A 144,179-nucleotide genomic window follows, 5' to 3' on the forward strand; every position below is an offset into this window, starting at 1 on the left:
ATTATATTTGGATGTTTTTCTAAAATATATGCTCTAGGAATTACTTTGGGGGAGGTTCTATGGTCCGTGCTGTACAGAAGGTCAGATGAGATGATCACAATGGTAGCTTCTGGCCTTGGAATCTATGAATATATTGATCTACGAAGAGTAGCATGGGTCCCAGCTACCCAAGAGACTGCCTGCCTCATCGTGTTTCAGCAAGCCGGCTGAGCTCCACCGTGGCACTCAAGAGAACCGACACAAGCTGGTGAATGGGCATTTTCAGCAGAACGTTCTCAACTCTTGCATTTTCTTCCCACCTTTGGTCTGGCACAGCCTGAGCTTGATCTTTAAGATATGGTCAACAGCTGATCTGTTTTACAATATTTTTGGCCAAATCCTCCGCTGTTGTGAATTTACACCCGCTCTGGATCTGCCCCTTATTGCTGTAGTTATAACATTTCATACATGTGCCCTGAAACACAAAGGGTGCATTTTTATAAGTCCGCTACATACATATATTAACTACTTCTACCGACGACTTCTAGTGGGAAAGTTCAGCCTTACAATTAAAGTCTTCATGAAGCAGAGGAAAAGATGTTGCTGAGATTAATGATGGGAACCTGATTTTTATACATGGAATTTATGTGCCTATCTTTCATGTTTGTGCATGAATGCTTGTAATGGTGAGTGCAAACTGCTAATTAGGTATATTTGCACATGCATGTTCACAATTTCAATGCATGCACTAATTAGACATACAATTGCTTGCCCAAACTGTATGAGACTCAAGACTTGAACAGTTCATCTGATATTGCTCGCAGTATATTTTGCTTTGTAAAATATCTGCATGCACACGGAAATGTTAATTCCCCTGGACTAAAACTTGCCCAGTTATTAAAAAACCCTGGAATTTAAATTAGATACTTCCAATGGGTATTTAATTTATATTTATTAAGTCTGCTAATTGAATACCAATCAATTATTAGAAACAGACTACCAAGTTTTAACTACAGAATCAGACATGCATTTATTACAGAATTGTTAAACCATGGTAAATGTGTTCTCAGTCTCTTGGTATTCATTTGAAAGGCTATAAAAACTCTATTAAAGTTTTAGTTCTGTGTACGTACAGTAAGAGCTAAATGCACTTATGAGACAATTTAAAATAATTAGTAATTACCGGTACTGTTCAGTTTCTTAGAAATTTAGCAAGAAACCCTATACAAATCTCCCAGACCTTTTGACAGAAAGGTGTCTGGGAATGTTTTTTCCATTAACCACTCTCTGTTGGTGGGGTAATTTTTAAATAAACTTAGCCTCAATGCTCTATACATTCCTTCAGTGGTAAATGAACGATCCCTATTATCAGAAGCAGATTCTGAGTGAGATATAGTTATCGTTGCAAGCTCAGTAGTTGCATTTATTTATTTTTGATTTTTCAAAAGAGCTCTGACTCAGCCTTACCAGGTCCTCTTTATCCTATCTACTCTATCTCCTTCCAGTCTAGATATGTGAACAAATTTTGAAGAAAGACTCAGCTATTGCAGCTGGAACAGGCTGTTAGTATTTGCTTGAGTAAGCAAATGCTGTCCCTGTTGGGAAAGGGTGCTGTTGATTAGCCAGGGCAGCTGACCTAAGAGTCACTCTGAGGACAGAGGATCTAGGGTGTGGGCTGACTAGTCCTGAAGGAGGATCTATAAGAGCAGCCAAGCTTCAGGAGAAGACTTGAGCTAACTTTTATGCCATTTTGTTGTTTTCTCTGCTAATAAAGCCAAATCCTAGAAAAGGTAGCAGTTTGGATTTTATATAGACTATGTTTGTAGGGCTGATTGGGGGAAAGGTTCTGCCACAGGGTGATTTTGAAATTTGGACAGATGAGAGCATGGTGTTGTCCCTTTTAAGTTCAAACATTCTCCAACCTCAAAGGAAAAAGAAAGAGGGTAGGAGAAATGGTGAAGGAGAGAAGAAAGAGGCTTTATCAAAATAGCTCCTGTACTTAGATGTGAGCTTTTATTGGGAACGGAGAGTCCTGCTGCCTTTACCAGTCCATTACAAGCAAGTGTTTGAGAAGTGAGTCCCCACAGATTTTTAAGAGCAATATTTTGGTTATTCCCACACTGACATTTACCTTTCAGTCACCTCTAGTGCCCTCCCCTGCTCTAACCTGACCACGGCTTTTATTCCAGTAGCCCAGGTGAAACACAATTTTCAAAAGCAATCCTGAAGTACCCAGAACTGCAGTAATATGTCCCCGCTAAGGAGATATTCCAAGTCAGTTTGGAAGTGCTCAAAGTGTACATGACATTAAACTCGACCTATAGCCGAGGGAGCAAAGGGAAGAACTGCCATGGTTGTGGCTGTAAACAGGCAGGCCTGTAATCAGTAGCTGGTTTAGCATAGATTTACTGTACATAGGCTCTTCTTTAGCCACTGTAAGCTCATGGTAAAGTGCCACGAGTATGCGAGAAGGTGTGTGTGTGGGGAGGGGGAGAAGTCTCCTGCTGCGTAACGCACTATCCACCGAAGGAGTTTATTGAAAACAACTGAACTGTTGCTTCCTTTTATAAAAGGTAAAATTGTGCATGGACAAAGAACTAAGAGAGTCATGACTGACAGTGACAACTGCAGTCACATTTTAAAAAGCAGATAAAGGACTGTGGGTTTTCAATGTATACTCTCTCTCTTCCCCCTCCCCCTCCTTTCCTCACTGTCATCCTCTTAGCATGTGGGTTTCAGGAACGTGAATGACTGTTGTCAAGAATCACAGTGGGTTTAGTTCCTCACATAAAACATGCAGAGTAAACTGCCCGCACAAGAAACTGAAAAGGGTTTTGACAAGGTGCCGTTAAGTGTCCTTCCAAACATCATGGCAGAGTGATTCCTAGAGGACTGAAATATGTATTACGCAGACCAGTTCCCCCTCACAAGCAACAGCACCGAACAGTCTGCCTTAGAAGGAGCCAGAATTTACCAGTGTACATTGCCAAAGAGCCACAGTAATATGTCAGCAGCCCCCCATCCGCTACCTCCCTCCAGCCCCCCCAGTCCCTCCTGCCCACCAGCAGCCCTGCCCCCCCCCATGCCTCCCTCACAATCAGCTGTTTTGCAATGTGCAGGAGGCTCTGGTGGGGAGGAGCGGAGAGGTGGCAGGACCTGGGGCAGAGCAGGGGGTTGAGCAGGGGGCACCCTAGAGCACATTGGAAAGTTGGCCTCTGTAGCTCCAGCCTTGGAGTCGGCACCTATACAAGGAGCCGCGTATTAACCTCTGAAAAGCCACATGCGGCTCTGGAGCCACAGGTTGGCCACCCTTGACCTATATAATGCAAGAAAATCGCAATTGAGAGGAAATGATAATTGCAGGCTAATTGCTATAAAACAGTCCTATCCAGAAAAGGTACCTGCGTCCAGCAGTCTGCATTCACTCCTCATGCAATGGCTTTCACCGCTCAGCAGAAGCAGCGTTGGCCCGCTGATGAAATGGAATCTGACATCAATTAGAACTAGGTGACTGCAAAGGACAAATAGTACATGGGTAAATTTGACTTCACAATTGAGTGCTCCTGACATCCCTTTGCATGAGCTCCCTGCATCCAAAGCATACAGCTGAAAAGCTCTTAATTTTTCACATCTTGCTTCCAAGCAGATCTAGGGCTGTGACAAGGAACTGGCTCCTGTTAAAATCAGTGCAATAATTGCAAGCAGCCGTTTCCAGCCCTGACAGAACTGAACTCTGAAGCTCGAAGGAGTCTTCAAAGCATTAGCGAATGCAAAAATAAGCAGCACTATAGAACATCACCAACATAAAATTCTCCTTCGCACCAGAAGAGCGGCTGGCAGCTTTCAATGTGAGCCTTTTAAACTGGAATAGAAAGTCACAGAATGAAGGACCAGGGACAAGCAAGAGTTGTGGTGACTTTACTCAATGCCTGGCGCTTGCTGTAGGGGTGAGAGATTCCTCATGCTTTTTAACCCTACTTGGCAGACACCACTCTTGGTTTTTTATCATTGGAAAATTCAAGCAGGGTCATTTCAAGAGACAATTGATTAGTTATGGATAATTCCTCAGGGGGGAAGGATGCTCTTGGGATCACGGTACTGAACTGGGGGTATGGCTACACTTACGGTTTGCAGCACTGGTAGTTTGCAGCGCTGGTCATCCAGCTGTGCAGGGCCAGCGCTGGTGTGTGACCACACTCACAGCTACCAGCGCTGGTGTGTGGCCACATTTGCAGTATTTGCAGCGCTGTTGGGAGTGATGCATTATGGGCAGCTATCCCAGCATTCAAGTGGCCGCAACGTGCTTTTCAAAAGAGGGGGGTGGAGTGGGGTCTAGTGTGACAGGGAGCGGGGGGAAAGAGAGAGGGGATTTTTGGAGCCAACACTGTGTGTTTAGCTTCCTGCATTGAAAAATCAGAACATGTTTCCGACCCCTTAGTCTTAACTCTTAATTGCAAACAGCCTGCAGCCAACACGACTCCCTGCTGTTTCATTCACTCCCTGCCTGCCTCTCATTTGGTTGTTTACAGCCAGGTACAGATGATCACAGCAAACAGGAGCTCTGTTTGTTTTTTAGATAAGCAACGGAGCTCCGATCGGAGCTCGTTCACAACAAAACAAAGAGAGGCTGCATAACAAAACAAAGAGAGTAATTTATAAAAGCATTCTGGGATACATCCTTATACCCTGGAGGCCAATCACAGCGCTGGTGTGTGGCCACACTTGATGACCAGCGCTGCAGCACCAGCGCTGGAATCCTTATTCCCCATGCTGAGTGAGGTGTACGGCCAGCGCTGCAGCCAGGGAGTTGCAGCGCTGGAAGTGCCCTGCAGGTGTGGCCACTTACTAATTGCAGCGCTGGTGGAGGCTTTCCAGCGCTGCAAATCGCCAGTGTAGCCATACCCTGGGACTAAGCAGATCTGGGCTCGATGCCTGGTGCTGACACACCAGGGGAGTGTGAGACCTTCAGCATCTCTCTGGGCTTCAGCGCCTCATCTGTAAAATGGGATAATAATAATGCTCTCTCTTTTCGCCCAAGTTTTGTCTAGTTAGATTGCAAGCTTTGGCACATGAACTCTGTTATGGGCACATACAGCACCAGCAAGGCTGGGGCCTCTCGGTGCTGTGGTAATAGAAATAATCATTTATTAAGTGGTAGTGGAAGCAATATCCACTGTAAGCATGACTAATAGCAGCAACAAATCAACGAACAGGCAAAAGCTGCAAGGGATTTCCCCTACACCGAGAGGGGTCAAACATTTCCTACTCCACTGCTGCTTAAGGTATAAGATTCATAGCCAGGGTTAGCCAACATATCATAACAGGAATATCACAGCCAAACCCTTTACAATCTCAGCAGGTTTGAATCACCAGGGCTGAATCCACCACTACAGTTTTAGACCTGGGTAGGATCTAAAGTGAAAGGGGAAAATACACCAAAAAGCCTGTGAGAACGTGACATTTCTGCCCTTAACACCTCGTGAGATTTCAGCTTGATTACACCTCTAAGCCAAGTCTGGATCTGAACGTTACATCATTAGCCCATGCCTAAGTGAAGTCTACTTCTAGCACTGCCCAGTGTTTCTGGTGTCTCCTTATAGAAGGGCCCATGTACCAGCAGGGAGACTTCAAAGAATGTTCCACAGTCCTCTTTAATGCTAAGGATTCAGCTGAGCCAGAAGCCAAAGGGTTAAATAATAGCCCATAAAGAGCCCGTTTATATCTGGGCTGAACCATCTGGAGTTTACCAGTCAGAGAAACCAGCTGGTAGCTTTTTACATGGTTCCCTTTTAAATGTACTTTTTCTTATACCCGTGGCATATAGGGATGGAGCAGCCTCACCCCCGCCCACCCCCCGAGCCAATGGGTGCCAGACCCACTGCTATTGGAAGTTTATGCTAAGGACCCAATCCTGAAGCGCTGATGAAAGCAACGGTGAGTGACTGAAGCTGGGGCAGGGAGGGGCTGTGTTTTGGACAAGCTGATTTTCAAGTGTCGGCATGTAAGCAATTAGAAGGAGGCGTTGAAGTTCATCTTCAAAGACATGAGGTCTGCTAAAAGGGAGAGGCAGACATTTCTGTCACTCTTCGTGCTATTGTTTCAGTCCAAGATAAGAAGATGGAGGGCGGGGAACAATTTCCCCACACATGAAATACAACCAATGCCATTATCTATTGGGAGACAGCACATCCACCCGCCTGGAGCGCGGATTCTAGGAGTGGGCTGTCTCAAAGCACCTGCCGTCTGTTGTCTTAGCCTTAGACTGTGTAAGCAGTCTGGAGCAGGGGCCAGCATAACGCCTAGCACAACGGCACCCTGATCCAGGACTGGGGCTCCCGGGGGCTTTCGCACTACAACTAATAATGTGTCGAAGTCTCAGGGTGGGCGTCTCTGGTTAACCAAGGCACAGTACAAAGCTGGTAGAGAATTTTGCTTGGGAGGGGAACTGGTCACTGGGAGGGGGGGAAGCTGGCAGAGGCAACACAGCCACCTTCTACACCAGCTGCTCACAGCCCCCTCCCCCCTGTAAGGGAGCGGGTTTGGGGCATTCTGGGAGGGGTGGGAGCAGACATGGTGAAGTGAAACCCCTCTATGCCCAGTCCACTGCTGGCATACGGCCCTTATGCCAGTGGCAGTTAGAACAGCCCCTCCGCTGCTCTAATGTCAGCGGGAGCCATGTGACCAAGGATCAGGGAGCACAAACACTTCTCTGAAGCATCCTTGTGCTCAGGCCTAGTGCAGAATCAGGGCCCTTAAGGTTCCTCCTCCCGGGTTTGTGCAATCTGAGGCCATTCTTTCCTCTTTTCTGTGTGCTCTGGAGACCACCACTGGTCACCTTGCAGTGCAAAATGACCATCACATTCAAAGGACAAATTGTGCTCTCTTATGCCCCGGAAAAGCTATTGACTTTGCTGGGCCAGTAGAGGCAGAACTGAGGAGAGAATTTGCCCCTGCACGTTAGATGAGCACTGAGCTGTATTTGAGAAAAGGGACAGTTATTCCAAGCAGTGATCTCATGGGAACAATTCGACAAGCCTTTAAGTGGTAAGAACTTCCATTACTGGGTATAATGCAGTCCACACAATAGGTAATTATCATCCCTGTCAATGCCAGCCATAAGCCCATGCAACCCCTCCCGCTGCACTAGAGAACTACTTGAAAGCAGGAACTGATGTAGGGGAATATCTGTTGAAGTCCAGATTTTAATTTTTCCTTCAGCAAAAGGCTTCAAGCAAAGCAACCTGCAGACAGTCACAGCTGCAACCTAGAGATTTGCTCAAGGCTTGTCTGCAATGAGGCATTTTGCAGCACTATAGCTGGACAGGGCTAGGTCAGCCGGGCTCAACGTGGCTGAAAGTCTCTGGACACCAGGAAGATCCAGTTAGAGGTTCTGGCCCTAAAATGGTAATGTGATGGGTAAAACAAAAACTAGCCTAGGTACACGTATTTCTCGGACAGTATCCAAGGCTGGGTGTTTGTAAGTTACATGTATCTCATGGCTCAGTAATGGAAGTTGGACGCGAAGGTCAGGAGAACTGGGTTCTGTTCCTGCCTCTGCTTTGCTTTGTGGGCAAGATACTGACACCAACATTTTTAAGAGTACCCCTTAATTTTAGCAGCCTCCATTTTGGTGGGCCCAGCCTGAGACACCCAGGCCCTGATTTTCACAGTTGCTGAGCACCCGCCTCGCCCACTGATTTCAGTTGAAGATATGGGTGCTCAGCATATCCACAAAACCAGGTGTCTCAAAGAGGGAACCTCACAATTGAGGCAAGTTTGACATTTTGCCTTAACTACTCTGTGCCTCAATTTGTCCATCTGTACAATTCTGAAACTCCAGGGTCGGTGGTGAAAGTCTACAGCCCACATTACAAACTGGCCTTAAAAAACAAAACAACCCAGTGGAAATGGGGACAGTGACCCTTCTCCACTTTTGTGCAACAGGTGGAAGGGGCATAATCTCCAAAACCCCACAAATATTAATTTTAAATACTCTACTTCCTGCAGTTCATTTTTCAGCCCCGTGGTCTTCTGTTTCTATGATGGCTTCCAGAATAGAAACTGGCAGATTGGGAAGTACCGAACAGAGTAGTAAAATTCTCTGTGTGTAGCGCTGGCGTTTCAGGTTTAAATTTAGAACATGTTATCATAGCAGTTCAGTTTGGGATATATGATGTGTTCCAGTGACTGAAAAAAAGAGTGACTTCATGCTTTATGAGAAGCATTTTTACAGATGTGGTTTAAGGAAAATATTCTCCAGGAAAACCAGCAACATCTGCAGATCGTATGCCGCTTATGTCACAGTAATCAGAGCTTCTATGTACTGTAACTCAGCAGAGCAAACTAACCAATTCAGACGGACCCTGCCATCCTCTTTGTGGGTAATGGAGTGAAACAGGTAAATGTAAAAGCTGTTCACTGGAAAAAAATCAATTCTCTGATTTTATTGGCATTCTCTGGAGATCAGGATTTGAGATTTAGTGTGTCCAGTACACAGCTAAAGGGGCAGTTGACATTTAGCAGCAAACAGCGTCAACCTGGGATACCACAAAAAATATTCATGGCATAACAGGAAGAAGAAGAAAACAAAGACAAACAAACAAACAAAATGGCAATAGAGGCTGAGCTTTTCAACACTGTCCGGGTGATTTAGTGGCACAACTGTCAGCAGCGCATGTAAATCCTCTAGGCTGCTTTGAAAAATCTCAGCCTAAATGTATATCAAAGCAGCAGAATGCAAATAGAGCAGGGGTTCTCAAACTGGGGGTCAGGACCCCTCAGGGGGTCACAAGGTTATTACATGGGGGGTCGCGAGCTGTCAGCCTCCATCCCAAACCCTGCTTTGCCTCCAGCATTTGCAATGGTGGTAAATATATTTTAAAGTGTTTTTAATTGATGGGGGCGGGGGTCGCACTCAGAGGCTTGCTATGTGAAAGGGGTCACCAGTACAAAAGTTTGAGAACCACGGAAATAGAGGGATCTAAGCTAAATCACAGGAAGTCAATGGGAGTTTTAATGTGAACTTCACTGGGAACAGGATTGGGTCTTGGCACAAGATGGCAGGGCTATAGTGGCCCATCCCGTATGACATCAGAAGTGATCCTTTCTGATGCACTGTGGCAGATATAACTCATCCGTTGCTTCTGGACACAGAGAGATGGGCAGGGGGAACAAAAGTCGGGGTCCAAGAGGTCCCACAAGAGGAATCCTAACAATAGCTAAGATTGGAATTCATAGGGTTATTATTAGTCACCTTGTTAATAAATCCTGGCCCCAAGAAGGGAGTGAGTTTGCCCTTACATAATGTGCCCGCAGATTTTATTTGGAGCAGAGAGGAACCACCCCCACTGTGCAGGCTGCGTCTGTGAAACAGTGGAATTGCAAAGTGATGCAAAAAACCCCCAACCCACACACTCAACAGGCCTATTCACATCTGTCATGTTGTTCAAGTGTCAGCAGGACAAGGGCCTAATAAATAAGGGCCCTCTGTAAAATATTAAAAAAGAACAGACGGAGACAGGAAGGAGAGAGCAAACATGCCTCCGTTTGCAGCGACGGATGCTAGGTTAGTTCGCAGGCCACCCATCTTGTGTATCGCTCCCCCGCATCAACAGTGCGGATTGTTTTTGTAGGCGCAGATGCTTGTTTTGCTCATGCTCTAGGATGAGGAATATTGAGGGCAAACAGAAGCCAGTCAACAGCACTTGGCCTTTTCAACATTGTTTGCTCTTTACCACCATGAAAAAGAAAAGTAAATCTTCACTACCACGCACAACTATCCAGTTTCTACTTCCTCCGGAGCACAGAAATTAGACGTGGAATCCAACACTCAGGGCTTGATTCTCTACTTTCTTATGCTGCTATATCTATGGAAATCGACGGGACCTATTCGGTTCGGTGCCTCTCAGGAGACACAGCAGAGATGAAATCCAGACGTAAGAGGGAAGTGCCTTGAGAATTTAGGCTGCTTCAGGGGCCAGCATGAGCATCAGTGTAAATTAGAGCAGCCCAGGGGTTGCTCTGCAGCCTAGAATTGCCAGGGCACAAAATACTCTAGCCATTCCCCTTCCTACTCCATGACTGTGTAGGGTTGCATAAAGAAACCATAGCGGGAACAGGAATCAGGCCCAAGAAGTTACGCAGGAGAGGAGAATCAGTGGGGCTTTGATTTTTCAGATGTGCAGAGCACCAGGAGCTCTTATGAAATTTGATTAGAGCAGCGAGTGCTCAACACTTCTGAAAATCAGGCTCTCACATCTGTTTGTGCCCAGGAGTTGTGGCTCTAACAGGTCTGTGTCACTCAGCTGCAAGGAGAGGGACTGAAGAACGATGCCAGGATCCTTAGCATGGCAGACCTTGGAGCTGCTGTACCATGCAGCAGGAGCATTTTGCCCCCCGAAACCATCCAGAACCTGGGTAGCATAAAGCGATCTTTGTGCCCCGTCTCTCTGTGCTGAGGGCTCTGCATGGCATCTCTCTGAAAACACAACATGTTCAAGGCCAGATTCTGTGCTGTTTCCCTTCAGAGTCCTTGCCCTGTCCTGCCTAGGAAGTCAGCTCATTTCCCCCAGACAGAAATGATCACAGAAGTAAACAGCAAACAGGACTTGGCTGGGAGAGAAGCTGACACTCCACTAAGGTCAAGCTTAAAACAGTAAGGGACTTCTGAGAAAGTCAGTCCCTTTTATGATGAGCTCCTCCTATGAGGGAAAAGCCGCTGCAATAATTTAATCTTGTATTAGGGTCTAGCAGGGGAGGTGAAGAGAAGGAAAAGCAGCATTATGTAACTTACCTTGGAGTTCTGGGAAGACTGAAAAGAGTCTCACAGGCAAAGAAACTGCTGTGGAAGTTGCAGCAGTAGCAACAGTTTGCCAAGTGCATCTGATCCCCTTTAAAAGCACATTAGATGCACCAGTTTCTTTTTTAAAAGCAAAACAATAGCATGTCAGTTCCCAGTGGGCTAGTAAAAGGCAGGCTGGACCCCTCTGTGGTCTAAGATCTCCAGCTTGTAGCAGGCCTAGGCAATAAATTATGGTATGGTGAAAAGCAGCAACAGGCCAATCACACAGACTCAACTTGGATTGTCATGAGATGATAAAGTCCAGATAACAATTACCAGCTGGGATGGGGATGTGGACTCATTATCATCAAGCAGCTCATTAGGTCCAAACAAGTTTAAAAATATTTAAAGGCAACATTTGTTTGTATTTCCCTTCAGTGATTGAATTAGGAAAGGGTTCTGTTTTCCCACCTACATTTTGGGGGAGTGGGGGCGGGAGGGTGGAAGCTGGCAACCCACCTATGTTCTGCCATTTCACATCTGGCTGCTTAGTAATGTTTAATGGTCTGTGTTTAGAAAGGGAGTTCTTGGTCCTAAGCTTTGGGAGAGTGAGTGGGTGTGTGTTTTCAAAATGTCCTTTGAGCTTTTGAAACCAACTGATAAATCCAGTACAAGTCACAACCTAAACCTAGAAGCTAGGAGCAGTTTACAGGCTTCATTTAGGTCCCAGTTGGAAATGTTTGGAGGTTTCTTCCTAGTCCCTCTGCACTTATTTTGTGCCCGATGATTATTCAGTGGCAGATGTTTCGTGGCCTCCACTTTTTTTATGTAGAGGTTTTTTGTAAACAAAAATGGTTTCCTGTGAGTTGAGTGCTCCTACAGGCGCTAGTTTGATAGCCATGAAGATCAAACCCCACTATCCACAGGACGGGGGAGCTGCTGGAGGGTCTCCCATATTGGCTTGTCAATGCACCGCACTAAGGAACAGCAGGTACAACTTCCAACTATGAGAGGTTGTTTCAATTTATGGCCCATTCGGTCCTTAGGCTCTGCTGCTCAGGCTCCCAATTACAACTGATACTGTTGGTGGTAGTGGCTTTTGTGCTGAAGACATCTGTCCAGCAGGAGCTGAACTGTGGCCAAATTCATTTCACATTAGCTACCCAAGTCAGCAACAAGTAACAGCTTTCCGTAACTAAAAATCTGGGTGGGATTGAAGCTGGTGAACTAGGAGTGAAGAATAAAAGAAGGACATTTGTAAAATATTGCTTCACTTTTATATTGACACATAGTTTGGGTTTTTTTTTCTCCTTTGCCTTACACGTACATTCAGAAATTCTTCCCAAGCAAGATTTTCCAGAAAATGTCCTTCGCTATGTTAGCTACCGAGGATGCCAAATCTTCCTTAATCTTATGATTTGCACTGTTTTGAGCAGGTGACAAAGTATCTGGATCTGTGCCCTTGTTAGTTAAGCCTGCCTGCCACTGGATTTGAACCCCAAGTTGAATGTGCGCCAATGCCTGGAGGTCCCTATATTTCTGCTTGATGCTTTTCCTCTGGTCATCCTAATTATTTAGTCACATATAAAATGGAATCCAGTGCTTTCTGTTTCATACACAAATAATTCACTTTTCCTGATTGTTCATTTGATAGATATATGGAATACTGCCATCCACCCCACCCTGCTCATGTGCCTCAACTCTGTTCTGGAGCAACATGCAGTGCTGAGGACCATTTGGTCTTTATGCCCGTTCAGTTCTTGGCCTCCTTGCTAAGACTTACATGGTGCCAACTTTAGCAGTGGTTTTATGGGATGTGGACACCTGTCTATTTGGCTCTGGGCTAAGACCACTAACACATTCTGCACAGGACTCCAAACAGCTGTCAGATGATCACTTTGCTGGGCCTTAAGACCAGCTTGTAGATTGAAAGGAGAAAACACATTTATGGTAGATAGCGGCAGCCAAAATGACCCTCTGTACTCGGCCTGTGAGGACCAGAAACATGTTCACATCTGTCCCTCTGCTTGGCTGCAGCTGTTGACTGCTTCCATTCACTTTTTGTAGGAGTTAATATGGGCAGAGGCAAGACATGAGCTCCGGACAAAGGAAAAATTATAGTTTTGTACCAAAAGGCCCAGGGGCATTGGATCAAAATTGTAATGGAGGCTGGAGAAAAGGCGAAAGCAAAGACTCAACATATACTGCGAACCAGCATGTGTCTGCGTAAGAGAGGAGCCATCTTGGGACAGTCACTGCTCAGTCTCAATCTGTAGTGATTTTGCAGGTTAGAGCAAAGTGGCCTTCATGCCAGATCATTTGGAGAAGGATTGTGGGTCCACAATGATACATGGTATTTCTCAGCTATTTCTTTGTCCATCTCTAGATTATCAGAGCTACTGAGAGACTCAGTATCCATTCCAACACTGACAGGCCTCATCCAGGCACCGAGGATGGCGTATCAGATACTCCTTGCATTCATTCTCTACTTGTCCGTGTATATCGTACTGCACTTTAGAGCCTGGGAAGGTGAATCTTGATACCAAGACTCTTGTGAGTGCACCTGGAATTGAGGACAAAATCTTTCTGATTGATTTATCTTTACATTTAAACAGATTTGCCCTTTTCACAGCCCAGTAGTAAAGGGCAGAGAATGCTATGATTGCGATAACCCAGGCAGCATCTGCACATTCCTTACTTCATGTTATGTCCTCACAAATGAAACCCTCCATCCTGTACTAAAATACCTACAGCTGTAAACAAAATAAGCCGACTTGTGACCAACGCTGAATCACAGGGAGATGAGACAGGACCTTGCAAAACCTTCTGAGTTCATGTTCTGGCCTCGGTGAAAGGGGTCTGGTGTTGTGCACATTAAACCTCATTGTGGGCAACTCTCTTCATATCCATCCAGGGTGTTTTTACAGATGAGAAACTCAATGGGCAAAATAACAGAGGAAAGGGTCTCTGACCAAATTCTTTAGTAGCGACACCTGCCCCAGCACCGCTCTGCCAGCAGTAGTCTAGGGCTTATATCCTGGACCTGACTCTGATGGCTCTGACAGCAAAAAGCAGCTCTTTAGGCAGTAAACTTGGCTCTCTGAGGATTCCTGCCCCACCTAGTGAAAACCTTGAGTGGTGTAGGAACCATTAGAATATCTCCTGCACCAGTCCCCTGAGACCCTGATGCATGATTCTTTTTGGGATAAGGGGGGGAATGGCTGGGATGCCCCTATGGCCACACTGGGCTGTGGGCAGCCAGCATATGTTAGGGCTGGGGAAGGGGATCTCACAGTGTTAACAGTTAATGAAGCGAAAACTCCGTTGCAATTCTGATCTGTTCCATTTGGCACTGCAGGACGCCAATGCTTACATGAGTCCAGTTCTGGGCGCCACATTTCAGGAAAGATGTGGACAAATTGGAGAAAGTCCAGAGCAACAAACGTGATTAAAGGTCTAGAAAACAAGACCTATAAAGGAAAGATTGAAAAAACTGGGTTTGTTTAGTTTGGAAAAGAGAGGACTGAGGGTGGGACTTGATAAGAGTTTTGAAGTACGTAAAAGGTTGTTACAAGGAGGAGGGTGAAAAATTGTTCTCGTTAACCTCTGAGGATAGGACAAGAAGCAAAGGGCTTAAATTGCAGCAAGGGAGGTTTAGGTTGGACATTAGGAAAAGACTGACTGTCAGGGTAGTGAAGCACTGGAACAAATTACCTAGGGAGGCTGTGGAATCTCCGTCATTGGAGGTTTTTAAAAACAGATTAGACAAACACCTGTCAGGAATGGTTTAGTTGCTACATATTCCTGCCTTCAGGGCAGGGGACTGGACTAGATGAGCTAATGAGGCCCCTTCCAATCCTACACTTCTATGAGTAACTTCACTCAGTCAATTAATCCCATTAAATGCAATGAGAGTACACCTGTGAGCGGTTACTTAGATGCTTACATACAGACTCAGGTGCATAGTGCTCTTTAACACAAGAATGCGTTAGCAAGAGGCACAGTCGGCGTTCTTAATCCAACTACACACTGTCCATTCCTTTTGCAGAGATGATGGATGTGCCTGTTTGGAAGGGAAGCATATAGCAATGATAGCTCTTCTGCATAAAGAATAAAAACTATGTGCCTACAAATTCAAACAGCATTAATCCCACTGCTCCCATACCACAAAAATACTGTAACCGTTAGGAAATAATATGGCTATAAATCAATAACCAAGACAAGGTGGGTGAGGTAATATCTTTTACGGGACCAACTTCTCTTGGTGGAAGATACAAGCTTTCAAGCTAAACAGAGCTCTTCTTTAGGTCTGGCCTGAAGAGGAGCTCTGTGGAGCTTGAAACTTCCACCAACAGCAGTTGGTCCAGTAAAAGATATTACCTCGCCCACTTTGTCTCTCTAATATCATGGGAGCAACTCGACTACAACAACACTGCAAACACAATAACATTATTTCCCAAAGGAAATCTGCACTGAGAACATGTATCTTCTGTTTATATAATGGCATACCCTGTAATCACCTGCGTTTGGACATTGTGGAAACAACATGCACACACTTTGCATGCCCTAATGGGACAACAGGGAGCTTCATTGCTTGATAAACTAACAACCCAACGATAAAGAATGAGAGACAGGAAACTGACAGTACAACTTTATTTTGTATTTCATACAAACGCTCTCCCCCAAATGCTTTACAGAGTTAAATAATAGAGTTAACAGACACTTGCAGTATTTACAAAGTTCATTCTTGTCACTAGCCTGGTACGGCAGGTAGAACAGCAGTCTGGTTTTAGTCATTTGTTATGAGACAAATAATGTAAGCAAACTGGAATCAGTCCAGGAACTAATTTACCACAGGATATTATTGTGTGAGGTGGCTCCATTTTTAAGCTACTCAAGGGAGCAAATGAGTTGATTACTCATAAGAAAGAGTGGCCATGAGACAAGTGTATGGAAATTTTGATTTGTGGGAACTTATTTTCAAATGAAAAGAGAGGTAAGTTTGAATCCCTAAGGTCAGATCTTGCCAGCAGTTATTTATATAACAGCTAAACGAGACCACTGAGTATGCCTAAGTGAATCGTTTGCTTGATTTATACATTCAAACACAAGGGTAATGAAGCAATTTATGAATGTCTAAGGCGGTGCCTCATGTTAGTGTTAGAACACATGTGAAGAGTATGCTGGACACCTGCAGTGTGAAAAACCGCCTTCCAAATGGGGCTGAACAGGAGACAGAGGTGCTGGAAAGTGGTAGATGGCTCAACCTGACACATACCTCGTTCTCACAACAATACATTTGGATAAGGTAGGTAGGCCAGTCTCGTAGTAACACTTCCTCCTGCCCAGTCAACTCTGCACTCAATCCCGTTTGTTCAGAAACGTCCATGTTCTGCTCTACGTCACTATGCTTCTGACTTCCTGCCAGGTCCCCATATGATTATTATTACACGTGCCCATCAGGCATTAACTATCATTCTTTGTTGCCACAAATATTTTAATAATGAGAAAATGGGTAAGGGCCTAAAGAGGATGTTTGACTATTTATTTCTCTGTGGGAACCAGGAGGATGTAAAGTGTCTGTTTCGACTCAAGCCAATCCAATGGGGACACATGCTTGTGTCCCATAGCTGCTATTACGCAATGGCTTTCCGAGAGAGGGCACTTACAATAGGGGAAAACGCCTTTACAATCTTAAATCTTGGTGTTTGATTAAAAATATACTTCATGATTAAAAGGACACCTTCCATCTGAGTATGTCAAGGTGCTTGACAACATGAACTCAGCTTCACAACAGCCATATGAAGAAGTCTTACACTCATTTTACACATGGGGAAACCGAGGCAGAGAGCAGGGTTAAGTAACTTGCCCCAGGCACGACTGGCAGCACACCCCATATCTCTTGACTCCTAGTCCTGGACTACCATGATTTCTCATTAAGCAGACAATTAGCTAACGGGCACATGAGAAAATGAGCATGAACTTTTAAGTGGAGCAGTAAAGCTAGAGGAAATGAGCCACAAGCAACATTTATAGAGGAAGCGCAAAGAGACCAATTGTCAGCGATGATACATCAGCACGTAAATACCCGAGCACAACCCCAAAACCAGGTAAGGCAGGCGCCCACTTCACAAAACATATTATAACCAATTAAGCCGGGCTCAGTAATGTACGAGGTTAATAAACTAAGTACAAATGAATGTGTATAACAATTGCAAAGTAATAAGCTTCCACTAGTGGCAGGCAAACACAGTGCAATAATATTTTATACTTGATTAGGAGTTTAGCAGTACAGCTAATCATTTACTGTTGTCCAAAGTATCAATGTTCAGATGGTCCCATCCCTTAAGAAAGACTAAGCAGATGTAAGGGGAGACTTACACTCAGCTATGTGACAGAACCCCCGTATGTTACCTGTACCTTAATAATTAAAGCCGCTCCTCACTGAAGAGAGTTGCAAACCAGGATGTGGATGGATTTACAGACTTGATGCAGGTTTTGATGGTGAGCACAGGATATAAAAGGGGGAAAGGTATTTTCCATTACCAGGAGAAACACATGGGGCTAAGGGACAGTGCATCAATGCCATAGCCTTTTGTCTCTTGGGACGAACACTGGGTTCAAATCCTGAACAGATCACAAGCGAAAACAAGCTACTCTCTAAACCACATTATAAAACTACTGCTCCATTCTGCGGGATGGGTAACTTTTGTTTGGGGGAAGTTCAGGCCAAGCATGGAAGATGCATTGTTGGTCAGGATTAAACTGCATAACTGAAGAAAAAAATAAAAGAGCCAGCCCTTATTTACCAAAACGTCAAGCTTTAAGCCGTGCTATTAGGCTCTCACTTCCGCTAGCACCGCTGTAAATCACTGATCCCCTGAATGCATGAAACAAAAGCAAGAATGGACATGCTGCTGTCAGCTGGAATGACCCTCACACTCTCACACTGAGAAATGCCCTCACCCTGCCACCAGAAGAATTCCTGCAACTGAGTTAGACATACATGAACAGTAGCAGCCAGATTTGTGGCACCTGGACTCAGGATTTCCTGACCCTGGCTTCTCATGCAGCCTGCCAATACTACAGCACATTCAGCACTAGGAAACCTTGAATACCAGCACTATGCCAGCAACCGGTTTCACCAGTACACGGTTAACTAGGTGTCCCATTTCTGGCAGGCAAACCTCCCTCCTGTGATCCAGCATAGCTTCAAACAAAATAACGAATATGCCACTCAAACCCTCACAGCCTCTCTGTGTCACCGTGTGATGAGCAGCCATAGGAAGGACGATTTCTACAGGTGACTTCTATGCCTAGCACTAGCCAACAGATCTTTTTTTCTGACCTTCTGAGACCCCATTTCTCAGACACCTATTAGGGAAAAGCAACAGGAGAGAGGGGCAGGCCTCTATACTGTTTTGTGCCTGCCCAGAAGAGGCAGCTGTGTATCAGAGAGCCATGTTTTGCTTTCCTCACAATTCTCTGCACTAAGCAGGGCCGGCTCCAGGCACCAGCGAAGGAAGCAGGTGCTTGGGGTGGCCAATGGAAAGGGGTGGCACATCCGGGTTTTCGGCGGCAATTCAGTGGCAGGTCCCTCAGTCCCTCTCTTCCTCTTTGAGCTGCCACTGAAGTGCCGCCGAGCGGCTTTATCTTTTTTTTTTTCGCTTCACTGCTTGGGGCGACAAAAAAGCTGGAGCTGGCCCTGGCACTAATGGGCTGGAGTAGGGGAACGGGGCTACTGCTCCTAGGCAGAAATAACACCCCCCATCAGATAGTAACTCTTTTTGATATTGATAAATAATCCTGTCCTAGACTGTCCAATTCAAACCACAACACATTCTTTTCTGGAGAGTGATCAAAACCTATGATCTGCCTGGAACGGAACTGAATGTTTGCCCTGAATGTTTTACTAGGAGCTGCGTGGAATGCCGTGGGGAGGTCTTGTGTTTCTCAAGAGTTACTGTTGATCTCTTTAACTGCTAAGAAAAAGACCAGAACTATAACCAGGATACGGTAACCCTAGCAACATGCAGTTCAACGTTCGGCTTTCTGACACAGAAAAAAGGTGATTTGTTTTCCGTTCTGTTTTTAAACCACGTCTACGGTTCAAAGGTCGGCTATTCCAGCAAGCTGAGTGTCTCCAACCCCCACTGATCCCAAAGGGAGTTGGGGGAACTACAGTCCACCAGTTTTCAGTGGAATGCACTCTACCTCTCTCTGAAGTGCAAATTCAATTCATAAGGGTGGACTAATCTCATGAGCTGCCTAGTATATGATGGTTATTGTGGCAACTGCATCCTACTGCCTCTTCCAATGGGAGAGATCAGCAGCAGCAAACATGACCTTTCTAAAAGAAAAATGTTTCCAGGCTTCTTATTTTTAATGTCCTGGTAATGCAGGGATAAGGTTTCCAAAGCGGTGCATGGGGGAAATTGGCCACATGGCTTCCATTAGCAGGAGTGGCAATCAAGCAGCCAAATCTCAGCTCACAGCTTACAAAATGGCCCAACGTTCAGCCAGTACTGGATGTCAGATGCCGTTCCAGCAGGATGCCCGAGGAAAATAAAATCCTCCAAACACCAGAACAAAACATCTCTCCCAATAAAACCAAACGTTTCCCCAAAACGAAAAGGAAACCAAACCTTGTTAATGGCTTGGGTTTGCACTGAGCATCAGTGGGTCCAAATCTGATCCCACTCACTCTAGGCCAGGAAGAGTAGCTGCATTTACCAGTTCTGATGTAACTTTCTACGTTCTTGATGGATTTTGCTATTGGTTCCACAGAGAGCCAGCATGGCAGGTAGTTTTAAGAGCTGCTGTACAATTCTAGGGGCCACTGAAAACAGCAAAAGCTGGATCAGGCCTATGATGAACAAAAACATAGATACCCTTTGCCGGGGGAAGAACAAGGCAGTCAAACTTAGGAGCTGAAGACCAGTTCAGGAATCACCCAGGCAGCCCCAGTACTATTTCAGGGTCCCAAGCATTAGATACCAGAGAATTCCAGGAATTATAAGGAAAAAGAAAAGCAAACCTTATAGCACAGGGGTTCTCAAACTGGGGGTCGGGACCCCGCGGAGGTTGTGAGGTTATTACATGGGGGGTTGTCAGCCTCCAGAATTTATAATGGTGTTAAATATATTAGAAAGTATTTTTAATTTATAAGGGGGGTTGCACTCAGAGGCTTGCTATGTGAAAGGGGTAACCAGTACAAAAGTTTGAGAACCACTGTTATAGCAGAATGTAGGGGCAAAGTGCCTTTTTGATTGAAACCTGAATCAGGTCTGCAGATCAGGTCAATGCCATGTAATGTAACTAGTGAATTTCACCTCGGCTACTTTTTAAAAAAATCATTTTTGCCCAGGGCAGTCATCTCTGCTTAATATCAGATCTTGTCTGAAACTCTCTCCACCCCACCACCGTGCTGCATTGCAGGAACATAGCTTCCACATGGTCTCAATGTGTTACTGAAAGGTATGGATCTAAAGCAATGCAATAAAAGTTAGTTTCTCTTGTTAAAGTGCCTTATTTCCTTTGAGCTTTTAAAATGTTTTCCTTACATTTTAAAATGAAGAGAAAAAAAAGAATACTGGTTTTATATGAAACATAGTAGAACATTAATCAATATTTACACAGATCTTGGACAAGGCCATGGCAGAACTTATTTAACCCCCTCCCCAGCACAACAACCCAAAAGCAGAGCGTCAAAAGGAAGGAAAAAATCTGTTCATATGCTTTCAACACCATCCCCTTGAGATCCCTAATGTAAACCGCTTTATCTCTGAATAGGCATTTTACTGAGACGCTAGTAATCGGAGTTGATTACTGACATATTTTAAAACTAGCGGCGTGCGTGTGGGTGGGCGAGTTGCCTTTTGACCTCTCCAGGAATAGAGTATGCACTTAGACAAGTTCGACTTTTGCGTTTGGATAAACAGCGACAACATCATATCCTTCGGGGGGCTTAACCCTTTCCTTTGCGTGCGTTTCGCAGTACAGCTGCTCCTCGATGAAGAAATATCCCCTCTGCTTCAGGTTTAGGCCACAGTCATTGCACATGAAACATTCTGGGTGGTAGAGCTTGTCCCGAGCTTTGACAATGGTCCCTCTGTTGAGTGTAGGAGAGAAGGCAGATTACACACCAAGCTGATGTCAAAAGCAACAGCGAGCGCACTCTGGAGCAGTTTGTTCCACTGCCCAGCATAGCAAAGAAACATGAACGTAAATGGCATTTAGTGGCATTTTAAAGGTATCATTTGACCCCAGCAACCTCTTCTGCCTCGGTCTCTAACACCCGCTTTGCTCCCCCTGCTGGCCATCTAAAATCCCACTGTGAAAATTCCCTCCGTCAGCCATTGCTTTGATTATTTTGACCTCTCCTTCAAGGGACCAATCCTGCTCCCACTGATGTCAGTAGCAAAATCCCTGTTAACGTCAGTGCCCGAAGCCCTGGACTGGCTCCTTACTGCCTTCTGTATTGAGTTCTCCTCAGCTTCAAGGTGCTGCTCAACTCTCCTCTCCATCATAGTCCCTCCAGCTCCTTTTTGCCCCACCCACACCTCTCAACCTGGTCCTCCTCTTTGCTTCCTTCTCCCATGCCTGTCTCCACAGCACCTCTCACATGGTTACCTTTGCCTGGGACACCCTTCCCATCCCACTGTGGCACTTCTGCATCTGCTCCTGTACATTCTTCCTTGAAAACCCATTCCTTTCTCAAATCCTATCAGCATTAGGCTGTCCCTCCACCCCCACCCCTCAAGGGCCCAAGTGGGTGAGGTAATATCTTTTACTGGACCAACTTATGTTAGTAAGCTTCTGTAATAAAGATATTGCCTCCTCTGCCTTGTTGGCTGTTGTCTGTCTGTTTAGGGATCATGTCTCCTTCATGTTCTGTACACCCAGACACTTGGCACCTTCCAGGATTGGACTTGAAGGGGATGTGCATGGTAAGCCATTTCCTATCTCGTGGGTTGCTGCCTAACAGCCTGAATTCCTTACCCCATGCCTTGGCATGACGCTGGGTCAGGAGCAATGGTTCTCAACCTATTTACCATTGCGGGCTGCAGGCTGAGAACCACTGGTCTGGAGTATCTACATTCAGCCAGGATGATGGCAAGGAGACCAGTCTGTGAGAGCAGGGAGCCATCCCCTTAGGCTAAAACATTAGCCCTTTCACATGCGAATGTAATAAAATGACGATCTTCATGAGCTAGTTATGGGAGATCTCCCACCATTGCACTCCCCCCGTGATAGCAAGGATGGAAACATGAACGCGGACAGTGCACAGGAACTTTTACCATGTTGTCAGCAAGCCCCGCCTGGACTCGCTCTAAATGACGTGTTGGTAAAAATGCCTGTATTCTGCATACAGCATTGCGACAGTGGGAGCTTTCTCAAAAAAACACCCCCAAACCACCCACCACCGCACGGCTAGTCAAGCAGACAAAGCCCTACAGACTCTGCAGTCATCTACTAGGACTGAACCCAGCACCTTCAGCATGAAAAACACTGGCCTCTTCCACTTGAGCCAAATGAATTTGTTGGGGGATAATAAAGGGCTGTAATAATTTCTGGGGCCATTCACATGCATAAGGCCAGTTTATTACAATAAACATGGTAAAATCATATGCTTCATTAGAAATCATTGATACGTCACTGTACTGGTCAGATTTGTTTTGCATCTTGAAAAGGCAACCCAAACTGTACTGGGGAATGTCACCTTATTCCAATTTTATATCTTGTGTAAGGTCTGGCTGGCAAGAAATATGAAGACTTGGAGGACTTTGCTGTAAATATTAATAGAGCCACTTCTATTAGATGAATACCACAACAGAGGTCTTGTGAATAGTTAATTGTCCTGTTCCATTGCATGGTGTTATTGACATCTAATGCTATGGAGAGATCATGTACTTACACAATCCCATTTCCACATCTGGTGCACTCAGGAAGCATCTGCAATCCAGACATGGCACCACCAAGTTTTGATACTGGAGATTTGATGTTTCTTGGGCCAGTCAGTCGGTCGAGTTTTTCACCTGCCAAGAGTTTTGAAAAGACACAGATTTAAAGCTGACCTCTATTTTAGAGGACAGATGTGATGATTCTGCCCGAGAAAACACGATATACGTATTGCAACAGAAAACTCTTCTTGCAATTTGCGTAACAAAGAAAATGGTGGGACCATTTACCAAGTTCAGCATTTAAGTTCACAGGACACTGATAGGCCTCACATAAATCCACTGTGCATCATAATGAAGCCAGAGGGTTAAGTAACTAATTGCTCAGAATGGCAGCCATGAAATGGCTGTAATATAACCATTGATTACCACATCACCATCTACTCGTACATCCTCAATGATCTAAACAGACCCCATCAATCTAAACAGACCAGGGCTGAATTTGTTTGACAGGTTTTTTGGGGAGCTAAGAGGCAGAGATGGGGAGAGAGAAGCACACTCATGAAATCATAGGAGAGCAGAACAGATGGAGTGGGTTCTATCTGAGTGAGATTAGATGCATTGTTTTTTTATAACCATGACCACTCAAAGAGAAGAAGATGATTAAAACCTTTTGGAGCACAGGGCAAACCAAAAAAAGAAAGAAACCAAACAATAACACAGTTAAGTGCATTTTTCTTCTTAGGAGATTTATTTGTTTTATTACAACTGTGAGCTTAAAGCAAAAAGTAAAACAGCATGTTAGAAGCTGACTTTTTTCTTGGCATTAAGTTTTGTTTTACACCGGAAACCAGCCAAACTAAAAGGAAGCAATGAAAGCTTTATGCAGAGTGACTGGCACTCTCTCTCATATATGAGCATTTGAGTGTGTGTGTGTGTGTGTGTGTGCGTGTGTATATATATATATATATGCACACACACACACACACACACACACACACCACACACACACAGACAGACAGACAGACAGACAGAGAGAGAGAATATGCATATAGTGAATGTTTATACATAATGTATACACTCACTCACACGGATACATATTGCCAAAAACTGTAAAACTTAACAATGTACACGACTAACTGCGAGGTTTTCCAGAATCCCCTGTCGCCCACCAGATCACAGCTGCAATTTTGAATATGCTCATCCAAGCCCCCATTCAGCAAAGAACTTTAAGCATATGCTTAATTTTAGGCACATGCTTAAATTTCATCGACCTCCATGGGACTTTAGCATGTGCTTATAAGCTGTGCTGAATAGGAGTAAGTACTCACCAAACAGCTACTTTGGAGCTTTAATAGCTTTGTTTCTGCCCGAAAGTGCCTACTACAGCTTAAAAAAATTCTGTGTATATAAAAGTTAATTCTTAGCATTTTTAATCAACCAGGGTATCATTCTTCCAGGCTGTTTATTGAACTTGGCCCTATTGTTACAAACAGATTCACACAGTATATTTCTGACTTGCATTCCTCAGTGGTGCGTCCCTTTCTTTTTGCTCAGAATTCATTTTCCCAAATGATCTGGGGATGAGAGAAGCGCCTCCTCTTCCCTTTCAGAATAAAGACGCAACACGTAGGACAACTTGCTTTGCTTGCTTTGCTTTCAACACAGAAAGACAGATCAGTGCATTTCAGCTCCAGCAGTTACCAGCATGACTGTACTTTTATCCTTATAGAAACCGTTTGCAGTTAATGTAGAGGAGGCTATTCAATTATAGAATTAAGAGGTGAGCAAAGGGCCCACAAAACTGTCTCCCTCCCAAAGTCAGGGCGTTTTTTTGGGAAGGCCTTCTAATCATTTCTCTGTATTTGCACAGTGACAGAGTCTTAGCCATTAACACTGAGCCAAAGCATGATAGTGCTCATGATTTTACAGTCAAACAACTAAGATCATGAAAACCAAAGATCCTCCCAGCCCCCTACAAGTAAAACACAATGTTAATGTTTTCAGAAGACTTGGAATAAGACAGCCCCTCGCTCTGTGTGTGACTGACTGCCCAAGCAACCCACTGAGACTGTTAAGCCCAAGAGGCCTCCAGTGCGCTTGGTTGGACTCAAGCAGAACTCGTTTGCTGAGATTTTCTGTTGAGCATGGACTGACACAATCGCGCACAAGGTCAGACCTCACAGACTGAGAGATGCTGTATTTGAGCTATTCATATATTCATTTGCCAGCTTTTAAAATATCACCCTCCTTACGCCTGAAGCTGCTCCTGTTCCTAAGCTAGGGAACTTGGATAACTTTGACAGAGGTGGGGAGAGAGGGAGAGAGATATTTTAAAACAAGGCAGGACCTTCGAAACTCTCACCAGAATGCTAGGTCCTTTCCCTCTGTTTCTGCAGGCACAGAGCCCCACAACAATTTATGTTCCTCAGCTAGGCAGCTACTAACTTTAACTAAACATTCTTGTCTATGCTTTGTGGTTAGAGCTCATCTTTCATGGTTGAAGGGCACCCATTGAGGCAACTGTTAGGTTTCTTTACCAATCCTGTCAGATTCCCAGCAGGAAACACTTCTTATTAGAGGCACAGTGTGAGGCCAATCATCATAAAGAAAAAATACTGCTTCTGGCAGGAAAATTTTCCATATCCCCAAGTCCTTCATGTGAAATACCAGGTTTTCTAAGATTATGAAGATCCTGCCTTTAAAGGGACACTGAACACTAGTCTTGAACCCGAAACGTATATTTCTTCTTTTTTGTATTTAGTTTTAAAAAAGGGGAAAGGAAGATTTGAAGAATCCTGATACGAATTTAAAAAATTTGCATCATTTAAAACACAAAAATAAAACTAAATCTCTTAAATGGAATCTCTAGTACGGAGACTCCCCAATACAATAACATTTCCCTAGTGCACCAGAACCCAGAAGAGAAATAATTTACCCCAAAGTGAAAGGGATTGGTCTATTTCCATCATCCAAGCTGAGTGAAATGCAAAAGAAGCTTAAATTAAGAAAAATACATTCAGATTTTAAAATGTTTTATTTGTAATTATCTATGTGTTTTATGCTGACAGAGTCTCTTCAGAAGAGAGTATTTCCTTTTTTATCCTTTACAAAATGAACCCCAGTAACTTAACAATCAATGCTCCTGGCCTGAGTTTGTGGCTGCAAAACTGGTCAGGGATTCACCAGTCTCATATAAAAATCACTAGGAGACCAGAACCAGGTCTAAAGTAAGGGAGAAAAAAGGATGGTATTGGCCTAGAATCAAGATCTGAACTCTCCAGCTTCCTGACCTTTTGGTTGGTATCTTTCATCAGTTTTGTAATTCCAGACTCTGACAACACTGTGCTGCTATGTTACCAGAGGTTGGCATTGCAATAAACTCCATGTGGGAGGGTAGGGGCAGTTCTTCAAAAAATCTTTTTAAATAGTGTTGCCCTTTTAAGATACCCTATTAAAATCTTGTAAAAACAAAGCTCCACTGTGCTAGTTACGTCTCATCATGAGAGGATGGAAGAAGGGGAGGAGACAATAGTTATTTACTCCAACTTCAACTCCAGCACTTTCTACTCGCTTCTTCCTAATAATGAGGTTCTTGGGTACGTACAGTTGTGCACTGTCAAAAGACCCAAAGGCACAATCGGATCCGGCTGTTACTGCCAGCTAATCATGCATTTGCCCTGCCAGCCTAGAATGGAATAGAGCATCTATGCCTAGGAGTCCCACGGCTAATCTCATATTTCGCGCTTTTCCAAAAGTAAGTTATTGGCCCTTCTCCTTGCGAACATAGCTTAAGAAATGTAAATGGCTGCTAGGGTTGAAAGCTGATTTCCCCAAAGATCATAGCTTATTCTCAGGCCTCCTGCATGCACCCAGGCCTGGCCTTTGGGATCTGTAACACTCATGGCCACACGTTCTTCCATGTCTTGGAGGACACCAGGTCACACTGTGAGTGTGGGGGAGCAGTGCCACCTAGAGTGCACAGATGATGTTTTTAGGGCTCCCACAAGCTCCCTCAGAGCCACTTGCCTACAGCAGGGGACTGGCAGTAACCCAATGACTGTAAAGCAAGGCGGTGATATTCGACAGAACCCAGAATTGTCTGCCTGCCAGACCTGGACTTGGTGATACGGACACAGTGGGCAGTACTTTGGGATGGCGGGGTGCAGAAAACTGTTCTGTTCCAGCCAACTATGGCCACAATGTGGCGGGCGGAGAGACTGCCAGCCCAAACACCAAATAACATTGGGCCACTCTGTAGCACCTCTTTTCTTCAACTCTCAAATGGCTTTGCAAACATTTGGGCCCAATCCTGCTCACCAGTGGAAGTTGTGTCACTGATTTCAGTGGGTACAAGATACTGCTCGTCATGAATTAAGTCTCGCAATAGCCTACTGGGGTAGGAAAATATTCTCAGTAATTTTACGCACAGGGAAACTGAGGCACAACAAAGCTGTGTTACCAACTCTGGCCATTTTATCCCAAGCCTTGCAATTGTTGTTTTTCCTTAAAGTCCCAGCTCCTTGAATCATGTGGGAATATCAGTCTTTTTGCTGAGGCAAGCCTGAAAATTTAAACCCTAAAGGCCCAAAACTCACAAAGTGAACAAAACATTTATTGTTTAAAATCTTGTGGCTTTTTAAGACAATCTCATAATTTTTGCAGTCTGGCTCATGATTTTTGTATGGTTGGAGATGAGTGGACAACATTCAGCTAAAATATGGGCTTTGTTACATTCTATAGGAAGCTGGCTGCAGGACTGTGAGTATAACTGAGACATGTAAATGCCATTTATTTAAATAGAAAAGGTGGGCGAGGTAATATCTTTTATTGGGCCTTCTGTGGGTGAGAAAAAACAAGCTTTTGAGCTTACACAGAGCAATCCTTCAGGTCTTCAGCACCTGAAGAAGAGTTGTGCGTAAGCTCAAAAGCTTGTCTGTCTCACCAGCAGAAGTTGGTCCACTAAAAGATATTACCTCACCCACCCTGTTTCTCTAATATCCTGGGACCAACATGGCTACAACAACACTGCGTACATTTATTTAAATAGGCAACTGATATTCTATTAATTATGCCCCCAATCGTTTCTAAAATATAATATCAGTATGATACTCCTAGGAAAACAACTGCAGTGTGCATCTAACCTGAGAACCTGGACACCTGCCACAGGATGCCCAAAGTCTTAGTTTGGATGCAGTAAGCACACAGCTGCTAATCTGGGCTGTGTGTTCAGGTACCCGGTTTGAAACCGCCACTGGGGCATTTATTGCTGGAGAGGTGTTTGCATGTCCAGTCATTCCAAGTCTCAGCACAAAGGAGGCGAGATTGAAAACAACAGGAACCAGAACAGTCAGTTTCCGAGTTTCCTTTCAAAGTGCTTTCCAGGCCTGTGAAATGATTCAGTAGAGAATTACACAGAGGCAGTCAGCCAGGTCTTTTTCTCAAGGGATGATGTGGCTCAGCCCAGAGTGTGGAGTCTAATCCTTCCACAGGCAAGCAGCCAATGTATGCGCACTTGTACAACAACAGGGAGAATCTGAGCAGAGGTTTGCCAGTGACCAGGTAATGCCTTTGCACACTGTCACAATCTCATTTCCCAGCATCCACATAAGCAATGAAAGCAGATGAAGGTTGCTGGCCGGGTTAGTTGCTGAAGTGGTTGTGGCCGGTGGAACCAAAGTGCCAGGAGCATGTGTGAACAATGGAAGTGAAGAGGAGGTTGCTAATCCTGTTTGAGAGCTTGTGCAAGTGGGAGAGTCAAAATCCAGTCTTTGAAGTATCCCAGTACTGAACCAAAGACATTCCTGCCCAGTCACACACCACATGCTTTACGTAGAAGTCTACAGCTCTGCCTCAAGCACTAATCTCTTTCAAGTGGTCCAGACACACCAAACTGGGCTGGATGAAAGCAAGGCTGTGGTTTTGTTCTCAAGTTCAATACGTTTCTTTCCACATACTCAAGATCAGTGTCACTGCATCATACCAATTGAGGGGCAGACTTCAGCTGTCCCAGCCCATGTGTGCAACATGAAAGAGACAATGTAAAAAGACCTTCCACACCTGTGCCTCTGCCACAGCTTGTGGGGGGGCTGTCTGGTGGGGTTAGCCCCCTGACATATCTAGGAAGGATGATGAAAGAGAGGTCCAGTGGTTAAGGCTTGGCCCATAACTTGGCAGAGCAGGGTTCAAATCCCTGTGTGACCCAAGGCAAGTCACTTAACCTCTCTGAGCCTCAGTTCCCCATCTGTAAAATGGGAATAATAGCATTTCCCTGCATCAAAAGGGTGTTAAGAGGACAAATACACTAAAGATTGTGAGGTGTGCGGATACTACAGTAACAGGCAGCGAGCAGTGGAGCCAACTCTTGCGGTAGATGGGCAGAGAGTGTCATGGCATCCTATCCTGTCCCCCCTCATCAGAATATCTGGGTACAGCTGCAGGGGGATGTGTGACTACACTCTGCTGAGGTTCAAAGAGTGGCACTTTGTACGCTCCCCAGCATAATTCTGGAAAAGTCAGCAGAAATTCTCCCAGCCATTCCTGTTGCACTGTACCACAACCTGCTCAGTATCGTAAAGCCAGGAACTGGCCTGCTCTGATGAATGAGCACCATACAGCTAACTCTGTTGGGAGCAGTCACCTTAGTATCAAAGCACTGACGTTCCAAGCTTGGAAGGGCTTTTAACGTGTATCTTTGGATCATAAAAACAAATAATTCTTCCTGTTATACCAGCACAACCTCATTGAAGTCAACAGGACTGCTCCAGCATTGCTGCGAAGAGCATCTGACCTATTGACTGTATCATGAGAAAAAGAGAAGGTGTTGAAACATGTAGGTTTTCCCTTTTGTAGGGCATATTATATTCATAGGTAACAAACTGACTTAGAAGACCATAAGAATTAGGAGGCTCGGGGGACCCTTTGGAAAACTCCGTATGTACAAACAATCTGAGACGCTGTTTTCCTTACCATTCTCTCCGGCTTCTAACATGCCCTGCAAATACCGGAATGATCCAGACTGCTTAGGCTCCGAAGCTGGCTTTTCGTAATCCTGGAGCATCTTGTACACATCTGATTCCATGTCAATTCTATTTCTGCTTCTTGGGAGAGGTTTTAAAGGGTCAGCACTATTTAAAAGCAAAGCAATGTCAGATAGTAAGCAGTTATTGCATTCAGGGGTGGAACAAGATTCCCAGCTAACTAGGGATGTGTGAACTCCATGGGGTTGGAAGTTTTATGAGCAAGCCCAAATGTTCTGTGCTTCCCCAAACAAGTCTGCATTTCATTAAACTTTTTCACCCATAAATTATATCCACGTTTATTTTCACAGAGGTTTATTTAAATCCCCCATTCCCATGTTTTTTGCCTACAGCAAAGTTTTCTCTAGGGAAACAAACATGCAAACCATGAAAGATAAACTAGTATGTTGCTTGCTCTTCTATTGTGCAATAGAACTAAGGATTGACCAGTTACCAAGAGTCTTAGAAAAAGGGCAGCTGCTAAAAAGCTTCGTCAATTTACTGTGCCACACATGGAATGTACTGAAAAAATTCATTAAATTAATGACTCAGTGCTATGGAAGCCACCCATCCATCGTTAAATGACCTGACATCCGGGGTATTTTTTTGTTGTTGCCAGCTACAGCTCCTGTGGATATGATGTTATCTCCAGTGAACGCACCTTTCTAATCCAGTTTCCTTCTGGATAATTCTGCATTGAAAAGGCCAATGGTATTTGTCCCAGAAAGTCCAAGTGTTAAAAAATAAAAACAAAAAACCACTAGGCCCACAAAAATGACCACTAAACAAATTGATGAAACACCCTCCAAACTTCCTATTTTATCACATTCTCCCCCATGTTCTTTGATCCCACATTGTCTCTTTAGATTGTAAATTCTTTGGGGCAGGGGATTGTCTGTCTGTGTTCAAAGCACCTGGCACAATATTGGGTGCAACTGAAACAAACAATGTATAGTAATGAAGGCCCTGATTCAACAATCCATCCTAATACAGCAAAGCTCTAAAAGGACATGCTTATGTTCCACTGACTTCAAAGAGACTTTAGCAAATGCTTACGCATACTGTTGAACAGAGAAGGTCTTAAGCATATGTTTAAATGCTTTTGTTGAACTGGGGCCTGATAGCATATTATAGCACCTAGGGGCAAAGACTTTGTCTTGCTTGTCTGTAAAGTGCCATGCACGTCAATGTCTTTATAAAAACAGTAAAAATAGCCAGAGCTCTTAATCCCCGTCAAACAGCAGAACACATCTTACTCATCATCTGAGTCACTGTCTCCACCAGCATTGCATTCATGCCAGTACATAAATCAAACAAAATTCACTTTCAACAGTGCATTTTCTGGAAGTAATCTGGATCTTAGATTCCTGCTGTGCCCAACTTCTGTTTGGAATGTGCACTTGTTGGTGGGTAATGTAGGAACTCAAAGCTGAACTTGCAAGATCAGACAAGCGGGACTTGATTTTCTAACATTCTAATGGGCAGTTAGTGATCTCTTCATCAAGTCAGCAGTGGCAGGACTGGATTGGTCACCAAGGATGGAGATGCCATTATACACAGTAGAGGAACAAGATCCACAACTAATTAGGGAAGGGCGTACCACATACTCTATGGGGTTTAAGGTTTTGCAAGCTGCTCTGGGTGTTCTGTGTGTCACCAAACAAGTCTGCATTTGATTAAACCTTTTCATCCATGCATTACATTCTAGTTTATTTTCACAGAGATTCAATTAAACTCCCTTTCCTCCCGCAATGTTTTTCTGCCTATAGGGAAGCCTGGTCTAGGGAAAAAATTATGCAAGCCACGAAGTAATCTATGCATAATTCCCTGAAGATTGTGATGACCATGAAATCTTGAGTCAGCGAGCTGAGCTGTTGCTGCTGAGAATCGTTGAGTGCACATGGGACTGCAAGTTGTTGCAGCATCTACCACCGGTAACTTGAACCTGACTCTGTAGATTCTGTGCCAGTAGCTCTAGAGTCCTTTCTGTATGTCTGAAGTTCCCTAACTACCTTGTTATAGTGCTGTCATCCGTCAAGTCATGCGTTTTCAACTAGGGAGTAAACTTGTCTTTTATCAAATCCAGGCAAATCCCATACTTGGAAAAGACTGAGTTCATGACCCAGTTCTGAACCTATGAATGCGTTCAACATCAAGCACAAATGCACTGACTCATCATTAAAGCTAATCTCCCTGTTTTTAGCCAAGGTATACAAAGCCACATTCTGCTCTCAGTGATTCCTGTGCCATCTCAACAACTTCAGCATCATTAATGTCAAGGAGGCTGTACAAGTGTAACAGAGGGCAGAATTTGGCCCATTAAGTCCCCCAGGTGTGAATTAGTACAGACACACAGTACTCCACAATCTGAAAAAGCTTCTTCACCGTTGGGAATTAATATGGGCATTTTTCCTAGTTCAGAACTAATGTATGACATAAATTGCCAACAGCCTCAAATGAAGATACTCCAGTCTGCAAGCTGGGCTGCATCAAAGTTTCAGCTATTCATCTGAGCTGTGTGTGGCTAGAAAAGTGTTTGATTTTCTATAAGCACTAATATACCACAGCCTGCCAAACAGCTGCACTGACCTAGATTTATAGATGTCTCAATTTATTGGACTTAGTTTTGTATGAAAACCATAATCCCCAAATCTGCTCCAAGGCTTCACTTGGAAGACTAGTCACTGTACAACAGCAATCATAGCCTCTACGGGGCAAAAACCTTTGATAAGTGTCTGGTGGACAAACACTTCCTTAAAACAAGATACTGAAGTTTATGACTAACTCAGGATCATTAGCATCTTCCCACATTGGGATCTCATCTGGTGACTGCTACCTATCCAGTTCCATTAGCAGTAAAAGGATCTGAATCAGGCAAGTTCCAAATTCAGTAGTGATATAAATGATGGGATAAGTTATGCAATGGGTGTCAGTCAGGCTGGCTGCAATTGATGAACTAGAGTAAAATGTACTAGTTTTGGCATTAAGTGGACAGGCAAAACAACTTCAGCCAACCTGATATTCACACCAGCTTGGCATCCTACAGGTAAATTGGGAATTGTGTGGGGATAGGTAGAGTGGGGGAGATCTTGCTTTTATTTCACAGCTTCCTGTTAATTGTTTGTCCTCCTACACACATCCCTTCTGTCCCCCAAACACTCAGTTACATGTTATTTGTGCATCTACTGAATGCCTAATTGGTGCAATTTATGCCATTTGGCCATTGACATTACAACATGTGTAAATTACAATTTGTGTAACTGGCACCACTGAAGTTGGCCCACAGACTTTCATGGGTGTTACCCTTGATTGGTCTAAGAAGCATTTTGCTGAAACTGGCCTTGGTCCTTTCTAATGAGCACAGAGTAACATGCCCGCCTCCACCTGTGGAGAATCTGCAGAAGTTAACAGAGGTGGTTACAAAAATCCAGAGTCTCTGACCCATTTGAAATCCACACTTGAAGGGCAACTGTCAACTTGGATTTTTTTTTTTAAATTGAATACTTAAAAAAATAACAGTTGCTGACAGAACCCCATTAAATAGCATGTTCTGATTTTTTAAAGATGCCTTTGAAAATATTTACCCTGGTTCATGTACATAAGGGTTTTCTCCATCAAAGGAAAAACTGAGTAACTGATGATATGGAGGAAACTTTGAGAATGACTGTACACAGCGTGTTGTCAAATGTACAAAATAAACTTAAAAAATATAGAGAAAATCATTTTTACTGCCAATATCTGTCCGTTATAGTTAATTTAGGTGTTACTTGGAAGCATAACAGGTACACCATTTTCAGACAAAAATGTGGTTTTACCAAGTAGGAAACTTCTGTTTAAGAAAACGGCCAGTCAGAATGTTCAAACGTACAGATTATTGACCTGTTTTACTGACTACAGAGAAAGATGCAAGTACCAAGCCATCCTTGCTTATAGACCATCACTGGTTGTGTTGTAGTTCAGTTATGTGATGGCACCAATCAGTCATTCTTCCAAAATACTAATATGTTATGTCAACATAAGCTAAACTGCATGAAGAGAACTTTTGCTGTAGCAAAGCCGTTTAGTTGTGTTTAGCATAATGGGGTTCTGGTGCATGAGGGGCTCCTGGGCTCTATGATAATACAAATAATAATAAATATGGAGCTACTTTGGTATAACATGTTTATGTATTGTACTGAGTACAATAAGGGCCAAACAAACGAACATCAGCCACACACGGCATATACCTACGTAAAATAAACAAACACTGACTGCTGCTCCCATATGGCATTTTGATTAGAAACTTGAACCGTTAGCTCCAAGAACCCAGGTTCCCCATGAATGTGGGATGGCTGACATCTTCACTGGCACATTCAACATTAGACCAGGAACCTGCAGAGCTCAAAAGCCAGTGCACCCTATCTGTGCTGTACCAGACTTCTATCCTTTACGGACACGGCATGGAGGGGGGACCTGTTATGTACACCCTCCCCCCGCAAAGCACTTTATATAAATTGCTATTTAAAAATGTCAATTTCCATCATTAACTGTTAGCAATATAATCATACGATCAGAGCTTTTCTCACACCTGTGTGGCGAAGTAATATGGAGCCCACTCATCTGTGCTGGCAAACTGGATTCGACATTGTTATTTGGATAGAGTCGCGTTGGATTATTGTACTGTAAGTTCAACATCTGTTTGTTGTCAGTGGGGCTCCCTCCGGGAGCATAGGGCACTGGTCTTCGGCTCTGAGTGGGCCCATTATCCTAAACGAAAGAAGAAACAGAAAACGGTGAGATACGTGGCTCCTAGTACTAAACAGCCACTCCGGCTATTCTTCGCAGCCTATAATAGCATTTCATTTGTTGTGTGTAAATAAGCAGAGGAAGAGAAAGAAATTCACCAGGAAAAAGGAAATTCACTTCTGACCCATAATTAGATCTTGGTGAACCTGTACAGCTTTCATTAGTCTGTAATTAAATAAGCTTGACTGTTTCTCAATATTCAGCCATTGCTAATTATTGTGCAATTTTTTCATTTCCCCCATATGATCAATATTTATCTGTCCTGTGAAGGAAGAAAAAGGGGCATGATTCACATTTCAGTTATACCATTTCACAATACAGTTGTGCACTGTTCCGATTTACTCCTGATTCACACTGGTGCAAGCAAGATCAGAATCAGACCCCTGGGCTATGTATTCAGGTTACACAAGAGCCCAAATAAAGGGCCAGATCCTGACACCCTTTCTCACCTTGAATAACACCTTACTCCACAAATAGTTTAATTCATTTGAATGGGACTGCTCTTGAAGTCAGGTGTTACTTGAAGTGACTAAGGGGATCAGAATTTATCTCAAGCTAATAACTTGGTATCTATATTTACATTTTTTGCTGGCTTTTTAGTGCCTGAGTGAAAATTAACATTTTGCAGGGCCAAAATGATGGAGGATCTGGTCTCTTTGTCGTATTTCCACCAAACAGGAACTGAAGCATTGTAAAAAGACTAGTTTTCATGTTATTTCAGCTTGTGACAAAGTTTCTCCTCTACCTTGGTGGGTCCTGTGCTTATTGGCAGATTTGCTCGCCTTGCAGATTCACCCTGTGGATCAGGAAACAGCTCATAGACTTTCCCCTCTGGTAGAAGCCACAGTCCAGGTCAATTCCTCCTGTGTTTGATCAGGAGTTGGGAGGTTTGGGGGGGAACCTGGGGCAACCTCTACTCTGGGTTCCAGCCCAGGGCCCTGTGGACTGCAGCTGTCTAGAGTGTCTCCTGGTACAGTTGCGCGACAGCTACAACTCCCTGGGCTACTTCCCCATGGCCTCCTCCCAACACCTTCTTTATCCTCACCACCGAACCTTCCTCCTGATGTCTGATAATGCTTGTACTTCTCAGTCCTCCAGCAGTCTGCCTACTCACTCTCAGCTTCTTGCACGCCTCTTGCTCCCAGTTCCTTGCACACACTTCCTCTCCTCTGGCTCCCTTTGGCCTGACTGGAACGAGCCCTTTTATAGCATCAGAGGAGCCTTAATTAGAGTCAGGTGCTTAACAGCCTCACCTGACTCTTAGCAGGTTAATTGGAGTCAGGTGTTCTCATTAGCCTGGAGCAGCCCCTGCTCTGGTCAGTCAGGGAACAGAAAACTGCTTATCCAGTGGCCAGTATATCTCCCTTCTACTACTCTGCTCTTCCCAACTGGCCTGGGTCTATCACAAGCTATACAAAATATTAACAAAGGCTGTAAAACCCACTGAAAAATATTTGATCCTGTGCACACCAGAAGGTACAAAACACATCAGAAGTAACATTTACTGCTAGAGGTGCTCCCTACCAACCAAGCTGTACCCATGTTTTATCTCCTTTTTAATATCCTGCTTGGCGAGCTATCAGCAGAAAGAAGAACCGTGGTATATTGACAAGGGAAGATAGGTTATTTCATATCCAATTATCAAAAGCAGGGTAAAGCAGCTGAAAACCAAAGGGCAGTACTCTTCCACTTGCCCTGTGCTTGTTAGTTCCATTTGTGCTAGTCAGGTTCATGTCTGTACCGATGGAAGAATAGATATTTACATGAGAGACATTTTAATTGTAATGTATTCTGGGCTGGGCTCCAGGAGCTACGTTGATTTATACCAGCTGAGGATCTGGCCCTCAGTTTTTAACATTCTTGTATATTTAAGGCTTGTGAAAAGCTAAGGAGAAAAACCACATTGTGACCAAGTAATGGAGTGCACAGTTTGGGTTCTATTACCAGGTTTACTTTTGACTGAAATCATTCAATAAATGCTAATTGGAAACAAAAGTTTATCACTGGCATATAGAATGAAATAATTTTATGTCCAAGTATAGTAAAAATTAATTGGTAAGAAAAATAAAAACAGACCCAGCAAGAGGCAAGGTTTTTAGCATCCAATCCTGAAATTCTTCCTCAGGCAAAACTCTTAACAATATCAGTGGGATTTTTGCCTGAGTAGGCAAGATTGGGGATATAGGGTCTGATCCTGGAACCACCTAAGCACGTGAGTAACTATGTATGTGAACAGTCCCATTGGACTCACTGAGACTATATGTATGCATGAAGTTACTCACGTGCTTAAGTAGTCGCAAAACTAGAGCATTCTTTGTAATGCTATTTCAGAGACATATGGGGGAAATAATTGCTTCCAACATATTAGATCAAATTATCTGTTAAAAAATAATTTCTCTGCTGGGAATAATATTTCAGTTTTTTTCACCCGAATGATTCTTTAAAAAAAACAACCAACCCATAACCCATCAGGCCACAGTTCCCAATTCCCAGATTTACAGTATTATTTTAAGGGAAATAAAGCAAATACTTTCTACCATGCCCCAGAGGGGAAAAGGAAGGCCATAAATGTTTGAGGGAAAGCAATAGTGTAAATTGGCCAGATGGTAAATCATTTTTAGTAAAAAGCCATCGGTTCTTTGGAAGCCAATCCTGTAAATGTCTATGTCAAATAGGTCTGAAATTGCATTTCACTCCAAGGAAATTGAATGCTACCCTTTCCTGAGTCAGATGAAGAAACCACAGAGCAACAGACAGAGGCTAGTCTGGGTCATGACTGAGGTTTGACACTTCTGTTTTACATGGATGAGCCACTCAGAATTATGGGCCAAACTCTCCCCTGACAGATGCATGTGCAGCTCCCAGAGAAGCCAACACAAATACAACATGTGTGTCCATGGGGAGAATTTGGATTTAAATTATTTGGGCTGCATGTTTCCCTTTACTATGGAGTAGAGTGTATCTGCTTTGGAGAAGAGTGCAAGTTATCTGAGAGCATTATGCCACTGACCTTGTGCATGCTCTCACTCCATCCCCGCCCCGCTGTAGGTACACAGTGAGTAGTCAGCGTTCTGCCGATCGTGATGGGGCGCGCTGGAGGCAGTGAAACCAGGCTAGACTGCAAACTCATCTAAATTTAAGGATTCTCAAAAGAAAATCTGCCTGGGGGTTAATTCTTGTTCAAGCAACATTATCTTCTCCCAGCCACCGTAACCCTTCTCCCTTGGGTGCGGGTACAGAGGGAGGGGCCCTTCAATGGCACAGCTCCTGATGGCACCCAAGCAACCACAGAGAGGAGCTGGAGAAGGATCCTCGTTACCTTTTGTGCAGGTTTAGGATCCTTCTCCTTCTTGGTTGGAAGATGCAAAGGAAAAACTTTCCTGGGTTGACCCCACAGGGTTTCTAGCATTTGTTTTCCTCCCCCCATCTTGTCCTTTTTTCCATACAAGGGATGATTGGGGCCTTCACCATTAAGGTAACATGGGATCGTAATCCATTTCTGGAATAAAATGCACTTTAATGTGGGCCTAGAAAGCATGATCTCCTGGGGCTCCTTTAATCCGAGGCAGTTTGTAAACTGTCAGGCATTCATTTCTGTTGAACAAAACAATGTGTAAATCAACAGCAAATGTGTCTTAAAAAGCTAAAAAATATTGCTTTGACACTCTCCAAAGTGCATAGAAATTCAGTGTGGGACGCAGATTTATTCAGTCGTGTGGGGGCCTCCCCAACTACGCCCAGTTAGGCAGTGCAGTCTTGGAAACATTTCTGTGTGGAGTGGTATCAGTTTGGTGACAAGCATAAATGTTTGTGAGGCCATTTGACAAGCAATGATGTCCCTTGCTGTGGTTTTGTGGCCAGCTGAAGAGGGTCACTCTAAGTAGGGAGGTGCAGGTCCTTAATGGCTCCATGCTGCTCCCTAACAGTCCTAGCCTGCACCTCCATGACACTATTTCGGCTCAGGTTAAAATGAAGCAGGTCCGTTCCAGACAGGATTCCAGCACAGATCCCACGCCTGGTACCCCAGAAAGAAACCAAACGCCAGCTGGTTTTACTTTAAAAATCATACCAATTTTTTGAGCTTCTTGAAACCAAGGACAAACACATTGCCTAAAGGTCCAATACCGCTCTGACTGAAATCTGTAGCGTCTGGTTTGGGCAAGTCGCAGAGTGAAGGGGAATACCATGTCCCTAGTAAGCAAAGGCTAACTGGAGACCTGAGCACTCTTTTTTTCCCCAAAGAGCTCAGGGTCGGATTCTCAAGTGTTCAGCACCCGCAAATGGGGCCAGACTTCCAGAAGAGCTTGGCACCCTACAGGTCCCATCATGGCATTTATGGCCAGATTTGCAGAACAGCTGAGCACCAACGTGCTGAGCTCTTGAATATCTGGCCACTTATTCCGTTGCCAGAATGGGAACTGACCCCTTTGGTGGGGTTCAGGAGAGGGGCTATAAGAGGCTGGCTAGGGGAATGCCTGCGAGAAGGCAGGGCTCTGTGCCCAGGTGCTGAAGTCTCCTTGAATTCCACACTGAGAAGGATTTTTGTTTTTCTCCAGATGCCTTTGCTTTGTTTGCATTCCTAGTTATAAAGATTTGGAAAAACCCTTGCAGACTGCTATCTCATTTCCTGCTGACTCACCCCAGTAGGCCCTTCTACTGTAATGCTCTCTCCAGATTCCTGTCTTCTCAAAGGGGACTGAACTTCTTGATTGCATATTCACTGCAAAGCTCAGTCCAACTTCTTTGTTTTCAGTCTGCCATGTCACTTCCCTGCAGTCACACACAATGACCCTTTTGTATCACATGTAGCCCTGGTGATGTGAGGGCTGGGATTCATTTAATTTTAGTCACTACTAATTAATCTGTAGTCATTATAACTATACACTGTATGAATTTTTCATAATCACCTGCTCTCTCTGCTGTTTTCAAGGCTCTGCCATTCAGACTGACTTTAACTGATAGTACAATGGTTATTTCCTATCTACTTAAAACCTTGGCCAGTTTTCTAGAATTTCAACTGTGGGTAACTGCGAAGTATTGTGCCAGGGTGGAGTGAAGGAATTACTGGCTACTGGGAGGTGCAGAAGACTAGTATTGTTAGGAGCAGCCATGCTTTATACCTACCTTCCCTGGAAAGGGAGTATTATCTTTTTTTTTTTTTTGGACCAACTTCTGTTGGTGAGAGAGAGAAGCTTTCAAGTCACACCTTGTTTTTTGAATATTCTGGGACCGACATGGCTACAACTACACTGCATACTCCCTTTCCACTCAAGATCACTCTCCTGCCCCAGTACATGCTCTCAACTGTGACCCGCTTCCCTTCACTGTCAGTTCTCAAACCCTTCCTCAGAGCCTGGAAGCTGACCTGAAGGTGTCTCCTTGAAGATCAAAGGACTGATTCCAAGTCCTACTGGAAGATTTCAATTGGCTTAAATGGGATTGAGACAAAATGCACAAGAGCATCTGGCATTTTCTCTCCCTGCACTGGAATGGGTTCAATAAGTTCTTTGAGTAGTTGCAGTCTTTGATGGGTTTATTTTCTTGGACCACGCTGCAGACTCAGGCTGTGGATTAAGAGGAAAAACATGGAGAATATTCAGTCTTCTGGGAGGTCACTTGTCTTGGTCTTTCTTGGTTGTACTCCTTCGGTTGCCTGGATTGGTTTCAGACTCTTTTCTCAGTATCTGTCTCAGAGTTTTCAATGAAGGCCATGCAAGATTTTCAATAGTACAAAACATTCATGCCTTAGCACTTAGAAATCTAGATCCAGATGGATTTCTTTCCAGCTCTCAATGTTTAAGATTACAAAAATGTCCCCAAGTTGGTGGCTAATTTTCTTTACTCTGCCAGCTTTTTTCTTTTCTATAGAACATAGCCTAGTTAGAACAGTTTTTAAATAAATTTCTTATGGAGTTTCACTGCTAAGAACTAGTTTTACCAAAGGTAATTCTTTTGGTCTTCAAGAGCGAAGCATTAAAATCTATTTTCTCATGCTAGCCTTCCAAGATCAATTATAAACCACAACAAAATCTAATGGAGTTTGTAGCTGACTTTTGGGATTCAGTGGAAACTGGCTTGTGGGGCTTCTCCCTCATGATTTGTGTTTGAGTCACAAATTAATTTAACATGAGATACTGAGGTGAGATCTCAACATCTGTTGGTTTGATTTTGTCACAAACGAGAAGATACTTAGAGAATCCTGGCAAGTTGCTGCTTTGCACCAGTTGAGAACAAGAGGACGTCAATGTTGAGGTCATGTCCTATGTGCAGAAGGCACACTTCTACAGAAGTTTTTATGGCTGAGGCCAAAGGAAGCAGAGCACTGGGCCAACCACAAATGAAATTGGAAGTTGGAATTTTGAGGGATTTAAGAAGCCTAAACCCTCCCGTATCGATTCTTGCCAAAGGAAGGAGACTTGCAAGGGGCTGTTCAAGATGGAAGTCCATTCTATGCATCACCACAGCTACATCATAGCTATGTGGATCTGCTGCTGCTGAGGTGAGATCAGGTATTGAGACTTTCAGAGCAGGGACTGTGTTTTTAGAGGCCCTAGCACAATGGGGACCTGATCTTTTGGGTACTACTCCAGTACAAAATTACAATAATGTGATCTATTGCTGTCTGAATGCATTAATTGGTGCTTTGCTAGCTGTATGGTAGTCTCTCCACTGGCCAGCTCTGGGCCAGGCTTTCTACTTCTTCCTGACTATTATATGGATGGAGATCTCCAACTCCCTTCCTGACCCATGTTGGGGGAGAATACATAGAGGAAAAATGATAGAGTAAAAGAGGAGGAGAGCTTGGGGCCATGGTGAGGAAAGGATTGGGGGCAGGAAGGCATCTGCAAGGAACTTGAACATGGACTGTCTTGCCTAATAGTTGGAGCAGGAGTCATGCCTACAGGGCAGAATAGGGATTCAGAGAGGAAAACTGAAGTGAAGGTCCAGACCAGAGTCAGAGACCAGATGCCAGAGTCAATGGTCAAGCCAGGGTCAGATATCAGCCGGTATTAAGGACAGGTCTGCTGATGCCCTCTGCTAATTGGGTGGTTTAGCCAATCAGGCAGTGCAACTGGGGTCCAGCTGCACTCTTTGGACTGCCGGGGGTTTAAGCTAGCTAGCAGGTAAGCAGGCTAGCTGCAAGTTCTTACTCCTGACAGCATTCTTCATAACATCAGTGGGTCCCAGATCCCCCAAATCAGCTTGATCAAGCTAACACTCCCAAGAACAAAGCTACTGTCCCAACATTCACGTGTTGTGTTCTATCCATGTGAACACCTGTCACTGTTTTTCTCTATGTATTTCCTAGGAACATTTAGTTCAACATCATGTTTTCCTCTTAAATATATACATCACCCATTTATTAATAATTTGCATCCCTCGGCACTGCCTATACATTAACGGCTACTGATATGTATGGCCTTATGGATGCAGTCCATACATCCTGACAAACTACTTCCAGAAAAAGGAAAATGCAACACAATATGGCTCTGAGTGTTTCTTTTGGCATGACATAGAGGAAGTGAAAGGAAATTATACATATACGTTTATGGTAATAGTAGCATTGGCAGCAAGCCATGATTACATGCATTAAGTGCATACTCTGATAAGGTATATTAAATTGGCTATTGTACTTGGAGCTACTGGATTTTTTCCCAATAAAGCCACATTCTGTCAGTCTTGCATGCACTGAGTAGTGTCTCACTCCACAAAGAATCTTAAGCAATGGCACTAAAGAATATACTTATCACAGGAAGAGAAGGGCGAAACTCAGTTGTGCTGTCTATCACTAACCTTTGCCCTTTATTGTTACCAAACATCTCAAAATGGAAAATACCACGTGAACTGTTTTCTGAAGAAAACAATCAAGTTCACGAGATTTACACTAGGAAATCTGGAAAAGAAATGGGGTCTCCTGCCCCACAATTAGATTTATTTTTTGAGTTAGGCTTTTTCTTGAAACACAAACACTCTTCTATTTTAACTCTTTATATGAAAACCTTTTATATTTTGTCACAGTTTTCGGAACTGAGGTGGAACATGTTTATATCAGTGATCCTTTGCACCACGGGCTCTTACAGGTGTACACTGCTGGCTTTAAGGTGGCAACAGAAAAATAGATACTTGTTTATCTCAAGTATCTAGTTCAAACAAACCAGTGTAACTAAATGGAAGGACAAGAAAAAAGCTGCTGGCTCTGGAATGCTGGTTACAGAGTCCAGCACACATGAAAGGTTTTTTGTTTGGGAGGATAATTAGCTATTTATAGTTAAACAAGTTCACTCCTGACCTTTCTTTATAAAGGATGGAACAGAATCTGGTTTTGCAAGGCTTCTTTCATATGCAGCGTATCCCATGGAACCTCAAAAAGCAATAAGATGCAGCAGGAAAATAGCCAGAAAGCCACCAGTACTGGACATCAAAGAGACCAAGTACTCTGTACAACTATTTTTCTCTTGTCCCACAATGCACCAACGCTTTCTGTACTGATGTTAAAACACAAACTACTTTATTCTGCATCCACTTAAAAACTCTTAATACAAATATGTAAGTTTCTACATTGCTCTCATCACAATGGTATCTGCAATATATACAAGGGAAACAATAGAGACGTTCAAGCTGGTATTTGGAACAAAGAGTACATTGACAAAGTGATTGATTGATGTGTTTTTAAAAAAAATAAGCATGTTATTAAAATTAAATTGAAAGGACACAAACCTTCTTTATCAACATGTTTAGAATATAAAGCACAAAGCCTATTGAAAAGCCATCATGACAACATCATCTTAAATAGTCTGTTCTGACAGATCATCAAAGAGGGAAAAAAAACAAACTTTGGCTCAGCTGTCCAACTGCTAATGCTATTGACTGAACATTTCTCGGCATGGCTGTCTGACAGCCTGAATACTTTAACACATAGTGCCTCACTAAACAATCCAACCATTTTCTTAAAATGGAAATTATGCAATTGAAGGAAAGTGATAGTCTCAATATTGGGGATCTCCTCATTTTTAAGAACGGGAAAATTTCCTACAGTTGAAAGACAACAAGTTGTTTGGATTTGTAAAACTATCCCCTGCTCTGCTTTCAACCTGAACAAAGAGTCAGCAATGAGTGCTTCAAAAAGTGAGATCCACCTTCATGGGAGGCTGGTTCTATACTTCTTTCCATCCCTGGAAAGTCACTTTAGAATCCTGTCCAAGTCACTGGTGAATCTTTTTTTCCCCACTAGCTCAGTGCAGCTACAGTTTCTCACCTATTACTCCATTCACGCCAAGACACAGCCATTGAAGTTCCAAGGATCCAAGGCGTTTTTGAAAATGCCTGGTCTCCTCCAGTCTCACAGATACCCAGGAGAGGATAAAAAGAAGTAGGATGGAGATTTCAGTAGAAATACAGAACTATACACCATTATGCCAGTTTTACTATGACTAATGGCTTGTCTACAAAGCAAGCTAGTGCCTGGCAAGCCAGACTACAGCACATCACACCTTGCTGCACAGTAACTTGCCTTGTGTGGAACCTGCTACATTGGTCCTGGAGTGAAGCTTAGCATACTGCTCCTCTGGGACCTTCACCGCACTGTAGCAGGGTCCACACAGCAAGGTAGTGCTTGGCAAGCTAGTGTGCTGTAGATTTACACCAGGGGCGGGCAAACTCTTTGGCCTGAGGGCCACATCAGGTTTCTGAAATTGTATGGAGGGCCAGTTAGGGGAGGCTGTGCCGCCCCAAACAGCCAGGCGCATGGCCTGGCCCTCATCCCCTATCTGACCTCCCACCATACACTTCTCACCCCCTGACGCCCCCCCCCCGAACTCCTGCCCCATTCAACCCCCCCGTTCCCTAGCAGCCCACCCCGGGACCCCTGCCCCGACTGCCCCTGGGCCCCCAGCCACCCCATACAACCCCTCCTCTCATTCCTGATGGCCCCCCCGCCCCAGGACCCCTACCCAGTAGCATAGCTGGGGGGGAGTGGGGCAGCGGCCGCTCCCCCACCAAGCACAAGTGGCGCCTTTTCAATTTTTTGGCGCCTTTTTAATTTTTACTCACTCGGTGGTGCTCCAGCACTTTGGCGGCGGGCCCTTCACTAGCTCCGGGTGTCTTCGGCGGCACTGAAGGACCCGCCACCGAAGACCCACAGAGCAAGTGAAGGTCCCGCCGCTGAGGTGCCGCCGAAGACCCGGAGTGCCGCCCCATCAGTAAATGCGCCGCCAGGTGAGTAAAAGCGCCACAGCAGGTGGCACCTTTTTTTCCCCCTCTCCCCCAGTTCCCTCCACCTGGCTACGCCACTGCTTACCCCATCCAACCACCCCTTCTCCCTGACTGCTCCCAGAACCCCTGCCCCTGACTGCCCCACACCGCCCCATCCAACCTCCCATCTCCTTCCTGACTGCTCCTCCGGGACCCCCACCCCCATTCAACCCCCCTGCTCCCTCCCAACTGCCCCGAGCCCATCCACACCCACACCCCCGACCACTACCCCAAACTCCCCTGCCATCTATCCAACCCCCACTGCTCCCTGCCCCCTTACTGCGCTGCCTGGAGCACCTGGTGGCTGGCGGTGCTACAGCTGCACTGCCCAGAGCACCAGGACAGGCAGCCGCTCCGCCTGGCTGGAGCCAGCCATGCCACCGTGCAGCACAGAGCACCGGCTCAGGCTGTGGCTCTGCAAGAACCCCGCCAGCACAGAGCATTGTGCTGGCGGCGCAGTGAGCTGAGCCTGCGGGGGAGGAGGAGCAGCAGGGGGAGACGGGGGGGGGGACGCTGGGGACTAGCCTCCCCAGCCAGGAGCTCAGGGGCTGAGCAGGAGGGTCCCGCGGGCTGGATGTGGCCCGTGGGCCGTAGTTTGCCCACCTCTGATTTACACCTGGCTTACCACGCATTGCATTGTAGTAGGGTCCACATGGGGTGTTACTGCACTGCAAGCTGGTGCACTGTAGATTCACAGCCTGGCCTGCCATGCACTAACCTGCCATGTAGACAAGCCTTTGGGCCACTATATCAGTAAAGCATATCAGTAAAAGTGGTACAACCCCCTAGTGTAGACACAGTAACATCAGTACAACTGTGCTTATTATGCTATTAATGTACTGGAAGGGAAATAAGCTATGCTGGTATAAGCATGAGTTATACAGGTGTAGCTGTGTTCACAATAAGGGTGGGACTGGTATAACTATGATGGGGCAGGGGGAGAGAGGCACACTTCTAACCAACATAGTTTCACTGGTACAAAAAACCCCTCTGAGGTAGACCAGGCCTAAACTGAGTTTCATCATCACAGAAATTTGATCTCCATACTCATCAATATGGTGCTATGATTTCGCATTTAGGTTTGTTGCCCTCGCACAAACGCTTTTCTCCATTATTAATTCACTAAGGGCCAGACTCTAAACAACGTATTCATCTTGAGTCGTAACTTACTCCATGAAGTAGTCTCATTCTAATCAATGGCAGCACTCAATGGGCCAGATCCAGAGCTGGTAGAAATTAGTGTCGCTCCATTAAGATCTGAGGATCTGGCCCAACGTGAGTAAAGGTGGCACAATGTGGTTTTAATTATTTTGTGCCCTAGGTGTATATTAAGGAAGGCTGACGTGTCCAAATTTTGTTTTAAAAATATAGAGTCCATCTATCTTAGACCAAGGTTATGGGTGGCAGTATCAAGCCCGATGGTACCGTATGTCAGAGGAGAGGCATCAGGAATGTGCAGGTTAATAATCCTCAAGCTTTTTAAATTAGTTTGTAAACCAAGCCTCGGAAGCTGAGCGCATCTATCCAGCTAAATATTTCTAATATAAATGTTCCTCTAACTGGGAAAATATGCAATCAGCCAGGAATTTTGGAAAGAATTAGAAAATTAGTCTCTCTCTCACTATGGAAGACAATGTTTATCATATTATGTAAATGCCTTTTTGTACAGTGAACAAAAACCATAACACACTTTTCAAAATGTGACAAGGAGAGCTTTAGACTGCCTGCTTAATGGGAATAATGGTGGGATTCAAAATTTCACACAATCTTCCAGCAAGGATTTGCATCTAAGCTCCTTCCTTGGCAAGTGGAGGCACTCCATCCTCACTCCATAACTAAGGCTAAGATGCTGGTGGTATCAAGAGCTCATTTATTCTCTGTTTTAGATATTGTCAATCTTCCTAAGGTGACTGCTCTATGTCCTCCTCACTCAGAGGGAGATATTCTGTGCTAGGCACGTGGTTTCTGAAAGTTTGGGAACTTCAGCTCTCTCATTCTGAATTCTGATACCTAGCTTAGCAAGATACATACACTCTTATTTGGCTTACTGCCTTCTGAATGCTTCCCAGCTTTGCTGCCTCAAATTCGGTTGATTCGATTTATTAGGATTTTTTTATTTTATTCTCTTTGTAAGGGATTCTGCAAAATGCTTTATTTATCCTTCTGTCTTTGTTCAGCTAGAGAGCTTCATTGGTAGGCAGGAGTCCCTATTATAAGGCAGAATTTTTAGAGACAGTTGTATAATACTTAACTCTTAAACTTAAAGGTCTGTTCCAACTCCAAAGTTCATTTACTTCACTGGCTTTTGGCTCAGGCTCGAAAAGGTTGAAAGTACAAACATTAGAAAACTACTAATCCCTTGTTATTCAAACACTCACACCTTGTGAGATAGGTAACTCCATTAACCCCATTTTACACATGAGTTAACTGAGGCAGAGAGGTTAAGGCCAGAGATTTCCAACTCATGTGCCTAAAGATGGTACCTAAATAAGCGGTGATTTTGAAAGATTCTGAGCAGCTGCAACTTTCAAGAACCAACCAAAGGCACCCAAGTATGAAAATGCTGTTTGAAGTGAATTCCCCATGGTCACAGAGATTTAGAACCCACAGCTCTGGGTGTAGAACCTAGTAACTCCCTAATCCTGTAATCAGTCTTAAAGATCACATTAGTCGTGATCAGATGTAAGGGGCAGTTCTGATAGGAACACATGGCAGTCAGGTACCTAATTCCCATTGTGTTAGGCACCTAACTGCCTTTAGTGCATTCGAAAAATCTACCTACAAGATTTATTTTTTCTAAACCACAGGGCCCAACTTCTCCTGTCAGTTCTACGCATGCAATGCAGCGGACATAAATCGAGCTGCCTGTGTGGAAGAGGGCCTACAGGTTGAGACTCAATGATGAGTTTGATGTACTTCAGATCTGCTGTGGTCAAAAACACACTATCATTTTGCAGTGCTCAGTTAATTACCTTGGGCACTTAACGGTTTAAGCTAGATGTTTACTGAAATAAAGATATGAGGCTTGATAGGTGTAAAACATGAGTTGAAAATGTCATCTGGTGTTAGAGTCAATTTACAAAAGTATCCCTTGGGGAAATGTTTGTGCATTTGTAGCTGGTGGGAGCAGCCTGTGAACGCTCCAGCCCTTAAATAGCAGGCCTCTCCTCTGGCCTTTTGTATCTGAGTTCAGATGTATTCCATAAAAAGATGACAAGCATTTCTCAAACCCAGGATCTGCAATATATGGCTAAACAATGTGTCCGTGGCAAGGGCTACTCAAATGATTACAGTAGACAGAAGAAGGGGGAAAAACAAAACAAAAAAACAATACCTGAGTGGAGTCGGTCTAATGTTTGTTCTAAAAAAGTGCCCACCACAGCGTCTGTGGGTAAATCATAGAACTGGAAGGGACCTTGACAGATCATCTAGTCCAGTACCCTGCAATCACAACAGGACTAATTATCTAGACCATCCCTAACAGGTCCAGTGATGGAGAATCCACCACCTCCTTAGGCAATTTATTCCAGTGCTTAACCACCCTGACAATTAGGAAGTTTTTCCTAATGTCCAACCTAAACCTCATTGCTGCAATTTAAGCCCATTGCTTCTTGTCCTATCCTCAGAGGTTAAGAAAAACAATTTTTTCCTCCTCATTTTAACAACCTTTTACATACTTGAAAACTGTTATCATGTCCCCTCTCAGTCTTCTCTTTTCCAGACTAAACAAACCCAATCTTCCCTCATAGGTCATATTTTCTAGGCCTTTAATCATTTTTGTCGCTCTTCTTTGGACTCACTCCAGTTTGTCCACATCATTCCTGAAATGCGGCGCCCAGAACTGGACACAATACTCCAGCTGAGGCCTAATCAGAGCGGAAGAATGTCACGTGTATCATCTGTAAAAGGAGACATTTTTAATCAAAGGCACAAGCTGAATCCTGTCTCATATTCTTGCTTAATTTATGGAGGATAGCTACAACAATCAGCTCAAATTTAAAAAAAAAAATTAAGCTTGCTTCAGAAACTGTACTAATTCTGGTCCCATCATACACATTTTTGTGAGGAGCCAAAGCATTTTAGCCCTTTTATTGTTCATTTGAGGAAAGTTAAATAAAAGAGAAAATGAAATATACAAAGGTTACAAGTACTGAGCTGCTAAAATTATCCCAGACCTCATGTGGTAACACTATAGTTTAGGGTTTATCATTCCCTTTGAACTAATCACAACTCCAGAAAAGCCATTAAACCCTTGCTGTAGTACAGCACTATGTTTTCGAGTGGTTTGGTTTATGTGTAACTGCAAAGTAGTTAATTGTAGCCACCTACACTTGTTCTAAGGCATAAAGTAACTTCGCCCTATACGCTATAGAGAAAAGCAAAACGAATCAATTGAAATAAAAACAATCCCTTAAATACAGTTATCCTGGGGGGCGTGGTGAGCTGCAGCACAGACCAGGAACAGGCATGTGCAAAGATGGTATAAAGCTCAGCTTTGCACTTCCTTGATGCTGGGGTTGCCATGATGTATGGGAGCTGGTCTCCTGGTGCGAGAGCTGCCTGAGTGGTAATCTAATTCAGAGTGGCTGGTAATTGCCCCATGGGGCAAAGCTGCAGCTGGAGATCCCTGCAATGTAGGGGGAATTCTGGCTACCCCCTCTATCCCAGTAGAAGATTGTTCACAGATGAATGATGATATTGGAGCCTTCAAGCCAACTCTAGACCAGCAGAGTATCCCCCTTGTACTGGAGCGATCCTCACAAGGCTAGCTACACCATCTTTAGGGCCAATCTACGCCAGCAGCCTGGCACAATTCACCCACACTGCATTAGGGAATCCGGCTGAATTGTTTTAAATTTAGCAGTAATGATATAGGGCAAACAAGACAGAAATTCCTGAGAGGGTTGGACAGTATTTTGAAATCCAAATTGATTGTGCCTGTCATCCAACAACGAAAATATTTATAGACAGTATGGCTAGAGGCTCAAGTTTCTCTTATAGGATTTTGCACAGCTGCCTACCTACGGCTCTGAAACGGGTGAAACACAATACAACAGGTCAGAGTTGGCAGAACAAGACAGACCTGGCCAAAATGTTTTTAAAATATAAGGTGTGATCTCTTCATATGTCAAGCCTCTATCCTGCTCCAGAGGTCAAACTCAAACCCTGAAGGCCTCATTCTGACTTGGTACTTGATTTACAGTGGTATTACTCCATTGACTTCTGTTTTATGCTGTGAGATCAGAATCAGGCCCTAGACCTTTATTAAACATAATTCATTTTCATATCCTGCCAAACCTCAAACCAAACTTAGTTGCAGCATCCTTTTATGGGCAGTTCTGTGAGCAGCTCACATGGGCAGCTAAAAAGGAGGCAGGGACGTGGTTATGATTCCCCGCTCCAGACACACACCTTCATATTTGTTAGTTTAATGTTCATAAAAGATGCTGGTTTGGAGACTGAGGTCCATTTGTCAACAGAGCCTGGGTAGTGTTGGTACCATTTTAAAGTGAACATCGGTGCCATGGTCATTTGTGTGATGTGATCAGCTCTCCATTGGATCACCTCATTCCAAAGCATGCTGAAGAGATGCTGTGCAAGATCTTTATTTCAAGGGATGCACTCTGAATTGTGTGGAGACAAGAATGTAAACCTATGATTATACTGAAAAAGCCACACACATTAAAATTGAGATTATTTTCATTTGACTGTCAAACTTTTCTTTCTGAGTAAGCTTTGGGTTGATTGTGGAGATTCAAGAGTCAGCTTTGTGGATAATCCAACTTCAGGCTAATTTTAAACCGTCCTTGTAAAAACAACCCTGGAATTTCATTCGGTGTTGAAGATTAATAGATAAGAGAGAAAGAGGATTGATTCAGCTGGCTGAACTGAGTGTTTGTTTTTAAAAAAAAATATTTCAAGTGTTCTGCCGAGAAGTAACTATTTCAAACAATGTATCCAACACCTACGAAGGAAAACATCTAAGCTGCCTATACAACTTACACATTCATTCGATGATCGCCAAAAGGGTTTGTCCAATCTTCCCTTTTATACATTTTAAAGTCAGATGGTCTTTCTACACTCCCTTTAGTTAACAAAGAAGCAGAAAACATTCATCTGAAATGTGACCCCATTTGGAGCCTGTCATAAGTAATAGGTTTGCGTCCGCCTCTAATAAGGTTTGGTGGAATTCATCCTGAAAAAGCTCTGCTGTTAATAGGAAACAGATGAGATCTGGGGATAAAAAACAGTCACAGAGCTATGTGCTTAAGTACTCCACTGCACATCCAAGAAAGCATTCATTTAGCTGTATAACAACTGCAAGGGGGAAAATGCATTATCTGCATGCCAAGTATTTAAAAAGGTTCTTTCAGCTTCACATCTCTATTATCTGGGATAGTACTCGCCAAACTGATGAACGTTTTTTTAAATGATTGTTTGCATGGTACAGTCTGCCATATCCCAGAAAGCTCTCATCAGCCACAAGAAAAACATCATATAAAGGTTTTCTTTTTTATTGTTATTTTTGATGGCAACCCTATGGCCAGCCTTGTGACCTTACTATCAGTTGTGGATTTTACCACCATAAAATCCTATTTCCTGCCAGTAAATATGTTATCAAGACCCTTTCTCTAACGCACTGATGTTAAAAAATCCTCCATAAAATGTGCCTTTGTAGTTGTCTGAAAACCACAAACTGGGGACTATAACCACCAACATTTCATGGACAGCCAGAGCTTGCCAGTGCTTTTTAACATTATCTACTCTGTAAACATATGCACTTCTGGAATACAAAACAGCAGCTTTATAAGCCTTGCCTTCTGTTATTAGAAATATTTTCTTCACAGCATTTGCAGCTACCGGTACTACATGAATTATTTTAAACACCATCCTTTTTTAAAAAAATAATAAAAAGGGAGAATGTGCATTTCCTCGCATGATCCAATTACTGTGCAATTAACCCCCCGCAACCCTAGCCATATGATCACATTAATTATATTAGAACAAACCCTCACTGATCCCACTCACTGGGACCTGGCTCTGCACCTGTGTGGAGTGTGCTCAAATCCAAATGCGGAAGGGACCTCCCAGGAGGTCAGTACTCCACAGCCATGTGCCACAGTGAAAACCAGCAGAGGGCTGGGACATAAGAACATAAGAAAGGCCGTACCGGGTCAGACCAAAGGTCCATCTAGCCCAGTATCTGTCTACCGACAGTGGCCAATGCCAGGTGCCCCTGAGGGAGTGAACCTAACAGGCAATGATCAAGTGATCTCTCTCCTGCCATCCATCTCCATCCTCTGACGAACAGAGGCTAGGGACACCATTCTTACCTATCCTGGCTAATAGCCATTTATGGACTTAGCCACCATGAATTTATCCAGTCCCCTTTTAAACATTGTTATAGTCCTAGCCTTCACAACCTCCTCAGGTAAGGAGTTCCACAAGTTGACTGTGCGCTGTGTGAAGAAGAACTTCCTTTTATTTGTTTTAAACCTGCTGCCTATTAATTTCATTTGGTGACCCCTAGTTCTTGTATTATGGGAATAAGTAAATAACTTTTCCTTATCCACTTTCTCAACATCACTCATGATTTTATATACCTCTATCATGTCCCCCCTTAGTCTTCTCTTTTCCAAACTGAAGAGTCCTAGCCTCTTTAATCTTTCCTCATATGGGACCCTCTCTAAACCCCTAATCATTTTAGTTGCTCTTTTCTGAACCTTTTCTAGTGCTAGAATATCTTTTTTGAGGTGAGGAGACCACATCTGTACACAGTATTCGAGATGTGGGCGTACCATGGATTTATATAAGGGCAATAATATATTCTCAGTCTTATTCTCTACCCCCTTTTTAATGATTCCTAACATCCTGTTTGCTTTTTTGACCGCCTCTGCACACTGCGTGGACATCTTCAGAGAACTATCCACGATAACTCCAAGATCTTTTTCCTGACTCGTTGTAGCTAAATTAGCCCCCATCATGTTGTATGTATAGTTGGGGTTATTTTTTCCAATGTGCATTACTTTACATTTATCCACATTAAATTTCATTTGCCATTTTGTTGCCCAATCACTTAGTTTTGTGAGATCTTTTTGAAGTTCTTCACAATCTGCTTTGGTCTTAACTAAAGTGAAAGTGCCTGTCCTGGCATACCTGCCTGAGTCACAGCATCTCTGTACCTGACTGACTCCCTGGGAGATGCGGAGTAGCCACTTCCTCATTGGAACAGCACAGGGACCAACCTTTTCTCGTGTCCATAGGGAGCGGACTTTTCAGAGAAGGTCCGAGGATTATTATTAATAATTATTGTTGATCATTTCTGTAGTGCCAACACTGTACCAGACACTTTAAAAACTGACATGAAGACAAGGTACCTATGTGGGGACACACACACACACACACACGATAGGGATTGGGAGATGATCAAAAGACTGGAGCTGAGCAGTGAAGTTTAAAAGATGTCTTGGTAGTTCCACCATTTCTATTTGGGTTTTTCTTTCTTTAGGGAGTGAAGATGCTCCCCAGTGCTCTCGTGCGTAAACACATCCGTGAAGTGAAGCATTATGTGGGCAACAAGGGGGAAGCCTACTCAGCTACTGCTGCCTGGACTTTAAGTCTTCTGCTGATAATAGAAGGCTTCAGTCCCCCAGGTGGGAAATCCAGCATCTTTCCCAAGTACTCAGTGCACTATTCAGAAAAGGCTAAACATACATAATAGGAGTGGTTAAAGTTACAGGTACAGACAACTCATGCTAACTGATCTTACGTGAAGAGCCCTGCAGCCTCTTCCACAGCCTTCAATTAAACCCTCTAACCAATTCAGAGAGAATCTGGTGTTGCTATTTCGTTTGCTTTCCACTCAGTATCACTGAGAAAAATAAAAGTTTCTTGGCAACACTAAGAAGCGCATGATTCAGCTACCCTTCCTTACACTGAGTTGCACTTCACTCTGGACAAGTCTCACTGACTTCAGTGGGAGACTATTTGGCGTGCCAGGCAGTGCTAAACATTAGTAAGGGCTGTAGACTCGGCTCCCAAATTAATAGCTCCTGCTTCGGAATTCTACATGAGACAAACAGCTGACAAATGCTTCAGGCAGAGAAGAACTGTTTAAAGAGGGAGCCCGGTCCTGTGGATAGGGCACTGGCCTGGGTCTCTGGAGACATGGGATGAGATTCTGTGCTGTGTCTTGAAGAGACCTCGCAGGCACAGGGGCGTGGCAGCTACGGTGGCCGTATCTGCTGGAGAGAACGCCGGTGTAACTAAGACAGCCCTGGTGTGCTGTATAAATTGCAGCAGCCTTCCCAGGTTGCAACGATGTCCAGAATCAAAACCGCATTGAGTGCTGCAGCCCCGCCCCTCCACTCCCCCCCCCCCCCCCAGCATGTCTCTTCTGCCCCCAGCATGTCCTCTACATTTGCAAACTGGTCCATGGGAGGCAGACTTGTGGCTGTCTTTCATAATACCTGAGCTGGGAGAATCCTGTCCAGCTCAAAATGGCATTTATGGAGCTCCTTTACCCAAAATAAAGGGCACAGACTGTGGGGGAGGATCTCGCCTTGGGCTCTATTCTAGGCTCACCATTAACCCACTGTCTGACTGAGGGTGATCAAAACTCATGAGACTTTTAAAATAGCACATTTTGTATTTTTGTTTGCCAACTGCTTCGTGAGCCTGTAGGATTTGTGTTTGAAAGTTTCTCTCTACACCGAAGACTTGCTGCAATTTAACTCTCCAAAGAGGGAATTGGTTTTGTTTATTTATGTTGTGGGGGTGTAAATCCCCACAAGAAACAAAACCTGAAGAAGAAAATTACATAGATGAGAGAAAAGTATCAAATTATATACATGCTCCTTTGCACCATCAGAGCCAGATTAAAATCTCACTGACTCTCCTCAGGCATTAAGGAGGAAAAAATGCCCCAAATTAAAGTAACTTGTATTTGATCCCAACACCAGAAAGTAAAGGACAGACAAGGAGACAAGTGACCCCACAGAGCTTGCACACAAAATCAGTGCACATAAATCTTCAGATTCCATAAAAAGAGCTGTTCCACCCAGAAGGTTCGGCATAACAAAGAGTTGCTCTAGACTTTTATAAGAGCTGAGACAGCCCTGTACTCCTGTGTCTTGCTCTACTATTCAATCTTGGTATCTCATTCCTCCAACCCTCTGCCCCAAATCCCTGGCCGCTAATAATATAATTTCCAAAACAACAAAAAATACCCTGCCCTTATTTACGAGTATACAAATGGAAATGGTTTGGCTACAAACATCCAAACATACATTTCAACCCCATCATCTACAAAACATTGCTCACATGAGCTAAAAAGCCAGATGTAATAACTAGGTTCGTCGCTTCTAATAAGGGTATAAAGAGTATGAGTTAAAGACCTCTTGATTTGGGATCTGGGGATTTCCCTGTTCTGGCTGGTATAAGTTAGATTCGGTTATGACAGACAAATTTCTCAGTGACTGTCGGTTTGTACATTTTAAATCTATAAAGTTCTCTGTGTGTGTCTGTGTAAGAGACAATTCTATGTTTTAAAATTTGTTTTCAGAAGGATGGGCTTGGAAAGAAGATATATATATAAGCTGAATACTGAAGCCAAGTGAAGCTATGCATGATATCGCTTGGGTCTTCCCAAATGAATGTCATGCCACTAGACTGTTTACATGAACGTGGATTTTTACACCTCTTTGTCCAGTGATGGGACCAGACTCTCAACTGGTATAAACTGACATTATTACATCGATTCAATGCAGTTATGCCAATTTACACCAGTTGAGGATCTGGCCCTGTAACCTCTTCACTTCCTCACGGTTACATTTTTATTGATATCTTTTCCTCTCTGCTTCTCTGGTGAGTGCGTGTTCTGTGAAGGTAAAAACAGCAGCACTAAATTCAGCTGAAGTCTGCTATTTCTCCCAGGCCAGAGAAAGGCAAGTAGCTTGTAATTTGAGCTTCTCTACTCTATTTGCAGGGCCTTCATTCTTATCTGAAAGGATCACCTTACGTAGTCTTCACATTGGTTGAGTCCTGGCTCATGGGATTTCAGCAATTTATTCATTAAAAAAGACAAAATTACAAACACAAAATAAAGTGAGATTGTCAGTGGAGCAGGTCAGTGCCTGCTGGTAACCAGGGGCCTGATCTGTACCTTTGAAATCAGAGGAGGTTTTGCCATTGACTTCAATGGGCATAAGGTCAGGCCTGAGCAGCTCAGTCCATCCTGGGGCCAAACTCTGGCACCTCCCACCTGCTTCATCCAGAGAAGAGCAAACACAATCAGCCCCTTGGTAGAGGCCACAGAACTCGTTTCGCATGAAAGCTCAAGATGGACTTGAATTGTGGTGCTGCAGCTTTATTCTTTAAGCCACCTGGCTCTCTAACTTTCTCTCAGAAATCCATAGCGATGGAATAAGTTACCCATGCAAGACAAGAATGATTAAAATGTGTTTCCACTTATCTTGCCAGCCTAAGTGCTGGGGTCAGGGTTTTCAATGCCAACAATACACGGATGCGTATAATGAACAGCCAAAGGAGGGGAGATTTTTGCACTAACGTTGTGTCAGTTTTATTAACACTTTTAACCAAACAAGTTAACTAGTTAAAGACATGGATTATATACTCTCTTTTCCTTCTGCTGAAGTGGAACGTATAGAATACACTTACTCCTTTTCTTGACATGCTGCCAACATTTGTCTTGCATCACTTCTAATAAACCAAGCATCTTCAAATGCGTTCCCTGCCCTGCTCTTGGTTCTTTGTTTAGACAAATCTCTCTCGTGTTTGCAGTGAAAGAACATTTGGAGCCCAACGTAAGAACAGCCACTGTGCTGTGGTTAAACAATGAGCTCTGTGTTAACACTGGGCTGTAGCTACTATGTCTTGTAGTGTTCAAATTCTTAAGACAACTCCAGGCCCCAAGTAATTTAATATGTAAATGGTACTCAAATTTATGAGGAGCCAAAGGAATTTTCAGACAGAATGAAAACCATTCTTCTTTTTATTAAGAAGATTATAAAAGGAACCGATTGCATTATATATGCTTGAGACTCAGTGGAAATAACATAATAGTAACAGAAATGCTGAGTATCACTACTTCGCTCCCAAAGCTCAGGTAATTGTCAATTTTCACCTGTGAGAGAAAACAAAACAATCCATATTGGAAAAAAGAAGCCAATTAAATGTCAAGCACTTTTGCAATGAAGTACCTTGGGTAATGATGGTGGCGAATCCTCCTAAATACTATAAAGAGTATGATAGAATCCAAAATACAAAAATATACTTCACTCAAACACAACCAAATACCTGATAACCTTTGGTAATAACATAATTTACACGGGAAGGATCCAATGTATGGAGCCAGATTCTTCACTGCTGTAAATTGACCTGGCTCCATGACCACAATGGAGCTATGCAGATTTACACCAACTGAGGATCTGGCCCATGGTCCAGCCAAAGGAATAATAGCATTTTCTAACCACACTGATAATCTGAACCTTAAAAGAGATTTAATCTCTGTACCAAAGTTTTCATTGAGCCTCATGTTCTCACTTTTCCAGTACTGAAGAGAGAAGATTTCTCAATCCAGACAAGTAGACTTACATTTGTGTGCGGGTTTCCAAACTCAGTTACTTACGCCAAGAGTTGCACATTCTGCAAGTACTGTTCTGGGTGTTGTCTGATTACCCTTGCTAGGAGTATGACATGCCAACTCACACTGTAGACAAATCAAAAACAGTAACCATCCACCCTTGTACTTTCGAAATCCATTTCTAAAAGAACATTTCAGCATATCCAGTTTTCATGCCATCAAGCTCCTAGAGCTGCCTGATCTCTTTTAAGCAGGATTGTGTTGTCTAGATTTTGACTTCTCATTGCCTACATTTTGATCTCTAGGTTTTAATTTCTTAACAATGTTTCGGTGATGCTACTGGCATGCTGAGATCACTACCTATCATGCTGACCAATATAGTCTCGTTTCCTTGTGCTCCCCCATCAGTCTGTGTGTATATACATGTTGTCTCTTGTCTTATACTTAGACTGTAGGCTCCCTAAGGGAGGGACTTTCTTTTCATTCTGTATTTGTACAGCACCTAGTGCAATGGGGTCTGGGTCCATGGCTGGAGCTCCTAGGCACTACTCTGATAATAAATAAATAATTCTATTAAGTAAAGAACTGTGCCCGTGATCATTATCCCATGACTTCAATTTTACTTATCTTTAAACTTCAGCCATCTATCCTGCATCATGTCTAACTTTTTACTGGTATCCGCCATGCTCAAAATGTAGTAATTCTGCCCTCACTTAATAAGCAAAGTCATTTCCAGCTAGTGAAATGAAACCAAAAGAACAAGCCTAACTCATGAACCATTTGACACTTGGAGGGTGAAGTTACAGACCATTTAGTGGACACAGGGTTTGTTTTTTGTTTTTGTTTTTTTAATTTTAATTCTCCTCTAATACTGGTCAAGGGAATTTCTTTCTTCCTAGGAAGTATTACTGTATTATGCCCTCTCCCTTCCCTCTGCACACTAGTGGAGAAGAGAGTTCAAGAGCACAAGCATTAAATCCAAGAATCTCATATTGTTGAGATATCCTCATATGCTTAAATAGGGATGTAAACGGTTAAATGATTAACCAGTAAGCATTAGGTTTACCGTTAATCAGACCTTAACCGTTAACCCTGGTGGCCAGCCGGTCAGAGGGACCCCAGCCCCTGCAGCCCCATGCTGGCCTGCCAGAGTGACCTCGGTTAACGGTTAAATGATATAATTTTAATCGTTTAACTGGTTAACTTTTTAAACTGATATTTACACCCCTAGCATAAAACTAAATTTTTCTGGGCATGGATTAATAACCCTCCCTCATCCTTCAGGTGGGGTAAATTACATCAGAAATTACATGAAAAAATTACATGAAAATGATGGGGAAAATTGTTTCCTATTTTGAAAATGACCAGCCTACAGCTTATTTTTCAATAGTGAAGAAAAAAGGAAGCCTCTAGTCAAATAAATATCTCAGGCCTTCCTGTTAATTATAAGTCCTGGCAATACCTATAGCAAACAACCAGCTCAATCATTGCAGGAGAACATGTGTCCAGAAGACAGACAAGGAACTTCTATAACTATTCACATATTAGTCATCCACAATGGTCCCACCTTATCCTCTTTCCAACATATTAACCAGGACTGGGGCACAGCTGTTGTTTTCCCCCTTCCAAGTATTCAGTTCTGCTCTTACTATCAGAAGTCAGTGCCAATCTGTTTCTTGCAAGAAGGTTTGGAGACCACATAAGAACATTTCTGATTACACTGAACTATTATTCAGATGTGATCATCTCTGTAAGAGTTTTGTCTTTCACATACACATCTCAAGGTCATCACTTTTCTCATCTGGGAGTCTGGACAAATAAACTAGCCTTCTGTTGTATTAATAGGCAAGCTTCTGTTCAAACAAAGGCTTCCAGATGATTCAACGTTACACAAGAAGCAGTTGATGATGCTCATTACACTTCACACAAATATTTTCCCTTTGGAAGAACCAGAAAATAGAACTGTGTTTAGAATATTTACCTAACATATTGGTTGCTTAGTAACACAGAGAGCTATGTTAGAACTGTAACAAATGACTACAGAGTGAAGACTACATTTGAAGTGAATGATTACGAAAAATGGAACCGTCATTATGCCGCCCCCTGGGTTTTAAGAACAGTAACAGAAAAAATGAAGCACAGAAAGTAAAATTAGCAAATGTGCTTTGCGGTTTTGAAAATGAACAAGGATTTGAAACAAATACTATCTCCCACCAGACACAATATTTAGGTTGCTAATCTAAAGTTTTCTCACCTGTTACCAATAAACTTTGCAGTAATTACACTAAAATATACTGTATTATTTTAAACTAGACAGAGTCACTGTGATATAAACCAGTATATAGCTGTCAAATGGTATTTTCCTTTTTCCAGTCGACTCACATTCTTACCATTAATATAGCCTATAATCACCTGTGATGGGAACAAAGAAAAGTGGCAAATAAACTTCAGATTACAGAAACTGATTGAGGAAAATACCTGATTGAAAAGCTTTAACTACAACATTTCCCCTTTATTTCTTAAGTGCTTTTTTTCTTAAGCACGTGAGGATTATTGAGAAATTCACTTATTTAGGTCTTTCAACAGTTAACTAATAACTGACTGGGTGATACAGGCCTCAAATAAATCTAAACTGGTTACTGCACAAGGACCCTGTATCTTGCACACACTCCTCAAATGGACCTCCCACTGAAGTCAACTTACCCGCATACTCATACTGAGCAGTAATTTCCTCACTGACTGAGCCAACTGCTTTCAGTGGAACTACTCATGGAGTAAGGTGCTACTCAAATAAGTACTGATTGTAGAACTGGGTCTTCAAATACTAGTAAAGGCTTACAATATAGGGCCTGATCCAAAACCAACTGAAGTCAATGTGAAGGTTTCCACTGTCTTCAGTAGGCTTTGCTTCCAGCTAACAGTGTATGAACACTTTACTAAGGGCTAGTCTACACTGGTTTCACACCCCTGAGTGAGAAAGTTGCAGTGCTGTAATGTGCCAGTGTAGACAAGCCCTAAATAAAGACAGCATTCAGAAGCCTTTTCCCCCAGACAATTAGGCTCTTTTTGTACTTTTAGGTTAATGGCCACATCAAATGCAGTTTGCCACATAACGTTACAGTAACAATTCCTTTGCTTTCAACTTGATTAACATTGTTATCAGTTACAAAACCTGCACTAGTTTGAAAATCTACACTGGTTTGTATATAACTGCGTTGCCCAATAAATTGGACATGCAACACTGTTAATGTCCTAAATAGTGATATCTGAACTTAAAGCCCTGCATAAATACTTCCAATTCACAGTGGCCTTGAAGGCTTCTGTGTGTTTCTACAATTGAATCAGTCCTAAGACAATAAGCTAGAGAGTTCCAATGTGATTGGGAATCTAATGTTGTGCCAGAGCATTATCTCACCCTTTGTTTTCCCCAAAGTGCAAAACAGAGATTTTTCCCCTTTTGCCAAACAATGCACTAAATTATCCTTGAGCTCTCATGCATCAAATGTTTGTTTGTTTGGTAGCCTGCAGTAGCAATGAAGATTTTTCTAAGCAGACACCATCCAAATCCTGCCTTTCCTATATAGCAAGCAAAGTCAGGAAATTCTGTCTGCCCAGTAGACAGGGTTTACTGCTGCTATTTAATACCATGAGGTCAAAACTCATCCCTGATGTTACTTAACTGAAGTTAATAGAGTGTTGCATCAAGGATAAGTTTGGCCCATGCTGTCAAAAGATCTATGAACTTGGAAAACTGGCTTTAAAATATTAGCCCTATAAAGTTGGAAAGGGACACCCTATTTGACAAATTAACTTAGTGGTATAAAGTCTAATGTTAGAAATTTACTAAAGTTTTGGTCAGATCAAATCCCTTTGAAAATTCATATAAGCTACTGTGCATGTACATTCAAATATTTTTCAAACCGCACCAATATTTTATAGTACAGTATACACGGCCTATACAATTACACTGTAGAAGAACTACAAGAATAATTTGATATAGCTCTGTTCACCGTACCTCTCACGTCATTTCACATTACAGAAGCAAAACAATCAATATAACCAGGAATGTTAATCATGTGAAACAGAAAAGTGTTGACTAAAGAAAAAGATTTTCATTTGTGAACTAACCTGCCTCATTGATTCATCACTTCTATTATCCTCCTGTAAAAGCAGGTGGCAAAGCATTAGCACATAGGATACAGCTATCAGATGTCTAAGCCTCAAAGATATAGTCAGCTGCAAGTCCCAATGAGATTATCTACAGAGATGCATATTTTCCTTCACATCTAACAAATCTGGAACTAACCCAATCGGGTCTTAATCAGGCAAAACTCCACTGACTTCATATGGAAATAACTGACATAGGAGACTAATCTATTGATCCAGGCATTTCTAGTGAGTCCCATTGCCACTGCATAAACATTTTTAAAAGTTTGCATAAAAGAAATAAAGTTTCATAAAGAACTTTGAAATCATAGGAAACAAGTGTAGCAAGAAGAGGAGAATCAAAGATGGCTGCTTAAAATATTATAGCAGCTATCTCTGATTCTCCTCTTCTTGCTACACGTGTTTCCTATGATTTCAAAGTTGAAACACAAGTACAGTTAAACTCTCTTTTCCTGAGTGACCTAGAAGTCTAATTCCTAAATGGTTTAGTAGATATTTAATAACGCTTCTTCAAATCTGTCATTCAACTTTAAACCGTCATAGCTCAGTTACAAATGTTTACTTTGTGAATATCATCCATTCCAGTAAAAATTAACATTGAAAATCTGGTATAATTTTGTTAGCCCAGCACTGAACAGCAGACTCCTTTGTCTTGAGAAGCCAAAAGCCCATGCTCACACACAGAACAGTTACTATTTAATTTTAACTCAAACATCCTTGGCCTCTCAATAAAGAAGTTCTGTCCTGCAGGGGAAAAACTCTGCAATGTGGCAGGTTAGAGCAGTAGGATATTCCTGGTGCTATCAGAGAACTGGAAAAAGGGCTAATGAAGAAGCTCGAAACTCCACTTCTTAGTTTTACCATCCAATACTCCCACACTAAGAAGATAAAATGAACATGAAATATACATTTAGGGACAGACTGTGGCTGGCCTTGTGCAGGGCAGGTACATAACAGGTGGGAGAGGGTGCAAGGAACAATGCAGAACATGGCTATGGAATATACCCCCCAAAGAGAAATGGGTCAGGTGGGAATGGGGACTATAGCCCTGCCCCTTCCACATCAGCCTAAGGAGCTGTTACACCACGTGCTACTGAGAGTCTTCAGGAAAAATCCTGGAGGAGTCAGGAGCCCCCTGGACACTCTTCACTGAAGTGTGGCTCCCTCAATCTCCCCCAGGGTATCAGGGAGCAGGGTGGGGAAGGAGGCAGTGGGAGCACAGAGCCTTCACAGAGGTACAGATCCTTCACACAGATGGCTCTGCTTCCACCTAGTCCCTCAAGGTCCACAAAGATCCCAGGGGACCCATGGGGTACTGGGAGAGGTGCCAAGATCTGTTCTGTGGGGGTGAGGACTGTCACTCTAATGGAATGATTTGGGGAGAGGAATTCTAGAGAGGCAGCCTCCTGGGGTTTTCTTCTGCCTTTCCTCCCTTTTAGTAGTTGTACTGAAAGATGGCAACCTGGCCCAATACCATCATAAAGCACAGAGACGTATTCAAGGGTTGTTTTAATCCCTTCTCTAGGGTGATAAAAGTACATAAAGCTGTAGAGCTGGTAAAATGAGCTAAACTACTAACAGAGTCCATGCCCCAAAGAGCTTAGTTTAAAGGCACGAGCTGATACAATAGAAAACAGGACTGAAGAGTAGCCTTACAACATGAACACTTCAGAGAACAGGTGCGTCTTCAGACACACTCGGTTTCATGAAGACCAATCCAATGCTGACAGCCAGGGAAGAGTTGAAGAGTCAGTCACTGATGCCCAATTTGTTTGGTTGGTTTTTACTACATTTTTAGTGAGTCCAGTGTTGGTCAGATAGTCATGGAGAGTCATGTCTTGTATTGATCCAGGCATTTCTAATCAGCCCATCACCATGGTATCTAATTGCTTCTGCTTATCCACTGAACAGGAACAGCACAGGCTCCCCCTCCTCCTCCCATTGTCCGCGTTATAGAAGACCAGGTCTTTGCCATATAGCTTCTATAGTCATTCATACCAAATCAGAGTGGTAGCATTTTACATGCACTTTGCAATATCATAAGTGCAGGGTGGCTGAAAGTCATGCCCACCATTTCTAGGGACAAGAGCCTCCTTCAGCCTCAGTGTCTATTTAGTCCTTAGCCTTTCTGATAAACCTGACATGAGTGATATCAGATAAGCTAGTACCAGTTCCAATGGTGGTTTTATGATGCAGACCTCTGTCAACTGGGAACTAATTCACTATCTTATTTCATGAGGAGCACCTAAGAGTTGTCAGAGGGCAATAACTTTTGGTCAATGCCATACTGATCTGGATATGAAAGGCTCTGTGTTTCATTAGCCTCCTAATTCTCTGTTCCAGTTTCTGCTGTATACACAGTTCCACTGCCAAATGAATTTTTGCTGCAGTCATACTAGTGACCAGCCATCTGAACTAACTGACAGTTAGTGAGAATGGGAGTTTGACCTCACAGTCTGAGACATGAGTTTCCAATCTTCATCATGCCACTAAGCTGTCAATTTTGGCAGCATGTGAGTGGTCACGAAAATAAACATCCCATTCTTTTATTAGCACCATATGGCTGTATTTTGACTAGAGAGTCAATGCTAAAGAAACTAAGCTCAGTGGACTTTTCAGACACTAATCTCTTTCCTCCATGGTAGCTCACTGGCATTCCATACTTTCATTGTCTGCTAGAGAATCAGACAGCGGTTACATGTATAGTTACATTCAAAAGGGAGTGAACGGAACAGACAGTGACACTGCAGAACAAACCAAGAGATTCAAATTTTAAATAGTGAAGGCTTCTTTCAGCTATAGAAAATTAATACTTCAAATAACAATACTACTAGTATTTGGATAGCATAAGCATTGTATGATTGTAACTTCTTCAGGGTCAGTCCCATCTCTTTGCTATACATTTGTACACTATCTAGCATGATTCACGGAGTTTAAGGAAAGAAGGGACTATTCAATGAACCTGACTCCTGCATATCGCAAGCCATTAAATTTCAACCAGTTACCCCTGTATAGAGCCCAATAACTTGTCTGACCACAGCATATCTTCCTGAAAGGCATCCAGTCTTGATTTTAAGAAAACAATTGTGTTTGGGCCCTCTTGGAGTTACCACCAGGGCCGGCTCCATACCCCAGCGCGCCAAGCGTGTGCTTGGGGCAGCATTTTGCCGGCAGGGCGGCAGGCGGCTCCGGCGGACCTTCCGCAGTCATGCCTGCGGATGCTCCACCGGAGCCGCGGGACCAACGGACCTCCCGCAGGCATCACTGTGGAGGGTTCGCTGGTCCCGCGGCTCCGGTGGACCTCCCGCAGACATGCCTGCGGATGCTCCACCAGAGCCGTGGGACCAGCGCGCCCTCCGCAGGCACGTCTGCAAGAGGTCCCCCGGAGCCAAGGGACCGGCGACCGGCAGTGCGCCCCCTGCAGCGTGCCACCCTGCTTGGGGCGGCCAAATTCCTAGAGCCGCCCCTGGTTACCACAAAACAAATAATAAGGGCCTGAGGTTTGGATTTGGCTCTGAACTTTCCCCAAGTTTGAGGATGTTTTTTCTTGGTACACCATAGAGATGGAGCCAGCCACTCAATTCAGATCCAGATATGAACATCATTAAAATCTGGATCTGTGGTTGTAATCTGAACCCTTCTTTGTAAACACTCTCTCTCTCTCAGGCCTTTCTGTTTCATAGGCAAACTACAGCCCATTGGCCACATCCAGCCCACGGGACCCTCCTGCCCTGCCCCTGAGCTCCTGCCCTGGAAGGCTAGCCCCCAGCCTCTCCCCCGCTGCTCTCCCTCCCCCGCAGCCTCAGCTCACTGCGCCGCCGGTGCAATGTTCTGGGTGGCGGGGCTGCGAGCTCTTGCCAGGCTGCCCGACCCAGTGCTCTGTGCTGCGCGGTGGCGTGGGTGGCTCCAGCCGGACGGCGCGGCTGCCTGTCCTGGTGCTCTGGGTGGTGTGGCTGCAGTGCCGCCAGCCACCGGTGCTCCAGGCAGCACGGTAAGGGAGCAGGAGGAGTTGGATAGAGGGCAGGGGAGTTTGGGGTGGAGGTCAGGGAGCGGGGGTGTGGATAGGGGTTGGGGTGGTCAGAGGGCAGGGAACAGGGGGGTTGAATGGGGACAGCGGTCCCAGGGGGGCAGTCAGGAAGGAAAGGGGGGGTTGGATGGGGCGGCAGGGGGCAGTCAGAGGCAGGGGTTCTGGGGGAAGTCAGGGAGAAGGGGTGGTTGGATGGGGCAGAGGTCCTGGGGGGGTGCAGTCAGGTAGGAGAGGAGGGGACTGGATGGGGCAGTGGGGGGCGGACAGGGCAGGGGTTCCGGGGTGGTCAGGGAGAAGGGGTGGTTGGATGGGGCAGAGGTCCTGGGGGGGTGCAGTCAGGTAGGAGAGGAGGGGACTGGATGGGGCAGTGGGGGGCGGACAGGGCAGGGGTTCCGGGGTGGTCAGGGAGAAGGGGTGGTTGGATGGGGCACGGGTCTTGGGGGGGGGGAAGTCAGGAATGAGAGGAGGGGTTGGATGAGGCAGCAGGGGGCAGTCATGGGTGGGGGTCTGGGGGCAGTCAGGGGACAGGGAGGGATGGATGGGGCAGGGGTCCCAGGGGGGGCATCAGAGGACAGCAAACAGGGGGGCTTGGATGGGGCAGGAGTCCTGCAGGGCCATCAGGGAGTGAGAAGGGGGGGGGTCGAATACGGGGTGAGGGCTGGGCCACGCCTGGCTGTTTGGGGAGGCACGGCCTTCGCTAACCAGCCTTCCATACAATTTTGGAAACTTGATGTGGCCCTCAGGCCAAAAAGTTTGCCCTCCCCTGACATGGAGAGACTTCACCACTGTATTCCATCTCTGCTGATCTCCTGCTGCAGTCTGAGCTTCCTTCCCTGGCATTTTGATAGCTTTTAATTCTGCATTTCCACGTTATCCTATGGGTTCCATTCCAATGCTTGTCTTGTTATGTTATTCTGGCATTTCCTCCATGCATGTTTAGCCATCTCCATTTTTATTCTGTAACTCCCTGTCCTACTGGTTTCTGTTTGGTCCTTTCCCAGAGTTACAGAGTCATAGAATATCTCAGGGTTGGAAGGGACCTCAGGAGGTCATCTAGTCCAACTCCCTGCTCAGAGCAGGACCAATCCCCAACTATTTTTTTCCCCCAGATGCCTAAATGGCCCCCTCAAGGATTGAACTCACAACCCTGGGTTTAGTTGGCCAATGCTCAAATCACTGAGCCATCTCTCCCCCAGTTCTCTGATTTTTTTCTGGTCATCTGATATTGAGGATTTGTCTAAGGCAGCTTTTTATGAAAACAGGTTAGATAGTAAGGTCATAAGACGTCTTCAAGTTTCAGCTCCATACAGTAAGACTGATGCAGCAATGGTGTTAAATATTCAAACTTTAGTTGGGAGGGCAAGATTTCTGGTTCTCCAGATCAGCTTTAGAATTACAAAGGGATGTCTGGCTTTTGCTATTCCAGCTTTAATGTCTTCATCTGTTCCACCTGTCATACTTACAATGCTGCCAAGATATCTGATCTCTTATACGCCAGTCCCAGAAAGTATTACTGGTGTTTCTTGTTGTGTGTTGAATCTCATGTTTTTAGTTTTATCTGTGTTCTCGGTGTTTGTAAACACTAATTATTATTTGTTAAAGGTCTGTTTTAGTGGGATATCAGGAAAAGTTCCTAATGATGATATCCATTAGGCTGCAGAATTGAAGCTCTATGGTTTGAGATGACTGCAACCAGAGTTCACAAAGCACTAGCAAATAGACTGTAGGCAACAGTCCTTCATTGACAAGATGATCCAATGAACCATTTCAAATTCTGAGTTCTACAATTCTGACAGCATTAGTTTCCCAGCAACTAGCGTATCAAATTAAAGGTTCTGGGATTAGTCTCCAAAGCTGTCAATGGAGTCCTGGTTATATCAGGGACCACCTCTCTCTCTTTGTGACCAGGAACTTCCTTGGCAATGGAGCTATTGTGAAATGATGGAATTATCAACTACAAGAACGAGACTTGTGAGAGCTGTCTCATTGGCTGGCCCACAGTTTTTTAACTCCTGCCTGCAAGAGATTAGAATGATTTTGAATCTTGCCACCTTCCAGACAAAGTGAACTTGGCATAATAATAAACAAACACACACTTCTTTGCATGCCACAGTGCAAAGGGGAGAAATCAGGTAGACAGCCTGCTTTTATCATTTTGGTTATGTTTAGATGTTGTGGGAGAAGATGCATTAAAAAACACCATGATAGATAAAAAGTCCTTACAGCAAATTCCTTTTTTTTTTTAAATTTCCATTTTATTCTTTAAATCCTTCTTTGTTTGGCAATCATTAAAACAGTGAAAAGTCAAAGACTTCCAAGGTATCTTTGTTCTAACAGGACAATCTAAAAGCTAACAGAGTAAAACCTTGGAGGAAGGAAATACATGTGCTCCACATTACTGGAAAGCACAAACCCCCAAGATCTTTTCAAGGATAGTCCCCAATCTCTTTTTGTGATTCATGAGCGAGCTTGCATGAAGATCTATTTATTCTTGGGTTTAAAGGCAGATTGCTTTTTCCCAGGTGCACATGAGGTTACTCATTTTGAGGCTATTACTTTACAATGGGTCTTTTCTTTTTGCACTTCAATAAAGACCCTTCGCTAAAGGGTTTGGTTTAACATTACACAGGGATAGCCTTCTGGCACATGGGCCCCTTCCCCAGTGAACATCAAAGTACTCCTGCAATCAATATAATCCCAGCTCCAGTGGGAACCGGGGGCCCCCTGCAGCTGTAGTGTCCATAGGTATCCAAGGCCACTCCTGACATGCTAGCAGTAGAACAGTACATCATAGGAAGTTTGAAGATTAAGACAACCACTTGCATCCCCTAAGGGCTCCGTTCCAATTACTATCATTATTAGTGGTACTGTAGTGCCTGGAAATCCCAGTTATGGACCAAAATCCCACTCTGCCAGGCACTGTACAAAGACAGGACAAAAAACATAGCCTGCCCCACCTGACAGTGAGTCCATGCCTACATTTCTTGGCACATAAGAAGTCAGTGCAGTTCAGAGATGGTAGGCTCTTTGGGATAGGGACCATGTCAATCAACACATTTGTACAGTCCCTACCACAATGAGTCCCTGATGCTACACAGAACCCCTGGGTGGTACTAAGTGTGTCCAGAGACTATGGCAATAAAGTCAAATATTAATTCTGTGGGCCAGTTAAAGCACAAGAAATGGCCTACTGTCTTGAAAAAGGGGAGAATTTAGTCCAAGGACATGTTGGAAATGGAGGGTTGGAGTGAGAAGTCATCTGCCTTCATCAGATATTTCTACATGTTACCCTGCTGTAAATGTGTCTATGTACTTTCTGACTACGTTAGAGATTTCTAGTTTAGACATATTTGGGGTACATTTTGGTTCAGAAAAACATGGTTCTATAATAGATTAAATACCCCACTAACTATATTTTATGTAACTTTGCCTTTATTTAAAAAGTACCATATGTAATGTACATTAATAGGAAGATCAAATCCAATCTGCTTTAAACCTCAGAAATGTTGTATCTGGCAGTCAAAATGCAGAACATTTGTTCTTAATTTAACACTGTATGCAAAGTTTTGGTCATAAAAAGTCTATCCAAAATATCTGTCGGAATATATTGCCCTAATTGATTAATGAAGCCAGCAAAGACAGAATACAAAGCCAAAGCGTATAGATCACCCTATGTCTTCAATAACTATAGAATAAATGGTGTCAATGTGACACAACCTCCACGGTAGAAACCTACACACTGTTTCTTTAGAGCTAGCCAATGTTTTCCTAAAATCCTATTCGAGTCTTTTGTTAGCTGAGTTCACCATTTGTTGACCTTTCTGCTGTCAATCTTAATGCCACTTCCTCATTCTTCCCTGAAGAAAAGTCTGCTGTTTCTCATGTTTTTATGCTAACTGTTCCCCACATCTTTTTAATTCTGACATCCATCTTGGAGTGGATTTCATATGGGGCCAGGCACAGTTAAGGGAGAACCCATAATCAGATGCTTGCAGCTAGTACTGAAAATGTGTTGCCAGAGATATGCCAGTGGCACGGACACATGGTGTTCGTCTTTGGATTCCTTATAAATGTTGAAGAAAGGTAAAAGATCTTAAAGAAATTTCTAAAACAAAATTGTTGCAGCAAATCACCTTAACAGAGTAACAGCATGAACCAGCATGAGTATGGCAAGTAGAAATTTTCGTGCCACCAGCTTCTGCAGAATATAGCAGTGTACCTTGTTGTAGCAAACATAACCTTCCAAACGGTAACCTAATGTGAACCCCCACAGTGTTGTCTTCCTAAGTCGGCAGGCAGACAGCTCAGTGCCTCTGCTGCTACTGCTCAGCATAGTAGATCCTTCACACTGATCTTTAGTTCCGGGGTTTGTTCCCTAGCTATTAGGTATCTTCATGTAAGGGGATATGGGTGCTTCAATATGTGGGTAAGTGGGCAGACGGGGAGGGGAAGAAGGAGAGTGATGAGAAGTTAGACTAAAGAAATGTAATAGTGGGGGGCAGATTCTGGAGCAGAGGAAGAAGAGACTGAAAATTAAGGGAAAAGAGACAAAATACAAAATAGAAAAAGCAAGACAGAGAAGAAGGGAAATAGAGAAAAGAAAAGAGAACAAAGACACTGACACAGGCCAAGATGCACCACAGTCTATGATACGACAGACCAGAAAACAAAGTGGAGTCAATCCCAGAAAGGCAAGATGATATGAAACAAGTTAGAAAAACATGTTATATAGAAAGCTGGCTGACAATAAAACATGTTACTATTAAATGGCAAGGGGCATTCTTTGGGGACATGAGAGCATGAGTGTTTTTCACCAGGCTAGAAGATAGTTAATTATTGCTCCCATACCTGTGATTCTGACTCTATGTTGATCCGGTAAGCTTGTGCTTTTCCATCTTCTAGAATATTAGGAGACCAAGTCTTGCCTTCAGCCCTGCAATAAGAATTAAACATGAAAATTAAACAGAGAAATTTAATGAAGAAGTGCTTTCACTGGAGGTAATCGAATGCTATTCTGAAACTCAGCAGAGTTTACATGAACATCACTCAACAAGAGGTTTGTACCATTTGCTGCCTAAGTTACTCTTGATCCTTTCCACACCATGTGCCTGATAAAGATGACATAATGCTTCAGTTTCTGTGCACAAATGCATCTTCAGCCATGCAAAGCGAGAGTGCTGGAGCAGGCAAATGTCACTGTTCAAAGATTTTCCATAGGCCTGAACACTTTTTCCACGGAGGTGTCCCAGTGTACGGTAGGGATTAGCTCACTGACATATTTCTGTTCAGTTCAATGTACTGAGCACGTAGGACCTGCTTTCTGTGTCTGCTGTATTTGTTGGAAAAGCCCCTTGGTCTCCTCTCTACAGCAGAGAATTGAACGGGCATGCACAGGGTCTAGCATATGTATTCATATGTTTCACTGGCATTTCTGAGGCCAAAGAGAGCCTCTTAAAGGGGCTGAAAACTTTCAAAGGCACCTCTGAAACTGAAATGACATGAGAAGAACAGGGAGAGGATTTTCCAAAGCGCCGAAGTCCCATTTTCAAAAGAGAGGAAGGAAGGAATCCTTTGACTTTCAGTGATATTTAAGAGCCTAAGTACCTATGTCACTTTTGAAAATGGGACTTAGCAGCTTTTGAAAATCTTGGCTCTGGACTTCTCATGCCATTTCAATTTCTCAAGATTGAATACTAGGATCTTCTATTTGATTAAGTTTTTTTTTTTTAAATAACGTTGTATCTACTCAGGTATTTATATGATACGCCCTGCCCCTGAATCACTGAAATGTCTCCCAAATAGTTATCCTCGCAACACTCCTGAAATAGGATAATATTATCCCCATTTTACAGATGAGGAACTGAGGCTCAGGGAGATCCAGTGATTTGCCGTCACATAGGAAGTCTATGGCAAAACTAGGAACTGAACCTTAATATCCCAGGTATAAGGCTAATGCCTTAACTACAAGGCCATTCTTCCTCACTGCTGAACCTGGGGATCCAAAGGAGCCTACAGTAGCTGTTTCTAACATGTAGTTCAGAGCAGCGTAGACCATTTGTTAATAACACGATCAGATCAATATAGCTATTGTGAACACAATGCTGGAAAAACATTATTCCAATTTTTATAAAACTGCATTAGTGTGGGGGTGCTGCAGTTTTTCAATAACTAATATAACAGCAATCTTCTGCACTTACATCACACCTTTCCTCCAAGAATATCAAAATGTGCTAACAGCCAGACAAGCTGAGGCCCATCAAAGTCATAGGGACAGTTTCTCAGAGCTTTGTATTCCCTTAGTCCTGGAGTCACCAAGAGCTTGACAAGTTAGCAGCCTCAGGGCTGCTGCAACTTACACTGGCTGGTAACAAGACTCCTCCCTCAGGGGCCATTATGCAGCTGGGGATCACCAGAGCACAAAGCTCCACCCCAAGGCTCCAGCCCACTCCGCCCCTTCCCCCGAGTTCCCATCCTTACTCCGCTCCCTCCCCCAAGACCTCCGACCTGCCCACTGCTTACCGCCCTCCCCCAAGCACCTCCCTCTAGCTGCTAAACAGCTGATCGGTGGCTCCCCGGAACAGCTGTGGCTGGTGGGTGCTGAGCACCCACTACTTTTTTTCCATGGATGCTTGAGCTCCGGAGCACCCATGGAGTTGGTGCTTATGGTGCCAAGTACCTGGTCTGCAAAGGTTTCTGAACAACTTAGCTCTTTCTGAGGGAATTTCCTTGGGAGGGGATGGCAGGGTCCAAAGATTTCATTTTGCCCCAGTCATTTTAACTTGAAGGCATCTGTTGCCTGGGTCTGCTTCTCTCTCTCATCTTCATCATGTGCTTTATTCATGCAACACAGAACTTTCTGTTTAACCTCAGGAGCCACATGCAGATAATTTTTGGAAAATGTGGCAAGTTTGTTTAATCTAATAGGTGTAGCTTATTTGCTGCAGCCAAGAATGCCTTCGCTGGACTCTACCCCCAATTTGCTACACACCACAGCTGAATTTCATTTAATTATTTGCAGCATCTCAGTGTGGAAAACAAAAAATGCACAGTTTTATCCCAGGAATTTTTTACTTGAATTCTTCCCTACTTCCTGTCTTTTTCTAGAGCCCAACCCCTTATAAACCTCTGCAAAATAAGGGCCTGATCCAAAGCTCAGTGAAGACAATGCAAAGACTCCCATGGACTTCAACAGGCTTCGAACATGCCCCAAAGTTCCATGCTTTTATTTTTCCACATTGTTTGCTGCCTCTGAGTCTAGTTTTTGCAACACAGGGACACATGTTATTTTTCATAGCTGGACATTTTACTCTAATATAACTACCTGTACAGACGCCTCCCGACTTAGTTCCGGAAAGACTTCCATAACTCGAATTTTGCGTAAGTCGGAAACCTATACCCGCACATTATGCAAAAATTTCCACAACTCGAAAATCCTATTTCTGGCTTATGGAACTTTTTCCGTAAGTGCGAATTTGCGTAAGTCGGGTCTTGCGTAACCCGGGGAGCATCTGTATTATAATGACTAGATGCTGGGGAGAGGAACCCCCCTTGTAACTCAAGTCTGTCCCTAGAAATGTTTTACTGTTTGGCATCCCTTGTCCTAGGGGTGGCTGATCCTCCCAGGAATCTTAGCATTCCTAACACTCCTAGCTTGATCTTTACCATAATCTACTGCTGTGTGTTTGCTGTTCCTACTTTGAGTATTTCATTTTGAGGTGGCAAAACAGGAAAATATCTAGGTACTTGGTCAAGGGTGTGGTGGGGGGAAAGGACCATCATAATTTCATTCTTCCCCCCTGCATTAAATTAGTTTGACATTTGTTCAGATGGGAATCAGACAGTTATGAACTTCCTGCTCTGATCTGCTTTGGAGACCAAATGCCAAATGCAATTTAAGAAGAATCCCTAAGATTGCAACAAATCCAGCAAATAAAAGAGGAAGGATTCATGAAGTGATTTCAGTTCTGAAAGATAAAGTGATAAGCAAAAGGATGTTCTCTCTGCCTTAAGCTGCCTAAGGGATATAGTCATTGCTAACTGCCAAACTGTGATTTCTCAGTTCTCCCCGACTCAGAAACAAAGAGCTCCTGTTGCGTGTACCAGGAAAACTGGCATTAAGTTTTCCAAAACCATTCAAGGTTTCTTTTTAGATGTATCATGAAAGATAGGGTTGGAATTTAGCCCCCGGGTTCACGCATGAAATCCTATTTGTGGCTGGAGCTTTTTAAAAAAAAAAAATCAAACTTGAGACTTTTTCTCCATATCAACATTTCTGGCCCACAAGAAAAACTGATTTCTGATTTCAGCAGCATCACGGTTTGGCCCGAATGGAAGATGATTTTGGTTTTAGCACTTCTACCAAATAACTATCTAGAAGGGGCAGCACTGGGCAAAATTCTGATCTCAGTGACACTTACAGACAGAGTTACTCTGCATTTATACCAGCGTGGCCCAATGTCTGCAAGGAGGTGCTGTAGAGCAGAACTAACTGAAAAAAACCCAGCAAATAAAAGTTTGAAATGTGGAAAATGTTGACCTGTCCAGACAATAACCCTCAGACACACCCGAATCCCCACAGAAATGCCCAATTCCAGGCTACTTCCATCCTACTCTGGGGCCCGCATGTGCCTGGCCTGTCTGCAGATATTCAGTGATTGGGGAAGGGACGCAAGCAGCCTTTATTCCTTTGCATAATCTGCATAAGGGCCAGGCCAAAGTTGAAGGGCTGCTCTCACTGAGCCTACTTGGGGGCACACAGAGCCCCATCAAGGAGAAGTCCTTAGCTCTAATACTACTCTGCACCTGCCCACTGAATGAGGCCAGCAGCATGCAGAGGGGAGTAAGCTGCACTCCATAAAGAGGTAATAGTAGCAGACCCATTCCCCCCTATTCCCCCAGAGTAGTGGGGAGCTCAGGAAGGAATCTTAGGGTCAGGGCAGCTCCATGCCACCCCCAAAGCAGGACTGTGCCTTAAAGCACAATTGAGCCCTTGCTGTATGTAACAAAAATCAGACTTTTCTAATGTAGTAGGTGATAGATTAGGCCTCTCACTTGTCTGTTTCTAGTAGGCTGCTTAATTCACAGCTCAGGGCGGGCAAAGTGTTTTCAGACGTGCTGTATTATGTCGAAAGGAATTAAAGTCAGGTATGCGGAAGTCAATACCTTGTATCAACAATACTCCACTTTAATTGAATATCTTCTACAACTATACTAAGAAAATAATTCTACCTGCATTGTGTCATGCCTTCAATATATAGTTCTGTGGGAACAGAGCCATTGACAAGACATTATTAAAAAGCCAGAAGAAACTGTAGTCACCCTTTATCCTGCATTATTAATTTTTTGTCTAGTTGACTCACTGTCATTTTAGAAAAATTGCATGCATACAGTCACATATTTAACAAAAGCTTTTTCACCTGTTAACAATATGGAAGTCTTGTTCTCTTCATTTGAAGATTTACTTTAACGTCATGGGAATTCCTGGATCTTACTGTATTTCTAATTCCTCTGCCCCCTTGCAAATGAAATCTTAACATTTGGGAAAAAGGCCAAGGACAGCCTTGGACACTGCAGTTTTTAGTCCTTTGTTTAACAACGGAACAGGTGTGACCGTGTGCAGCAGCTGTGCAAGCTTCACAACACAATCATACCATTGTGCCCGATCCCTGGCCTGCCAGGGTCACCTTTAGGGGTGAGGGATTAGTTCAGTGTCCACGCTCATCAAGACATTTGCATCTCTGATTAGACAACAAGTAAACAGAGAGTGTGGGTTTTATGATATGGACACTGGTCCACTAGGAACTGGACTGAAAACACCAGCTGCTACAGCTACTGCTCATAATCCCAAGGGATAATTTCCCCTAGGTAACTACAGAATGTTGGTTCAATGACTACAAAGCCACATAAGACTATCCTCTGCCTCAGCAACAGAGTTAAAACGTCACACAACCAGATAAACATGGATGGGAACTGGAAGGAGTGGGTAGGAAACAAAATTTATGGAATATTCTCTAGGAATCCTGGGTTGCTCAGAAGTTAGATGATTCCTTCCCTGAGGTGAGTTACTTTTATGGAGTCCAGTTCAGCCAAGCACTTAAGCATGTGCATAACTCTAGGCATCTGCTTAAAGTTATGCACATGTTTAAATTCTCCCTTACTTATCAAAGCACTTAAGTGCACACTTAAAGTAAAGCACATAGGCCTGGTCTACACTACGCGTTTAAACCAGTTTTAGGAGCATTAAACCGATTTAACGCCACACCCGTCCACACTAAGAGGCCCTTTATATCGGTATAAAGGGCTCTTTAAACCAGTTTCTGTACTCCTCCCTAACGAGAGGAGTAGCGCTAATATCGGTATTACCATATCGGATTAGGGTTAGTGTGGCCGCAGATCGACGGTATTGGCCTCTGGGCGGTATCCCACAGTGCACCACTGACCGCTCTGGACAGCAATCTGAACTCGGATGCAGTGGCCAGGTAGACAGGAAAAGCCCCGCGAACTTTTGAATATTTCCTGTTTGCCCAGCGTGGAGCTCCGATCAGCACGTGTGGCGATGCAGTTAAAAATCAAAATAAAGAAAGAGCTCCCGCATGGACCATGCGGACGTGATCGCTGTAAGGGCAGGCAAATCTGTTCTATCAGCGCTCTGTTACAGAAGACGAATTAAAAAACATTTTTTTAAAAATCTCCAGACAGACGCCATAGCAGGGACTCAGCGCACTGCTGCGTGACAAGCATAACGGAAAGCCAAGGAATCAAATGGACGCTCATGGACTGGAGGACTCAAGCTATCCCACAGTTCCTGCAGTCTCTCTGAAAAGCATTTGCATTCTTGGCTGAGCTCCAAATGCTTCTAGGGTCAAACACAGTGTCCGCGGTGGGTCAGGGCATAGCTCGGCAATTTATGCACCCCCCCATCCACTCCCAGAAGTGAAAGGGAAAACAATCCTCTCTTGACTCTTTTACATGTCACCCTATCTTTACTGAATGCTGCAGATAGACGCGATGCTGCAGCACTGAACACCAACATCCTTGCTCCCCCCCGCCCGCCATGGGTGGCTGATGGTGCAAAACGACTGGTACCCGTCCTCATCATCAGCCTATTGGCACATGGGGCAGTGCAAAAGGGCTGGTAACCATGCTGACTAGCATCCATCAGGTCGATCAAGGGCGCCTGGCCCTAATTTTTCCTGGTAGATGGTACAGTATGGCTGATAACCATCGTCATCATAGCAACAAGGGGCTGAGCTCTGTCAGCCCCCACCCTTCATGTGTAAAAAAAAGATTCAATTGCCCCTGGACTAGCAGAGGGATGCTGGGCTCCTCTCCTCCACACTCCTTACTGTCCTGTCTGGACTATCATAGCAGCTGGAGGCTGCCTTCCACTCATTTCTCACTAACAAGTCAGTGTGTCTTATTCCTGCATTCTTTATTACTTCATCACACAAGTGGGGGGACAATGCTACGGTAGCCCAGGAAGGCTGGGGGAAGAACGGAATCAACAGGTGGGGTTGTTGCAGGAGCATCTCCTGTGAATAGCATACAGCTCATAATTTCTGCAGGATCTGACACAGAGCAGCTGTGCTCTCTGATACAGTGGTTCTCTAGTACACTTGCCCATATTCTAGGCAGGACTGATTCTATTTTTAGATACCAAAAAGGAGGGATTGACTTAGGGAGTCATTCCCAATTTTGGCTTTTGCGCCCCTGGCTAAGAGCAGCCAGGGGCACTTATGACAGCAGCAAATGGTGCAAAACGACTGGTAGCCATGATCAACTTTTTACCAATTTATGGATTGGTAGATGGTGCAGTATGGCTGGTAACCATCTCTGCTGTCATGCAAAAGCAAAAGCATGCTGCTGTGTAGCGCTGCTGAATCGCCTCTGTCAGCGGCATCTAGTACACATACGGTGACAGTCACAAAAGGCAAAACAGGCTCCATGATTGCCATGCTATGGCATCTGCCAGGGCAATCCAGGGGAAAAGGGCGCGAAATGCTTGTCTGCCGTTGCTTTCCCAGAGGAAGGAGTGACTGACGACATTTACCCAGAACCACCCGCGACAATGATTTTTGCCCCATCAGGCTCTGGGATCTCAACCCGGAAATTCCAAGGGGCGGGGGAGGCTGCGGGAACTATGGGATAGCTACGGAATAGCTACCCACAGTGCAACGCTCCAGAAGTCGATGCTAGCCTCGGACCGTGGACGCACACCACCGATTTAATGTGTTTAGTGTGGCCGCGCGCACTCGATTTTATACAATCTGTTTTACAAAACCGGTTTATGCAAATTCGGAATAGTCCCGTAGTGTAGACGTACCCACAGTCTTGTCTGTTTTCCAGGGCACACTGAGAGTAGCTAATACAGCCCTGGAGCTTCAGGGATTCAGAAGCAAGTTCCTGTGACTTGGGAAGTACAGAACTCTTGGGCTCATTCACCCACCTTGCCTTTTACAGAGCACTTCAATAACTTTCTGTGGAGATGGAGTTTCACTTCCTCCTCCCAGCTAAACTGGTATGTTGCCTTCTGGGCTTTGCACAGCCAGGAAGGCTGTGGTTATTTTTTTGCTGGATCACACCCTGAGGAGTTCCAAAGGAGAAGCTGTGATTCACCTTTTTTCAGTGGCACATTTACTGGAAACTTGGGACCGTCACATATAGTAATATTTCCCATATCCCAGCAATATTACTGCATGATTTCCAGCAACTGTACCCAAGACATTACCCTCCAGGGAGCCTTATTAAACTTTTACAGTATTGGAAACAGTCAGACTGCAAAAGGAAATTGACCATGCAATGTTCTGGAGAGTTTTAGGGACCATTACCAGGCCACCTTTTGTGAGCACACAGTGCCTGTCCATTTGAGGTAAAATTCATCTCACGCAGAGAACCAGCAAGGCCTCTCAAACTTGCCTTAAGTGGAACTTAAATGGTGCATAGGCCTCATGCTGGCCCTTTGCACTGGAGTGAATTATATTCTTTGGTAGAACTACATGTCTGAATAAGGCAAGCACAATCTGGCTCTTAATCTTTGCACAAGGCTCCAGATGACATCAATAGGAGTTCAACGGCAGGGCAGAATTTGGCTCTTTACGATTTTTAACCGCAACTCTAACCTTTGGTTACACATCTAAAAGAGACTGTAAAAATGGCACTACTGGGTTCCATGTATATTCTCTCCCTAGTACATCATATCAAGTCTGATCTGGGTGCAAGTAAAAAGTTGGAATTCCTAACTCCTGCAAACTCATCCTGGCTCTGAAATTCAAGGTGCAATCATTCTGCATTGGGAGCTCAGATAGCTATTCTGCTGATGATGTAGGAGGCAGAATGGAACCCCGTTTACTCTCCCATAGCTGTTGGTTTTGGAGGGCAAACAAGGGCAAAAAGCAGTAAACATTTATGTTTGATTCCAAAGTAGGCCTATTAGAATGAGAAGTTTTGGTAAGTGGCATTTTAACATAGTTACTTTTCAGACTAATGCAATTCAGTTCAGGACAGTACAGAAAAATCAATTAAAGATGCATATGGTATATTTGTGCACCTGTTCCACCTCTGAGACACAGGACAACCACAATTTCAGGAAAAATGGATACTTGAGGTAACAGTCTGTATGTGTGATTACACTGCAAAGTAACCATTCCCAGCTATTTTACACTGAAAGTACCCCAACGTCGGGTCTCACAGAAGTCACAATTTGGAAATAGTTTAGGATAAAAAAAAATCCGTTGTGCTCTTTCAATCTGAGAAAAAGTAGAAATATAGGAAGTTGAAAGGCAACTTGAAATCTACATAATATGATTAACCAAGGTATGCCTTTTACAGCAAAATTTAAGAATATTTTTTAGGCAAGATACCTATTTTCAAGAGTTCATATATACAGCAAAATATATTCTTTGTGATGAATCCTTGCACTTGTCAGACTTGCAAACAGTGAACTGTTGGCTATTCATGTGTACTATATAATGTGTTTTGTGTTCTGGTTCACGGAATTTTTAGGGCTTGTGCCTTCAACTCATAGTCTTCAATGGGAGTTAAGAGGGCTCAGTACATTGTAGGATCATGTGACTTATTCAATCAACCCTGGCAACAGCAGAACTCTAGTATTACCAGGCTATAAAGGGAAAGGAGTGTGAGGGTGTGACAGCATAGCCAGTATTACTATATTTCAATACCAAATTTTTCCCCATCTTTGTCTATTATAGGTGTGTGTGTATATATATGAACTAGGAAGGCAGGTTCTGTCTCATATATATATGAGCATGCCTTCCTAGTTCAAGCTTCTTTTCGTTATTTGTATAACTCAGAACCACCTTCTGTTACAAATAAATGAACCTGGGCAAGATTTACCATACAATGATTTTATCATCAATTTACTTTTTTTTTTTAAATTGAAATCTCTGGCCTCCAGTCAAATGCAAAGGTTTGATGATTAAATATCAGAATGTCCATAGAGCGTTTCTGCGAGAAAGAACTCTGCGCGCCATGCTGATTAATAAAAATAACCTCTTCTTTAAACAGCTGCCGTAAACCTGCCATTTTACTCTCCTTTGGCAATTTCAGGATGATGAATGAGCCATATATTACGCTACCTTGGCTCCAAATTTAACAGGAGGAGGAAAAGATGACATGGAAGCATGCCAGCTGAGTTATAAGATGTCATCCTAAATTGTTCTGCTAAATCTTCATTTACACCCTCACTTACTTTCTCCCACATAAACCAGAAGACATGTGCCATTAGTAGCCTACTAAGCCCACTTGAACTCTTGCCCTTGGATCTGAAAGCCATTAACCATGACCCTAATTTCTGCCCCCTTTCATAGGAATGCCTAGGTAATTTCTCATACATTACATCAGTAACCACATGTGAATCAGTTATACAAGCTGGCTTCATTCAGGGGCTGAGGAATATTTTCCTCTGCTTCATTTCTGAACAAATGGGCTACTGTATTACTTTATTTGCCCTAGCATGGGTGTCCTTGAATGGCCTCACACACCAAAGGCAAAATCCTGCTCTTGCTGAAGCCAGTAAGAGTTTTGCCATTGACTTCAGTGGGAACGGAATCAGGCCCCCACATCATAGATAGATAGAAAGCAGCCTCTTATAAAAGCATGGTATAGTCCTCTAACTGAGGACAGATCAGAGATTAAACACATACCATACAGCCTTGCACTGGAGTCAGTACGGAGGCAGACAGCTCCAGCTGGAGCTAGAGGAGACGTTGTGCCTGAGACAACATTGGCTCCTGGGGCTCCACAAAGCCTCTGTAGCAGTGTTTCTCAACCTTGTTGATACCAGGGACTGCCTTGCTGCCTTCCTCAACTGCGTCCGGGAGATCTAAGGGACCGGAGCTGGTCCACAGACTGGTTGTGGAGAAACACTGTTCTACAGCATCGTTGAAAAGGCTGAAACATCCATTCCTCAAGGCACATGGCCAGCCCAGGGGAGTAAGGGCATTACCTCACGCTCTCTGGAAGGAAAGCAACACACAGTCCTTGTGGATGGGATAGCACAGGTACCAAAGGAATCTCCTTGCACCCTCTCCCCTTCCTTGCAAACCTGTGCAGGACTGGGCACAAACTTGTCAAGAGCTCCCCAGTTCTGTCTATTGAGGGCAATGGGAGCAGCATCAGCCCCTCAGTCTTCAGTTCCAATGCAATTATGTATCCACTGGTATCACTAGCTTGTCTCCTACTGAAAGAACACCGCAAACCTTAGGCAACTGTAAAGAGAGCGGATGCCATTTGGAAAAATGAAATTTCAAGTGCTCTGCCTTCTTCTGGCTTTGAAATCTATAAACAGTCTGGACATTCAGCTAACAGTACCTTAGGTAATTAAAAAAAAGGTAATAATTGGAGATATGCCAATCTCCTAGAACTGGAAGGGACCTTGAAAGGTCATTGAGTCCAGCCCCCTGCCTTTACTAGCAGAACCAATTTTTGCCCCAGATCCCTAAGTGGCCCCTTCAAGGACTGAACTCACAACCCTGGGTTTAGCAGGCCAATGCGCAAACCACTGAGCTATCCCTCCCCCCAAAAAATTGCATGTGTGTTTGTATTTGTGCTGGGAGTGTTTATGCAGCTATTCAATCAGGGAATAGAAAAAATAAATTATAGCTTATCTGACCCATCATAACCAACACTGCTCTTATGTCAACTACACAGAGAACTATTTGCAATCTATCCATAAAGTCATCTCTGCCCCTTATCAACAGATCCCACATGATGGTGAAAGACCTACTGCTTGAGGTGCTCCTTCCAAAATATTGTTCAGGTGCACAGGCTGGGCAGCGTAGGAAAGTTTTCATTGCCTATGCTGCACCAACTCTGTCCTGAATACATTTTCAGTCACTCTGGGTTTTTATATCATGCGCACCAGCACAGTATCTGAGTGCCTTATATGACCCAGTTTTACAGATGGGCTGTTCAACCCACAACTCCCAAAGTCAACGAGGGATGTGGTTGATCAGCACCTCTAAAACTCAGGCCGTTAGTGTGTCCAGGGCTGCTAATCTGTTTTCTTTCAAAAGATCAGACTTCTTTCTTTTTTATAAATTATTCATCTAGTCTCTGATTTTCCTGCTGAACTTTCCAGTGGGAGTCAAAGGGCATTTGATGAACACAATCTGAAAACAAAAACAATCTTGTTACATATCTGAATAGCACATAATGTCGAGAGTTCAGTGAGAAAAGAGTGTTGGATGGAAAGCCCCAAAAGAAACAAAAGGATGAAAGATGTTCATTGAGAGGTCCTCTACTCTCTTTACATGATGATTAGTCACACTGGATTTGGGTGATGCCTTATTTGGCAAAATATTTGCAGCACCAAATTCCATAAGTACTCACTCAGCAAATACAAAAGAGTAACAAAACAATAAATAACCCTGCTATCTCAAACATGTTTTACTCACACATCCCCCACTTTTGTTTTAATTTGTGAGCTAAAAAATAAGCAAATTTAAAAAAAAAAGATTTTGCTGACCTGCAAATTACTTTTTAGCTAGAAGAAAACAAAGAAGTGAAACACGTTAAGGACACAACTTGGAAAACGTTCACGTAATCACTGAGATAGGAGGGCGTCGGTGTAAGAATTTCGTGTCTCAGAAATATGTGCAGTACTTGCACAGGAGTAAGAAGTGGTCAACACCCTGCATCTCGGTGTCTTTTTAGAACTCAGTTCAAAGCAAATCCCTAAAGAGCTAGATTCTGCAAATCTAGTGTAGTGCAAAGCCAATGAAAAATACCACAAAAGAGGCTGGCCTTTTGTACCTCCAGCCCTGATCAGAAATGGAAGTGGCTCAAATCTCATGGAAAACTAGACCCTGGAAGAACTCCAGACGAATTGGACAGACTCAAGTTGTTCTGTATGCTTGTCTGGACCATATCCAAACCTTTGATGGTTTACCAATCATGAAGTTAACGTAAGTATGTCAACTGACTGCACTGGCTGCTATGGAAAGATCTATCCTCTTAACCCAAAGCCGGAGAGAAAATTAAGTAAGTAACCGTAAGAGTGTTTTGGCTCATGAATGGCCTACAGTTGACAGAGACGGTGCTGTTAGGCATTATTTTGCATCCCCCAACCAGCTTTCTGGCCATGCGGTGGCTGGGCTGGAGCCTCATTAGTGAAAGGGAACCCTTAATGGGGAAGACTCCCTCCCAGAAGCTATGCTGGGGGTCGGTGAGCCAGAGCTGTGGAGGTGGCAGCTCTCAGCCCTAATTGGTGGTGGTGGTGTGGAATGGGGAGCGGTGGGAGCACCTTTAGTGAACTCCTTTGCAGAGGTAGCCAGATTGGTGTGTGCCAGCCTTCTACCACGGATACTGTGGTGGGAGCCAGCATCACAGCCATACTTGTACAGCTTCCAAATGGTGCAGAGTTGTGGGGGGCATGGCAGGAGGCACTCTACAAAAACTGGCACCTAACCAGCTACCTAATGCAGGCCTGGAGGCTGATAGCACAGTGCAAGGGCACCAGTGTCCCATATGCAAATCTACTGCCTCTGGTTTTTCATAGACAGACACAAGTGTATGTCAGCTGACTCCGTGCAGGCTAAATGACTTCTAATGCATGGGAAACTTGCAGATTTTCACTACTGTGAGGATAGTAACACTAGACAATTAAAAAAAAAATCCTTGTTATCCCCAGAGGTAGTTCCCTCACTCAAATGATCTCACTTCTTTCTTAGAAAGGCTGCTCTTGAATGGTGATTCATTTTCACTGATGACATAGCCCTGGATCAGACTTCAGCAATGACTAATTATTGGGCAAGATTATCTGGAACTCAACAGATCATTCAGGACTGAGCAGAGAAATCCAACAGCCATGTCACCAAACACTCAGTTTGGGCCAAGCTAAAAATAGAGCTAATGAAGTGTTACTGTAGTTGCCTGCCTTACTGTACAAAATAAACTATTCAATTTTTCCTATCAGGAGAAAGGCCTTATTTAAATATTACACTAATTAACTTATATTGGCAGAATAGCCATAAGGGTATATTTTCTTTATAAATAACTACGTATTCATATATGAAACAACTGCAGGATCCAGTCTAAGGGTATGTCTTCACTAACGGCCGGATCGGAGGGCAGCGATCAATCCAGCGGGGATCGATTTATCATGTCTAGTCTAGACACGATAAATCGATCCCCGAGCGCTCTCCCGTCATCTTCTGTACTCCAGTTCGGTGAGAGGCACAGGCAGAGTCGATGGGGGAGTGGCAGCAGTCGAATCAGCGCGATGAAGACATCATGGTAAGTTGATCTAAGTACATTGCCTTCAGCTACGTTATTCACATAACTGAAGCTGCATAACTTAGATCAAACCCCCCAGTGTAGACCAGGCCTAAGTTAAAGCACATAGTAAATGGTTACTTTGTAGCCAACTCTGTCCTCGGGTACATCAGTATTATTTTTGTGGAAGTCAATGGGAATTGTGTATGGATGGATGCCTGGGTCCTTTTATCTGGCCCAGTAACTGGCCACATGTTATCAGGTGCCTACACAGTTTGCCATCCTGTGTAACAGAGCCCAAAGAATCTCACCCATCCATTGCTGCATCAAGGTGTTAACTTGTGGTTGACTTAGAGCATCTCATTTAGAAAGACATCAAATCCCATATAAAGACTTCAGGGCCCCAATTTTTAAAGGTATTTAGGTGTAGCTGCACTCAGCATTATGATCCCTGACTGCTTTAGGAACCTAAATCTTATTTTCAAAAGAGATTTAGGCACTTATGAGCTTCATAAGTGCCAAAATCTCTTTTGAAAATGAGATTTAGACTCCTAAATCAGTTATATGTTACAATAATGAGCACAGTAATACCTGAATATCTTTAAAAATCTAATCCCAAATGATAGAATCTGCTACATCTCTTGGTAAATTGTTGCAAAGGTTAATTACCCCGACTGTTAAAAATGTGTGTCCACTTTATTTCTAGTCTAAATTTACCTGGTTTCAGCTTCTGGCCATTGGATCTTGTCATGCCTTTGTCTGCTAAACTAAAGAGTCATCTACTATCAGAAATCTTCCTCAGAGCAACCTACAGACCGTGATCAAGTAATCTCTTAGCCTTCTCTTGGATAAACTAAACAGACTGAGCTTCCATAAAGCAGCCTGACTAGCTGTAAGATCCTCTGCCTGAGAACCTGAGGACCCTGTATAATAAAGATTGTTACAATGTTCTGGTGCCAGCATCCCATGTCTTCAAATGTAATATATTGGTTGCTCTGTATACACTGGAATCTGATCATAACAATGGCCTGCCTGATCCAGCTCCCATTAAAGTTAATGGAAAAACTCTGACTGACATCAGTAGGGGATTTGTTTGTGCCCTTCATGAATTCACATAGGATGATACTCCATTTTAGTGGAGTGAGAGCTCCATTTCAATGCATTTCAGTGGAGGGTCACCTACAGTGAAGCTTTACTCCAGCATAAGAAGGTTCCACTGTGCTAGTCCCCTTGAAGAACATAAGAACTGGGTCAGACCAAAGGTCCATCCAGGCCAGCATCCTGTCTGCCAACAGAGGCCAATGCCAGGTTCCCCAGAGGGAGTGAACCTAACAGGCAATGATCAAGTGATCTCTCTCCTGCCATCCATCTCCACCCTCTGACAGACAGAGGCTAGGGACACCATTCCTTACCCATCCTGGCTAATAGCCATTAATGGACTTAACCTCCATGAATTTATCTAGTTCTCTTTTAAACCCTGTTATAGTCCTTGCTTTCACAATCTCCTCAGGCAAGGAGTTCCACAGGTTGACTGTGCACTGTGTGAAGAAGAACTTTCTTTTAATTGTTTTAAATCTGCTGCTCATTAATTTCATTTGGTGTCTCCTAGTTCTTATATTATGGGAACAAGTAAATAACTTTTCCTTATTCACTTTCTCCACATCACTCATGATTTTATATACCTCTATCATATCCCCCCCTTAGTGTCCTCTTTTCCAAGCTGAAAAGTCCTAGCCTCTTTAATCTCTCCTCATATGGGACCCGTTCCAAACCCCTAATCATTTCAGGTAGCCCCTTGACACATTGTAGTTCCAAGGGGAAATGGTAAAGCAGAGAAGGAGGGGGAGAAGGAGCAGAGAAGTGTTACCACATTGTGTGGAGAGGAGTAAGGAGAAATCCCTGTGTCCCAGTCTCGCTACAACCCCACTTTGTGAAGAGACAGGCCACTCTTACTAAAGCCACTCGCTGTGGGAAGCAGAGATGTGGCAGTCCTGATAGATCCTCTCTTGTTATATGAAACTCTGCTTGTGAAGCAGCTTTCTGTGAAACAAGTCACTTAACCTCTTTGAGGCAAGGACTATATACTCTGTTCCTCCAGGACCTGGCACAATGGGATCCAAACTTGACCGGGGTCTCTGGATACTACTAAAATATTAATGTTAAAAGAGAGTTCTACTTTATTTATGATAGCTGTTTATAAATGACCAAACTGTACACATAGGAATAAGGCTATGGCTTTGTGAAACACCAATAACTAGTTACTTAGATTTCAGACCAGGTTTGAAGGTCCAAAAATCTAAACAATTTTTAAAAGGAAGTATAAACAGTGAATGGTAGCTCTTTACGCAAGGAAATGCCTTTTTAACATGAAGTGGAAAATCTTATAAATGTACTTATATCTATCACAGATCACATCAGTCATTAATGTGCCTCATAAAACTCACTCATTTGGCTGGACAATTATAGTAATTTGTGATTTAATTAGAAACATTTGGCCAGGGAATGAATTCCGGTGGAAAGAAAAACAAAATCCATTTACATGAACTTTTGTTTTGCTTTAAATCATTCCTAAAAGTTTAAACACTCAGCAGAGGTTGGAAAGTGTGCTAAGGCACGTAGACAAAAGAGATTAAGGTAATAGGTGCTATGTATGTGGTGCTTCTCCAAGTCCAGATTTCAGTTCCAAGAGTGCTCCCGTTGAAATCAATGGGAGTTTTTCAGTGGGAACAGGCCTGGATGTTTAGACATGTAAATCTGCTTCTACCAAAAGCCCTAGAGTGTGCTCATGCAAATTCAAATACAAATGACCTGGAATATATATTGCCATATCTACCTTTTCTATAACGTCATTCTAAAAGCATTTGTTTACCTGGAGCAGATACACAAACCATTGGGGCACATTAAGAAACAAACCTATTGATACACTACGGTGTCATTCTTTATTCTGAGACCAGTGACCAGTCTTTTGCAGATGTACCAACTTTGCATGATATCCTGGGACAAACTGGCCAATGTAAATAGGAAAGAATGGATAAAAAATAATGAAATGTATAAATGAAGCCCTGGTCCCAGTGGCCTGCTCCCTGGACAAACAGGCAGGAAATGTTACAGAGGCAGCATGCTTAGCCTTTTGGTGGGAGGGGAAGGAATACTTGGGGCTGCTTGTCTACACTTAAATGCTATAGTGGCACAGCTGCGCCGCTGTAGCATTGCAGTGTAGACACTACCTACACAGACAGCAGGCATTCTCCCACTGACGTAGGCAATCCACCTCCCTGAGAAGCGGTAGCTAGGTCAACAGAAGAATTCTTCCACTGACCTAGCACTGTCTACACCGGGGATGAAGTCAATTTAACTACATTACTCAGGGTTGTGGATCTTTTACCCAGCGATGAAGCTAGTGTAGACCAGCCCTTAGACCACCTTTGTATAGGGACACTCAGGACAGTTAAAGTGAATCAGCTAAAAGGTGTGAAGTCAATATCCATAAATTAAAGGGTGTTTCATTCAGGAGTAAAGTGGCCATAATTTGCTGTAATTTAATCCTCATCCAAGGATTCCAGGGTGGATTAAGGGCTTGTCCGTGTGAACAATTAGTTCGCCGCAAACTAAGGTGTGAATTTACCCCGCACTAGCCTGCCTTGTACTAGCTGTCCAAGTGGACCTACTGATGCACATTAACAGTTAATGTGCTTTGACAAGCCCTTAATCCTCCCTGGAATCCTTGGACAAGGATTAAATTACAGTGAACTACGTACTATGGCCATTTTACTCCTGAATGAAATGCCCTTTAATTTATGCTTGTTGACTTCACACCTTTAGTAGATTTACTTTTAACTTCACCGAGCGTCCCCATGTAGACAAGCCCTTAGGGTCACTCAGATGTGATTATTTTAGGACATTAAGATGTCGCATCAGATCTGCTCCAACACGAACTCCCTTCCAGTCCTCCCTAGCTAGGAAAGAGGCTACAGCTCAGAGATTCAGAGGAAAACAGGAAAGTGCTCATGGTTGCCATGGGGCTGCAGAAGAGCACCTCAAGAAAGGGGACATCTAGTTACAAATATGGACACAATTACTATGTAGAGGTGTAAGTGTTTGAAGGGAAAATGCAGACACTTACCTGTTCACAGATAGCATCAGCTGGTCCATACATGCTTTGATCTTGTTTTGTGCTTCTAGATGAGTCATGTTTTCTGTGCTCTCTCCATTAATTGCCAGAATAATATCTCCGGGGCACAGGTTAGCCATGGCTGCCTTACTCCCAGGATTAATCTACACAAGGAAAGAAAAAAAAAAGTGCTACTAAAAAGGATGCTTTGTGTGAGAACACATAACAGTTAAAGAAAGAGGACTGGTTCTTTGGAAAGGAAGGGACTGTAGCAAACTTCCTGTTACCAAAGCAGCTGTGAGTGAACAGTTTTCAATGGAGAGGGCCATTGTGCTTTGTCTGGGATGAAGATATTTACCAGTTTGGGTGTGTTTTCAGAAGTAGCCTCAATTTTGGGGTGCCCTATTTTCTCTCCCGAAGACTGTGTTCTGCAGACACACCGGATGATTCTAGATTCAAAGCTCTTTGAAGTAAATTAAAAGATTCCCATTGACTTCCATGAGCACTTGATAACATTCTCTTTGCAAACTTGCTTTTTTACATTCAATAATGTAATGTAGCCCTTCACTCAAAGGGATCTGGGCACCTAAAATCCCTTGGGATCCTTTGAAAATCCCAGCCTCTGTTCCCAGGCTCCATAACATGCTTGAGAACCAACTTCTGAAGAGTGCTGAAAAAATGAAAGTTGGTGGGGTTTTTTTTTTTGCAAAAACAAAGAGAAGCATCCTAGCAGTTATGCTAACAGCTTCCTTCAGAGGTGTGATATTCTACATCAGTTTTCCCCAACTGCTGCTCAAATTACATGTCTCTTTCCAGTCTTGCATGAAATATCATTATGCTTATTAAATCTCCATCACTTTTCCCCTACTGTTTTTGTATGAATGCCAAAATCTCACTAAGCTTAGAATACCTTTCTGGGGAAACTAATGACATGTCCAGGTACCAGTTGTGGTTGGATTGTACAGATTTAGGGCCGAACACTATAGGTCTGAGTGAGCCATAGTTATTCAAAGCAGTGGGCATTTTGCCTGTATCTGGCCCAGTATATTTCTAATTTTTGCAAAAATAAAAAATTATGTAATATGTAGGCAGTACAGTTGCCAATAAATGTGTGTCTAACTGTGTAAACTGTTGATAGCTAAATGTTTGTCCTCAAATTTCCTCCTCAGTCATTCATAGCATCTGTTTATGCTTCCACACACTTGCTCTGAGAGTCACCAGCATGGTTTATCTGGTGAGAAAGTGCAGTCTGTTAGATTTTGTATTTATTCATCTCTCATTGCATTTTAAATGTGATGTTTTTTGGATACCATTTAATGTCAGTCTTTATTTATACTAGAATAATCCTGTCTCTCAAGAGATGCGTGACTGCTTCAACATATTATTTTGCAGAATTACCGAGGCACATCTCTGACAGACAGATTAGGATTAAAAGGAAGTCTAATTTAGGATCGACTAGAGTTTCCACCTTCCTATCCAAGTATAAACTACAAATTAGTCATGGAATTACAGCCTCTAACAACTGTCTCTCTTGGCATCTGCACTTTCTCATGGAAAACTCTTTGGCTTTGATTTTTTTCCTCTTACACACAACCCGTGATCTCTGTTGTATCTTACTCTTAAATGGAACTATGCTTTTTTATATGGATTGCAGGTGATCAGCCTGCTGCTATAGAATGACAGTATTAACGACATAAAGATGATTGTTTGGTTTGAGAATAAAGTGAAAGGGAAATTCTCCAATATTGTGACTTGGTCATTTCAGAGGGTCTTTAAGAGGAAAATGTTTTTAAACAAAAAAATCCCTACAATTTACATCCCTAGAAAGTAAATTTCCTATGCTATATTCAACATGTGATTCAAAAACCAGGATCACTACTCAGCTCCATACTGCCTCCCTTATATGCATTGTTTGGATGGATGCAAGGAACAAACTCGGTAACAAACCACATATATCAATTGTATCAAACACTTGGGACCCAATTCAGGCCCTGGTTGATTTCTGGATGCCACCCGGCATGCACACTGCAGTGTGTTATTTATTCTGAGCCTCCAGAGACATACTAGGGACCTTAATAAACAAGCACAAACATGATTCTTGCCTTAAAGAGAGCACAGTCTAAGTTTAAATATGACGGATGTAGTGAGACAGACGCGGGGTGAGAGGGAGACCAGGGCAATAGCAATATCACCTGGCTAATAGAGAGGCTCAGATAGACATTTTGATTTTGAGGCCCATTTTGTATTGGCGAGGAGTATTATATGAATTCATGTTCTGATCCGGCCTCAGCACCACACAGAGCCCTCTGTGGGCACAACTTGTTCCCCTGGCAGGATTAATGTGGAAAGACATTGAGTGAACAGGGCAGGGAGTATTCAGTTTAAAACATACTGACCATGCCACTTGTCATAGAATACCTCTTTCATGATGATGGGTACCGAGTACCAGTGGGGCATGAACTCTAAGGGCTTATGGGGAGATCAGAACCTCTTTTCGTGTCTAAACAGAACAAGCAACCTGCACTAGGCCCTTTGATGCTTTTGACATTATGAATCAGCATTTCTCATTTACTTTTCAGTGTTTTCAGATGGCTTATTTTGTTCTGTACAAACCATTGGGCTTTCCAACTCCTTCATTTTTAGGCTCCACTGTGATGAAAGTGTCCAAGTAAAATCTAGATTCACGATAGGGTTTTCCCCCACCATTCAGCTCAACTAAATCAGAGCTTACTTGGAGAATAAGCCATTCATAAACAGAGTTCTTTGTGGTTTCCTATTTTTAGTTTGCAATTTATTTAAAATTACTTTGGCAACTTTTTCATATTGGAATTATTTTACGCTATTCATGGAAATGCCTTTCAAGGTCTCATTTGTTTGGGATATAAACACTGGTCCTTTAGTAACTGGGAGGTAGTAATATGTGTCAGGCCCAACATTTGTATTGGTTGCTGAATTATGTTTAAAGCACCACAAGCCAACTTCTCCAGATTTACAGCAGTGAGATGATCCCATTCACATTCTGAGCCAAATTCAAGCCACTGAGAAGTGGATATTAATGGGGGCCTCTAACGTGCTGGCTTTGGCCCCAACTGCATTTGAATCTTCTAGGACAGTGTTTCTCAACCAGGGGTCTGGGGTCCCCTGGGCGACCTCGAGCAGGTTTCAAGGGGTCTGCCAAAAAGATCAGCATTAGACTCACTGGGGCCCAGGGCTGAAGCCAAAGCCCCATCATATGGCTCTTAAGCTTGTGCCCTGAAGCCTGCCACCCAGGGCTGAAGCCAAAACCTGAGCAATGTAGCTTCATGGGGGACCCTTGGGCATGGGGCTCCAGGCAACTGCCCTGCTTGCTACCACCTAACACCAGCCCTGGCTTTTATATGCAGAAAATCAGTTGTGGCACAGATGGGCTGTGGAGTTTTTATAGCATGTTGGGGGGCAGGGGAGCTCGGGAAGAAAAAGGTTGAGAATCTCTGTTCTAGGGCAGACTCAACATTGGCTTCAGTGCAGAATCACACTGGCTTCAGTGGGACTCTGCATGGATACAGGGACCCACAGAAGAATCCTAGGTCAGGACCAGGGCCTTTATAGGCAGGAAAATGTGAAGTTATGTCTGGTTGTTGCCACACTAATTGGATAAGGGATCTTTTATAGCAAGGTAACAACCTTACTGTAGTTAAAACCAGGTTTGTGTTTAAAGCTTGACTCTAACTGCTCTAAAATCTCCATGGTTACGCATGGGTAGCCTTGAAATTTGGTACCCTCCGGTTCTGACATTGATCCAAATTTGGGGCCATTTGAACAAGGGGTTCCCAAGATATAACTCCAAGGAGAAACAAAACAGCTTTTCTTATAAATTGAGAGATTCCGGCAACTCATTTTTGGACACACAGACATCAGACCAGGGCTTAATTCATTGTAGCAGGGTGTCCAGTGCTCGTAAGTTACTCCAAAAGAGTACAGACATGGAATCTACCAGCTCTTTGGGGAAATCAAAACTAAAAGGTTACTTCGAAAACATTTTGCCTCTTCAGTTTGGCTTGTCGCAAACCTGACCCACAGGCCAGATTTTCGTGCCAAATTGATTATCCTGAGTGTGGAGAGAGCCGAATTAATAGGATTGTTAGCCTTGGAAGTTTCACACCAGCTGGAGAGCTCAAGGGGATAAGCAGTAGGCCTCTGAACCTGACCCTCCTTGGGCAGAAATCTGAAAAGGGTTGAGGCATATCTGTAAAATCTGTCTCTGTTGGGGGAGGAGGGGCATGTGAGGAGATTATTTTCTGGAATGTAATAAAAAAAATTGTAATTAGATACGCAAATGATTTTACTGGAAGGGGAGGGGCCTTTTGGGGGAGGAGGAGGGGAATGGGGGCGAGAGAGGTTTAGGGCTGCATCAAAAAAGGGGACAAATGGTGATGGGGGGGAGGGGAGGGGAGAGAGGCAGGGGTCTCAGGTGAAGGGCACGGGGAAGGGGACATGGGTTGAATAGCAGGGAACTAGGGGACAACAGGGACATGGGCATCCCTCTCTCTGCCATCCTATGTGAGCTGGGATCTGGGGTTCCCTGCCCATCTTACAGTCTGACCCCCCTCCCTTTCCCTTATGTGAGCCAAGTTCTGGGGTGGGGGCTTTCCTTTCTGCAGTATCCAAGCCCTCCTCCCTACCCCCATGTGAGCTGGGATTTGGGGAAGCCCAGCCCCTCTGGAAGGGGAGCTTAGAACAGGCATGCTCAGAGCAATGACCAAAAACACTGGGGTGAGGGGCTAGGAACCAGTGTGCATAACACACATCAGAAACTCTCCTGCACTGCTGGCAGGAAGGGAGCACCCACTGACATGAATGGTTCAGTTCACCCATCTCAGAGCTATTGCTTCAAGCTATGTTCATCAACATGGAGTATTCTCTTTCCTCTGAGAACATCTCAGTGAGATGAATGGGCCACTTAATGCCTCCTTGGCCTGCAACTTTGAAGTTTGAAACCCACTTTGGGCATTTGCCTTAACTCTGTATTCCTTAGTTTCTGCTGAACTCCATGTTCTGGAAAGGTAAAAGCTATCCCCAGGGCACCCTTAACTTGTATTAATGATTTTTTCCCCAGTAATTTTGTGTTTCAGGCTGACTTGAATTCACTAAAGGGCATGTTCTGAAAATCAGGGGAGTTAAAGTGGCATAAATCAAATGAGATTTTTGGCACAGGGCTTTTGGCAGATTGATCCATGCCTCCAGTCGGCTAGACCTGGAGCCTGCTTTGATCAATGACCAAAGTACATGTGACATGAATGAAGTATATGCCAGCAGGGTCTGAGAGTGAGCATGCACGGATTAGGGAATTAAACATTACTAAATATCTGTGCCAGCCCATTTTATTAATTTCTTCTATATCCCTCTGAAGTCACTTTCTAACCAGAGCTCTGGACAATTTTCAAAGGAACTTTCCTTGTGCGTGCTTCTGAAGGTAATGAACTAGAATGGGGTGTTTTTAAGACAAAATAATGATCTGTGAATAATCTATTGAGGCTTTGTGACAATAAGGATGCTGGAAATTATCATTGTTGAAAACAAACTTTTATTACAAGGGACAAGTGTCAAAACAAAACTGTTCCATAGTTAAGGTTATGTAAAAAAAAAAAAACCTATTACAAAATCTAAGACAATATTCATGATCCATGCAGACAGATCCTCAGCTGAAGTAAGCTGTTTGCAACGGAGTTATGACAATTTATACCAGCCAGTGATCTGCCCCATAATCTCCATATTTCCATGAAGATTTTTTTTTAATTCCAATGGAAACAGTTAAAAATAAAAACACTCACTATCAACATCTGCAACTGTTATCGAGCAGAGCCACCTGTTATCACTTCAAGCTATTTGAGGAAGCCAACATTTTGGCATACACTTTGGGATACCTTCCCTGGAGACTATTAAGCGAAGACTCAATTTTTCCATGATGGCCAAAAGAAGTGAGTCAATATGGGATTCCCCCTCTGGGATTTCCAGTACATCTTGTCTATTCTGTGCCCGCTTTGTCTATATTGTAAACTCTTCAGTATGTGGGCTGTCTGTATGTTGAGTTTTGCACAGAGCCTTTTATCCCAGTGAAGTCAGCGGGATTGCATAGGGGCACAAGGGTGTGATCATATTGCAAGAGAGGGGGCAAATACTGTGCAATAATCACTTGTGTACAGTTAGCATTTCCAGCTGGTCCCGAAGTATATGTGGAAGAATATCTACTTTAATTTTATATATTTAAAATTCTTTGCAGCTGATCCTGCTCAAAAGCCCCTGGACAGTTGTCACCTCCCTCTTCTGACATATGAATATTTAGAAGAAACTGGGGGAACTCAAAATTTCTCAGCCTGATTCTCCTTTATACAGGTGTAAACTGAAAGACTTCAGTGCAACTGCTCCTGTTTTATAGCTGTGCAAGCAAAAAGAGGATCAGATCCTCGGTCTTTTACAACCAGTTGAAAACAGTGACTAACATTCTTTGATTTAGGAACCCTGTCTTCTTCAGATGGTCAACACCCATGATGTATTTTGTGAGAGGAATGCATTTTACATGGAAACAGTTCAGGTCGGATGTGTCATATAATACTTGCACGTAATTCACAGATCACAGGAAGACACTATTTTTTCACAGCATTCAGTGCTAAGCTGTCTAGCACACTAAAGAACATTAGTACACAGATGCTAATGTTTAGCTCAATATCCATTCATAGCAGTAAAGAACTGACAGTGACTTCAGGCCAAATACACTGTAAACACTATGGGCTTAAAGAAATCTTTAAATACTTTGACTTGAGGCCTTTAAATTAGCCAGTATTTAGTGAGACAAGGTGGGTGAGGTAATCTCTTTTACTGGACCAACTTCTGTTAGTGAGAGAGACAAGCTTTCAAGCGTAGGCCATGTCTTCTTTACCACTTATGCTGGCAAAATTTATGTCGCTCAGGGTGTGAAAAAACACTGCCCGCTGCCACAGCGACAGTCTGGAAAAGGTACAGAGAGACCTGAGGAAGAGCTGTGTGTAAGCTCAAAAGCTTATCTCTTTCACCAACAGAAGTTGATCCAGTAAAAGAGATTACCTCACCCTCCTTGTCTCTCTAATATCCTGGAACCAACAACACTACAATCAACCAGTATTTAGTGTCAACTGAAAGTGTCATTAACATTCCATTCACTCTCCCTGCAACGCTATTAACAAAGATGTTAAAGGGCATTGGCCAGGACTCAAAATCTCTGCACTACCCCCACCAGATACCCTCCCCAATTGGATACATTGTCAGCCAATATAAATCCATATGGCAGCATTCCTATCTAGCCCACTGGAATTAGTTTGATTCATAGTGCAGATATCTGATCAGCCATGCTTGATCCAGGCTTAGGGCTCAACTGTGTCACTCAGGGGTGTGGATTTTCACACCCTGAGCAATGCAGCTGGGTTGACCTAACTTTTTAATATAGGCCTGGCGTCCGATCAATATTTGCAAAGTACTTGTGAATTTTCAGTTGGAAGGTACTATAAGGGTGTAAAGTATTATTAATTTGCATTGGCCCAGTAATGTTTTCTGGGGAAGTTTTCTGTGCAAATGTACGGAGATTGAAAATAAATAAATAAAGCTATGAAAACACAAGAACTTCCACGTGTTTCACTATTGAGGTGATCACACAGCACAGTTGTCTGCCTTATGAACTACACTGGAAACATCTGTCATCTGTAATGCCCTCCAAAACTAGAATTAAAATTATGGGCAGAACAGTCCCAGCAAGCATCCCTTTGCTCTACAATATCCCTCCTCCTCTTAGCACCCAGGAGAGAAGGTGTAGCCACAGCACACTGTGCTCCGGCTGGTCTCATCTGCTGGATGGCCCTAGAAGGCCACGGGCAATTGAGAGAGCATCCCTGACACTCTAATTTATACCAGGAAGCAGGCATTCGCACAAAAGGGCTGAAAAACCCAGGAGTCTGTGCAAAGCCAATATAAATCCACTGTCTGTGGCACACTTCTTTGCTCCTGCACCAAGCACAGGGACAGAAAAAGGGAGAATGAGCTCCTGAGAGATGAATTATTAAATATGTTCTGCATTGTACAAGAAAGACCCCAAAAAAGCGAGTCCGTAACCCAGAGCTAAGATGTTCATGGATAAAATACGAAATGCTGAGAAACCCAGAGGAGGTGCTAATTTGGGTTGGGGGGGCAGGAGAAGGGGTATACAGTTATGATTACGAACAAGTTATGTTTGCTCAGCTAAAGACTGAGCTGTTGTTGGGTTTAAGAGAATTTTCACACACATCCCCATCCTCTTTCTCAGAACTGCCACCCGCCCACCACCTTCCTTCCCTCCAAGAGCAGGGGGAGCAGCAGCATCAATGAGTCTCTTTGTGATGCTGCCTGCAGCTGCTGATGTGTGGAGTGGTCGGCTCTCTCCCCTGGAGACTGACACATTTCCGTCATGATGTGAAGTCTGCTTCCCCAGAGACTAATGTGGAGAGTTTGCTTTCAAATTTATGACCCTGGCTGTGGGTGGTGTCGCAAGGCCAAGCTACATTACCCCATTAGTTAAGAGAAAACACACAGTTAAGTGGATAATTAGATATTATGGAAGAGATTTAACAAAAATACCAGTTACTATCTTATCTGACCACTGGAGTTTGCGTATGCTTTCTAAGTGCTCATGTCTGACATCAAGCCAGTAAAAGAAAACACTCCAACAACTGTTGCTTATACTGTAATGAGCTTGGAGTTTGGAGATGCGCAACTTGATTTCCTAAGGACACTGTTTACACTTGAAACACACACACACACACACACACACACACACAGTTTATGCTTTCCCTCAAGGAGATCAAACTCAACACTCCCCAGCACAACAAGGAACCAACCAGAGGGGGCCAAAGCCTGAGAGTCCCATTGTGCCCCACCTATGGTGAAACCCATGGCAATGGGGCCAAGGCAGAGGAAAACTCTGCAAGGTTCCCTCTTCCAGAGTGTCCTCCAAATTCTTCCACAAAGAGCAAGGCAAATATCCCCTGAGCAGGGGGCCTGCAACCCAAATTCTGTGGATCCCCCAAGAGCTGCTACAGGCTTGGACCATCTGTGTAGATGGTCTCTCCTTCTAGGGCTGCTCCATGGTCCCAGGTGGTTGCCCCAGCTTCCTGGGAGCGATGCTCCATTGTAGCCTGGGGCTATATTACCTTTTCAGAAGAGTTCCCATGGGCCACCAGTGAACGATACAGATTCAGTCTTCCCAGCTCTCCAACACTGCTTTTTTGCTCTCTATCAGTGGGACTTGGTTATAGGCAAGTTAGGGGAACATACAGTTCTATAAGCATGATCAAAAGGCTCAGATCAAAGCCTTAGAAAGACCACATCTGACCAGCTGACAAAATTCACAGCTATCAGAGAGAACAAATGAACTTGCTCTATCCTCAGACAGCAGGCCATGTACCACTGCAGTACTTCTTATAGCAAGATTTTTAAATAGGAAGAATCAAAAGTTAAGCTATCTACCAATGAAGCTCAATTCCCATCACCACCACATTTAATATTTTCCTGTTTATTTTATTGAGCTTTTAGTTTTAGCATAGTTCATGGGAGAGAGTAAAGAGGTTTCATTCCAATCCATGTGCATCTTTCCCACAACAAAGAAATTTGGTAAGAACAAAGACATATTAATAAGTAGGTTAAGAGATTCAGGATGGAGAGATTGCAAAATGTTTGAAAATAGTTTTACATTCAAAATACAGATGGATCCAAATCAAAACCTAGATCCAGGCTTCCTTGCAGTTTGAATCCCAGTCCAGATCTTTGAGGCTCACCTTGGTCAAAGATGGAAAAGGCCGAGAATGACTGAAACCTATCAATTACACAAACCTATTATATAAATTGATCAGGTTAGAGAATTAAGAATGACAGTGACTGAGCAATAGGAGGCAAGTGATAAGTCTGCATTTATACTTCAGTTTAAGAGCTGCTGCTTCAAGAAAGTTTACCCAAAGCCACATTTTAAAAGGTATTTGGGCCCCTAAAGATGCAGACAGGCAAGCAGGCATTTCTGAAAATCCCACAAGGCACCTAGCTGCATCTTTAGGTAATTAAATACTTTTAAAACATGGGCCCTTCCGAATTGGACACCACAATGCTGCTAACAAGGGTACCCTGAAAGGTATCGGATACAGTTTGCTTCCCCTTATCAATCCCCTTTGCTAGTCCACAACAAGCAGAGCCATTCCTACTCATGGCAGCAGGACCAAACTGCAGCTGTATTACCCCTGCAGCACTGACTGGAAACCTCCATCCCACCAGTCACTTCCTGGAATGCAAGTGGTCTGGCTTTAGGGCAGTTTTGGAGCAATCTCCTGTGTGCTTTACAGGAGACACACAGAAGCGGCTTATGGCTTTTTATCTGAAGAGTACCCGGTTTCCCAACCAGAGGGGTAAGTGTATATAATCTCCTTTAGATAGTAATAACAAAGAGTAGTGACAGTAACACTTTATCAGGGTAGGTAGATGCAGAAACACAAAAAATCATGATTTATTCATTTATTTATGTTGCAATTGATTAGGAAAGTTCAAGGAATGGGTACATTTGCAATTTACCTTCAAGCTATCACTGCCCCTTCCCTAGTGGGAAGACTGATCATGTGATGCCTAGACACCTCACTGAAGGCAAAGTTAAAACGCCCATTGACTGCAGGGGTGGAGGCGCTGTCCTTGTGCAATATGCAGTATTTGAGCTAACAAATGTTTTTGAAACCTTCTGTTCTGGAGCTAGATGTAGGTTGATTTTACTGTATTTTTAAATATCGGAAACCTTACTCTGGATTGCACACAAATGACACTAAATGCCTTGGAAGTTCTGGTAGACATGAATTTGAAACATGGAAGAGCCAGCACAGCTCCTTCATACTGGTGCATTCCATGCAAAAGGATCAGTAATGGCGTGGACTTTGAAAGGGACTTTGTGATGCTTGGATATTATATTGGTAGTAATGCTCTTGGAGAGCAGGGTAGGTACCCTAGTGGTATTGTTCCCCATCAAAATATAAATACTAAAAATATTGTTTTTATATATGCACAAAAGTGATAGATTTCTCTCTCTAGAGGGTGTAAAGACCACTACTGAATAACACAGTGCTCAAACCTTGGCTCGCTATGAAACTTTGCACCACCAGCAATGTAACAGCCAGCACACTGGGAGATGAAATTCTAAAATACTTTGCATACGCCTGCAAATGTACTGATTGCAATGGGGCCTATCATGCTCTACATGACAAAGAGAAAAATATCATTGTACTTGGTTTTAGTACTTGGTTTTAGTATTGGGAAAGTCATTCTAACCATCTTGATACTGGTTAGAGGGAGAAACTGGATTAATAAAACATAGCTCCAAAGTATCTAGCTTCTTGGCTACAGGTCTTTTCGCAAGAACTCTCAACACCTGTCTTAACAGAGCAATAGTTCAAATTTTATTTTAGAGCTAATGCTGTCATTATACTAACATTTTTTAAATGCTGTAAATCCCCCTGAACGTGTAGAACATTTTCTGTTTTGTCAAGTCTGGCAAAGAGCTACAGTATTTTAGGGTGCATTAGGTTTATTTTGCTAAACTCAAGCCAAGGTCAGACCTTGTATGACTGGAACTACATGAATCATTCCTTCCACCTAGTTTCCTACCCTGGATTATTAGTGTGCTTGATTAGAGTAATTAGCATTAGGCTCTCTCTCTGGTATTTTCTTCTAAACAAACTCCAAAGCTGAACAGCAAGAGATTTTTATTCTCCTCTCATGGCTATTTAATAAAATCTGAAGGCAAAACATTTAGGAAGCAATAAAAATATATTAAATCTAATTCCACTAGCTCTTACCTTTAGTTTAAATGAATTTTAAGTGTCATTACAAATGTAGTTGCAATGGCCCAAGTTTCTCGCTCTCGATAGATCTTACAATTAGTTCTCATTAGGACAGACACATGAGAACACCTGACACACACAAAGTGATTTCCTTATAGCCAAAAGGATCAACTTACTCTAAATTACATTTTAGTTTGTTATAAATTGAGTGTATATAAATATACTTTGAATAAAAGAAACAGCTACCAACTCTTAGTTCTGCCATACAGGAGATATATATCTGGCAAAGGCTATCTTTGCAATACTAGTTTTAGGAATGATGCACATTTAGCAAATTCAATCTATTTGGAAGCTCTAATCAAAAACTGATTACAGCAATAGATTAAATAGTACCAGCTACATTAAACAAGCATAATCAAATACAAACAGAGTTGCAGAGATCTGAAACAAAACCAAGGAACTAAACAATGGCTTAACTTGAAGGGCTTCAGGGGAAAACATACATTTGGTGGTCCTAGGTCTCCCATCAGTGATTAGGCTACATCACAATAATGAATGGCATATACATTTTAAGTAATGTGTTTAAAAGGCTCAGGATTGTAATGATACCCAGAGTGATCATCAGGCAGCCCTACAGCAAAATTCATATAGACCAGAACAACCCCTTTTTTTTTTTAACTGCTCTGTCAGAAACTTTTACAACCCTCTAACCCTATACCACAACAAATATTCTCCTGAATGTAAAATAAAACCTAGAGCTGTTAAATTTTCTTTAAAGACTGCATGACCACAACATTCAAACATGTAAGTGCTATATCATTCAAAAATAGATTATAAATATGTTCTTTTTCATACATTCATTTGTTTTGTATAATTATGAGGCAATACTGAAAATGTGTTTTCTGCTGCACTCCCAGAAATCAACAGGGGAACTAATATACTAAGCTCCCCAGGACAATTTGAGTAATTTGTTTATTGGAGTAAATCTGCATTTGCTCCAGACATAAGGGCTTGGGACATCTCTGACTGAACTCAGTAGAAACATACTATAGACTTCAGTAGGAGTTGGACAGGACTGGGCCATAAATGATCCAAATGCATTTTAAATATGCCTGCTGTACTTATAAGATGATAATTTTAATTACAGGCAGGGTGTGTATCTAGTGGTTAGACGGGAAATCAGAGAGCCATGACTCCTGGTTGTTATTCAGCTCTTAAATACCACAGTGATAGGTACTATACAAAAACATAAGATAACCTCAGCTCTGCCACTGAGTTGTAGTGGAACCAAACCTCTTAACTTCTATACAACTTTGTATATTATTACACCTAAGAGCGTTGAGAGGCTTTATGCCTGTTAAGTGCTTTCAAGAATCTGGAAGCAGGGTGCTGAATGAAGGGTTCTGTTTCTGTTATTAAACCACAGCGGATGAAAAAGAGGAAGCATCCTAGCAATTGAAACTAAAATATGAAGTACACTGATTTTCCATAAAGTTCAACTTGTTTGAATTGCAATTCTTAGAATTAGCCAAGAAAGCGAAGTTGACAGTAACCAGATCCTAACTTAATTCAATCTTAAGTCTCATTTCTAGCACAGTATCTGTCAAATCATTCGGCCAGCTTCAAACAGCTGTTACCTCTGTAAATTCCACAAAGGGGGAGATAGTACAAAACGTTCTACCCTCAGCACCACGCTCTCAGCTGTACTTGCCCATATGCCGCAGCGTGAAGCATCACAAAGCTGATGATGTGCCTCCTCGCGTGGCTCAGGAAGCAGGCCTTGCACTAAAAATGCTATTCCCAGCATTGTGCCGGTATTGTGGTGATGAATCTGATGCACCTAACATGGGGGTACATTTCAGTACAACATATGTTTGAAATTGCTAAACTCAGCCTTGCCAATTTCTGCTTCACAGATGACATACAGGAGAAAACGTGAAATGACTTAGTTCTTGCGGCTAGATGGGTATGGTAAAGTGGAACGCCCCCCCCCCCCGCCCCATCACACATACCCAAATCTACCCTTCCTACATCTCTCCTCCTTTTAAAATATTATTTTTTTTAAATTAAATGTAAAGAGTAAAATTTTAAAAACTGTCCCAAACATTAACTGAACATGCAGGCTAGAGTTCTGGCCCCTCTAACGCAATCTAGTAATCAGCACCATAGGTAAAGCTCCAAATAATTTTAGACAGAGGATAATGACAGGTAGCTCTGATCTCATGGAGATCCTCACTAAAACCCTCCTGGTATAGCGTCCAATTCTACAAGGCGCTGAGCAACCGCTGCTGCTGATGTGAAGGATCAGGCCACTCTATGTAATAATATTTGTGGACCTAAGGTGTATCAAATAGAAAAACTATTTTCAAGAAAAACAAATGAACTTTAAGAAATATATGTGGTTATTGATCACACGATCTTTCTTCGAATTTCCAGCAAACTGAAGCTAGTTATTGGAAAACAATGGACTTAACTCTAGCCTGAGCGGCATCATCTGTGCAACTGTAATGATTTATCATGGAAGTTAGAGATAGAAGACAGACCTAGTAGGTCATACAATCCATCTCCCTGCCCGGCCGGGCAGGACTGTTCACTACAGTATTATTTAATGTTTTTAGTGCTAAATCCAGACCAGCTTTAAATACATGATGTGAAGTCATTTCCAGAGCTTTCCTTGAGGGACCATCTTTAGCTTTCTTCTCTATAATATCCTAAGTAACTCCTCTCCCTCCTTGGGGTTTACAACCTTCAACTACTTGTACACTGTTAAAATGTCTCCTCCTTGAATGTTGCATGGCCATGCTATAAATACAGGTATTTTAGGGTCTGATTCTTCAGTCTTTATTCACACAAGTAATTTCATTTGTTTCCACCTATGTTTTTAAATGTTACCTTAATGGAACTGGAATATAAAGGCCAAGTTCTGTCTTCATTTGTACTGGTGAAACCCAGTTTGGCACAACGGACTTTGAAAAATAAACTGCAATCTTAAAGGGTTCTCACCTACGTAACTAAGTGTAAAATGCTGTCTTATATTTGCTTGCTGTATGCTCTCACAGCAGCAACAGTATTTTTGCATTCCATTAAAATAAGTGAATTATCTAGTCTAGAGGGAGATTATTCTTTTCCCTAGTAGTCTAGCCATCATAGAAAGCCAAATACTTATTTGCTGAATGATTTATAAAACAAACCAGACACAAATACACTTGTGTGTTATAAACAATGGAGGGTCTCATCCTGAAGGAGGAATCTGGATGAAATTATCAAGTCTTTAGCGGTTAGAGACATCTTAGTCACATTCAAAATAGTAGAACAAATGCTGAAGTCTTCCCTCTGTCCTAAAATAAACTCCTATTAAAGGTCTGGCTCATACCTATTACATCCACACAAGGAGGGATCAGGGTTGTGAAAAATCTACCTGGTTTTCAACAGACAAAGATAATCTAGTGGATTTTATGTGGGGTTTCCATTTCTTTGCATAATATTTTTTAACTTCTATATCCAACTGAAGTGCTTACATCAGGGGTCCCCAACGCGGTGCCCGCGAGCATCCGCTGAAATGCTGCCCAAATTTGGCGGCATTTCGGCGGCGACACCTCTCGATGATGCCACTTGCCGCCGACAAGCGAAGTCATCGAGAGGCGTCGCCGCCGAAATGCCGCCAAAGGATGCTCGACCGTCACCACCAGGGGCGGCTCTACAAATTTGGCCGCCCCAAGCAATCATGCCCGGGAGGTGCCCCCGAGCCGCGGGAGCAGCAGACCTCCCGCGGGCATGACTGCGGAGGGTCCGCTGGTCGCGCGGCTCGGCTGGACCTCCCGCAGCTGCGGGCGATTCGCTGGTCCGGCGGCTCCGGTTGAGCTGCCGCAGGCATGCCTGCGGGAGGTCCATCCGAGCCGCGGGACCAGCGAACCATCCGCAGTCATGCCTGCAGGAGGTCCACTGGAGCTGCCGGCCGAGCGTCCCCTCCGCAGTCATGCCTGCGGCAGGTCCGCTGCTCCCGGGGCTCCGGTGGACCTCCCGCAGGCATGACTGCGGCAGGTCCGCCGGCCCAGCCTGCCGCCCCCCCGGGAAAGGGCCGCCCCAGGCGGGTGCTTGCCCTGCTGGGCTCTGGAGCCGGCCCTGGTCACCACGGTCCTTCATCTGGCGCCCGCCAGACGAAAAGGTTGGGGACCACTGGCTTACATCATCATAACGTGTATTTGGACACGGGAGGCTCTAATTTCAGTCTGCAAGTGAAAACTTTAAGCATCCTAACAAGTGAACAGAGAAGTGATGAGAATTTTAAGCACTATGAGAAAGTAGTAAGAAACCTATGGAACTATCTGGAAGCCTGAAAGGGAAGGTGAATAAGTGGGGTCCTTGGCGATTGGGTAGTAGGTTGTGGCCAGCAGATCAAACGAATGGTCAGGATGGAAAGTCTATTGATATCAAAGGGCACATATAAGAACAGTATTCTCAGTCCTAAGTATGTAGTCAACATCACAAGTCGATATCCCCAAAAAAGAATCATAAGACAATAATGTAGGTTCTTTTTTACTTGCCTCCTGGTTTCTGAACTCTTAGAAAACATTTAGGTCATAGTGTCAAGCTTCCTCTGTAATCAGGAATGTTAGAAACTCGTTTGTTTTAAATGAAGTTTAGGTTCTTGCCTAATCACGTCTCTATGAGCTGGAGTTTTAAAAAACACACCAAATGTCATGGGACTTGCAATGAAATTGTGAGAGTTGGCAACACGGAGTGACAAAACTCAGTTGGCCCAACTAGTTAGCAGCCCAGAGACTCCTATTGCGTTTGTGGTTTTCACCCAGTAAATTGCTGGCTTTACATTTCCAGTCATATCTCTCTCACACACACACACAAAATGGGGCAATGTGGGAGGAACACTAGGAGAGGATTCTTGTGGAGATTTTCTTTCCTACAGTCCCCTCCTGTGCATTTTGCCACAGAGGATTTTCTGACCCAAAGTCAGTAAGAGTTCACTGCATAAGGGCACCCAAGATTTGGCCCCATATTTACAAACAAATTGCTCTCTGTTACAGATAACACCTTCGATTACTGAAAATAAAAGTATTTTTGAAATCTGATTTGTTTTCACTACATATGCTATTTTTTTTAGTATTTGCACCAACAAGGGGACAAGGAAAATAATAATTTTTCTTCACAGTCAATTCATATTTAATTTCCTATTATCTTGCCTTAGCAGAATGTTACAATATCTGAGTTGGGGGAAAAAAATCACAACTTCCCACTTAAATAAATATTAACAACAACAAAACATTTCACTGGCCCGTGCTTTTGTAAAAGCTTATTTTCAGTAATCCTTAAAAGTGGGACTTAATTTGACCTGACAATGTCCTTTTAATCTATGTAAAACAACTGTCTAAGAATAATAACAGCTGTATTACCAGAGGAGTGCAGCAATTCACACTTAGCATCTGCATCACAGTGCAATCTGCTACAAAGCTTAGCCTTTCGTCCAACCCCCAAAATAAAACACTGATGTTTTTACCAAGTGTCTGAGTGTCTTTCCTGATTTTTACCATTTTCAGATATTAGTCCCAAAGCCAATAATGCTTCTTTCAGTGCTAACATTTTAGTGCCCAATCTTGCAAGGTCCTGAGCACCCTAGACTCACATTAGCTTTGAGGGTGCACTGCTCATCACCTTGCAAGCTTGAGTACTTAGGGACTGAAGGTCAATGGAAGTTTTGCCATTGATTTCAATCAGAGCAAGATCAAGCCCTTGAAGTCTGACTGGTTTTTAAAAGAACCACACATAAAGTATAATGAATGACATAACATGAAATACTATACAATTGCTAATCACATATGTTACACCTCTTAGGACTAAAGTAAAATATTGCCGTTCACTGAAATAAAAAGTTATATTTCTAGCTCCTAAATTTGCTGAATCAGATCAGGAATTTGGCAAGCTACTTGTCTGCTGCAAAGTCAGGCTCTATGGTTTTTCTAATATAATGGTAAAACAAAATATTTCCATCAAAGTAACAATAAAACATGCTTTGACTTACACTAGTTATTTTATCTTCACAAGAGAAATATTTTATGATCTCTAAGAGACAGGTAGGTATTTAATTGTGATAAATTTCATAAAAATAGGGGAGAAAGTTAGCAGACTTCCTAAAATTAATGAAACACGTGTTGAAGCCTGCAGGCCAATTACTTCCCCTCTGGCCACATCTAGCATATGTTTGTTTAACAGACATATTTTGCTCAAATACTGTCTTTGCTATTCACCATGCTACATTTTTCCTTCATTTTTTAAAAAAAATGAATAAATAAAACCAAAAGATCCTAGTAACGTGTGATAAGAAACACCCCCAAATGAAAGCAAACATGCAAAGCTTTGCAGTGTGTGTAACTTCAAGATTACAAACTGAGTAGTTTAAAAACATGGCTTGTTTCTATAATCACATATAGCTTTCCCTAAACCCTATTTACTCTCTTCCATTTTGTGCAGTGACTCCTACTGGCAAGTACAGATTTGGTGAACAATTTCTGTATGTGGGGGGAAGCAATCCAACAGCTGTTTCTCCTTGCAATGCCTATCAATATTCTGTAGAGCATTTATTCACTCATTCCAACAGTAAAATGACCACATGACTGATATCCTGAAACTTACTATTCAAATCCAACACAAAAACTATGTGCTCAATCCTGTGGGGGTGCTGAATGCTTCCTCAGCGATTCTCATCTGCCATTGATTTCAGTTTGGGTAGCTGAGAGCACTCTGCACTTTTCAGGGTACAGCCCTGAACAGGATACTCAGATGCTTCAGCAGAGCACCACACTTGTTAATCCAGGCCATCATACATCTACTTACCTGCACACATTCCTATTAAGGATTTTAAAAAATGTGCACAAGTTGTTTCAAGCCAGCAGCAGTATTTAAACAAAGAAACTTCCCAAACATACCCCTATGGTATCGTACATAAGTACTTGATACCGCAATAGTTACTATGCAACACAGGAATGGGTGTTGGACCCAGTCCTGCAGTCTTTACTTAAGTACAGGTCCCATTCACTTCAGTCAGACCTACCTAAACAAAAACTGCAGGGTTGGACCTATCCCCTTGACTAATCTCTCTACTGCATAGGACAGGAAGTTTCTTTACATATAAAAACTGGACAGAGTTAACTGGAAAAATACATGTTATTTACTGAAAAGAACTGAAGAGATGTTAATTACCATCAAGTGATACTTTTAATGCATTTGACATAAATATGACAACTTTGGAAAACAAGGTTTTAGCCTTTAAGATATTAGAAAAGAATACGCAGTGAACAGAGAGTTATTCTTTGACTTATACCCAGGCTGCATTTTAATACTTTAAGAATTCATCTTAAATATTCATTTAAAAGATGCCATAGAAGACTCAAAGATGTTTATTTCCATGAGTCTATTCTCCTCCAACTGCACCTTGATATTTCCAGTGGCAGTTACAATATTTTATATTTTTACATGAAAGATGCAATACATAGTGTCTTTTTGACCAATATACTAAAATAACTGAATGACTCTGTCTATAGGAAAATAGAGAATAGAATAAATTAGATAGTTAAAATCCAGCTGCACCAATTCAAGGAGGACAGATTTATGCAATACTAAGTACAGAGGGGAAAAATAAGTTTACAGGGCTACTGTGAAAAGAGCAACAAACTTTAAACTGCTTATGCTGCAAAAATATACTCTATCATATTTATTAAAATTATACTACATAAATGCTCATCCCAAATGAATTTAACCCAAAAGGGTTATTAAAGAAAATTAAACACTACTTTTTGATAACTAGCAACTAACTGGCATGGTAAATTACTGTGAGTCAAGTTAGTCATTATTATATTTGCAATCCTGTAAGACATAAAATGCCAAGTTCTGTCCTGACCTTGCTCCTGAAATTCCACTTGAATAAATGGGATTTTAGAAGTGAAACTGAAGGCCAAATTTGGCCCAACATAATAGTTTACCCAGCCAACCTGTCACATGTCACTTTCTTTGTGCTTCCAGGTGAACAAGGAATGCCATTGCAATTGTTCTCTTATCGCATGAAAATACTGCACTGTTTTACTTTCTCAGCACGTGAACAAAGAATTAATAATTTAGGAGATGGCTCTCTCATTACTTTTTAAGAGGCTTTGATCTAAGCTTTAAACCATTGTATGACCACAGTAGGGTGACCAGATGTCTGGATTTTATAGGGACAGTCCCGATATTTGGGGGGGGGGAGGGTTAATATGGGCTCCTATTACCCCCATCCCCATCCCGATTATTCACACTTGCTATCTGGTCACCCTAGACCACAGCCACATTATGCAGAGAAGATCCTAGTGACTGACACTGTACTTGTTTGCCTTTCACAAAAATCTCATTGTAAAACAAAACAAAGGCATATCAGGAATACAAGAAAACATGTATGTTTGCACCATGAAAAGTAAGCGTTTATCAACTACGTTCAAAACCAACTTCTCTCCCTTGACTCTTCTTTCCTATATGGGCGCTCCAAACCATGAGGCTGGGGTATGCAACTTTTCAGGCTGTTAACTCAATTTTAATTGAGGCCCAACTGCATCGCACGGATTTTTGCCAACCCCCGCTGCAGACAAAGCCTCCAGAAAGTTTCCAAGCTGGTGTGTAATTTCATCTACTTCGGTGGAGTTACACCAGGGATGAGTTTGACCCAGCTCCTTTTTTTTCCCCCTGAACAATCCTCAGCGCTCAAAGGTCTGGCTACCAATGCAAAACAACCCCCCTAACACCAATGAATGAACCCGCCAGTCGGTGGGACCAGCGGCGCATCCAGCCCACTCCCCACAGCCTCCCTCCACCTGCTTGTGCAGCAGCCACCGTGCCCGCGAGCCCCGCGCCCGTCGGTCCCCTCCGGACCCAGCACGGGCAGGGAGAGGGTGCGTGCCCGGGGCGGTGCAGCGGGGACCCGGCACTGCAGCCCCGTCTCTGCCACCCCAGTGCCCCCGCAAGCTGCAACCCCGCGCTTCCCGGCTGAGCTCCGCAGCCCAATTCCCAGCGTGCGGAGCTGCGGCTCCCCATCAGCCCCCCCACCAAAAAACCACCCCAACAGCTCGGCGGGGGGCAGCTGTGCAAACTGCCCGCGGACTGGAGAGCTGCTCCCCCCGGCCAGCTGAGCGCCCCGCTTCGCTGCGGCGGGGGCGCCGGGGCTTACCCTGGAGATGGTCAGCGGGGTGCTGAAGTCCTTGCCCCCCACCAGCCGGAAGCCCCAGGGCGAGGGGCCGGTCAGAGCCACTGTCTGGGACATGCTGGGCGCGCTGCGACCGGGAGCGCACGCGGCGGGAACGCTCTGCCCCTTCGCCTCAGCCCCTGCGCCGGCCAAGCCCCGGCCCGCCTGACGTCTCCGCTCCCGCTCCCCCTCCCCGCCCGGGGGCGGGTCCATGCCCGGGGCCCGGGTGACAGAGCCGCCGGCGGGGCACGGGGCCGCCTGGTTCCCGAGAGCCAGAGCCCGCCTCTGCCGGGAGCGGGCCGGGGAGCGGCGCCCAGAGGCCGGGAGAGTGGGAGAGAGCGCGCCCCCCCCCCGGCTGCACTCCTAGGGGAGCTCGCCCAGCTAATCCCCTAAGGGTGCCCCCCTCCTCCCCCCCGGCTGCACTCCCAGGGGAGCTCGTCCAGCTAACCCCCTAAGGGTGCCCCCCTCCCCCCCGGCTGCACTCCTAGGGGAGCTCGTCCTGCTAACCCCCTAAGGGTGCCCCCCTCCCCCCCCCGGCTGCACTCCTAGGGAGCTCGCCCAGCTAACCCCCTAAGGGTGCCCCCCTCCCCCCCGGCTGCACTCCCAGGGGAGCTCGTCCAGCTAACCCCCTAAGGGTCCCCGCCTCCCCCCCGGCTGCACTCCTAGGGGAGCTCGTCTAGCTAACCCCCTAAGGGTGCCCCCCTCCCCCCCGGCTGCACTAGGGAGCTGCACCCCCTAAGGGTCCCCCCTCTCCCCCCTGCACTGCTAGGGGAGCTTGCCTCCCTAAGGTGTCTGCTAACTCCTACGGGTGTCCCCCCTTTCTCTGCAAACCCCCTAAAGGTGCCCCTCTCCTCTCCCCCGGCTGCACTCCTAGGGGAGCTCGCCCAGCTAACCCCCTAAGGGTCCCCGCCTCCCCCCCAGCTGCACTCCTAGGGGAGCTCGCCCTGCTAAACCCCTAAGGGTGCCCCCCCTCTTCCCCCTCTGCTAACTCCCTAAGGGTGCCCCCCCCTTCTCTGCTAACCCCCGAAGGGTGCCCCTCTCCTCTCCCCCGTCTGCACTCCTAGGGGAGCTCGCCCAGCTAACTCCTAAGGGTGCCCCTCTCTTCCCCCTCTGCTAACTCCCTAAGGGTGCCCCCCCATTTCTCTGCTAACCCCCTAAGGGTCCCCTCCTCTCCCCCAGCTACACTCCTAGGGGAGCTCGCCCAGCTAACTCCCTAAGGGCCCCCTCCTCTCCCCCAGCTAACCCCCAAGGGTGTCTTCCCTCCTTTCCCTCTGCTAAACCCCTAAGGGTGCTTCCCCCTTCCTCTGCTAAACCCCTAAGGGTGCCCCCTCTCCTCTCCCCTGCTAAACCCCTAAGGGTTCCCCCCTTCCTCTGCTAAACCCCTAAGGGTACGTCCATACTACCCGCCCGGATCGACGGGTAGCGATCGACTTCTCGCAGTTCGATATATCGCGTCTCATCTAGACGCGATATATCGAACTCCGAACGTGCTCCCGTCGACTCCGGAACTCCACCACCGCGAACGGCGGTGGCGGAGTCGACGGGGGAGCCGCAGACTTCGATCCCGCGCCGTGAGGACGGGTAAGTACTTCGAACTAAGGTACTTCAAGTTCAGCTACGCTATTCGCGTAGCTGAACTTGCGTACCTTAGTTCGAACCCCCCCCCAGTGTAGACCAGGCCTTAGGGTGCTCCCTCTCCTCTCCCCCTGCTAAACTCCTAAGAGTGCCCCCCCTTCCCCTGCTAAACCCCTAAGGTGCCCACCCCCAGGCTGGGGGAAGCAGCTCATCTGCTCCTTTCACCTTATTTTAACCTCTGGCTTGGAGGTTCATGAGACACTACCCTCCATTTCCCATGCCACCCCACCTCCAACACCACTCCTAGGAGTATTGCTATAGCGCAGCTGCACTTCCGTTTGGTACCCAATAAAGGATATGATGCAGGATAAAGTTAGCTACGTTTGCCTTATACCAGGGGTGGCCAACCTGAGTCTGAGAAGGAGCCAGAATTTACCAATGTACATTGCCAAAGAGCCACAGTAATATGTTTACAGGATCAGCAGCCCCCTCATCAGCTCCCCCACTCTCCGGCTCCCAGTGCCTCCCGCCCACCCGGCAGCCCTGCCGATCAGAGCCTCCTGCTTCCTCCCCACATCTCCTGATCAGCTGTTTTGTGGCATGCGGGAGGGGGGGAGAAACGAGGGCATTGCAGGCTCAGGGGAGGGGGCGGGAAGTGGTGGAGTGGGGGCAGGGCCTGTGGCAGAGCCAGGGGTTGAGCAGTGAGCACCCCCGGCACATTGGAAAGTTGGCGCCTGTAGCTCCCACCCCGGAGTCAGTGCCTATACAAGGAGCCGCATATTAACTTCTGGAGAGCCGCATGTGTCTCCAGAGCCACAGGTTGGCCACCTCTGCCTTATACAATGGGGAAACAGCCTGGAGAAAGTGAGTGAAGAGATCGAGGGAATCGCAGAAACTGCTCCTGCTTTGCTCTTGTGCTTGCTCAGGACAGAACTTCTGCTGAACCTTTTTAAAACCAAGGCTGTGCTGTGGTTTGCTTCCCACGGGGGCTACTCACCATAATAAAGTTAAGCATGTGTGTAAGAAAGTTTACAGGATCAGGACCTAAGGTTATCCCAATTTCCTGCAACACTTGTGCTATCTCTACCCTACAAAATCATGTCGCCCTAACTTACATCAGCCTAAAGTCACCGCAGTTATTAAATCTCCTGTGAGTATGTACACTTGGCTCCTTGTGTCGGCGGCCCAGGAGCACTTGTATTGATTGTATTGTCAGTGTGGGGCATTGTGGGACAGCTCCTGAAAGCCAGCAACAGCCGACAGAAGCAACGCAGTGTCTATACTGACACTACGTCAACCTAACTACATCAACCGTGACTCCACATGAGTCTGGGAGGCGGTTTTACTAAATCGGCATAGAGAGGCACTTTGGTCATCTGGAGCCAAATTTATGTGAAGACATTTCCACAGCTAGGTAGACGCAAGGCAGTTTACATCGACTTAACTGTGTACTGTAGACAAGGCCTAGGAATAGGAGGTAACTGTGGTAGCAGGTTGGGGAATGCTGATTGTTTAATGGCTTCCACTGTACATCATTGTTAACACTTGGGGAAAAACTGGACATTTTTATTGAAATGCTCAGGATTTTTTGGAAAGTGGGCTAGAGGATTTAAAAAAATAAATACACTATGATGGTCATTCACATGCTCTCAGCCTACTCCCTGATGTAATTGTCCCTATAACGTGGCATAAGATGCAAACAACCTAACAATCAGCTCAGCGTAGTGTCAGCAGCAGGAGAGGCAAAATTGTGTAGCTGCATCAAGCAGTAAAGTATGAGGTCCTGCTAATAAGTCTTACACTTCCTAAGTGCTAGAGTTGAATGGATGTAGTGATAACCATTTTATATAACCTACTATGGATACAGTAGAGATTGGAGGTGGGCTTCGTGTATACTATAGTGTGGCTACTGCAGTTCTGGGAGGAAGTCCATGTCTGCAGTGATAAATTCGCTTAAAGTTGGCTGTTACCAGCAGGCATTTGACAGAAATTGAGCCAGGGTCTAGGTCCTAGGAAACAAAGCATTGTAGAAACAGCAGCTGAGTCCACAGGAGTAAAGTCAACGTGTTAATCTGTGACCTCACAGGACTCCCTTCGTAGATGAAATCTATAGTATGGCAGCTTATAGATGCAGCTGAAAAGAGTTATGTGCCTCCACTGAAAACTGGGAGAAAAAAAGTTCTAAAAAATGACAGCTCTTGGAACATCCTGCGCTCTTTCCAGTTAATGCAAGGACAGGAAAGTCCCACTTCTAAAGAGACTAAACAAAGGGCCCATTGTTTAAAAAGTGTGAGGAAAAGCAGAACACACTTCTTCCAGAAGTGACTCCTTGTCTCTCTCTAGGACTATGCCACACTACACATGTTTTGTTCTGGAATCGTGTTACAACATACTCATATAGGTTGTTCTTTCTGTCTGTCCCATTCTCATCACCACAGTATCTCAGAGCCTTCAGTCTTGTGGTGTAGAAGGAATAATGTTTTAACTGTGTTGCCCGATTATACTACAGCCCTCATATTTGAGAACCTAAATATAAGAACATAAGAATGGCCATACTGGGTCAGACCAAAGGTCCATCTAGCCCAGTATCCTGTCTTCCGACAGTGGCCAATGCCAGGTGTCCCAGAGGGAATGAACAGAACAGGTCATCATCAAGTGACCCATCCCCTGTTGCTCATTCCCAGCTTCTGGCAAAGTGAATTCAAATATGAATTCAGGAGCCTAACTTTAGGCACCCACACTTGAAAATTTTCGCCTATGTTCCCACAACACAGTAGCTTTTCCTCATTTAGACAGGAACTTAAATTTCTGGGCTTCATGTTAGCAAGTAAATGGCCCCCAGCTGGGCTTTGATGTTCAACCTTCAGTGAGGTGGGGAAATAGTTTAATTTAGACCTTCCCTGCTCTTGCTGTTTGTGTGGCTAGAAACAGTTTTCGGGAAGGGCAGAGTGTAGCCCTGGGTCCTCCCCCCCTCAATGGCAAAGAGATAAACATGTTTTGTAAAAGGAACTTTAGATTTGGTGGGAAATAGCTAAACGAAGTGTAGACTTGGCAGTTTTCTTATGCTAGGGATTTTCCACTGGCATTCATCATGGCTTCGTTGCTGTGGTGGCCTCTAAACCGCAAAGCACTCTCAGAGGGGAGGGCACTGCAGTGTAACATACTGTCAGAAATTTCAGAATAATTCAGTGAGGTAGGAAATAGATGGTTAAACAAAAATGCCCACGATTAGAGTACAAATGATGGAAGTTTGATTAGAAAGCTGCTCCCTGGGAGACACTTCTCTTCAAGGCCTTTTAAATACTTGGCCAAATTCACCCTGGTGTAACTATATTGACTTAAAAGGACTGACTTGGGATGAATGTGGCCTATTTCCTGACATTGATAGGTATCTTTTTCAGCATTTCAGGAAGGAAGGTGTTGGCTGAAGGTCCCAAAGCTCACTGGCACTCTCGCTGTCTCAAACACATATGCACCTTTTCACATATATGCTTTATCTGAACATAGAGCAGTGGTTTTCAACCTGGGTGTCCACAGACCATGTCTAAGATTTCCAAAGGGGTCTGCTCCTCCATTTGAAATTTTTTAGGGGTCTGCAAATGAAAAAAAGATTGAAAACAACTGGCATATAGGTAAGGGCTCATCTACACTTAAAATACTACAACAGCATAGCTGCACCACTCAGCTGCACTGTTGGAAAGCTTCAGTGGAGACACTAACTAAGTTAATGGGAAGGGTGGTCCCATCAGCATAGCTAATCTACCTCTCTAAGAGGTGGTAGCTAAGTCAACGGAAGAATTCTTCCATCAACCTAGTGCTGTACAGACCAGGGTTTGGTCCGTATAGCTACATCTCTCAAATATGTGGATTTTTCACACCCTGAAAGATGTAGCTATATCGATGTAAAATCCTAGAGTAGACCAGCCCTAAGATTTTGTAGCTAGAAGAGGGCCTGATCTTGCTCCTGTTGAAGTTAATAGGAACGGACTCATTGGCTTCAATGGGGACAAGCATCAAGTCGCTGGTCTTCCTCCTCCCACCCCCACCCTCCCAAAAAAAGTATACCTTGAGAAAGATGTGAAAATAGATTATTATTAGTAGTAGTAATTTGTGTTACCATAGTGGTCATTGACTAGGACCCCATTGTGCTAGGTGCTGTACAAATCCAGAACAAAAAGAGTGTCTTCCCCAGGGAGTGTATAAGACAGAAGACAACAGATAACATACAGAAAAACTGATGGGGGAATACAAGAAAACAATATTGGTCAGCACAATAGCTAGTGATCTTGGCTCACCAGTAGCCTAAGCAAAAGCTGTTAAGAAATAAAAACCTAGAGATCAAAATGTAGGCGTGAGAAGTCAAAATCTAGATATCAGAGTGCTTTAAACGAGATCAGAAAGCTCCAGAAGCTTGGTGACATGAAAACTGGATAAGCTGAAATGCTCTTTTAGCAGTGGATTTTGCAACTACAAGGGTGGATGGCTACTGTTTTTGATTTGTCTACAGTGTGACTTGGCATGTCCTATTCCTAGAAAGGATAATCAGACAACACCCAGAACAGCACTTGCAGAATGTGCAACTCTTGGCGTAAATAAAGTAACTGAGTATGGAAACCCAAATACATGTGCAAGTCTACTTGTCTGGACGGAGAAGTATTCTATCTTCAGTACTGCCAAAGTGTCAGCATGAGGCTCAAGGAAAATTTTGGTACAGAGATTAAATCCCTCTTAAATTCAGGTTATCAGTGTGGGTAGAAAGATGTTAAAAATAAATTTGTATTATTACTGTAGTGGCCATTCATGGACCAGGACAACAATGTACAACACACAATGAAATGACAGTTTCTGCCCCTAAAAGTTTAGAATCTAATCTAATGAAGAATTAAATCCTTTTAAAAAGATGACTGGGTCTCTTTCCACTTCTTGAGTAGCAATCAACAGAAGATTAAATATACGTCTGCTGCAGACCTTAATGAACTCCCTCAGATGTAGGAGCAAAGTGTTTAAGTGTGCATTAATGTTAAGTTAGTATTCCTGAACATTTTTTTATCCTCCTGTTGTGTAATGTGTGTGATAGACTGCACAGCCAGCTCTATCAATGCTCATGCTCATGATTTTCTATAGAAAGCAATGCCAGAATATATCCTAGCAATTCTAACTAATATTTCCTCACTCTGTCTATTTTACTTTTCTTTTTCTAATATTTTGTTCAGTTTTTCTTTCTCATCCTCCTCCCCCACTCGCTGAAATATTATCACCTATATAATGCTTTATTTGAATATTCTATTTTGCCTTTCATTATTCACTGGTGATGCTCGCTTTTTCATAACTGTTTTCCATTTGCCACCCACATGCTGAGGTAAATGTTTTCTTGTTTGCAGATGTGAAGCTCAAGAATGATTCTTCACCAGCATTTTCAACCATTTGTTTTGTTGAGAATGTTTTAGGAAAGCAGCCAGAGTTGACAGCCGTTATCAAAATAGGGGGAATTCACTGCTCAACAAATGACCTTCCTGTGGACTGACATTGTTTCTTCATCAGGGTTATCTCAGCAGGTTTGGAAGTCAGCCATGAAGCTTGTAACAACAGAGTGGGCTCAGAGGAAGATAAAGTAAGACTTCCTGATTTTTGTAACATTTGAGGGTGACTGTATTGGTGTCACTTGATACATCATGTGGTAGCTGTTCTAGACTTTTTAAACTTCAGGGAGTTTCTTCCTAATATTATAGTAGAAATTTTGATTGTTGACCATAATTTTTTTTCCCTTCTATATTCCTGATTTTATTACTGGAGTAATGAAAAAATAGCCCAAAAGCCCTAACTGTAACAAATCATTTTTATTACACCAGAGAAATCTCCAAAGGTTTACTTAGTTAAAGTTTGTTTGTGTTTCAGGGGCTAAGATAGAATTAGGCCACTCAGTAGGTTGATATTTGCTCTGTGGGCCTCAGACATTTGCTAAACATGAGGAGTAATTTGGCATCTATACAGTGCATGCAAAAAGTTTGGATTCTTCACTGCCTGCTTATCCTTAGTCAGGCTAGTGTTCGCTTCACAGCACAACTAATTACCCAACAGGAGCATGTCACCCTTAACTGGGAACATACTAAGGCTGCTTTAGAATCCTCTCTCATCTGCCAACCATGCTTCGTTTGCCTTCTGGAGACAGCATGTCTCAAAATACCTATGCAGTGCACTGATGGAGCAGCATCTAAAGAAGCTGAAGCTACCTATCAGACCTTTCTGGTTAATTAAAGAGTGAGCTTAACTTTAAAAAGCAGGGCAGTTGAAACACAGGAAGCTATTTTTGGTACTACCAGATTTTCTGGTAACCATGTTGATAAACTGCAAGGAGTTTTGGGAAAGTATTCATCGAATGGCTTGCTGTCTGTGCAGAGGGGCTATATGTCCAGTGAAGAAAGGCGTACCTGAATGATATGCTTTGTGTAAATTACTCTATGCATTGCTCCACTAAAACCATGCACCTTTTGAAAGAAGTGAGGATTGTGATTTCTATTTACTGCAAACATTCCTGTAATAGTATTTATACAGCAGGTAGAGATGACGTGTTTGAAAACACAGCTTTGCAAGATAGAGAATATAAGCAAACCTAGTGCCATTTTTTATTCTTTCTTCCAATATGTGCACCTTTGGTGACGTGGGTGAGCCAAATTGTGCTCCCTAGGTTTGCACAAGGGATCTATGCATGGACCTCTCCAAGTTACTCATAGAACAGGAGTTTGGCCATCTTTGTGGTATCATTTCTCCCTCCCTCTCTACACTGCGGTGGGGAGTCTTTGTGCTGTCTGGAGTGGGAATAGGATGAGGAATGGATGGGATGGAGGGGGAGGGGGATGCACATCATCTGGCCTTGTGAAAATTACAACCCTCCAATGGGATGATGTGGTGGGATCTCAGTAAGGCAGTCCTTGTCATGATTTCCTCCCTTTCAGCCCCCACCCAAGGGTTTTTGCATGGGCAGGTATTTTTATGTCAGAGGTGTATATAACTGAGGACATGTAGTAACATAGGTGAATTTCAAGGGTATCTGTGCTCTTAAGCCACTTAGGTGAATTTGAAAGTCCCACTTGGCAGCTAGTTAGTTGAAATGTAAAACAGCAAGCTAGACCTTAACACCACTTTATGGAAAGTGACAGAACAGTTACCTAAATAATGAATCTGGTTTTACTTTGTGCATTATATAGGGTCATATACCCTTGATCTGTGGCAGAACTCCTCAATGTTTTCAATGGGAGCTCTGTATGACATGAGTGTAGCATATGGCTTGTTTATATCTGTAATGTAAAGAGGCATTTCTTTTATCTGGATAAATGATCATCATCTCTTTAAGAGAATATTCCTGGAACAGATAATGTTTATGATAAAGTACACTACACTTTCAGTATACTAAGTTGTCTCAAAGGTAACATCTTATAAAGACTGAAGTTTGGGTCAGGTAATGTTTCTGTTGGAAATTTACAAACCCTTTGGCCCTGACCTAGATCTTACACCAATATAAGTCAGGAGTAGCTCCACTGACGTCAAGGGAGTTACACTAGGGTAAAGCAGGTCACATCAGAATCAGGCTGTTTTATTTCTGAACAATGAGACAAGTTGCAAAGGGCATCCAAGAAAAAAACAACTGGGCCTGAAATCTGTTCTGTGTCATCAGGGTGCAAGTGATAATAAATTCTTACTGGAATGGGGGACAGCTCCGGCCCCTGGAAGGGGCAGGGCCTCAGGTGGAAGGGGTGGGGCTGGGGGGGTGTCAGCCTCCCCCAGCCAGCCCATCCGCGCTGCCGGGCAGTCATTTTAATTGGCCCAGGGTTCCGGCTGCTGCTGGTAGGCAGCGATGTTAAGGGCCACCGATGGGGGGAGGCAAAATGGGCCGTGGCAGCACTTTAACATGGGCTGTGTACGGACTAGTACCAGTGTCTTAGCAGTATGCCGTACCAGCCCATACCGGCTCACTTTCACCCCTGTGTGTCATATTAATTATCTTATTAATAATTGCAGGCTAGAAAATGAAAGCATCTCTATTCTAAATCCTATATGATGAAAAGTCCCATTGTCACTTATAGTTACTTACTTTACCCAAATGTTCCAGACAAATGGTATCTCTGAAAGAGGTTTTATTGCCCTAAAATCTAATGTAGTAAACAAGAAACACTAAACTCTAGTTCATTTGATCACTTGAGAGTTAAAACATTCTTATCATTAACTAAATGGGAGGTGTGACGGGAGTCCCAGTGGGAGCCAACTGAGGTCACTCAATTAGGGTGAACTGCAAAGAATGGGGCAGGCAATCCCCAAAGCTGGTGGATATTCCAATACTTAGCTTTACCAAGCCTGCACAAAACAGTTTCTGTTACACCTCATTGGTTACTCAGAAGTCAACAACACAGTTCCCTTAAAGTAACCCTGCCTCAGGCCTCCACCTAGACATCCAAGTCACTGAAAATCATATTCATCGTATAAAAAATTCTACCAATCCCAAAGGATCAGACACATTACCTCCCAGGTTAATGAATATTTCAGATCTTACCCAAATACATGCTGACAGGCAATTCTTATTAACTAAACTAAAATTTATTTAAAAAGAAAAGAGAGAGAGAGTATAGGTTAAAAGATCAGTCTACATACAGACATTAGTACAATCTTGAGCTTCAGATTCACAGCAGAGATGGCGAGCTTTGTCGATGCAAAGAGTTCTGTCAGAGATAGTCCATAGGTTATAGTTGAATGTTTGTATTCAGGGCGGTCCAGTCAGCACTGGGATCTCAGTCCTTGTGACTTAGGCTTCCCCTGCATGAAGCCTCAAGCAGATCTGAGATGACAGGATCAGGACCCAAGCCATTTTTTACTCATTTTCAGGCTCTCTTGTGATAGCTCAGAGTCCCTCGGCGAACAATAGACACTCATTTCCTGAGCATCACCGGTAATTATTCATACGGATCCACATAAAGCAATTGCCTGTTTTTCCACCATTCGCAGGTGATTTGCTATACATTTCAAAGAGAGATGAATACAGCGATATCCTATGTTTACAGTTCATTTAAATGTTAAGATGTCCTTTTGATCTCTGAATTAACAGAATATAGCAGACAGGGACTGTTTGATTATATTGTTGACCACTGTCAATATATATGTAAATACACTAAAACACAAACATTATCTACTCATATGTTTTTAAGGGTTGAATTTGAGTCATTTATCCTTCAGGATGCTTAACCCTTTCTGGTCATGCATCACAGGAGGAAATTATTTGTACAGCCCCCTACTTACTCTTGATCCTTGGTGTAAGTATGTGATTATTCTCTTCCAGGGCAAGTGTTTCTTGATGCATTTTAAGTAATTGTGTAAAAAGATTAATTTGACATGGTGTTTAACATAGGACCAGCTCTCATAAATGTAAATGTTTCACCTTTAGGAGTCTGAAGTCTAATACAACTACCTGAATTGCCAAATGAAAACTCTGGGTGTGTGAAACACAACTGTTTTGTACAGCTCTGTTTATATTATTGAATACTGTTGACTACAGAGCTGATATTCCTTTGTTACATTTGAAACAGATTTCTGTTACAATTCCTTGGTATTTTTTAGCCATGATTAAACATACTGTATGTTGCTTGTACTCATCTTTTGCTTTATGTACTTCTGATGATATTTCAAGCCTGGGAGATCATCAACTAAAAGGCTGCAATTCTTTTAAAATTGGGACATAAGTAAAATGGTTCCTTGGAGCTCGGACCACATTGACAAATTCTCAGCCCTCCAGGCAGGTATAAGTACTGAGATGTTTTTGTTTTTCTTCTTTGTCCTTTATTTAGTGTCAGTTTGCTAATCGAAGTGGAGTAAATAACTCACATCAAAGAGTTTATTTGATGAATGCTGCCTTTTTAGCTAGTCACAAATTATCTAGGAAAAGCTTAATAATTTTTTACTGGAAATTCACCATGTAATTTTAGTGAACTATCTTCTACAGACCATATGTGAATAGCTTATTGTGCACATTTGATATTCTAAATGTATTGGCTACTTTTAACCAGCTGCATAGGTAAGGTATTGTTTATCCTACCTAATAGTATGAATACAACTCTTAGAAATAGGTTGGAAACCAGTCTCAGTTTGAAATTCATTTTCAAGGAATATTCTTTGATAACTGTTTAAAATTGGTTGTTTCCATTAAAGTTTGATTGAAAATTTTCACAGAAAGTAAATATTGAAGAGAGGGAAGTGAATTCAAATTTTCTGTTTGAGATGTTCACAGGCCCTTTTTGGAGACATTTGTACAGTTGTAGTGCTAACCTTTACGTGGTCCTTGCCCTTCCAGTAGTCAGAGTTCTCAGGGGATAGCCTCTGCTCCTCTCTTAGATTAATCATAACTCCTTGACAGTTTCAATTTTGTTTCTGTTTCCACTGACCACACCAGCGACTCTTGGTACCTCCCTAATCCCACTGGGACCTTTCCCATGCTTTGTTACAATGACCTGACTGTAATTCTTTAACTAATAGTGTATACACAAAATCTTAGGTTCAGTTTTTAATCTCATTATTTTGATTAAGTCCAGGCAAATCTGAACCCTGTGGCAGATTTAACTACAGATATGAAAAAGTTTACATAATGTATAGGCTTTGCGGTGCCTCTCAGGCCTGAGTTATTTTGGCTTTTGAAAGGTCTTTGGAACATCCCACCCTGTTGGAAGTCATCACTGTAAATTTTATTTAATTCATTTCTTTGTCTAAGTAGTGTATGAAATGCTTATCATAAGGCATCCAAGCATGACACAGCAAAAGCCAAGATACAGTACAAAACATTAAATCAATCAAAAAGTGCTAGCTGGCCAATTAGCATTTCTTGCTCTGTAAACAGTCATCTACAGGTGGTAAAACTGGTTACTAAATTTGAGTGCCAAGGAACTTTGTAGTATAATTATTATATTAGTGAAAGCTTTACCTTGTGTTCAGCTTTAGCTTAGATTCCGATATAGACAATGTTGCAGAAACCAGATAATTCACACTAATGACTAGGAAACTCATTGTGCATTGTGAATGTTGTCAATAAGTGACCATAACAAGGCTTAAAACAGAACAAGATGAACTTTGTTCATTTTGACTATTATAAATTCTGTTTTAACTTTTTATAATGTCCCAGAAAATGTATTGTAGATTTTTTTGTAAAAATAAGTAGGTTTTTTTAATTTTGAAGCCTCCTTTCAGCCCTCTACTATTCAATCTTTGCTGACGTGTGAGGTGCAGCCACAGTCTCCCCATTTCTCTATCCCACCCATCTCGAATTATACAGTGTGTGGATTAGCTGATATAGTTTATTAGCCAAATTCTACTACATGGGATAAAACCTACTTTCCTTACTCAGATGGAAAGATCAATGAATGGATCAAACCCTGCTCTCATTTTATTCCATAGCAAAACTTCCAGTGACTTTAAAGGAACCGGGGTAGAACATGTATTGAAGCCAATAGTCCAGATCCTGGATTACGATGTGGGCTACTTTGTATTCACCACTGGTGCAAAGCAGGCCAACAGCCAGCATAACCCATCATGAGAGCTCCATCCCAGCAGGAGAGGGATCTTCCAAAGTGTGGATCCAGCCTACCAGTTCCTTCACTACCCCACCATTACAGATGCTGTGGCCAGGGGAAAAGGAGAACAGCCAGAGGGTTCCTGTACTCGAGCAATCCTTTGCTGCTGTAATAGTCCTTAGCAGCCCTCTCTGTATATAGTGACACGAGAGAGAAAGAGAGTTAAAACGTCTGGAATAAAGGAGGGAGGGCCAAATGGTAAGTGAGCCAGATGGCACCGAAGCAGCACAAACAGGCATAATGGGAGTCCAAGAATCTGGCGCAAGTAGCCAGAAAGCTAGCCAAAGTGGCCAGCTTGGGATTCCCTTGGTGAAGGAGATTCTCCAGCTACTTTAGAGCCACCATAGCCAGCCCTACATCACTCACCAGCTAGTGCAAGCAAGCAGGTGGCTTTGTCACCTTTGACCTGCCCCACCAGGTTCTGTGTCCAACGTGGCTTGGCCAGATGCAAGGACCGGACCCATTGTATTCGGTGATTGATGACTTTGTACTAAAATCAATTTGAATGGTTCTGGTGTGAAGAGCAACACTGAAATTAGCTATTGCTTTCTTTGTATAGAAAAAATAATTTCCTTGGAATGCACTGTTACAGCTGCCTGTGTGATTGATGAACCATTGCTGGAAAATACCAAGGAGAATATTGGCACAATACTGAAAGCAGAAGATCCGATTATACCAATGATCTGTTTTTTCCTGTAATTCTAATTGTTCTCATTATGGGATTTAAATGTTCAGTTTCCCGTCAAAAGCAGCAGCAGGGAGAACAAAGTAATGTCCCTACCTCCTCACCCCCGCCTGATATGAGTCATTTGTTTGTAGACTACTGAACTATTAAACTCTGGTCTTGTTTACTGATATTTTTTCCTTTTGAGATCCATGGCTGTTGTCAGTATATTCTGCAAACAAGTGTGTTGCATTTTTTATTATTTAATCCAGGAAGAAGTCAATAGTGTACATACTCCATTTAGAATGTTCTGAGCTGTGCTTTGAGATCTTAATCTTTTTGGCCATATTTTATCATCTTAAATATGGACCCAGTTGATAGCAGTGCTTCCTTTTTGGGGTTCTATACAGGTACAGAATGCAGACAACTGGAGGAAATTAACCCAAATGTTCCTAATTTATGCAGGTCCAGGAAAGTTTACCTTTTGTCATTCAGAGATAAATGCAGCAAACTGTTTTTAAAAGGCTGACTTCCACATATGCCATTAGTTAAATCCCAGTAATCTCAAAAGGTCTACTAAGTGTATTTCACAGGATTCGTTTCAGAATTTTCATCAGTCCTTACTTGGATAGGGTCTTATGTCCCCTAAAGGATGATGGACGAATCTTGTGCCATCTTGCATTCCGTGCACACTTCACTGCTGGTGCACACAGTGCATGGTCATTTACATCTCAACCTACCGACCGCTATGCCTACCTTCATGCCTCCAGCTTCCATCCCGGACACACCACAAGATCCATTGTCTACAGCCAAGCACTGAGGTACAACCGTATCTGCTCTAACCCCGCAGACAGAGACCAACACCTAGAAAATCTCCACCAAGCATTCTCAAGACTACAGTACCCACACGAGGAAATAAGGAAACAGATCAACAGAGCCAGACGTGTACCCAGAAGCCTCCTACTGGAAGACAAACCCAAGAAAGAAACCAACAGGACTCCACTGGCCATCACATACAGTCCCCAGCTAAAACCCCTACAACGCATCATCAGGGATCTACAACCCATCCTGGACAATGATCCCACACTTTCACAGGCCTTGGGTGGCAGACCAGTTCTCGCCCACAGACAACCTGCCAACCTGAAGCATATTCTCACCAGCAACTGCACACCGCACCATAGTAACTCTAGCTCAGGAACCAATCCATGCAACAAACCTCGATGCCAACTCTGCCCACATATCTACACCAGCAACACCATCACAGGACCAAACCAGATCAGCCACAACATCACCGGTTCATTCACCTGCACTTCCACCAATGTAATATATGCCATCATATGCCAGCAATGCCCCTCTGCTATGTACATCGGCCAAACTGGACAGTCTCTAAGGAAAAGGATAAATGGACACAAATCAGACATTAGGAATGGCAATATACAAAAACCTGTAGGAGAACACTTCAACCTCCCTGGCCACACTATAGCAGATCTTAAGGTGGCCATCCTACAGCAAAAAAACTTTAGGACCAGACTTCAAAGAGAAACTGCTGAGCTCCAGTTCATCTGCAAATTTGACACCATCAGCTCAGGACTAAACAAAGACTGTGAATGGCTTGCCAATTACAGAACCAGTTTCTCCTCCCTTGGTTTTCACACCTCAACTGCTAGAACAGGGCCTCATCCACCCTGATTGATCTAACCTCGTTATCTCTAGCTTGCTTCTTGCTTGCTTATATATACCTGCCCCAGGAAATTTCCACCACTTGCATCTGAAGAAGTGGGTATTCACCCACGAAAGCTCATGCTGCAAAACGTCTGTTAGTCTATAAGGTGCCACAGGATTCTTTGCTGCTTCTACAGAACCAGACTAACACGGCTACCCCTCTGATACTTTACATCTCATAGAATCTCATAGAATCTCAGGGTTGGAAGGGACCTCAGGAGGTCATCTAGTCCAACCCCCACCTGTGCAAAGGGAGCGTGGCATGTTCCCACTGGACCTACGTTTGTTGAGGATTCTGATTTGGAAGCATTTTAGTGCTGCTACAGATGTGGATGGCTGCATTTTGCAAGTGTAAATGAGGTGTAAGTCAGTGATAAGATTTATAGAGGATATAGTGAGAGCAGAATTTGGCCCATGGTATTTGGTAGTTATGAAATGTACTTTTTGTTTGTTTGGTCTTTAAAAAACACTTGTACTACCTGTTTTCCATTATTCTAGTACTAATCATAGAAAGTAAATCCTGATCAATTGTCATCTTTTTGTGAGTTTGGGAATTGGGCAAACATTTTCCTCTGAGAGTCAGAGGGAGAGCACAAAATATTTTTGTCATGATTGATCCCAGATTTGAAAAGCTGAAATATCAAGTACACTTACCCATAACAGTTCTACCTTTTGTCTGAGCTCCTCTGATTTTTGCAGGACAAAAGGATTTCTATTTCTGATTTTGTGTGGTGGGGCACTGTCACGGAGTCCCTGGGTGATGCTCTGGAACTGCTCCCCACAAAGCCAGTCAGGATTTTGGGGAGCCTCCCCTCCCTTGGAGCAGATTGTCTTCAGGGCAAGAAGCTCACGCGGCTTCACCTCCTGGGTCTCCCCTTGGAGCATTCAGCATATGCCCCTCCGCGCGCTTCCCACAGCGAGTCCACCCAGGCGGGGTCCTGGGGAAGCCAGAGGGTCCTGCACGCACCCCCGACTTCGGTTCGCAGATGGGACTGTTAGCCAGACAATAAAACAGAGGTTTATTTGATGACAGGAACATGGTCTAAAACAGAGCTTGTAGGTACAGAGAACCGGACCCCTCAGCCAGGTCCATTCTGAGGCCCAGCGAGGCAGATAACCCTGTCTGATCTCACTTCCTGTCCCCAGCCAGCTCCAAACTGAAACTCCCTCCAGCCTCTCACTCAGCCTCCCCCCGGCTCCTCCCCCAGCCTTTGTGTCCATTGTCCAGTTTCCCAGGCAGAAGTGGTACCTGGCTTCCAACTCCCCTCCTGGGTTCTCATGTTACATGCTCAGATGTCCTCCCTTCCCCAATGCCAGCAGTCCCAGCAAAACTCCCCTGCAACCTTCCCAGGTCAATACTCCCCACTCAACATTCAAATAACACATCAAGAACATTCCCACTTAGTCACAGGCACACTTCCCCTTGGCATGCCCCCTTTGCATCCAGGCATAACATTGCTGGTATCTTCGGCTCCAAAACTTCCTGCTGGCTGTCTGCTTCTGGCTTCACAAATTCAAACCACTTTGGGGGTACCACAGACAAGTCTAAATGAACCTGAATACTTCTTCTGCCTCTTTGGACTACTGAATTCTTCCCTCTCCATTTGCAAACCCTGGATCCGGACTTCCCATATAAGAGCCTACCGTGCCTTACAACATGCTTCTCCATTTATCTTCCCATTAAACCCTAGCTCTGAGTTCCCCTCTGACAGAGGATATGTCTACACAACAAAGAAAAACCCACAGCTGCCTATGCTAGCTGCCTCAGGCTCATGTGGCTCAGACTACAGGGCTGTTTCATGGCTGTGTAGAATTCCAGACTCAGGGCCTAGGCTTTAGGGACCAGTGGGTCGCAGGGTCCCGGAGCCCAGCAATCTACACAGCAGTGAAGCAGCCCAAGTCCAAGTTGACTGGCATGGGCCAGCTATGGGTTTTTCTTTGCTGTGTAGACATACCCAGAGAGATCTCCATCTTCTCTATAGTCTCACTCCCCAACTTCTTCAGTCTACTTATTATGGCCTAACTTTCACTCCTGAGGCCCAGAGCCAATTCCCAGGTGCTCACCTCCCCAGGTGCAAAGCACGCCTAATTGTGTGCGTTTGCTAGCCTTGCAAGTGATGGGGGCCTAAGCCTGGTAGAATCATAGCATCTTAGGACTGGAAAGGACTTTGAGAGGTCATCTAATCCAGATACAGGGGGAGAGGGATAGCTCAGTGGTTTGAGCATTGGCCTGCAAAACCCAGGGTTATGAGTTGAATCCTTGAGGTTGCCACTTAGGGGTCTAGGGCAAAAATCAGAACTGGGTCCTGCTGGTGAAGGCAGGGGGCTGGACTCAATGACCTTGCAGGGTCCCTTCCAGTTCTAGGAGATAGATATATCTCTTATTATTCTGTTCCATAAATGCTGATGTCTCTGCATTGTTGAACACCACATCAAATGTCAATTCCTAGTCAGAACTTGTAACCTTTTATGACCAAATGAACAGACTCTCTGTACACCAGGGGTTCTCAAACTGGGGGTTAGGACCCCTCAGGGGGTCATGAGGTTATTACATGGGGATCACGAGCTGTCAGCCTCCACCCAAACCCCGCTTTGCCTCCAGCATTTATAATGGTGTTAAATATATAAAAATGTGTTTTTAATTTATAAGGGGGGGGTCACACTCAGAGGCTTGCTATGTGAAAGGGGTCACCCGTACAAAAGTTTGAGAACCACTGCACACAGTAGCTGAAATATACAGAAGTAGTTAATGGGGCAAAAATGCTGATGTAGACATAGATACCTGGATTTTCACGTGGCAGATTTTAAAAATATCTGATAGCCAATAGATCTGGTTCTACGGGAGGGAAAGACTACATGTATTAAATGTGGATAAACCCATTGTAACAGGGTTGCTTGTCTCTTTAAGGATCAGGAAGCCTGGAGCCAAACAACCTTGTTTGATCATCAGACCCAGCTGGGAAGGGGTCAGGTGATCCCTATAAAGGCCTGAAAGGCCTCCAGGGAGGACCTGTGGGCAGTAGGTGGGGTGTTCTTCTGTGCATTCTCTTTTGGTTGGGGGTGGAAAAAGTTGGGGGGTTGTTTTTTGGGGTTTTTTTTGGTGAGTTTTATGTTTGAGTTAAATAGTAGCCTAAGGGAAGGATTAGAAAGAGATCTTGATGTGGCATTAGTCCTTCCTGGGCTCGGGTAGATAGGCCAGCCATTTACACCAATGTAGGTGCAATGTCTCAGAAAGGTGACTCAGGGAGATCAAACTATTCACTCATTGATAGTCGCAACTCAGAGTTGAGGCATGGCTTGGTACCCAGCTTGTATCGATTCTGTGCATAAATACAGGAGTTCAGTCTCTTGGGCAGCCAAATCACAGCAGTGAAACTCCCCTTCCCAAAATGTAATTTTTCAGGTTGGCAATTTATCTTTAATGTAATGTATTAATATATCCATGGTTTAACTTTCTGGCATATATCTCTGTTAGTCTTCCCTGACTTAATTTTGAAGAAATCTTATAAGGCACAAATGGATCCTGAAAACAACCATGTGGTTAACCTAGGCAAGGTGAGAATTGTTGAAATTTGTAGGCATGTTAGAACATATCGCGTTCTCTCCATATAACTGTAAATGAACAACCTAAGCTTTGGAGATTTGTCTAAGATGTTTATATTATTTCTTATGGGAGGCAACAGAGGAAAAGCTTGGGTTTATTCAGCTGTAGCTCTATTCCCTGGTGTTCTATACAAGTCCTAATATTTTAAGCATTTTATATTTTGCATTTGTGAATGCAGGTTTTCTAAAACTGGAACACCAAATTTAATGTTTTTAGAACAAGACTGTAAATCCAGAAACCCTAAAATATAAGTAGTTTTTTTTTGTTGATCACAGCATTATAAAACCATTAGCTATGCTCATACTTAATACTCTCCCAAGCAACATATGAGCATAATTTCATAAAGGCTTGTTGGAATTTAATAGATCAACTTCCTTAAACAGACATGTCCTGTTTCTTTTGTTTCCTTTTCTGTCTTTGTGGAGACTGTTGCTACAACACTCCATTGATGGTCTCTGCATTTAGTTATTGGTTTCCATTCTAGCACGGAATGCTTCCCCTCTAGCACCTGATCCTTTACAGTATCGTCCTGTTTGGACTGCATCCTGCCTTTCCCCCCATGTTGTAAAATGCTAGGCACATTTACGAAGCTATAGAAATATGAACTACATTCCTATTCAGATTAGTTCATATGCATCCATAGGCATTCCTATAACACCATCCGGTTCTTATTGCCTACAATAATAATATAATCTACAGACTTTGTCCGTGCACAGCATTTGGTCCTCATGTCTTGCTCTGTTTCATTGCTCTACAATGCCCAGTATAACATACCCCTTGAATTAACGTGTTCAGCACAGGTATGAAGTCTGTTCTCTCTTTCTCTGGTTCCAAATGTATAGTTGTTAAAACTTGAAAAATTGAACCCAAAACAAAAAGTTTAAATGTGCTTAAAGATTTTTCCATTACTCACAGAAATGTATAGAACGCTTCTTAACATTAGTTTAAAATAGAAATCATTGTACTAGGATGATACTGTACTTGATGACAAGTTTGCTGAAAAGACCCATTTTGAGAAAACACTAACTTGGAAAAGACACTAAAGGGATTTCACTGAAACAAATGCATTTCATATTTCTAAAATATGATATGGTAGCATTTGATTGACAAGGAATATGGTGGTTTTTATGGTGTTTTAGGAATGCAAGGTAAGGTGTTAAAAGATCAAGAAATAATAGTAATTTGGTCTCATAAAACGCCAATTCAGATTTTTAATTCCTGTCTGATGCTTTGAAGATTTAATGTTTTGTCTAGGCTTTAAATATTAACATCGATCTAAAGATTTTCAAGAACATTCATGTCAGTGTATCACTGGCTTCTCTGACTATTGCCATATAAATGTTGCTCGGGTTAATTGACCCTACTATATTACTGTAGTGCCTGTGTTGCACTGCAGCATCAAATTGCTTTGCAATTTCCTGTTTTTCCTGGAGGCCCAGAAGTCTGCTTGTTTTTTTTTTTTTTTTTTTTGTCAACCAAGTAAACTACCTTTCTTTCTCTCAGCAGCTTTAGTTTCATAACTGTTTTCATAGTAATTGGTGTTGCTGCACAGAAAGAGAATGCAAATATTTAGCATGGGTTCATGTTTACTTCTTTGCTTTAATGATTTGCAGGAGATTGTGCCTCTTCAGAATGTCTCGGGAGAAGAATGAATAGCTTAAAAATATATGTTCAAGGAAGCTTTTTTATTGATCCCAAGATACTTTTCTAAGCTTGCTTTTATAGAACTTCGTAAATAGAAATAATAGTGTTGCTTTAAAAGAGATGGAAAAAATAATCGATACCATATATATCTTTTAGATTGTAATTTGCAAAGAATATGAATCGATGGGAGTTATGCATGTGAATCAAGGGTAGTATAAAGCTCACATGCCAGACCTACCTGGGTTTTTCAGCATAAGAGCGTAAGAAACTCTGCTGCAGAGTTCTTCCCCAATTGTCCCGTAGAAAGGCATAGTTTGGCCCCTAAACCCACTGTTCCATGTGATTGTGGGACACTCTCAAGGGAGAGAAGTTCCATATGGAGGCCTCATCAACTCCATGCTACACAGTCCCCCACTGGCAGGTACACCAAATCCCCCTCCCTAGCATGGATTTTCAGCCATGTAGCAAGTGAGGACTTGCAATAACCTCCTGGTGGATTTATGCTTAGATATTCACCCATGTCTGTGAGTGGCTATTCCCTTCTGCCACTCCTGTTCCCTCTACAACCTGGACTTTGAGGCTTATCTAGACTAGGATTTAAAGGGTTGGTATCATGAGGGCTGATGACCTGGTCACGGGGAGAGGCTAGCCTCCGACCCCACCCCTTGTGCCTGAGGCTCCGCCCCTCCACCTCGCCATCTGTCCTCCCTCCCCCAAAGGAGCCCAGAGTTCTCCTCCCCAATGCCTCCAGCCCCGGCAGCAGCCAGTCCCTGCAGGAGGCAGGCAAGCCAGCCTGGGCCAGGGCAGAGCACCGGGAACAGCAGGAGGGGGCCTGGGAGTGGATCATGTGCTGGGCCACACCAGCCTGTTTGGGGAGGCACAGCCTCCCCCAGCCTATGATACCAGCCACCCATGGTTGGTATTAACATGAGTTTGCTAATACATTCTAAAAGTCTAGTGTAGACAAAGCAGTATAGACCTAGCACATACGCAGCTGGTGGAGTTCAAGTCTAGTTTCCCTTGCTGCCATGTGCTAGATCTATACTGCGTCGTCTACACTAGACTTTTAGAACGTTATCAAACAGGCTAACAACACACCTTTAAATCCTAGTCAAGACAGGCTTCAGGGGCAGGGGAAAATGGAGCAGAGCCAGTGCTCTCCAAGCACTGTGGGTTTAAGGGACTCTGTGCCTCTCTGATGACAACATAGGCCACGTCTACACTACAAACTGTGGGTGAGACAAGTTAAGTCGATGTACGCCATCAAAGTCCGTATATCGCTCAGGCACATGCATACCTGGCTGCTTGCATCAGCACTGTGCATACTCACTAGGAGTACTTGTGTCAACGATAAGTGCAGTGCACCACGGATGGGTCTCTGGTGTCTGGGCAGTGCCTTTGGGGAAATTTTTACCATGTGTTGTGAGATAGAAATGAGTCACCCAGGGATCTCTGGAAGCTAAGAGTCAAATCCCCAGCATGTGACTTTCTCCATCCCATAATGCCATCCATATCCCATAATTTTTGTGCTTTACCAAAAAAAAATTCCCTTAAACCTTTTCAGCACTTTAGGTCTCTGCCCTCTCTAATGGAAGCAGAGCTCTGACTATTCTCATGAATGTTGCAAATTCAGGGGACATGATTCTCCTGTATTTGCAGACCTGCCGGAAGTTCTGCAACAATGGGGAACATGAGGATTTCTTTGAGGACAGTTTGGTGAGGGACATAGCAAAAAACAATTAAAGGTTGTTTGTGGTGTTCACAGAGCAGCTGCAAGGGGTGGAACTCTGCTTTTGGGTATGAGAAAAGTGCGCTGACTGGTGGGGTCCCATCCTAATGCAGGTGTGGGGAGGATGAGCAGTGGCTGCAGAACTTTTGGATGTAAAAGGCCACATTCTTGGATCCATGTGCTGAGCTCACTCCAACACAGGGACACCAGAATGAGAGCTGCAGGGATCACACTCTGGAAGCTTGCAATGCTGGATGGCTACCTCAATCATTTTGGAGTTAGAAAATCCATTGCGGGAGGGGGAGGGCTTTGTGATGCAAGTGTGTAAGGCCATTACTTGTCTCCTTCTACACAGGACTGTGAATCTCAGCAATGTACAGGACATGGTGGATAGATTTACAGCAATGGGGTTCCTGAACTGTCATGGGACAATGGAGAGAGTGCGAGGGCTCTGGGCTGGGGGCGGGGTGGGGAAGAGTCATGTGGGGAGGTCACGTGCTCCCCCCCCTTTAGCTGGTGCCACCCATTTGTGTCTCTCCCATCAGTGCAGCATACCAGTAAGAAGTGAATTCTACTCACCACTGAACACATCTTACCTCTTCTTCTTTCTCCTCCTCGTTAGGGTCAGGTGTTCGAGTAGTGTGGAGCGGGGGGATCCCTCAAGTCTGCCACTCCAGAAGATGCTGATTAAACGTGCCCCTGGACTTACAGTCACAAGGGAAAGATAAGTGTCAAAATTCCCTTCCATTATTCCCATAAACACTTTCCATACGACATGCTTATTGACACTTCAGCTGCGGAGTGCCTCAGCACACCATTGCTCTCTGGCCCCAGCCGTGGTGAGAATGGCCCGCCAGGGACAAGAGGAGACGTATTTTATATTGCATTAAGCTATAACATTACAGTCCCTGTTCCACGGGCGAGAGGGCAGGGCAATGGCCGTGAGTATTGGCACTATTTTCCACAGGCTGAGGTGATCTTACCTAATACCTGACGCCTGAGAGGCACAGAGAACAGAGCTGCTACTTATGTCCCAAAGCCACCTGGACCTGTAGGCTGCTAGCCTCTTTACACACGATCAATATACGTGCTAAGTTCATCCTTTGCCCTACAGCACAAGGACAACCTGCCAACAGTAGATAAAAAGGAATCGTATTGGGGGAAAAAAATCTCATGGTCTATGGTACTGTGAAGTAAATTTACAAGGGAAGTGGTAGAAGCCCCACTGCTTAACCATACAGAACTGATGTGGGCAAAGAACTGGAGAATATAATATAGGGGAAAATCCTTCATTGACGGTGGAGTGGGCTAGGTGACTTAAGTCTTTTCTATGACGGTATGAATATAGACCTAAGGAGCGATCAGAACTTCTGGCCTGCTTCCAAGTGAATACTTACAATACGTTCAGGGAGACATATGTTTTTGTAAGGACAATCATGCATGCGGTGGTATTAACCAATGAACACAACTGTCCAGGTTTCTGTCTAGCTCAGGGGTCGGCAACCTTTCAGAAGTGTTGTGCCGAATCTTCATTTATTCACTCTAATTTAAGGTTTCGTGTGCCAGTCATACATCTTAGCGTTTTTAGAAGGTCTCTTTCTATAAGTCCATAATATATAACTAAACTATTATTGTATGTAAAGTAAATAAGGCTTTTAAAATGTTTAAGAAGCTTCATTTAAAATTAAATTAAAATGCAGAGCCCCCTGGACTGGTGGCCAGGACCCGGGCAGCGTGAGTGCCACTGAAAATTAGCTCACGTGCCACCTTTGGCACCCATGCCATAGGTTGCCTACCCCTGGTCTAGCTCATCATGCTGAGTCACCTTCCCTAATTTGGCCTGAAAAAGACATGACTGTGTGCGCAGCACTAGTGGAGTGGGGATGCCAAAGGTCTGGGCACAAGTCCCAAGGAGCGTTGTGGAGAGAGGTGTTCTGCTGCTGAATCACACCCAAGCTCTGAAGCAGTCAGGATACAGAAGCCCAGACAAACTGTCAAAGCCCGATTCTGGTCTATATTGTACCCTGGTTAATTTATCTCCATTTATGGAGTTATTTTCTGCCAGGCTGAATATTGCATTACTTTTTGGCTGCTTCAGTGGAGACAAAATATTTAAGATGATTTAAACAAGTAACAAAATCCATTTTAAACCAAAAATTACCCCCAAGTGGTGAGCTTATTGTGTTTTTTTAAAAGCTTTTTATGTAACCTTCCTGCTGGGAGAATAATCAAAGGGTGAGATCCTCAGTTGGTGTAAGTCAATGTAGCTCTGTTGAAGTCTGTGGAGCTCCGCTGGTTTATGCGAGCTGAGAATCTGGCCCCAAATGTTTTTAATGTTGCACTAGGAAAACTTGAAACATTTTTGTTTTAATGCCGACGTTCACTCCCTTTCTGAAAGCAAAGTTATGAAATTCTTAAGATGATAAAGAAGTGCTTTGATTTCACAGACACACACATTCCTTAGAGGACTGGATGGCTCAGGGTTTTGGCAGTGGGATACAGAGACTGTGGCCAGTTTAACTCTGGTCGAAGTCAGCGGTAACTGGAAAGTCATTCCCCTCTAAGGCTCTTGAATAACAAAGGAAATTCACACTCCTTGAATTATTAAAACTATGGAAAAACAAAGTTCTGGATCAATACATTCCAGCATTTAGATATATTGTGGTATGGGAGACAGATGCCCAGTGGGTAGAGCACTGGCCTTATTTACTTTATGTACAACAATAGTTTAGTTATATATTATAGACTTATAGAAAGAGACCGTGTTAAAATGTATTACTGGCACGTGAAACCTTAAATTAGAGTGAATAAATGAAGATTCAGCACATCACTTCTGAAAGGTTGCCGACCCCTGGTGTAGAGGCAGTCAGCGTGGAGGAGCAATCTTCTCTCCTCTGCTCTTGAGATAACCGGCACACAGCCTGTGCTGCTCCCAGAATTTGGCCCTAAAGAAATATGTTCTGTTAGTTAAATCAGTTATAAATATACTCTGCAGTACAATTTTTAAACAGATACTTATTTTCCCACCTGGTTTTTCTCTCAGAAAAGAGCAAAGGGACATTACCCTGGGACAGAGTGCTGGGCAAGAGCTGCTCTACCAGCACTCTGATCACTGTATCAATTAAATCGCCCTGGAGTAAACTCAGGGGACAAAACTGCTTAGCTGATGGTTAGAATGGTCTGGGGAGAGTTAAAGCACTAATTAGCCTGTTAACTCAGGGAGTAGAAGCAGGTGGGCAGACTGACTGGCTTTGAGAGTCAGACCTAAGGGGCTGAAGATCAGTATGTTGTTGTAGCTAAGCTGCCACGCAGTGCTGGACAGGTGATGGGACACTGAAAATAAACCACCCATGATGTTTACAGGCAGAGAGTCTCTAACCAGTCTTGTGCATGGAGGAAGACAGGAGTGGAGGGGACACCCCTTTACATACCCTGAATGTTTTTTATGTAGTAAACTAAAGTGAACCCTCCCCTGTACACGAACTTGTTACTTGTGAGACTTGCAAAGATATCTGAGTCAACGCAATTATTCTTCCCATTTACCTCCTCTAGTATCTTGAATCTATTTAGCATCCTAAGTGACTTATGTTATGTCTACACAGGGATAAAAACCTGCAGCTGGACCAAGTCAGCTGACTCCGGCTCACAGGGCTCGAGCTGTGGGGCTGAAAGATCACTGTGCAGACTAGACCTTAGGTTGGAGCCTGAGCTGTGGAACCCTGCAAGGGTGGAGGGTCCCAGAGCTGGGGATCCGGCCTGAGCCCAAACGTCTACACCAATTTTTAGCTCCACAGCCTGAGCCTCCTGAGCCCAAGTCAGCTAAACCAGGCCAGGTGTGGCTGTGCTGTGGATCTTTTATCCCTGTAGCCTCAGGAGCTTTTGAGACCGTTACCCACAGGGCCCAATCCAAAGCCCATTGAAGTCAATATGAGTCTTCCCACTTGGAGGGCTTTGGGTCAGGCCGACAGAAAGTGAGACTGTTATGTCCTAGATATTTGCATTGCAAACACTGCGGTGAAAAATAGCTGGGTCCCTATTGAAGGTTTTTAAATATAGTGAAAATTAATGTAAATGGTTTTGTTTTGCTACTACAAGGTATGTGGATTTAATAATAATCCATAACATGACTTACAAAAGCCGTCTCCTGTTGTCACTTGCCTTTAAAAAAAATTCTCTTAAGAGACCGCCGCAGGGCAGATATGAACAAGGAATTCAGCCATCCTCATTCCCATATCCTGGGTTCACTGGGCATCTGTCCGAGGCTCACTTGGACAGCTGGAAAGGTTTATATTAAAGCAGTGTGTTACCATGTGGGTGGCGTGCGGTACTTTTACACACGCTCACTCTGGAACTTTCTCCAGTGTGTAAAGGTAGCCTGGACTTCCTAAAATGTTGTATCACCGTATCCCATCACTCTCATCAGAACTTCGCTGTTATGTAACAGGCCCCTTTTGGACTATCCTTGGTTTGTTTGTTTCATATTTTTTTAGACAGATCTCATCAGTTCCTCACCTTGAAGTGAGATTAGAGTAATAATACATTTAACACTGCCAGATTTAAACATGTGCCAAAAGCATTACAAGGTAGATTTTTGTTGTTGTTAGAGAATTTAATACTTCCTTCAAAACCCTGCGGGCAAAATATGATGTTACCACATAAAAGTGGATGTCTATACAATAATGTGGTTTGGCCTTCTTCTGGTGTAAAGAAATACTTAATGGCAATAAGTCACACTTCTATAACACTGTCCATCTGACGATCTGAAAGTGCTTCACAAATGCTGAAGAATTTATCCTTGGAAGGCTGTGAAATAAGTAAATACAACCCCCTTTTTACAGGTACAGAGACATTCAAGTGATTTGACCAAGGTCACTGCAGAACAGGGAGTTTTGAATTCCAGTCCTGTGACTTAACTATGAAGTCCTCCCTAAAATAATATTAAGCTCTGTTCCAATCATTAGGGAATTTGATGCTCTTTTTGAAAGATCTCCAAAGAATGTCTGTAGGAAAATAGCAAAGGACACAGTAGCATAAGCTGTTCTCAGGAAGGACATTAATTATGTACGTATGTATGTAACATTACAATAGTGCCTAGGATTTTCTCTATATTTCATTTAAAGAATCCTCTTTTTGGCAATGCTGGGTTCTCTATAGTTTATTTAAAATATACTTGGAGACTCAAGCATTATGCTACTGGATCTTTTCCACTTGATGCCTACTTGCCAGAGGTAGGGTAGGGTGCTGAGTCTGTGTTTCCTTTTGTCCTGTGCAATTCATGTTAGTAACACCCGCTTCACTTTCTGGGGTATACAAAATGTGTGGCTCTATATTTGTGTTGCATTTAATGAAAAATTTATTCCATAAAGATTTCAGTACAATAACCTGGGGTGCTTAGAATGCAGTAGTTAACGAGGTGCCAGTATTATTTTTGCAAGCCCCATGTAAGGACCTGATCTGACTCCCACTGAAGTCAGCGGAAAGATGCCCAGTAACTTCAATATAGCTTGATTTCGCACTGTATGTTCATAGTTCCACGGCTGCCCAGAGGATTGATGGGGCCTGGGGCAAAGCAATTTCGGGGGCCCCTTCCATTAAAAAAAGTTGCAATACTATAGACTACTATATTCCTGTGGGGGCCCCTGTGGGGCCTGGGGCAAATTGCCCCACTTCCCCCCCCCTTCTGGGCGGCCCTGCATAGTTCACTTCAGGATGAAATCTGGGGACCCTGTTTCTTTCTAAAATGTGAAGGAAAACATGTGTTCCTCCTATTGCTAGATCTAAGAAAGAAATATACAGAGGACCATTATAGCTTCAGGGCCAGCTACTCAGCTGGTGTAAATCACAGCACTTCAGTTAAGTCACTGCAGCTATGTTCATTTTATACCAGTTTAGGACCTGGCCCCATATTCTGAAGGCTAGTCCTTAACAAGGACTGGTACATGTTAATATTTGAACAAATGTATGTTCATACAAGGGGAAACCAGTGTTTCAGAAGATATATATGGTCAAAGTCTTCCCACAGTTACACTAGTGTAAATCCAGAGTAATTCTAAGATTTATACAAGTGTACCTGAAAGAAGAATTTGATTCCTTTAACAGTTAATGCATTAAAGGCTGTAGAACTTTATCTGAGATTTTTAGTGGGAAGTCAATGGACCTGACACTTAGATTAATTGGAAACACTGAAACAAAGTGCTTTGCTCATTGAGACGTAGGTTTGTTAGTAATGCTCTGCAGAATCTGCATTTCTAATGAATCTAGATTCCAACAAATACTTCATTAAAATGAATGGTGATGACCTCTCTACGTATTACAACTCCTCTGCGATATAGTGCTTGTCGATTTTTCAATGAAGCTGAAGAAAAATCTGTTTGAAATCCAACATATTTTAGCAATTAATTCCAAGGGGTTATTTCTAACGAGTGTGAGATTACAGTGGAATCATACAAAGCAATCAGTTACAAAGCCTTTCTAATAAATCCAGTCCAGAGGTCAGAATCAGGGATTAGGGATTTCTAATAAATGCAAATTTCCTATATACTGTACTTGGAACTGATCCATTACTAATGTGGGGAAAAAATCAAATTCCCCTATCCCTGAATAACATAGGAAACTCTCATTCCTTGAAGTACTAAAACTATGGAAACTCAAAGTTCTGAATCAACCTTCCAGTATCTAGGTAGATTGTGGTATGGGAGGCAGTGTTGCCCAGTGGATAGAGCAATTGCGTGGGACTTGGATTCCATTCCTGGCTTTGTCACTGGCCTATTGTGTGCTCATGCAGGAGGGATAGCTCAGTGGCTTGTGCATTGGCCTGCTAAATCCAGTGTTGTGAGTTCAATCCTTGAGGGGGCCATTTAGGGATGTGGGGAAAAATGTGTCTGGGGATTGGTCCTGCTTTGAGCAGCAGGTTGGACTAGGTGACCTCCTGAGGTCCCTTCCAACCCTGGCATTTTATGATTCTAAGTCATTTCACCTTCCTGCTTCTCAGTTTCCACAGCTGTAAAATGGGGATAAAGATACTTCCTCTGTAAAGTGCTTGCAGATCAAGCTACCATATAATGTTACTATATAACATTATTGCCTGGTGGCATAAACACGCTCTCGGAGATACTGCTTGCTTTCTGAATGTCTTCACCCAAAATATCACTGATATTCAGAATTACTAACTCATTTAGAAACTCTATCTGGTAGCCTAGGTAACAAAGTAAGCTTTGTCCTAGTTTTTACATCTTGAGATTTTTCAGGACCCTTATTTATGATTATTATTATTTATGTATTTACTATTCAAGCACAACTTGCAGTTTTCCACCATTTGTCCGTGTGCATGTGGCTAAGAAAGCCATTACAGATCTTGGATAGCCTCTTTTGTGAGTTAATGTCTGGTTTTTATAGCAAAATACGGCATAGAGTTGTTTATATCAAATTGTATTAATCACTGAAGATATGCTTCAGGCATACATCACTTCATTGTTATTAGGCTATATTCACACTGTCTAAATAAACACAGTTTATTTTCAGCTGCTACGCTCTAGTTCTTCCCCAGCTGTTCAGTTGTTCTGGCCTGCTGTCTTGGCTTCCAGGTTAATTTAGCTCTGTCGCAGAACTAAATAAGAGTAGGCCTTTCAAATGGAAAATCTGGAGTTCCAGTATGTGCCGTCATGGTCACTGCAGCTGTGAGATCTGGCTTTGGTCCTTTTCTACTGTTATCCAAAGATGTGCCCAGTCCACACAAGGATTAGGGACAGGAATAGCCTCTTAAATGCTTCTTGCTGCATTTGGAAGCTGTCATCCTAATTAGTCACTGCCTCATCTACTGTAAAAGTAAACAGCATGCAGTTCCCTATTCACTATGTGTCAGACCCTCTGCTGGTGTAAACTGGTCTACTATAGAGCTCTATTGACCTAACTGGAGCTGTGCCAATTTACCCAGCCGAATTTTTGGTCCTGTGTACTAATTGTTGTGCAGTATCGATCATCTGTTTGTTAGTCCTAACTGGCTTATTTCTAAATGTGGACCTAACTTGTGAAAAACAGTACTGGAATCTAGATTTCTGAGGCATGATGGCCATTTTACCTGGGAACCTGGAATCGGCATATGGAACAGTAGCAGGCAAACACTGCTAAACAGAACGCTCATTTGATAGAAAAAATATCGGTTCCTCAGACTTCCTATGAAACAGAATATTATATTCTATAATAAGCTTAGTCCTTTGGCTCAACCTGTGCAGACTTATGCTTTGAGTTGTGGAGGTTCCAGTTCAATCCCCAGTGCTGACCAAGATACCTGTTCTTGTGACTGGCACATAAGTGGTTGTATATCATTAAGTTAATCTTCTTGTCTATATCTGTTGAGAGCGTACCTTTTTAGCTTAAGCTGTAGCAACTTCTGCCATGGGAGGCACTGTTACCTAGTGGTTATTGGAGCACTGGCAAAGGAGTCAGGAGACTTGGCTTCTGTTCCAAGCTCTGCCCTGGTCTGCTGGATAACCTCAGGCACTTTCCTGTGCATCAGTTTTGCCTTCTGTAAAATGGGAATAATGAGACTGACATCCTTTTAGAGCATGTTGAGATCTACTGAGGAACAGTGCTGTATGACAGCTAGATATTTTTCTTTGTTATTTATTAGCTGGCTAGTGGAATGAGGCCCATTGCCTTGAACTGGATGTAATTGGAGTTGGACAATTATGGTTTTAGACCCTACATTGCCAGCAGCTGATAGTCTCCTTCAGCTCAAGTGGTAGAGGCCTGTATTTTTGTAGCAGGAGGAACTGAACTGTATCCTGTTTGTGGCCACAAAGTTCTGAATGGTCCTGGTGTGCAGATTACAGCTGTGATGTTGCTATGTGGCAATGCATTTATTAAAATATTTTAGATCCATGCATACAAAATTTGAGGCAGGGTAGGCCTCAGAAGGGGTGTGCTCTGGGCTCCATTATTGCTTTGGTGGCCTATGTGGAGCTCTTGTAGCTATTTAAGCTTACACATTAGACCAGTGGTCCCCAACCTTTTCATCTGGCAGGCGCCAGACGAAGGACCGTGGCAGCGGTTGAGCATCCGCCGAAATGCCGCCGAATTTCAGCAGCATTTCGGCGGCAACGCCTCTTGATGACGTCGCTTGTCGGCGTCAAGCGGCATCATCGAGAGGCGTCGCCACCAAAATGCTGCAGAAATTCGGCGGCATTTTGGCAGATGCTCGACCGCCGGCCAGGATGCGGGCGCATTTAGATACCCCTGTGGGTGCCATGGCGCCCGCAGGCACCGCGTTGGGGACCCCTGCAATAGACTCTCTCATTTAGATTTCCTGCAGGTAGGATGCTCACCCAACCAGTCACCACTGGGCTCCTGTTTCCTGCAATTTCTGTATTGGGCACTATAGTGCATTTCTGACCATTCTACAAGCCAATGTTGATTCATAGCTCAATTGCTCACCTCCTATATGCCCTTAATGACACCATCAGTATGTTCAGGCCCCACTCCCATTTATTAAAGGAAAGAACTACAGGTGAAAGTGGAGTCCTGAAAAGGAATTGTACAAACAATATCTGTCATGGAACTCTAACCTATACACTATCTTTGTTGGTGAGAAATAATGGAACTCGGACACAAGTAGGGAGTGGAACTTCCCTTCCACTAAGCACAACACGTGTTTAGTTAGGAAAAGGTAGATTTAGTAAAAAGAGATGCAAGTCTGAGGAGAGAGCCTACTGTGGCACTATTATTATTATCTGTATTGTAATAGCAGCTAGGAGCCCCAGTCATGACCCAGAACCACATTTTGCTAGGCATTGTATAAACACATTAAAAAGAGGTGGTCTCTTCGTCAAGGAGCTTACAGTCTAGCTATAAGACAAGAGACAATAGATTAATAAAGACAGTCAGATGGGGGAGTACAAGGAAGCAATGAGACATTATTGGCCAGCATGATAGGGAGTGGTGTCGGCACACCAGCAGTCAAGCTATGGTCACAGTGTAAGGAACTAGAATCATGATGTGACTGTGTAACTGCCACACAAGCCCAAGCCCCAGGAATTTTCATTTGTATCCCTGACTGCCCCTCAAAACTTCCTAAGTATTTGTTCCAGGAACCTGTTTGAACTGTCCACCCCTGCTTCATTTTTCCCTGCTCCTTTAGACATGTGCAGTGTCTTCCCCGTGTCTATTCCACTAGTGTTTGAATAGGCTGCAAATGATCAACAATGATGGTCAAATCTACAGGGCCAAATCCTGAGAGAGGCTGAACACCCAGAACTCCCACTGACTCCAAGGTAGGGTGACCAGATATCCTGATTTTATAGGGACGGGCCCAGGGCCGGTGCAAGGATGTTTCGCACCCTAGGCGAAACTTCCACCTTGTGCCCTTCACCACCCCGCACCCCTGCCCTGAGGTGCCCCCCCCGCAGCAGCTCCCCACCCTCCACCCTGAGGCACCCCCCCGCCCCAGCTCACACCTGCTCCGCACACGAGCACCCCGAGCACACCATCACCGCTTCACTTCTTCCGCCTCCCAGGCGTGCAGCACCTAAGCTGATTGGCGCCGCAAGCCTGGGAGGCGGGAGAAGTGAAGCAGCTCACCCCTGCCCCGCCTCCTCCCCGAGCACACCGTGGTTGCTTCACTTCTCCTGCCTCCCAGGTTTGCGGCGCCAATCAGCTTAGGCGCCACAAGCCTGGGAGGCGGGAGAAGTGAAGCGGCCACGGCGTGCTCAGGGAGGAGGCGGGGCAGGGGTGAGCTGGGGAGGGGAGTTCCCCTGCCTGCCGCCACCCTCCCCTTACTTGCTGCAGGTGACCCTCCCTGCACTCCCCTGCTGCAGCTCCCTCCACCTAAATGCCGGTGGCGACTGGGGCGGCCGAAGATCCGGCCGCCGCAGTCGCTGCTGAAGAAAATGGCGCCCCCCACCCCAAATCCCAGTGCCCTAGGCGACCGCCTAGGTCGCCTAAATGGTTGCACCAGCCCTGGACAGGCCCGATTTTTGGGTCTTTTTCTTATATAGACTCCTATTAACCCCTACCCCCTGTCCCAATTTTTCACACTACTCCAAGGAGATAGTCAGGTACTAAGCACCTCTGAGGATTGGCTCACATTTAATAAACAGACAAGTCTTATCAGGAACTCTTCCAACTTTGTTTATGTAAGTATTTGCTCCCTGAGTCTCTATTTACAGAAAATTTATCGCATGGGAAGTACACCTGTAAGTCATCTTTGGACAAGTCTCGTATTACTAAGAAGACCTAATTAAGAAAATGCTAGATAAAGGAGGACAATAGAGATGGATCTGGAATAGGATGCACAAATAAGGAACCACAATAGAAATCTGACAGTGCACTGTGAGTAAAAGTTCTGTACCACAGGTTTGAACTGTCCTCATTGCTGACCAAAGGTTATTCTCTCTTGATGTATGTGTATGTAACTCCTATTAGCATGCCTGGGAGTTCTGCTTATGCATGAAAACAGAGTAAAATCCACTGTACTTCTTACCAGGAAAATCAGGTTGCTTATAAAGTGGTTCCTTTGTCTTTAAAACAGCTGGAACATGTTTGCAACTGATCATTCTGTCAACACACCTTTTATTTATAGATGCATAGATTGTAGGGCTGAAAGGGACCTCGAGAAGTAATCAAGTCCAGTCCCTTGCCCTCATGGGAGGACCAAATACTATCTAGACCAGTGGTAGGCAACCTATGGCACGGGTGCCGAAGGCGGCACGCAAGCTGATTTTCAGTGGCACTCACACTGCCCAGGTCCTGGCCACCGGTCCGAGGGCTCTGCATTTTAATTTGATTTTAAATGAAGCTTCTTCAACATTTTAAAAACCTTATTTACTTTACATACAACAATAGTTTAGTTATATATTATAGACTTATAGAAAGAGACCTTCTAAAAACGTTTAAATGTATGACTGGCACGCGAAACCTTAAATTAGAGTGAATAAATGAAGACTCGGCACACCACTTCTGAAAGGTTGCGGACCCCTGATCTAGACCATCCCTGATAAACATTTATCTAACCTACTCATAAATATCTCTAGAGATGGAGATTCCACAACCTCCCTAGGCAGTTTATTCCAGTGTTTAACCACCCTGACAGTTAGGAACTGTTTCCTAATGTCCAACCTAAACCTCCCTTGCTGCAGTTTAAGCCAATTGCTTCTTGTTCTATCCTTAGAGGCTGAGATGAACAAGTTTTCTCCCTCTTTCTTATGATACCCTTTTAGATACC

At 43.7% G+C, this 144,179-nt stretch overlaps 1 protein-coding gene and 1 long non-coding RNA gene across 4 annotated transcripts; both read right to left on the reverse strand.

Annotated features, from left to right (window-relative positions):
* Positions 1 to 15,398: 15,398 nt before the first annotated feature.
* Positions 15,399 to 109,548, reverse strand: PDLIM4 (PDZ and LIM domain 4). 3 transcript variants are annotated; one of them, XM_045027930.1, is made up of 7 exons: positions 109,407 to 109,548; positions 88,368 to 88,519; positions 70,361 to 70,445; positions 34,246 to 34,424; positions 29,629 to 29,756; positions 22,677 to 22,797; positions 15,399 to 20,870 (listed from the first exon to the last, which is right to left on the reverse strand). In XM_045027930.1, the coding sequence occupies exons 1-7, from the start codon at positions 109,497 to 109,499 to the stop codon at positions 20,666 to 20,668; spliced, it is 963 nt and encodes a 320-aa protein (XP_044883865.1). In that variant the 5' UTR covers positions 109,500 to 109,548; the 3' UTR covers positions 15,399 to 20,665. The 3 variants fall into 3 exon arrangements, with proteins under 3 accessions (XP_044883865.1, XP_044883864.1, XP_044883863.1); XM_045027929.1 differs by having other exon boundaries at positions 29,629 to 29,759; XM_045027928.1 differs by having other exon boundaries at positions 29,629 to 29,786.
* Positions 56,710 to 59,250, reverse strand: LOC123376144. Its single transcript, XR_006581700.1, has 3 exons — positions 58,886 to 59,250; positions 57,364 to 57,444; positions 56,710 to 56,859 (listed from the first exon to the last, which is right to left on the reverse strand). It is a non-coding gene; the product is annotated as an uncharacterized LOC123376144 (long non-coding RNA).
* Positions 109,549 to 144,179: the final 34,631 nt, after the last annotated feature.

This window comes from Mauremys mutica, chromosome 8 (assembly GCF_020497125.1).
Source record: "Mauremys mutica isolate MM-2020 ecotype Southern chromosome 8, ASM2049712v1, whole genome shotgun sequence".
NCBI lineage: Eukaryota > Metazoa > Chordata > Testudines > Geoemydidae > Mauremys > Mauremys mutica.

What these genes read in the sequence shown, in the direction of transcription:
- PDLIM4 (XM_045027928.1), bottom strand. Translation starts at nt 109,499, where the DNA reads ATGTCCCAGACAGTGGCTCTGACCGGCCCCTCGCCCTGGGGCTTCCGG. An exon ending in ACATAGAGTCAGAATCACAG is followed by an intron (nt 34,425 to 70,360) that starts GTATGGGAGCAA and finishes TCTTTCGTTTAG; the next exon opens with GATAATGGGCCCACTCAGAG. An exon ending in AGATGTGGAAATGGGATTGT is followed by an intron (nt 20,871 to 22,676) that starts GTAAGTACATGA and finishes TACACTCAACAG; the next exon opens with AGGGACCATTGTCAAAGCTC.